The sequence below is a fragment of the Lepeophtheirus salmonis genome, chromosome 14 (assembly GCF_016086655.4).
Source record: "Lepeophtheirus salmonis chromosome 14, UVic_Lsal_1.4, whole genome shotgun sequence".
NCBI lineage: Eukaryota > Metazoa > Arthropoda > Copepoda > Siphonostomatoida > Caligidae > Lepeophtheirus > Lepeophtheirus salmonis.
Genome location: NC_052144.2, coordinates 15,130,646 through 15,274,824, shown reverse-complemented (window position 1 = coordinate 15,274,824; position 144,179 = coordinate 15,130,646). Strand labels below are relative to the sequence as shown.

At 31.6% G+C, this 144,179-nt stretch overlaps 3 protein-coding genes and 1 long non-coding RNA gene across 7 annotated transcripts; 1 reads left to right on the top strand and 3 right to left on the bottom strand.

Annotated features, from left to right (window-relative positions):
* Window positions 1–7,615: 7,615 nt before the first annotated feature.
* On the bottom strand, window positions 7,616–8,691 carry LOC121129199 (uncharacterized). The gene is made up of 2 exons (XM_040724890.2): window positions 8,451–8,691; window positions 7,616–8,130 (listed from the first exon to the last, which is right to left on the bottom strand). Exons 1-2 carry the CDS (start codon window positions 8,574–8,576, stop codon window positions 7,696–7,698), a joined length of 561 nt encoding a protein of 186 aa, XP_040580824.1. The 5' UTR covers window positions 8,577–8,691; the 3' UTR covers window positions 7,616–7,695.
* A 26,456-nt stretch (window positions 8,692–35,147) lies between these two features.
* LOC121129062 (uncharacterized) lies at window positions 35,148–67,243 on the top strand. Of its 2 annotated transcripts, none has more exons than XM_040724730.2 (6): window positions 35,148–35,460; window positions 55,778–55,876; window positions 57,227–57,405; window positions 57,481–57,649; window positions 63,420–63,464; window positions 66,603–67,243. In XM_040724730.2, exons 1-6 carry the CDS (start codon window positions 35,451–35,453, stop codon window positions 66,779–66,781), a joined length of 681 nt encoding a protein of 226 aa, XP_040580664.1. In that variant the 5' UTR covers window positions 35,148–35,450; the 3' UTR covers window positions 66,782–67,243. The 2 variants fall into 2 exon arrangements, with proteins under 2 accessions (XP_040580664.1, XP_040580662.1); XM_040724728.2 differs by lacking the exon at window positions 35,148–35,460 and adding an exon at window positions 47,137–48,040.
* On the bottom strand, window positions 46,031–47,597 carry LOC139907137 (uncharacterized). Its single transcript, XR_011783485.1, has 2 exons — window positions 47,457–47,597; window positions 46,031–46,224 (listed from the first exon to the last, which is right to left on the bottom strand). It is a non-coding gene; the product is annotated as an uncharacterized lncRNA (long non-coding RNA).
* Window positions 67,244–73,510: 6,267 nt separating the features above from the next.
* LOC121128996 (MICAL-like protein 2) lies at window positions 73,511–120,209 on the bottom strand. Of its 3 annotated transcripts, none has more exons than XM_040724626.2 (3): window positions 119,965–120,209; window positions 90,031–90,162; window positions 73,511–75,250 (listed from the first exon to the last, which is right to left on the bottom strand). In XM_040724626.2, exon 3 carries the CDS (start codon window positions 74,969–74,971, stop codon window positions 74,342–74,344), a length of 630 nt encoding a protein of 209 aa, XP_040580560.1. In that variant the 5' UTR covers window positions 74,972–75,250; window positions 90,031–90,162; window positions 119,965–120,209; the 3' UTR covers window positions 73,511–74,341. The 3 variants fall into 3 exon arrangements, with proteins under 3 accessions (XP_040580560.1, XP_071749320.1, XP_040580559.1); XM_071893219.1 differs by having other exon boundaries at window positions 120,046–120,148; XM_040724625.2 differs by lacking the exon at window positions 119,965–120,209 and adding an exon at window positions 117,073–117,273.
* Between the last annotated feature and the right edge of the window lie 23,970 nt (window positions 120,210–144,179).

The window sequence follows — 144,179 nt, the reverse complement described above, 5'->3', positions numbered from 1 at the left end:
ATTTGAAGAATTTTTTGGAAGAGAGAAAGAATAAAGCTCATGACGTTTCATTAGATCAGCTACAATCAGCTGTGACAAGAGAGGAAGGAAAAAAGAATATAAAGTACGACATTTGTTTGAATTACTCCGATTTTAATCCCCAATTCTACTCAAAGTCCAACAAATACTTACAATTATAACTCCGTAACAAATCCTCAGGGTCTTTTATGAGCACATAAGAACGTTCAATCAGTGTTTGAATATATGTAATTGAATATATTTAGAAAAGGATGTTCACAACTCAGGAATTAAATCATAATGACAACTGTTAAGTAAGATAAAATTCCTTCATTATACTACCAATTACAAATTAATGGCCTGCTAAAAAACAAACCAAACTTACATTTCTGTAGAATATTTATAAAAAAACAATATATGTTATAAAAGCCACCTTTATATGAAACATGTGTACTATGTATGTATATACTGAAATCAATCCTCAATTCTCCATCTTCCTACGCCCAGTTCCCAGCTTCCTCTCACGGCCCACTTTGAAAACCATTGTTTTAAGTAAACTTAGTCTTCGAGGCCCCTACCGGAAATTGGGGCACTACGCACACTTCGTACAATATATTTGGAGCCCTGTTTGTATCTAACATTATTTCCTGTGTCCGAATTTTAAAGCAACGCCCCTGTTTAATGTGCTTGTTACCAAACTGAGTCAGTATAAAAAAGAACCGAGTCTGAAACCCTTGAAATGAAAGAACTGAGACTGAAAGCAATCCTCAATTCTCCATCTTCCTGCATACCTCTCTCCCCTCCTTAGTCTCCCCTCACGGCCCCAATTTGAAAACCATTTTCTTAATCATCCTTAGTTTTTGGGGCCGCTGTTGGAACTTGGGGCACTGTTCACTTAGCGTATAAGTTACCTGGGACCCTGTTTGAGACCGATAAAACTGAACCAAGACTGAAACTGTTGAAATGAAAGAACAGTGACCGGGACGGATATAACCATTAAAACTGAATCTAGCACAACCTTGTTTTTACCAAAAGTTTTATGTATAGGTATCAAATCAAATACTTACAGGATGTTCCCCAAATTATACACTTCTGTTACGTGAATATATAGGGATAGTATGAACTAACTCATCAACAGCTACAAAAAATCTTGTTTGCTTGAATATATAGTTTTTTTTATTATCATAAAAAAATATATATATAAGGGACATCCAATGCTATACGTGGAGTCAAGGTTAATAGAAATACAAGGTTAGACCATCATGTAATTGGGCTTGCTAGAATTTTCAATCTGATGTATCGTACCAACTCCTGGGCAAGAAAGACAGATTTTGACAAAACACGCAATCACTCATAGTCTATGACGTGACTACTGCTAGAATTTTCAATTTGATGTATAGTACCGACTGCTGGGCAAGAAAAATATATTTTGACAAAACATGGAACACTGCAATGACGTCAATATTAAAAGCGTAGTGGAAGGCATTGTATTTCTAATAAGCTTGACGTGGAGTTAGAATAATTCCAAACACGTTATGCAGGGACCTCCTCTTCAAGTGTTAAGAGCCGATACGGTCCCTGTGTTTAGCACAATATATTTAAAATACAGACTTTGACCCAAAAAAAGGCCTTACTACCATGTCCAAAAAATAGAGGATCTGAAATGGTTTAATAGAACTTGTATTCAATGCTTTCAAGAAGAGATATAGAAAGTTTTTTTTTAAAGGACAGCCTATATAATCAAAAGCCCACTTGAAAAGGCATAGAAAACAAATATTTATGGATAACTTTTTATATATTGTTATGCATGAATAGCTTTCTTAATCCACCATAAAATATATTCTGTTCCTTAAAAAAATAGGATAGTAACAAAATATACATATAGAAATAGTCAATGCAGATATATTTTGTGAGTTTTCCCCCGCATAAAATAGGCTTTGGGGTTGTCAATTAATGATATTAAAGTAACGGATTTTTATTTGTAAAAATATAAAATTTTATTAATTCACCTAAGTATGTTTGGTTTAATAAAACTTAAATATTTTAAAAGATATGCTATTTATAAAAATAGACCTAATATATTAATATGGAGTATTGCCACTTAACTGAAGCTATAAATATACTTAAATATAATAGACGTATTTTTTCCATCTCAAAATCAAAGATAACTCATACTGAATTAACTTCAAATGTAGACATTTCACACTCAATGGCAAATGATAGAAAAAGTACTACTAATTAGCAGACCTGTGAGCGATCAGGGAAAAAATTGCGATCATAAATTCACTGCAATCAGCGATCCGATCAATTTAAATACGGTCAAATTCAAATAGACAATTTCTTTAAATATATATTTCCATCTTTTTGGGATGTTTGGTGAAGAAATTACTCTTTAGTATTTACAGTGCCAAAAATTCCTATTTATAAATCAGTTCCCATGACATATATAAGAATCGAGACCAAGTCAAGGCAGAGGTTATAAAATTCAAGACGAAAATCAAGACCGAGACAAGTATTTTTAGTTTGAGACCAAGACTGAGTGTATTAGACTCAATGCCAAGACCAAGACTTTGATGTGTTGAGACCGAGACAAGACCAAAACCATTCAAATCACTCTTAAGAGCTGTCTTAAGACACAAACCGTTCTCGAGAACCAGAGCAGTATATCATATGTAATTTTGTACAAATGGATAGGATCGCAATTGTTTTGCTATTTCTGAAGTGATATAGCAATATAAAGATCGGGACCGATTGCGATACTGCGATCAGCGATATAATGTTGCCATATCCATAATTGATGCCCAATCAGAAAAAAACTACGATGAACAAATCTGCTAATTAAGGATGTGAATAATGACTAAATTAAACTGAGTGTAAATGCCTATAAATGTTAGTAATGCTACCTTTCTAAACACAAAATCTAAACCCTGCCAAGTCATTGGTGGTAGATGCTTACTTAGTCTTAGGTAATTATAGTTAGAAAATGATGATATTTTCTCATTTGTACTCTAATTAAAGCTGCCAGACTATAACTAGAACATAATAGACTTATTCAACAATCTTTACTTATTTATCTAACCTCATGGACGCAATTATCAGGGAACAGGAAGGTCGTCTGGTCCCCCAATAATTTCTTCAGTAGTAGTCTTTTTTGCCCTATTAATGATGAGTTATCCATAGTCACTTCCACCAGCACCCCCCATAAAAAACTCCACCCGAGAAACCCTATTACGACAATACAGAACAATAACCGAGAATTGTATTCTTTAGCTATTTTAATACTATTTATTCATTTCAAATTGAAATATTGCGGTATTTGTAACTTGTAAGATAGTTATTAATTATTATAATAATATATACATATACCGTCGTCTTGTGTTGTCCCTGAGTGCTCGAGATGAGGATCATTTCGACTCCCTTCAAATGAAGCTACATGTCTTAAATGGCGGATTGCTCTCAGACGATAAGACGATAATAGTTCACTCTGGAGGCCATCACCGTACTCTGTATTACGTGAAAAACACTTCAAGCCAGAAAATTTCGAGTGACAAGATAAACACTAGAATCCGTAGAACGAAAAACATATCGGAATTTGAAACGAAATGCAGTCCCATCTCTTTTAGTCTTACATAAGTATATAAAAATCCAGTTGAGGAAAATTTTCGCTTGACCAACATTGAAAATGGGGCAAGTTTAAGATTATTAAATATTCCCAAGAAATTTTCATTTACAATCCCATACTCTGTTAACTAATGTTACCATAATTAATATCGATGACAACAGCATAATCATGACTCCTGATCAATACTTGGATGTGTTAGTGGAGGAAGTACAGACTCAGAACATCAGCGTGTGTATTTTAACTGCAACACAAGACGAAGATGACCAATCAGATCCGTTGACCATAAAGGATAAATATGTTCAAACTAATTGTAACAAAGAAGAACTCTTTCCACTTATGTTCTTGATCCCAAACTTTGTTAGTAATTCATCAGGTAGATGAATAAAATACTATATATCCTGGGATATTCTATAGAAGGATACTGAAGTTACATTTTAAATCAGCATCTATGGTTTTGAAAAAGAAAAATGGTAAAATGCATTTTTTCTTTTTTAACTTTATTCATATTTATGCCCTTCATCTTCCTAAATTATGAAATTGTATGCGTAGTATGGAAATCAATATTTTTTATTAATTTTCAATATTATAATACTCAGACAAGGGATAAAATAACTTTAAATCACATAATTTGGTATTAGCCACAACCAATGGATAAATAATTGCATTTAAACTCCTAACTTAATAAAAACAATCGTAGGGTAAATACTAAATAAATAAATTGGAAATGATTTCAGAATACAGAAATATATTTAAAAGATCCACTATATGGATAGCATCATGTATGTATTAAATATTAACATAAAAAAAGAAAAGTTGAAGTGATAATTATCAGTTCCTGAGTATCTAACTCAAAAATGCTAGAAAATTTACAACAAAATATTAAAACGTAGTTATTTCTTTCCATCTCATAAGAGATGAAAGGGCTCTGATAAACATACTAGTATTTAGATTTCTATAAATTGTGTAAAGATAAATTCTTTATAGATTTTGACCGATGTTGTTGTCTTTATTTAGGTGTTAGAAAGTAATCCTTTCTCAATAAAATTTTTCTTGACTTTCATGAGAAGAAATGTTGGTCCCTTTCCTCAACTTCATGGGAATGAACAATTCATGATTGGACTATATTTGTATTATCTTGAAATTTCCAAAAGGATGATAGCCCTTCGTTATCTTGGTGAGTCAGTCCTTGCTCACTAAAGAAACAGACTCCGAGGATTGAACTTATTTGACATTAGCATCGAAATGAGGAGAGGCAACCAATACTCATCTAGAAACGCTTTCCGAAGACAAAAAAAGGCCCTTTTCTTCTTGTCTTACCTTGTAAAAGTAACATTGACTAATAGATGAATTAGTTTAAATGGATTTACATCCAAATTGTAATTCAAGGACTACTAGCGACAAGGACTTCATAGGTTTATTATTTATTGAAAAGAGTAGATTCCTGAAATTAACTTGTTGGATTGTCCAGCTCATCTTTGGAATAACCACTTTGAGTCAAGAATACTTTTAATTTAATTATCTCTTAATAAAAATTAAAATAATTTTCTTAAAGTCTCATTTAATAATAAGTAATACAATTGAAGGACTTTTGTCAACAGGTGACTTAACTTGGTCTGAAGTATTTCTCTCCCTAGTAGGGAGTAATCTTTGGCGGGATAATCATAATTATTATTCAGGGATGTTTATTATTTTGCCGCAATGTGGATTTACTCACTGGTGATGTGTTTACAAACGAATATAAGTAAATAACGCACATGCCCAATTCTTCTTCAAACAATGTTGGGAATGGTTTGAAACATAATAAGAGCTAATTCAGACTCCATCAATCAATGTTCAGAAAACTAATAAGGGACAACAGTAGTAAAATCGACAGCTGATAACAAAATACTGTGTACATCTTTGACTTAATAGATAATTCCCACGTTAACATTAGCTGCTTCTGATATAATTTCGGAGGGAGACTCATCAGATACACTATGTCATATGCCATGACCAGAAAAGGGATTTTCAAAGATAAAAAAACTTAGTTTAGAAATTGGACAAGGAAAAATTATTGGTGGGGTTGTTCTATTTTTCTTTTTTTGTTCCTTCTTTTATAGATCATCGTAGAATATCTCCCTCTGAAAGAAGAATTATCCCCTATTGTTGGTGTAAATTGTTTTAGAAATGCATATTCGAATAAATATATTCGAATATTAACTATAATTCTCTTCACTCCAGTGTACCCCCCACACAGCATTTGAATTTTCCATTTAATATATTTTGTATTATCTGTGGGTGTTATGTTCAAAAAGTAAATCATTATTATCATTCGAGAGACACTATAAAAACACGTGTCCTGGAGTATAAATAAATATATTTGTTCTTTAATTAATTTATCCCATATTGTTGGGATGTGCTTCACGTGGACAAAAAAGGAATTTAAATATAATTATAATATTTAATAATAAAATAAACACTCCTATATATGTATAGGGGGTACATCTAATTATTATATATATATATATTGCACTAATACTATTTTTTAATGTCAAAGGTCCTCTTCTTTAAAGCAGTAATGATCCCCCTAAAATAAAATAACAGGCAGCTGATGTAAACAAGCCTCTTAATTCAGGTACAGCATTAGTCTTGCTCCGGCCTTCGTCTTGTACTCCCAGTAATCCCATGGTTAGCCATAGATCAAAGGTTCTTTTTTATTCATTTTTTATCATCATTTGCCTACCGGGTTTAGAAAAACTAATGAGACCTGCTCAAAATATAGTTTTGAATAGGTTTGTTGATTAAATTGTAAACAAAAACTATGTATATTTGTCGATGGAGGCAAAAATAACCATCATAGGCAAGTTAATCCGTGCTTGGAGGACCACATCGGACATCATGCAGGCCTTAAAACGTCAACAACGCCACATTCTGCCGGGTCAGAAATCGTTTGGCTGACGGGGACAACCTTAAGTACAAATCCATGAGTGGAAGACCTGTCAAAGTGAAGCCTGAAGACGACATGGAAGCCTTTAAGGTCAACCCAACGATGAAGATGTCATAGTATGCCAAGAAGAAGAAGGTGAATCGGTCTACTATGGACAATGCCATCTGAAAGACTGGAGGAAAGTCACTTGGAAGAATTGAGAAGCCACTCCAGTCCCAATGTCAAAAGGAACTCTGTCTTCAGCGATGTCAACAACTCTTGAATTATCTGAAGTACAACAGCAACTGGGTAATTTTTTCACTGATGAAAATAGCTTTACCGTTAATCCCGTACAACAAGCAAAAAGATCGGGAGGTATGCTTTGGCAAGGCGGGCAACATTAGTATATTCACCATGAAAAAACATCCGGCCTCTGATATTGGGGGTTGTGGCATCAACTGGAGAAAAAATGCCTTCAATTTGGTTTCCTGTTGGATACCGGTTACCCGCAGCCGACTACTGGATAGTGTTGAAGGTAAATGTGGTCCATAAATCACCAAGACCATGAAGAAGTCAAACATGGCCACGTACGTATTTCATACAGCTTATATTGTACAATGAAGATGGATAGCAATATTAACTTCTGGTACAAGAACTTTTGGCCCCCTCAGAGCCCAGATCTGAATCCAATAGATTACTCAATTTGGTGGAAAATATAGAAAAAGGCCTGAAAAGTCCCGAACATTGATGCCCTGAAGACCTGATGTTAATCAGTAGTGGAAGATAATAAAAAAGGACTACGGTGCCAATGTGTGCAAGGGGCTCTGGAGGTGGTTGGAGGCTCTCAATGAGGCTGATGGTGGCGAGATTCATAACTAATCTGCATTGTTGTAGTAATTTTATTATAAAATAAATTTTCTATGGACAACTTCATCCTGATCAATTATGAGTATTTGAATGATTAATGAGACGAAGGTCTCAGTACTTTTTTCTACGCCCAGTATGTCGGAACTAGCATATCTAACAATGTAATTTGTATTTTTAATAAATTTGATAAATATAAAATCTTTCATTATGAATATTTACCCATATCAACTAAATACAACTTTTATTTCAGGCAAGAATGATCTAAAAGACAAAATTTAATAATGAAAAATAAATTAAAGGCTCACTAAACTTGACTTAATTCATTCTCTGACACACTACTACTAGAATCATCATGGCAATTGGAGCTATTTGTGGAAGGAAGGCTTCTTTTCCGATAGATTTGTCCAAGGAAGTTCAATTGAAAAGTCCTCGTTCCCAGATCTCTTTTGGTAGAGGAACGGAAACTCATCAATCGCTTAAAACTACTCCTCTTGGTCTGAAAGGAATTTGATTGACGAGAGCGAGAATTTTTTTGCCTTGAGGATCCATGAAGGCGGACTGAGAGACAATTTCGATTATCTAAGCGGAGACTGGAGTTGTGAATTTGATTGGAGTCAGAGGGAGATTCTCCGTTTTTACTTTTCTCAATGAGTAGTTGAGGACAGGAAACGGAGGATGGTTGACTGCTTCCCAGGCTGGATTCGTGAAACAGCTCCTTCTGACTTAAATTTGTACTTGTCTAAAATAAAAAGAAGAAGAAGCATTTAAAACATACTGTACTAAGGTCCTTTGCATTGTGAAAAGGCTTATAGTCGCAGTGATAATAATATCCCCTTCTAAGTCATGGAGTGATGGAAACTTTGATATATCTGCAGACTAAGTGTGATATGAAGTTGCATTTTTAAAATAGGGGTGAAAAATGATTAATAAGAGCACAAATGAAATGAATATACAACATATGTATACTTTTTATTGATGAAATTACGTTCGACATAATCTGATTCATTTCACATCTCTATATATTACCTATAGGGGATAAAAAAAAAATACATAAATTACATCAGACTTTGTATTCTCGTAGTCCTCTCTTTTTGGAGATTCCTCACAACGCACAGATTTTTGATGAATCGGCTCTTCATCCATGCTCTTATTCTTGAAGAATGTAAAGCAACAAAACCTTTTCATTCTTTAACTCAACTTTTTCTTGCTCAGTTCTCCATTTCTGATGCCTCTTTTACCATCCCTATCTATCTAGTAACGATACTCTCACTCACTATACTAATAGTAAATTTGTCGTATACTGTAGATAGACACGCAAACGAAGTATTTCTCTTAAGAGAATGAGAGGGACCGAGAGAGAAAGTGAAAAAAAAAAAAAAGAACTTACATTTCCACGATAATATTCCGAACGTTCCTTTATTTATTTTCTATTATTCTCAATGTTTGTATTTAATTATATATATGCAAGTTAGCGTGTAACTGATTAATTAATATGTATTCTATTTTTACTTAATCATAGAATTAATTCACTTATATAATTGAATAATTAACAAAAGGAAAAACACCCAGAATGACGTCGCGTTGGTTGATTCTTACAACACGGCCTTACATTTATTGTATAACGCAACCCTTCGTCAAAAAGAAACAGAAAAAGGGGGAATCATCTGGTAGTTGGACAAATAAGTCAATCGTACCAACTGAAATTTGGCCATTAAATACTCCTTGCTATTACTATGGAGTTTATGGAAAAGAAAAGATCAATGGAGAAGTAACTTGTAAGGATTTTTAATATGTTGTGTAATTAATATTTATTAAACAATAATAAAGTTAGAAACTCATAGATGAACCTCCTCTGGCTGATGCCGTATTGAGCGGTGGGATGTATTTAGATGCTAAATAAATATACAATATTACAGATCAATATTAGGTATATTCAAATCGTAGCTATAACATTTGTATTTCTATATGATAGCCAAAATTGAATTCATAGAAATAATAAAATAACATATGTATAACAAGTGATGAACAAAAATTTGTAGCCCTGTTCTTTTAGAAACAGACCATAAGTACGGAGTGGCCCTCTAAAATCTGAACAATTTGAATTTTAAACTTCAACAAGATATAATTTATTAATTAACAATATAATTTTAACATCATTAATATAACAAATAGATGTGTGTCTGAGCTCACTTACTCATTAAATTAGACGCCCTTAGTGGCAATGTTGGCTTCCAGGCGGCGGTGGAAGGCCGGGCACCCGCTGCAGTTGTAGTCCTATGTCATGGCGTCCCATTGCTGGCTGACAGTGACTTTGAGGGTATCGGTGTTTGGATAACGGACACTGCAGGCCTTCCCATTGACATGTACCCAAAAGGTGCTGTCGAGGAGGTTGGCATCAGGGCTGAAGGGGGAGTGTCGAAAAAGTCTTCAAAAGAGCCTTGCAACGGAGGACAGGAGTTTCTTTCATTCCTGGTGTCATAATAGGACTCTCCACCCTCACAAGGGTCTTTCTACCCCCTTTTTAAGCTATCTGGACAGTTTGGTGTGAAACACCGAGATATTATGCTTGGGGCTTCAAGTACTTAAAGAGATTGGCCTGGGCTGTTTTCTTTAACTCCTCCGGTCCAGTTGGGCCTCTTTGACGAAGCTCTTCTTCATTTCTAACGTTCTGGACTAGCTGACGACGTAGACGGTGGTCCTGGCGACGCCCAACTGCTTGGAGTGTGCGAATAAAAGTTCGTGGATTCCGTTCAAGTGTCATTTTCTCGACTTGTACATAATCTGGAGAAAACAGGTGTTTTTTTTACAACTAATTGCTTATGCTTTAATATATCGAGATATTAATTAATTACAATCATTCCACTTTCTTTAATCATTGAATCAGTAAGGGCCCATTGAAATCTGAGCTCTTACTCCATATAATAACTTATTACTTTGTTTATTTATTAAAAGGAATAAATTATGAAATAGTCATGACGTATCAAGTGAGATGAGGGAATCAATAGCTGATGACAAAAAAAAAATGTACAGAGTATTTTTTGTGTTCGCAAGGTAAATCTTTGACAAGTGAAACTGTACTGTACCAAACCAGACTGTTGTCCTAGAATAGGACTGTCTGCAAGTAAGATTGAAGCTAGTTAAATATGGAAATTATTTTTTTTGTTTCTAACATCTTGGGTACAACTTTGAGTCTCATTTATTCCTTGAATCAATCCTCTATAATTTTTTCACTATATGAATAATATTTTCTATTATTATGATATTTTGTATACACAGGAATAGATCTTTCAACTCATTAATCATTATCTAGATTAAAAATGCATGTCTCAGTAACTCATTCATTTCATTTATTAATGAATAAGTATATCAGTTGTAGATTGTGGAGTCATCCATAAAAAGAGGTGCAACTTTAGATAAGCTTGATTGGATTATTTTTTGTCAAAGTAATAAAATTGTAACTAGTTCATGGAAATAATACAAATGAGCGCAATGGTTTAAAAAAAAAACAAAAAAACCTATATTAAAATGAAAAATATTTCTTGTAGGTAATAAAGAGGAAATTTTATTTTTAAAACAATTTTTGAAAAATTTAAGTCTTCTTTATGCTTTTTTTTAAAAGATAATTTAGCCATATTTTGACGTTTTTATAGTAAAAAATATTTGTTTCTTTTTTATAAAATTTTATAAGAACTTCTTTTTCGATTGCATCTGTTAAATTATTTTCTGTACAGCACCAGTTAAAGACAGGGTGCCCCTGTATCCCCTTCAAAACAGTCCTGACAAGGACATGCCAATTATTGTTTTAAAAAAAGAATAATCGCCAATAGTTCACACTTGCTCAATTAGCTGGACACTTTAGCAAAAATCAATTTATTATATATAAGAGAGTTTTAAAAAATGTAAATATTTACTTTAATGGCTGTGTGCAATATAAGCATATTATACTTTTGAGAGGTTTATATTTTTGCCCCATGCGCTCATCAATCAATCATGTGCTCATTGAAAGAATTTTTTTGAAGTGGTTTAAGTGCTTTTATTTTGATTGTTTTTGTGACAGTGTGTTCATAAGGACTCATTTCATCTGTGTCGGATATTGAGGGTTGCATCCTATTATTAAATAAGATGATAATAAGGATCCCTAGGATCTATTGCGTCACATCATACGTCTTCAAAAAGGTGAGTGAATAAGTTATTTTAATTCATCTATATTCAAAAGAATCATGCAAAAAAATGTCAGGGCGCCCACCTGATAAACCATCTGAGGAATCTGATGATTTTTATGATAGGAAAGGAAATAATTTGAGGGTGAATCAAGAAAAGACTGTTGCCTATTTGTTGTTCTGCTTGAAGAAGATGCAGATAAATCCTTCACCTTAAAACACATTTATTTGTCTGATATGGCAATGCTCTTTGAATGCAAAGAGCATGAAATTGCCGAAGCAAATACGAAATTTGGTTTAAATCAAGCCGGATTTTATATAAAGTTTCCTATTGATATAAAAGGAAGGCTTGAAGACCTAAAGAAAGTGCACTCTTTTAGATTTAAAAAAACATAAATTTGACTATCAAATTAAAAGGAATTGAGAAAAAAGGTTTGATGACGTTAAAGGAGTTGAACGGTTCAAAAAACTTGGAAAAGTATTTGGGCTTTATCCAAAGAAGAATCCAGTCATTGAAGAGGCTGAGCGCAAATTCAAACAATATAAAGACTTGTGAAGAGACAGTAATTACTGCCACCATACCACAGATGCCTCATTAAGTTGAAATTTTTAAGGAGTTAAATTGTAGAGTCAAAACTGTTTAGGCCTTGGATATAAAAAAACATGGCTTTAATAACGCCAGATTAAATGTTGAAAAGTACGCTAATGTGCTAAAACTACCTATAGCAAGAATCAAGGTAAATGACTCCCTATTAAGTTCACACCCTACTACGGATGAAGAAGTTCTTCAAGAGGATGTTATTTCTGAGGCAACAGTTGGATTAGAATCTGGAGATAACTCATCTTGTCTCAACAATCTAATACAAATGACTATTGAAAACACTGATAAGGTCCCAGAAATGACATGGAAGGAAGATATTAGTGGAGAAACTGAAGAAGGCCTTAAAAAAAGGGATCAACTTGTGAAGAAAACCATCCTTTACTTGAGGATAATAACATTGTTCCCTCTGAGGTACCGAAAATGATATGCCAGGAGGATAATAGTGGAGGAACCATGGAGGGCCCCAAAAAGGGATCAAATTATGAAGAAAATTGTCCTTTACTCGATGAAAGTAAGATTGTTCCCTCTGAGGTAAGGGTAGAGAACATTGCTTCCATTGACTCCTCCTCAGCGAATACAATTAAAGAAATTATAGCACCGTCGTGTATTCAAAATGAAGACAAAAGAAAAAAATCAAAGGAAAATAATAACGGATCTCTCTTTTGACCAATGGAGAAGTTTCAATCTCTGGATTATCTCTGCTCTCAAAAATACTGCCCAAAGTCTATCAAAAAGTAGTAATTGATCTTTCAAGATATCCAGAGACTTAGTGGTGAGCTATTATTTTGTCACACCCGGCGTACACATGGGTTATGCTGGCTACAGATTTTATACATTATCACTTACTGGAATCATCTCCATCTTTAGTGGCAACACATATGATTATTTTGAAAGGAACGCCACCATTTTCATCTACCTCCACCATAAATAAGCTAGTGTGCCCCGAGGCAGGTTCAATTTTTCTGCACTACTTCCATGAGCATGAAGGAACCCGTCTAATATCCTAAAATACACCCCAGTCCTGTTGAAGTGCTGGAAATAAGACGGTTTAAACTCTACTGCAGACGCATTTCTAAGCACCAAAGCCCCCTTCTAAAACACTCTGACTCACAGGATGCTCAGATAGGAAGCTGAGCCCTGAAGTAACTTAAATTTGTCTCCCTCCGCTTCCCCGAATATCCATAAATCCTCATAATATCCCAAAATAGACCCTGGCTATAGGTTGTACATGGGAAGTACTACAACAAAAGATGGTTTCAACTCTACCACCGACGCGTTTCTAATCACCAAAGTCCTCTTCTAATATGCTGCGAAACATCTCTGTCCACGGGTTGTTCACAATCCACCCCTTAAATGGTAAATGTATAATACCCCAATATACCCAAAGTTAATAGAAATACGAGGTTACACCATAACGTGTTTAGGACTGATGTTTGACTTCCACCACGCTTTTAATAGTGACGTCATAATGTATAAGTAGTTGCGTATTTGGTTTACATTTTCCATCGTATAAAAAAAAGAGACAATCTACATTCTTGATTTTACAGTTTGACAAGGTCTTCATTTTATTAAAATACATTCAAACACATTGAGGATCTTTCACGTCGTAGTAAAACATATTAAGCTAAGTCTTAGTTTCTACAGAGGATCCCTTTGCCATAGTGGACTACAGCGAGGAACGAAGAAGATTGTTGGATTTCACTCAAATCCATTAGGAAAATTAAATGGAAGGCTTATTAGTCATTACTTATTAGTTATTCTGTGTTAACTCTTCACCCTTGTCATTATCAATTCTATCATTCAATCCAAGAACAATATACTCAATCCATTTATTTGTATTGACTGTCATTTGTTAGGATGGCTATAAATTATCATAAGCATTCTTCATCAAATAGAAGATACTAAATGAAGACTCCTTGCAGAATGTGTGGAGTTCAATCTAACAAAAGATCGTGTTACTTCGTCACTCCCGGAATTAAAGAATAGGCCATTGTGATATAGTGCAACATAATAACATATACTAGGGATCATGAATTTAAAGAACAATTATTATATGCATTGTTATGTAGTGATTTAATTAAACTTAAGTATCTTAAAACGAATACTTTATTGAAATAGAACTGATTAATCCACAGTCAAACAGTTCTCATATTGACTCTTTGTGGATTTGACACAAGAAGAAAACTTCACTCCCAATAGCATTACAGTTGTGTTTGAAAAAAAAATTAGCGATCCAATTTTGAAGGAATTGGTGGACAAGGTTTTTAGACTTTGCTAGAAAACAGACACTCACTTTTTTGAAAGTTTATTGTTTAGAATTAAATAATGAGCCTAAAAAGCATATAAATAGCTTTCGTCTCTATTTTTTAACTAATGAAATGAATAGTTTTTCGCATGTTACTTGCTATTTTTCTTTTTATGCTACTTTTGTTTACAATATTAATATACTAATGAATGTACGAGTGCGAACAATTTATTTTATAACTTCATATTCTTCCTTAGGATACTTTCCCACAATTATGCTGATGATTCGATCCATCACATATGTTTTGGTATCTAAAAAATCCCATGAAACTTAATAAAATGCTTGTTTTTTTTTTTGCAAAATTCCAAAAATACTCCATGATTGAAGTATTCCCTCCTCCTGACAATTTTTTTCTGCCATTGACTTGGAGGAACTTGGATGCTGATATGTATTACACCTCAGAGTGGGAAATTTTTGATGTACCGATTTGGCCACACATCCAGCAAAATAAATAAATCCTTCATCTTCACAGATTTTAGGAAGATGTAAATCATTGAATGGTTGTTCTATTGTATTTTTATCATTATTTATATCTTCCTCAATCTCACCTTTAATGATTTGAGGATAAATTGTATCATCAAAGTCTTGATAAGATTGTACGTTATCTTCTGAATCGGTTTCGCTCAAAATAGGACCTAAAAGGAGATGCAGGATTAGTATATATACATTAGTGCTTTGTTGATACTACAACCTGTAGTTTGTTGAAACATAGAAACAGAGCACTGGTCTTCCTCAGATCTGACGGGAGCATTCTCAACAACCATTTGTTTCTGAGCCACACATTACGAGTATCTGAAATCAATCCATGGCGTCTACCCCACTAGTATGAGATTGAGTTCGTCCAATATATCTTATTCTTGCAAAAAAGTTTTCAAGCCAATCTTGATTTAAACGAGATGTCAATATATATGGAAGACCAATTTCATTTTTTATGTATTGACAATATGATATTAAAGATTTTGAAGAAATACTTATTCCCTTTTGGCAGGGCATCAAAGCAAATGACATAGGCAACACCCCTTCACCATTTTTATTTCTCTTAATTTGCTTCATTATTACAATCACATTTATCATGCTTTGGAGAATGTCCTTTTTATATTCAAAGCTTCATCTCATCAAACCACAAGACAGCTAAGTTTCCAATTGGAGTTTTGTTGGATTTGATTTGTTGAGTGATAATTTTAATAATATTAGATTGTATTACAGGAGCTGTTTTAAAATTTCGGATCCATAAATTGAGGGTTGTTACACTAGGAACGGGAGGTAGACCACTGGATTGAATGTAACGGTATGGTTTTGAGGAAAGTTACTTTAGTATCAGTCCTTTAACAAAATCCTCCTCATTCCATTTTCCAAACCTCTTCCACCTAAGAATGAGTTCACATTGAGTTTTAGTAAATCTCGTTTCCAGTTCCCCTTTCATCGCTTTCTTGCAATTAGATTTGGATTTGAATAATCGATTTTCCGATTGAAGGATTTTCACTTTCCACGATTGATTAGATGAGTTAACCTTTTCTAAAACAAGTGTTTGAGATGATTTTATGTTGGTTTGGCATGATTTATCTAATGTACCCAATTATATTTCATTATAATCTTCTTCAAAATGGTCCACTATCTTATTTCATTTCGTTTTCCTTGGAGCTTGCTCAAATCCTTTTCCAGGTATGAGAGCCCTGGAAGGGATATCATCTTCTTTCAATTTTCTTTCAGATGTAGTCCTACCAGTTCATCTTGGAATCCCTTTTATAAGCATTTTCCTCAAAATTATTTTCACAAATTCTAGGGTATTTTCCTAAAGGGTCCTTTCGATGACAAGCACTTTCCCATTTTTTCCTCCTTGAGGGATCCTTTGGAAAATGATGATGAATGATGTTGTTAGGAGAATCACAAATGGCAACTGCACAACTAACAGTTTCATTGTGCAAATACCTACATTATACTTTTTCGGAATGGCGAATAGGTATTAAAGAGTGACCCACGAAACTTTTTTTTTTTTTGATATCGCTATAAAAAAAAAGACGGATGGATATTTTTCAATAATTCTTTTTTTATTTGAAAGCCTGAACATTCCGGCTAATAATTGAACACCACTTTATTCATATGGCCGCCGTCGCTGGCCTTACAGTAGCCCATTCTCTCGACCCAATTTTTCAATACATTTACGATTGTGTGAGCTTCTATAGCTGTAATGGCGACTCCAATTTCGTGTTTCAAATCGTCAATCGTCTCTGGATGGTTGGCGTAGCATTTATCCTTGAAGGTTCCCACAAAAATAGTTCAACGGAGTCATATCGCAGCTATGAAGTGGCCAGTTGACGTTGCCGTTTCGGCTTATGATGCGATTCTCGAAGACAGTGCGCAAAAGATCCACTGTAACGTTGGCTTTGTGGCACGTAGCGTCATCTTGTTTGAACCAAATGTCGTCGATGGCTTCCTTTTCCATTTGGGTAAACAAAAAATCTTCCAACATGGCCCAATAGCGCTCACCATTGACCGTAATGGCAGCTCCTTGCTCGTTTTCTGGTTTTTTCGCTTTCGGCAACAGCAGCAATGTTTTCGATTGCGCGCACTGGACCAACACGGGAACGCGTTGTTGTATCCATTAACGAACCAGTTTGTGCACACACGCTTCACAAATTTACCCACAAACTGCCTGGAAGGCGCTTTATTTCGACCGACGTTGCAGTTTCGTTTGAAGACTCTCCATTTTGGAAGTAAGTCTTCAGTATTTCTTAATTTTCTTCGATCGTAAACTTAACCATTTCGTAAACCGAATACCTTTTACAAAATATTAGACACAATGAGAATATTACTACAGCTGTCAAACGTCAAAAAGATGCAACCGCTAGATGGACCACCCGTTATTGTCGTAATAATAATAATCAATTGGGAATAATATATATATATTGTAAAATGTAAATAATATATAATATCATACTTCAAGGATACCAAACTTCTCTCTCTCTTGGCCTACAGCGTAGTCCCAGTTCTTAATTTTATCCTTAAAATTCTAGCAAGCCCGACTTCTATTAACCTTGCATTAGAGAAATAAATGATAATGAATACAATTATAATACATTCCTATTACATTTCAATATATATATATATATACCTAAATTTCTATTTACCCCCATACATAACAGAAACATTGCATAAAACAGTACATAGTGCTTGAGTAGAACTAGACGGTGCATAACCTGTGGGTCGAGGATGGGCATATTAGAATATGGTCTTCGGTGCCTAGACATGCAGTGGTGGTAGAGTTTAAACTACCTTGGGATCCAGCACATCACCTATACAACCTTAGGGCTGGGGTATTTTTTTGGATATTAGAAGGGTTTCTGGATGCTCAGGGAAGCTGCAGCTGAGGAATTTAACCTTCCTCGGAGCCCAGGAGCTCATTTACACAACTTCTGGGCCTAGGTGTAGTCTAGCATATTCGAAGGGGTTCATGATGCGTCGGTGGTAGGGTTGAAACCACTTTGATGTCCAGTACTTTAACTGTACAACCTATTAAAAAAGTTGTTTGATGCTTAAATAATCTGTGACTATGAAATTTGAGCTACCTTGGGGCCCAGCCGTTCATCTGCACAACCTGTGGTTCGGGGTGTGTTATAGCAGACTATGATAGGGTCATAGAAACGCGGTGGTGGTGGAGGTTAATCTGCTTCAGGGCCCAGCGCTTCACTTGTACAACTTCTAGGCTGGGGATATTAAATGGGGTATTTCATGGCAAGTTTCTTTATCATTCAATAATTTTAGATATCCGAATATATTATAAATTGGAGGGAAATTGCACAAGATAATAATGTTTTGCAATTAAATTACTCACAATCATATTGCTTAGAGTGATGTTGCTTCACCATGATTATACCCATAGAGTAATAAATATATAGAGGAACAAGTCGGGAAATAATATCGTTAAATAAATTTCAGCTGTTCACAAAAGGGAGTCTAGAAGAAGATCAGCTATTGATTCTTACAGTATTTAGCTAGTTTATTTATTTAATATTTTAACCTGTCCATGGATTACTTATGATCTAGATAAACTATTAGCTTTTTAAATCACACAACCTCATACTAAAATTATTTTAGGCTTTCATTCAGTGCTACAAGAATTATTTCATTTGAAGTCACCAATAGATGAAAGCAGGTTCATCAAGAGACGCTCTTCTACAATATAAGAAAACTAGGTATTGATAATCAAAATTTTTGTCAAATAGATACAAATGGTTTGAATTTCTATAAATAAAATTTTCATTTAGAAAAAATATTAGCACAAAAATTAGAATATGAACTTCAATTACATACAAAAGAATTACTAATACATGTTTCATACAATTCTGATTTATGTCATTTAGTTTCAATAAGAAATGTAATTAGACCATGAAAAGCTCTTCCTAAAGACTTCTAACGCCAGGCAACAATAATTCCATGGAAAATATAAATACCGTTGAAATGATGGAATGGTATGTGGAAATGAGGATTCAACATTAGAAAAATAAGAGTCTGGGAGACGTAGTTGATGATGGTAGCAAATAATTAGTAACAGTTCATAATTGGTGAGTTGGAGTGGAACGCCGCAGAGAGACTCCATCAGATCCTTTAGTTATGGATAAAATCCGGGCAGAGAAACTAACAGTGAATGATATATTCGATAAATCTTTAGAATGGATGGGATATCACAGGACTGGCTACATTTAATTAGTCGGATGCAAGGACACAGATAAAGAGAAAAGTTGCAAAATAGTTCGAAGTCAGTCATAGTATTAACGAGTTAATCATTACCATAGGGAGTTAATTTTTTCTTTGTTTTGGTATATTGTTTTAGCCAATCATTTAATCAATTTCATGAACTCAGCTGATGTAAAAAACGAACAAAAAATAAGGTGGAATCGAATAAATTATTCTCTTGAACTCAATGTCCATCGGTTCGCCCCCCGTTCATTTCTAGAGAATGAAACAAAATTTATGTATATGGACTTAACACAAGATTCCTAGGTTAGACGGAGTAAATGTAATTTTTTAATGCTTACTTATACTTAATCAGTCAACTCCATCTAATCAATTAAAGGAACATTAAAAAAAGAAATAATATTAAAAACGATAAGTGGGGTAACGTTAAATAATCCAAAATTGTTCTTCAATCCAATCACATCCCACCTATTTCATTTTTATAGCAGCTGAACTCTCTTCTTCAGCGCTGTATATTCAAAAATACTTCTGCCACACAATGTCAAACTGGTTTCACAAATATCTTGCCACCTCTCACCTTTGAACCAAGTAGGGAAACGAAGGCAATAATAATAAACATGTGAAGAATGTCTTGGTCAAAATATACTTTTTTTGTCCGCCAGAGGTAGTGTTTTGGTATTATTTATACCTTCAAAAAAATAACAACTTTATCTAATAGCTATAAACTGGAATATATTCGTGTATTAATAAAAAAATAGCTAGTATAACATATTATATTCTAATAATTCTAATATTAATGAATAACTATTAAATATAGTTTAATTATTTTAGTGTCTTCTGAGAATGATTTACTTTGACACCTCTGCAACTTTTCCTTCAAGGGATCAGGTGAGCTTTTTGATCATATCAAGAGTGATTACTAATTTTAGAGAGGAACTCTGCTACTCAACTGACCCATACAAGTACTCTATGGCTTTACTGCCCACTCCCGGATGGTTCCTAAAGGAACATTCTTGTCTCTATATTTTGGAGGAGTCCCACTCTAAAATTCAACAGGAGGTCCTTGAGAAGGATGAATTGAGTTTTTTTTTTCTCTCTGACGAGGCTTCAAACTTCAAGGCTCCATCTTTAAATCCTTCATACCAAAATTTGTTAGGGTCTTTCTGGAGGTGGAGATGATGGAAATTTATGACGTTAAATCGGAAGTTGGGGCAGCTCAATACTGGTCTGCAAAATGAATGATTGCTTTTTTAAAACGGAAAAGAGGGCAAATAGATCCTGGACTACAGATGAAAGGTATTGATGGAACCTTCAAGAAGAGGCTACAGAACAGGCCATTATGTAATTCATAATTTATTAAGTTTTTAGAGTTTATCTCAGATAAAGGATATATATACATAATTCAAATGACTAATATATATAGTAAATAGTCAAGAACAGGATATCCAATTTAATAAAAACTAAAGGAACATTCATTAACAGCAAACCACTTAAGAAATACATTATAATTGCCAATTGTCGATATATTGTTACAATTATTTTATATTATCATTGGAGACTAATTATTTTGATATCTTCTACTTAGTAAGCGGATCTTTGATGAAAAGATCCTCTCTGATGGCGAGAAATGTGTGAAGTGAGTATTTTCCCATAAATTAATCTAAAGCTACAAAGCAAATACAAGCTTTATAGCAAACAAAAAAAGAAGGGAAACAAAACAAGCATAATTTATAAACTTTATTTCTTTTAATTTCTGAGGTAAACTCTAAAAACTTATTAAATTGCAGCCACTATGAATGACTTCAGTGATTCCACGTTTGGATGGGATGTGCTGCTGATTTCCTTCTCTAATGTGTCCATATAGAAAAGTCTAATGGGTTCTAATCTGGCGAGGAAGGAGGCCATATCTCATTGGACCAGAATCTAGCCTTATTATCTGCGCAGAACTTTTTGCACTTGGCAGACTTGTAGGAGAGGGTGCCGTCTTGAGTCACACGTAGTTACCCTACGGTTAGTTGGTCTTCAACCGTGGCAAGATGGTGTACCTAAGTTTTTTATATTAGGCCTCTTGGCCAATTTTACGTCCAGACTTGAAAAAGAACGGCGGCATCTTCTTTCCATCAGAGGCCACAACCGAGGAACATTTTTTGCTTGGATATTTGGTGTGGTGAACTCCTTGTACCTCCTCTTTTGTTTTTGAAAGCCAGCGGTCGTTCCGGCGGTTGTAGAATTGATCAACTGTGAATGATTTGCTTGCACCTCTCGAGCCTCCTGGCTTTCATGCTCTCAGTCAGAATGTGGTGTGGGATACTTGTGAGAGAATCTAATCACAAGTTATACTTTATAGCCTTTCGTAATGATCATAGGAGCTACAGAGAAGTCGTTGGCGAGGCGATTCATCGGGCTAATGGGATCTTCCTTTCTATTCTTCCCTAAACTTAAAAAGAAGTTGGTATCCCTCTTTTAAGTATATCCTCCACTTCCGGATACCCTGGAGAGGTCTTATCCATTTTTTCCATCTTGGCCAACTAAAAAACTAGGCGCATAGAACACTTAAACAATGCCTGTAATCTTCCTCACATCAACTCCAGCATCTAAGATATATGATATCTTCTGCCTTTTTGCTTGTTGCTCACTCATGATGATTAAATAACTGAATGATTAGTATAGTTTGTTTGTGTACAACGGACGGAGGAAACAGAATATCAAAAAATAATAACATTTTAATGGTCATGAGAAGACAAACATTAATTAACAGTCGACCGTGTGGTGCCCTAAACTGTAGAATATAATATATTCTACTTTCTACACTTGTAACTCAACTCTGGGTATTTTTTTATTAATACACAAATATATTCTAGCTGGAGTTGTTATTTTTCTGAAGGGAGATATAATAACAAAATACTGGCTCTGGTTGACAAAATAAGTAAATTCTGTAAGACACATTTATCACCTATTTATTGTTTTTGCCCTTGATTTGCTACTTGGGTTAAAGCTTTAATAACGCAAAATGTTTGTCTGCAACCTTTTCACCAGAATCATTTTCTGGGAACCACTACTGTATTGTGCGTATATAAGGATCATTAATGAATATAAAATATTTTTCTGCAAAAAGACACAATAATTTATCAATATCATAGATATAGCATATGAATAATACATATTTATCATAACATCATTTTAAATCGAGTTAAAATATGAATCGTAGCTTTCAATAATTTTTTTTTTCCGGGCAAATGTCCAAATTGTCCTTTGGGAAAAATGTTTTTGGATAAAAAGTCCGATGACGATCTAAATTATAACTGAAAGGGTGATAATTTTGGTAAGAATAGAAAAGCGTGCAAGGAGAAGAGAAGAAATACTTATGGCATCATTGATTAAATAATATACATCTTCTTCTATCAATCAAGAACGTTATCATTCCCGCCTTTATTATTCAATATTAGTATAATATTAGATGGGGATAGTCGATAGAGAACTGAATAAAATGCCTAAAATAACGTCGCCTTCTGTCTGGATTTTTGAAAATGGAGGCCCAGGAATTTGGAAAATACTTACCGGATGAGAAACATATGGTTTGTCAGATTTGTCGATATAAATGTGCCTTTAGTCCTCTGTCTAGAATTACACGCCACTCATTATCCTCATCTCTTATCAAGAGTATGGATATTCATCTAAAAAATCAAGTTAATGATGAATGCATCAAGTCAGACTTTAACTCTGATCTCACAAAGATGCGTATTGCATGTAATATAACCTTATCCATTGCTAATCATTTATGTTCAAAAAATTAATGGAGGATGTTGGTACTGATGTCATTTATAGAAATACATATAAATATGTTTTGAGTCATCCACACCAAATGACGATCAAGTTATCTGTAAAAAGTATAAAATATTTAGTAATTTCGAAATGGAACTCTTAATTTTGTATTATCTAACAGTAAGTATTCAATTTTTTTTAAATCTAACCCTAAAATGTGATTATATTTTAGCCAAAATTATCAAGAATTATGATACACAACTCATTAAAAGGCAAAAACAACTGCTTAAATGGTCACAACACCGGGGGTAGTTACATTGGGTGTAGCATTATAATTAGAAATTGTGTATATCCTTCATGATAATAGTATGTTGTTATATAAGCATAAATAACGGGGAAATTATCTTTTTTGACGCTCTTAATAAGGAGTAGTAATATTGCCGGACATTACTACATAATTAGCTTTTGCTCTAAATCTTTAAGATGGATTTATTTGTAACATTTTTTTTATTAGTATATTTATTGTCTAATTTTATGATTTTGACTTTTACTTTATTATTAATAATTTGTTAGATTTCATCGGTAGAGATATATCTATCCTGTGCACAATTGTATATAGCAACTTCCACATGAAGAAGAGGGGTGATTATCTTTTTGATTAAACTCCACGTCTCACTTGTGTTTTGCAAACTAAAGTTATGACATATTTAACTGGATTCCGGTGTCAGAACAAGAAAATATTATTTGGATCAATCTATTATTTCAATATTCTGTATATATAATTTATTGTTCTAGGTATATGATTCCAATTGTTTAATTTTGTATGTTTAACATAAATGTATGAGGGTATATTTTTTATTATGTAGATTATATTTAATTAAAGCCTTCTTTTTTAAACTTGGAACTTTAAATATATTTCGAAATACTCTACTTTGTCGTTTCATTAGCTATTATTCTGAGAATAAGGTTCATAATGAATTACAATTTCATGGAGTGTGACGTTTTCAAATCTATTGTAACGGATAAAAAACGTCTAAGTTAATTATTCGTAGTATATCTTCATTAAACACTTTGCTAATAAATACTTTCGTTATACCCTCAAAAATCATACTAAAGCAGGCAGATGATAATCACATCAGTATTTTAAACAATCATGCCATATGTATTTTCCCCCTTCTCCTTGCACGCGTTTTTCTCTTCAATATTATCAACTTTAATTATAAGCAGAGTTGGTTATTTTCTTTTTTTCTTTTTTTAAATAGAGGTTGCGAGAGTCATTTCATGCAAGTTTGATATAAATAAATAATATGAAGCATATTTAATCTAAGATACTAAATAAAAATAAATAATTATGGAATTGCATCAACTCGAAGTGTGTGACTCAAGAGTAAGGCTTTGTGAACAATCTATTGGCTGTATCTGGTGTTTGGAGTTACCAATTGGGTCATTAAGACTCTTAATGAAGGATAATTTACTCTGTTCGGAGCAATATATTAATGGCTAATGCTACTCATTTAAAAAATTTAAATTGGTTTATTGATCTTCTTAAATATTTAATATATATTTCGAAAATCATTTTAAAGCCACTTGATTTTTTTTGTATTTACGTGAAATGAAATACGTAATACAAAAAGGCCTAATTATCTTTGTGACTTCTTCAGGCTAATATTTTTCTGCTTCAATAAAGTAATTTCTGAATCTGTAATAATCATTTAATAGCAGACATAGAAACATTATCATGTTTCAAGTCATGGACAAATCAAGTGATTCAAGTCGGTTTATCGAAATCTTAGAATAATATTTTGAGTATTTTCTAGTTCATTCTTGTACATCTCAAGTCAAGTTGATTACAAGTATGAAAATCTAAGGCCTATGCCAAGTTTTCTTTAAAAAAATGGCTTATTCAAGTTAAGATTTATAAAAGGAACTCGATCCTTATGAGCCCTAAAACATTATACCTTGTGAATCACATTGTTGCTTCTTTTTCCAGTATTCTCAAAATTGCTATCATTGACAATTATACTCCTAAGAAAAGTTCTTATAAAATTGATAGTGAATCACGAGTTGATGGAACATCCAGGGGTTCATTCTTAAAACTACCTTAAAATTAGTTATAAAATTGAAAAATGAATAAAGTTGAAATAGTATTCAGTGGTGCATTATGTATTTACAATATTTAACTATTCCCTTGTGTATCTTACAAATCTAATCTTATGTTATCCTGTTGTATGTTTGTATCAAGAAAGTATGATTTTGTTGACCTTATTTCTTGTTTATAACTAGTTGCTTTATTAGTCACTCAAAAAAAAAAAAAAGGTATATATACTTGAATAGCAGTAAAAACTGGATAGAACAACATCTATTTTGTTTAAAAATTTGAGAACTTCTCCTCTTGGAAACACTTTTTTTTATGAAGAAGAAGACAGTATTTGTTTCAGTATTAATACAAACAAATCCTTTACGTATATATAGGTATGAAGTCTAATTGCGTCGAACATTTAGAGATAAATACTATACACATCAAACTTTGTTCACTTTTATAGACTCAACAATAAAGCAACACCTAAGAAATACTATTGATTCGACTGTTATTAAAATGTTAGCAACTAAACATACTTCACTTATATCTATTGCTGTTTATATATACTTTTTCTCCAACGAAAAAAGAAAAAAACAATTTACTGCATTAATTATGTATATACCGAGTGGTCCATTAAAATATGAACACATTGAATTTTAAAATTCAACATGATATAATTTATTTATTAACAATATAATTTCAACAATAATTAATAACATAAATAGATGTGTGTCTGAGCTCTCTTAATCATTAATGTAACCTCCCTTAGCGACAATGCTGGCTTCCAGGCACCCGCTGCAGATGTAGTCCTCTGTCATGGCTCTGTCTGTGACGGGGGATGACAGGAGGAAAATTAATCCCAAGAAGAAAACAAAAATAAGCTAAGTTTCATACGAGAATAGAATTCACCCCTTTCTTGGGTAGAAATCTATTTATTGAGAGATATTATAATGAATATATTCAAGGGTTGAAACTATGACGGGATCCATTTACTTTCAGATTTAGATAAAATGCTCTGGAAGTGAAAAAGAAAACTAAGATATCTTAATTAGGTACTACAACCATATTGAATTATAACTATAAAACTAAATTTGCAATTTGATATTAAGATGAATTTTAATTTTATGATTGCTAAGGCCTAAGATCATTTTTCATTCATTAAGACCGTAGGAAGTTGACTTCTATGTTCGCCAAGAATTGGAACTAAAGACAGATAGAGGGGATTGAAAGAAGATACTTCTAAATTGATCATCCATCTCAAGATATGATCTTCTTCGGAAACACGGATTTCTGTTATATATTCTCGCCTTTTTATTCGCTTTTAGTATTAATGAGGTAGGGATTACCTTTTAACGATAATCTATGGCTGTACCCTTTATCAAGAAGAGTTAAACTTGTATATATGTACTTTATTAGTCATCTATGTACATTCTTTTACATAAGTAATCCCTTATAAATATAGTTTTGTTTATGATTGTAACCCCAATCTAATCGTCTCCTTAATTAGATTTGCCTCCGGTCCGTTACTTCTATGCTAGTTATGCTGTCCATCATCTGCAATTTCATCTTCATCTTTCTCCTTACAGTTGACTGATGGAGTAGAGGATAGAGCCTATGCCTTCCTGATGGTAAATGGGAGAAGGATTTAATTTTTATTTGCCCTTGGTTCAAATGTTAATATTTTACCTGAATGTCTGGTACACATGTCGGAGGTTGTCAAGAATACTGGTCCAATAGAGGTCTTTGGTGGCGGAAAAGTCAAGACTCTGGGCTCCGTTAGGTTGTCTGTTACATGAAATGGTTCCAACCCAGTTCGTCGCAACTTTATTGTATCTCTTGTTGGGCAGCCAATTCTAGGTTTTCGTGATTGCTTGGACTTCGGTTTGGTTTAGTTATTCAATTTTCCTTACGCATTCAACGTGGTTGTCTCCATAGAATCCCGAGTGAAGCTTCTAAAAAATAAAAATGGTGTTATATTCTATGAGACATACTCAAGCAGTGGGTTACCTATAAGACAATGCTCGCCCCGCTATATTAGAGCATGTTCCGTACCGCTAGCACTCCGGGAGAAGGATGGAGAAGCGTGGTACCATTCGGGTTTGTGCCGAATTTACCCAAACGATCACTCCAGTGTTGAACAAGATGTTCCACCCACTCCCTCATCGACATAAATTGTTTGCAGACCTTGCTCAGGCACGGTTCTTCTCAAAATTGGATTATGCCAGATGTTACAACCAGTATGAGTTGGAAAAAAAAGGAGTTTTTGGTTATAAATACTCAGTCATAACTTTATAGATATAATGTCTTACCTTATGGTCTTGCATCGGCTCCTGCTATTGTACAGGCAGCTCAAGAGAGGCTGTTGAGTGATATTTGGGGTGTGAAAATATGCATGGATGATATCCTCATATTCTCCAAAAGTAAGGAGGAAGACTTTCGAATTTTATATGTAGTTTTCAGTCGAATATCGAAGGCTGGAGGTCGTCTGAAGCCAAGCAAGTGTATGTTGATGGGTGAGGAGCTAACTTATTTAGGGTTTTGTATATCTCAGTGGCCGATCACTGGATCCAGAATTAATTCGACCAGTTCTGGACTTCTCTGTTCCTGCATCGTGCTCTCAGGTGAAATCGTTCTTGGTTCTCTTACAATACTATGGTCCTTTTGTACCACATCTATCAGTGGAAGCGTCACCCCTTCACGAGCTGACGAAGAAGGACGAGGTCTTCTCGTGGTCTGAAAAAAGACAGGTGAGTTTTCAAAATATAAAGTCTGCTATAGCTTACTCACCTGTTCTCACACATAAATTACCCGTCTCTGCCGGTGTTGTCAACTGATTCCTCGCCTGCCGGTCTTGGGGCCATTTTAGTACAGTTAGAAACTGGTATGGAGCGGCCTGTGGCGTTTGTTTCAAGAAAGCTATCAAAAAGTGAAGCTAATTACTCTTAAATTGACAAAGAAGCAACGAGAATTATTCATGGGGGGGAAGAAGTTTGAAAGATATTTGCTTGGGCGTCAATTCAAGATGAAGACGTACCACAAACCACTTCAATATATTCTCAACCCATGTCAAGGATTGTCTCTGCCCGTCTTACAAGGTTTTCAATGGTGTTGTCGTAGTTTAATTATACAATCGACCATTCCCACTCCGATGCTTGTTCCTGTGTACCAGTCGACGATCCTCAGGTTTTCAAATATTTCTTAGTGCTAATGGATGATGGATCTAAGTGGATAGAAGTAACGTACACGACTAATACATCGTCAGAAGATACTCTTAGGCAAATTTTTGCGGTTTTTTTGCAATTTGGATTCCCAAAGAGGGCGCATTTGGACAATTGTGCACAATTCACTAGAAACTTCTTCAAATCCAAGATGTCCGAATGGGCAGTAGACGATACCTTCAAGAAAAATCTGAATTCTTCAATTACTGACATGTCCAGGAAGATAAACAAGTCCCAATCAAGTGGTGTCTAGTTTTCTAAAAAAGTTATTAGCAAACTTATGAACTCATTGTGATCTTTTCTGATGAGAATACCTCTACTGTTGACCTTGTCTGCAACAAGTAGAATGATCGAGTAGTGCCATTAGCAGAGGGGCACAGATATGTGTCTCTACCACCAAATACCCCACTTTAGGCATGATGTAAGGTCTCGTAGCATGAAGGCCATGAATCCGGTATGGTTCCCTTTGGGCACCAGGATGAAGGTTGATGAGTACGTCAAAATTATGGACACCAAAGTGTTCCTATGAATGAAATGCATGTTTGATAATCCTCCCTGGGTATTCCAACAAGATGGAGCACCTGTCCTTAACGCAAGGAAATCCCAAAAGTGGTTCCAAGCCAACATGCACTTCTGGGCGTGGCATAGCCCATACTTGCACCACCTAGACTATTCCCTCTAGGCGCATGTTGTGTCCAAGGCCTGCAGGAGACGCCACAACAGCATTTGCGTCCTGAAGACCTCTGTCAACAGGACCTGGACTTCAATAAGTGTTGAGCACATCCAGAGGATCACTTTCACTTCATCGAATTTGCTTGCACTGAACACAGCCCAGCGTACATCAAGAAGATGTTCTGATATCCAAAGAGCAAAGTCTATGATAAAATCAAACTTCTCAAAAAATTATGTTCTCCATCGGCTTGAGGAGAACTTGTTGTCCATTAATATAAACTATATCCTAGAGGAGGAAGTAGTAACAATGGCTAGAAAACATCAGGAGGACATGGATGACATCAAGTATTATCTAGTTTTGTTGATTATCCTCAAATCAGTTCCTCGTAGAGAACAGGCTATTTTAATTTCCACTGAAGGACTCTTACGTCAATCTGCTGTAAGATAAAAAATGTGCTCTAATGTCTCCTATAAAACTGATGTCCATATGATGTCTTCACAGCCACAGAAGAAGTTGGTATCACGGCGATTTTGCAAAATAGGTATGGAAGTTGGAGTCTCCGGAATTCTGCTCTCCTATTAATCCAAAAAAAAACTAGTAAGGAGTCGGCTTTGTCCCGTGCCACGGGAACAAGCCACGAATATAATCAATTCATTCAGTCCTTGTTTTACTCTCTTCTACTTGAAAAACATTATCAATTGAGCAAAATATCTCATCGACGCTGTCACCACCATGTCAATCTTCCCTCGGGCATTAGTTCCTTAAACCTGAATTATCATTCACTCTTCGAGCTGCAAAAGGTTCTCCAATTAAAACCTTTGGACACGTCTTTTGCCTCTTCCACATTGGGCTTAGGAAGAACTTTCAATTTGAGTTTTGGCATTTCAGACATCTAAACACCTATTGTACAACAAAATAGGAACGATTTGTGTCCACCACAGCATTAAAAAATTCAGTTTTTTTATGCTCGTAAGGCAACTGGCAATCTTTATTATTGTAGAGTAAGGATACTTTCTCAAGACAAGTTCAGGGCTGCAAAAGAAGAATTTGGCAAACTTATCTCTCTCACCATTGTTTGTCTCTCCAAAAGATTCTGGCCCTCACCATTAGATATGGTTCATAAAAAACAGAACATTGATCTGCAAACTGAGCCAGACCGTTATCCAGTGTCGAATATCCAAGATTACTGCGAGGATCTCCATGGACAGACACTATTTTCAAGGATACATGTTGTGAAGGTATATAATGAGCTATTGTCTCCAGAAGTTTGCAAGAAAACTGCCACCCTCACCCCTTTGGATTATTTAAAATCCAAATGCCTTTTGGACTTCCAAATGGAAGGTAGAGTTTCGAACACTTCATGGATGAAGTTGTGCGAGATTTTTCCGGGGTATTTGTCTATATAGACAACATACTTGTGGCCAACAGTACTGAAAAAGAGCATATGAAGAACTTTAAAATAGTTTTTATAAGATTGAAAGAGAATGGGCTTATCATTATTCCTGAGAAAAGTATATTTGCCACCACCAGTACTGATTTCTTGGGTTTCTCCAATTCTTCCAAGGGAATTTAACCAATACCGAGCCGTGTCGAAACATCATCGTCGTTCCCACGGCTTTCAGACATCAAAGAAGTACAAAGATACTTAGAAGCGATAAATTATTATCGACATTAGATCCAGAATTTCTCAACTTTAACAAAACGCCTACACAAGATTTTCCGGTTTTTTAAGTCATTACGCTTTACTAAGTTCGAATGGTCTGAAGAGTGAATTTTTTTTTCGAGAGTTTGAAGAATGTTTTAAATAGTTGGCCTCCATCAAGGGTCCCGAAGTAACCCTTGGCAATTTTGGTGGATGTATTGGATGTTGAGAGTTCTCATCCTCCACCTGCAGTTCCTTCTTTGAAATGATTGAAAGTCAACTCTGTTTTGTTTCCTGCTGAAAGAAAACTATTCCACTTATAAGAGTCCTTCAGTTTCCTGGATGTATACAACGTAGAAATCATTCATCCATATCACATTTATATCCATTCCATTTATAAGTTAGTCTTCGTGATATACGGTCTATACAGATAATTAAATAAACTTGACACTTCAAGCTCATGCCTGATTGCTTTATTACTACTGAGTCACTTGTCATTGGAAAACAAGTGGATCATGATTCTAGACTTGTAAAGATAATGTGCTTCTCTTTTCTCGATATTTTGGTCTGCAATACATATTCTATTCTGCTATTACATATAAATAGTTATGCAGAGCTGTTCAGTGATAATGTGTTTTACAAAATCTATAACAAACCTCTTAAATTCTGTAGACTTATGTTGAAATATCTGAATGGCATTAAAATTCCGAAAATTATTGACTCGAGAATCCTTCTCTGAACAGCAAAAATGCTTGTCACCATGTTAGAATAATACTCTCACAAGGATCTAGGATCTCAATATAAATAAATTAATTATAAAATGTTTTCTATAATAGATAATTATAAGTTTTTTTTTTCTGAAAACAATAGTTAAAATGTAAAAAAAATAACAATACGATTGATTTAGTGTGGATTGAAAAAATAATAAAGTATCTATGATATTCTTCAAAACTTATATTCCCTATTTATGAGTTCCGTGTTGTTTTTTATTTTATTTTATTGATTAATTTGGTTTTATTTTTGACATGCAAATGCTATTTTTTTATTCTGATTGTTGTCAGGTGAGTAGAAATTTCAAAATCCTTCCTATTATTAGTTGGAAAACTATTGTTGGTCTGTATTACAAACTATTGCAAACAATATGGAAGTGGAAAATTTGATTTCCCGAGTATTATTCAAATATTTAAAAAAATATACATCTCTTACTAGAGAGAAAAGTGAAAATCACAACGCAACGGAGGCTTATTCAATGCATCATCTTCAGTTCTGTTAGCAAGATAAACTCTGTATCAACATAAATAACAAATTAAGATGTAGTTGTAAGTTTAATTTTTTCACATGAGTGTTTCATGTTAAGAAAAAATAATGTTCAGTTATTTTTAATATATAATCGATTTCCTAGCTATAATATTTTTTTATTTTATAAAACTATAGCTAATATTAAGATAATACTGTATATCCCCTATCTATAGAAAATTGAAAAATATTCACAAACGATTAGATGTAGCTATTCAAAGTTACAACTACAAGGCAACTAATAGTAATAGTTGTCTACCGTATTATATTAATAAATGTGGATAGATGTCGGCTTATTTTTTTATTTTCCATACAAACAAGGTTATAGTATAGCCAGGCCCAGTTTGTAAGTAGGTAATCTTACATACTGAGTTAGATTCCTCGCAATCTTAGAGCAAAATACAAGTACGGGCCACCCTTTTCTACGAATATGTGATTTCACTTGTGTAAAACTATAAAAGTCGTGAGCGACACACCTTTATTATTTACCACCTTAGGTGGAGGGGGTAGTAGTGTGGCAAGAAGTTCTTTATAAATTAGTAGTTCAACTAAAGTGCTCCTCAGCGCCCTCAAACAATAACAAACTTTATCCAATTCATTTTCCAGTGATGTACTATGGAATATATTTATCATGTTTTCATTCCGAATTTATGTTTGAATCAGTTTCTTTAACCTCAGGAATTTTAAACCTATAATATAGACTGGGAACCTAAGTATGGATATCTTAAGCAATTCATGAATTAGTCCACCTTTGCTTATTTCAATGTAACAAATAGATATAATCGACACAACTCAAACTGAAGACATGGTACATATTTCTTTAATTTCAAATTGATTTTGATAATTTTTTGTGAGAGCTTGTTCAACTTTTGATTTTCATCAAGTTTTTTAATGCAAATAATACTCATTATATTATACTAGGATGTGATTGATTTATAACTTGGAATAACTCATGTTCAAAAGCATTGATCACTCGATGTATAGTAATTCACCTTTTAAAATAACATGCTAGACTAAACTTATGAAGTAACCCTTGAATTGCTTTTTCAATTTTATAATAATGATTTTATTGAAAATCCTATCATGGAGTACTCAACGTCAGTGTTGAGGTATTAATGGTCCTATTTATTATAAATATATTACACCTAATGTTAAATCCGTTCAATAAATTATTAATGATTATAATTTTTGCTACGAAGTAGCGTCTATATTTTTATTGATAGAACATACGTTTCTCTTATTTTTTTCCTTTTGTGCTTATACAATGTTTAAAACTCTATGTTCAAAATTTATGGGATATTTTGGACACAAAAGATTAAGAAGAATACATATTGATAATTTCCAGCAATGTTATTGCTCAATAAACATTAAAAAGTTATTTTTGCTCCATTTTTGTGGTAACCATAAATTTTGGCATTAATATTCTCTATTCTTTGAGCAGAGTAGACTTTAATAACTGTACTTGAAATTAATTAATCATTTTCAGTTAATTTTTCATACATTGCTATTTGAATAACTGACTGTACCTTTTGATATCCGCTTGAAACTTGCATAATGGATGATAGTTGTTTTAAATATGACATATTTGATAGACATAACATTTGTTAACATTCTTTATGAAAAGGAAATCATTTATTTGAAGTTGTATATTATAATAATTGCTTCTTCCTTGGTAACGTTCTTATAATAAATCTTTAAAAAAGAAAGTAAACTTAAAACTTCACATCATGTATATCTATCCACTTTGCAACCACCAAATGAATTACTTCATTCATTAAAATCTTGACGGTAGTATTTCACATATGAAATTTCAAGTTTCTTTGAATTATTAGACTAAATCTTGTAACTGGACTACCTTAAATAAATTAATAATAGTTATCAATGATTAATTAAGTTGTGATTAATTAATTTTGTATTTTGTGCAAATTATCTGGATTGTATTTTGTTAAGTACAGGTAATGAAAATTAACCTCCATCTAATTTACTCTTATTTTTGTAGGTACACAGTTGATATCTAATTTTTATTTGACCTCTGACAAATTATCACCAAAAATTTTCCACCCTTAAGTCTATTCCATCTGTATACGCCTCGCCTCTGCCATTAACATCACATTAGTACTTAGTCTAGTTGTCACTTTTATTTTTAATCCTAGGGATATTACAACATTTTGTCTTAAGATACGTTTTTTTGTTATCCATTTGTCCATTTACTTTCTGTTTCAAAGTCGTTATGCTTAAAATAAAGAGAACAAATAACTATTTTAGAGATATCAACTGATTTACAATCTATATACACAATAATAATTGTATATAAGGACTCATTATATATTATTGTAATTGATATCAAATATTTTTACAAAGTATTTCATTTATTCGTATAGCTAATTTCCATTTATTCAGAATTTTCATGTTAGGGGTTGGAAATATATGGGAAAAAGTGCTTATATTATTTTCTTTGAGATTTAAACCAACTATTTTAACAGTGTGGCAACAAGGAACCACACAAGTTGTTTGCATATTCCATGTCTATGAATTAATTGAATCAAAATAATACCAGGTTCAACGGAGAGGTTGTTTGATTTTGAAAGTGAATAATTTATCCAGATTTTAAGTAATCCATGGTTACTCATACTAATTTGTTGATAGAAATGTATAATAACTATTCGTAGGAGAATATAAATGTAATCCGGATTCAATTATGAGAAAAATCATTTATGATAATTTGTCAAATGTATATGTGGTGTACTGTGAAACAGACGGAAGTAACGAACCGGAGAAAAACCAATAATAAGACCCTTGGATTGGGGGTACAATCATACACTGAATGCGTATATTCTGTAAGGGAACTAAAAGGATGTACATGGACATAACTACTAAAATGTATAAACACGTAAACTTTACTTAATAAAAAGGTACATTACTATCTATTTAAAACAAATCCCACCGTCATGAGATAAAAGTAAATAAAAGACAATACATAACAGTATATACCTGCTAAGGTTTCCTTAATTTTCTGAACATTTTTTAATTATTTTTTGTTCACATAATACAAATTTGAAATTTCTAAAGGATTAACAACAATGATTTATTGCTATAAATAGAGAACAATTATCCGTTGAAGAATACAAATGTAATCCGGACTCAATTTTACGAAAAAATATTCTAGCTTACTTATGTTTTGACGGACCACAAGCGATAAATCTAATTATTGTAAGTTGTTTGTATTTAACTGAAATATGAAAGTTTTTCAAATATATATTTATATAATTGTAATTATTTTTCGTCAATCCCTGCATTATCATCAAATATTATCAATAAATCCAGATACAAGTCATTATTACTATTTGCCAATCACATACTTTAATCTACATATTTAAAGTAGAAGTTAAAAAATGAACACCAGGGAGAACGAGGAAAGTAACTGGAGTTGGAGCCCAAAGAGACCAAAACTTTTTTTTCAACCCAGGAAAGAGTTCAAAATCAATTCAAATTCCACATCAAAGTGCTTTTGGAAAGAAAAGAGATGCTTGCGCCAGTATATCATCCGGCTATGGACATATTTTTCCGAGTAATATCGGGAAGTCGGATCAAATTATCTTTCAACAATTGACTCTTGCGACATTCAACATGGCAGAGGGTGAGTAGAGATGTTACTTTGTAAATTTACGATTCAGTTTGAGTATCTATTATTAAATTAGGTTGTAAATCTTATGCCTTTTAGAGTTTTTTTTTGCAAGCTGAGCAGTGTTTCATTTTATTTTATAAAGCTGTATCAATATTCTTTCTTCCTTGATGAGAAAGAATCAAAAGTATAATCATATGGATCATGTATAAGTTGGGCCTACACGTCATACTTTCTCTTTCTATCCCCAAATTGGAGACAGCGACAAAGGATAGTTGAAATTCAACTCTCGCAACCTTTAATACATAAGGAAATAAATTTGGTACGTCAAGCGTAGGGACGCGAAGTGAAGCGAAGAATATAGTACGAATTTGCACACACCGACTCCCGAGCAAAGTATTTCTGAAATTAATTCTACTGTCGATATCATGACAAATATAAGAAAAAAGTCTTAATGCCTTACATAATAAGATAAGATCCCCTCCGGCCTCCTCTCTCAGTCAACGGATAGACTCCGAGAGAGCTCACCTCCTCCTCCCTCCTTCAAATACTCCCTAAGAGCCAAATTCACAACTTCTTCCACACAATGAGACCTTTCATCTACTTTCGTGACCCTTCGAAGTGCTAATTACGTGAATAACTCAGAAAAGTCGAAATCAAATTATTCTTCGCTTCACTTCGCGTCTTCTCTTCCTCAGCCAATTATATTCTTCCCTTCACTTCGCTAATTTATTTCCTTATTATTAAGAGGTTGCGAGATTTGAATTTTAACTATCCTCTGTCGTTGTATCCCAATTTGGGGATAGAAAGAGAAAGTATGACGTGTGGGCCAACTTATACAGAATACCCTCATAAGGGCACGTTCTCATACATGATTGAGAGTAAGACTGAGGAATTGTTGAGTAGGTATAAGTTTAAGTCTTTGTCGGACTCTGAGTAGAATCGAGGAACGTCAATGGAGTAATTTCTGCCTATGTCTTTTCTGAATATGGAGTGGAACTTTTGTTTATTTTCTTCGTCAAAAAAAAAATACCAAAAAATTACCAAAAACTTTAAGACTGACAAGCCTATATATAAATCAATATTTCCCTTATTTTCATAATTAGAGTTGTATAAAAATAACTTTAACGCGTGTAAGATTTTTTCCTATTTTACAATCTGTAGAGTGTTTTTCTTTCTTTTTCAAAGTTGTTATTATTATTCTTTAATTGAATTATAAATTAATTACCATTGCGTGTGCTCATAAAAAGCTGACCTTACAATTATAATTACTTATAATTGTATAAGGTAAACAAATAAAACATTTAGAGAAATAGAGCATAGTTAATAGTAAAATAAAAATATTTTATTTTACTATTTACTGTGATTGATAATTAAAGTACATTATACAGAAAAACATAATTAAATATAATAAATTTATATAGTACAAGCATATATGATAAAGATAGGGTATAACAAGTCTCCTCAATAGTCTTGGAATCAGAATAAATGAAGTGAACTGATTTTTGAAACTAATGATTTATTACAAATATTTTAATTAATTAAACAACATGCTAGACTATGACATTTAATTAAATTAAATTAAAAACCCATGTTTTATAATAGAAATATATCTCAACAAACACTTACCTAAAATGTTTACTTTTTGTCTGAAAAATTTATATGTCAAAATTGTCTGTAACTGTAAGGATTAGGCAACTCTGGTTTTATGATGTTGATTTGATAAACAAAGGAAGACATTCAATATTATAAGAACAGGGTGGTTAGACAACTTTACATTTTAAAGTTATTGGCAGTGATACACGTTACTCCGTAACGAGGATCCTCACTCTCCCCTATGTTGTTAACCTGCAAGATATTAGTTCTCTAAATTTCATATTAAAAAATTTGGTTTCTTGGACGAATATCGATATCAGCGTATCGGCAACATTTTGCTATGGAATGAAATATATCTGATATCGATATATTTTATTTCTCCCTATTGAGAAATAAGAAGCACTATACTTTTTATAGTGATTTCTGTCAGCAGGTATGTTATCTACAGAGGTGTACAAAATATGTCCAAGAAAGTGGGAGGGAACATCTTTTTCTACTTGGTAATCTGAACATGCAAAAGCTGTTATCAATATTATGTAATTCTTCAAGATAGAATATCTAAGTATAAAGGAATAACCAATGCGTGTACACATGAAAGACGAATATTAACGACGAGGGTTTGCTCCTCAGGAGTTATAAGTCCTACTTGGACTCAGAGTAGAGTAGAGGATCGGCATCAGAGTAATTCTAGCCTAAATGTCCTGCCTGTATACGGCGTGGAATTTGTGTTTATTTCCTTCCTCTCAAGGCTGTGTGCAGCTGATATATTAAAGTGTTATGAGAGCTGTACTGGTCTCCTCCCAAAAATTCTTCAAACTTTCTGGATTATCACTTTTGTTTTTCGTTCAATTTTTATTTTTACACACATACTTATCCTGTTGAATTACACTCACGAGGATTAAGACAATTTTCACATCTCTAGTTATAGGAGTAAGACTTTGTTGAACTCAGAGTAGAAAATTGAGAATCACCATCTCTATCATTCCTGCCAATGTCTTTGCTAGGTACAGAGAAGGATTTGTGTTTAATTCTTCATTTCATAGCTGCTGGCATCTAATCTAATAAGGCGTAATGAAAGCAAAGCTGCTCTTCTCACTGACAATTCTTACAATTATTAGGGCTTAGCATGTCATTTTTGGTTTCTTTTGTTTTTAAATATCGGTGGGTCATATTTTATACATTTCTTTCCAGAACTGTTCCATAACAACTAGAGTGGTGTCCTTAATTAATTAAATATTGTGTTTAGTCATTCATACACTCGTCTATGTCATTATAATTTATATGAGTTGGCTCCAAAAATAAGTCCTAACTATAGAGAAGCTTCATGATTTTTTATTTTTGTCAGAATAACATGAAACTTGAGCTATAACAGGTTCATTATGCTCTAAATATCACATCAAAAAATGAGAGAAAATATGTTTTCTTTTTCTTCTTTCTAGAATCTAGGGTTGAGAGGAATATTCATATACAAAAATCGGTAACATTTTGATATTAAATGAAAGATATCAGTATCGATATCGTTGAGGCAAATCGATTTTGAGAGTAAAGTGATGACCTGCACATATTTTTATAATTAATTAATAAATGATCTATGTAGCAATTTGTTTAATCTGCTACTTCAGGAAGTTCCCCTCCAGTTCCCCCTCAGAATTATATATTAAGGTAGCATTTACAAGAAAAGGAAATCTTGAAAAGCCCTGTAGGGTTTTTATATATGTTGAAGGAGTGACGGTCTTAGCTATTGTGCGGTCCTATGCAAAATGGATTGGTTGAGACCATCGATGGCAATTTTTTCTTTCTTCTTCATTTGAAAATTTGATTTACAAATATTTAACTTGTTTTTTTAGAAGTTTTAAACGGCTTTTTATATACAAATATTAAAATATAAAAGACAAAAGCATAAAAAAACGTGACAGTGAAGAGGAAAAAAAAAAAAAAAACAAGTGTCACACAAAAAAATAATTTACTAAAAATAGCTTGAGGTCAGCCTCACTTTTCTGGTGAAAGCAAAGAGGTATTTTGTTCCAATGAATAATAGATCTGTAATAGAAACTATGCTTAAAAATCTTTGGTTTTGGTAGGTAGATGGTGTTTTGATTGGAGAGTCTCATTTTGTGGAACAGATAGCCTTGATTTAGTATCCAGGTGGAGTTTTCTTTTTATACAGTATCCTTTTCATGTCTGATAAATTTGTAAAAATTAAATACTCATGTTCACACTATCCAATCAATTTTTAGTTTGAATAAAGTAAAAACAACAACAAAACAACGGTATACTTTGTAACTAGTCATTTTGAAATTTGAAATGTATATTTGATTAATTAATGACTTGCTGTATTTACTTAATTAAAAACAGGTATTTCTATCTTTATTAATAACTATTGAAGGTTATTTATTCCCCTTTTGATAGATAACATTTTTTATTTTTTTATTTTCCCCCATATTTTCACATTAAATGAATGCTTGTTTATTTTTAAATTGATATTAATATTGAAATTTAGTAACAAATGGATATTAGTATCGATTTATCCTATGCAACGAAATTAACCCGTCGGATAAAATTCAGATTTGATGCCTAGCACAAAAATGACTATTTAAGCCTTCAACCGCAAAATGTTTGGCCTGTAGAGCCTTTTTTTTAAAAATCAGGTTTTTAGAGTATAGCTATGATACCGAGATATATATCGAATTAAAATATAAAGATATATGAAGATTAAAGGTAATAACAATTGATAAAAACATTCCAGCAGTCCAAAGATAAATTATTTCTAACTTTCTTGAATGCAGTTCCTACCAAATGTGTCTAATTGTAGAAAAATCAAGTAAAATGAAGGGACTTATTTGAAAGCTAATATTTTTTCCATATTATTTTCAAATGTATTATATTAGAACTAAAACTTTAGTAATACACCTGAAATTACAACTTTAAAAGATTTGCCGTCCAAAAAAAAAAAAAAAAAGTTTCATTATGATTGATTTTTCAGTTTAATTTTCTTATGGAATATTTAATAAATATACAATTAAAAAGGTTGTGTTTAATGTTTGGAAATTAAGTAAGTCGATCTTATGACTTAATCTTTAATAAATACAAATCAAATACATATGAAACATATTGAAATTCTTCCTGCCTCTAAAATATTAATTACTTACTACAATTAGTCACACAATCGACTTAATTATATTTGATATCGGAACATTTGATTATCCAGTCTTACATTCCTTATTAATAAATATTCAATAAGAAAAATATTAGTTAAACAAAAACAATCAAAAGTTAAACTGAAGAATCAAAAATCGAAATCGAAAGTATACTCTAAAAAAGTAATTTAAAAGAAGGCCTTAAAGTAAGGCTGCGAAGTCGGTAAATAAAATGCCCGACTCCAGTATTTTGAATGTAGCCGAATCCATTTCTAACACACATAATATATTTTATAGCCTATATAAGTGCTATTGAGTCATTTGAATTGAGAGGCTTTAAATACACGTAGATTTAATTTATACCTACAGGTAGATATAAGTTATGTGTAGAAAAATATAAATAATATCTGGAATATAAGATATTTAACAGGTTCATCAGCAAATGAAATGCATCAAAGTATATCTATCTGTTAATAAGTTTGTGAGCATAATTTATGTAACCAAGGAAAAACTATACAAACAACCTTTCACTGCACTTTTCACTGATATCATTGACTATTCACATGACTAAGTAATAAACTAGCATTGCCAGTGACTACCCAAAATAATTATCAAGACTTTAAAGATGTTTGGGAATTGGGATTGTATGGACTGTAGAGCACGTTTGAAATTTGTGAATTAAACTTATAAATTAGTTAACCTAATAAGTTACATAAATCAATTGTACTTCATACCTATAATTTATAACCATTTATGAGGGTTTTTTTAAAAACATTCATAAAAAGCCTTAGTTTATAAATAAGTTTTATTTACATAAATTATAATGATTTTTGTAGCCGAAGTCGGAGAGGGAACAAATTTTCGGATTCCTGACTACAACTCCACCATCAATAAAGCAATTACTCCAACTCTGAGTCCACAGCCTTGCTTTAAAAATCTTACATAGCCTTATGTTTTTAGTGACTTAAATGGACATTTTCTTGTTCTATGACTTAAATAACATTTTTTTTTTTTTTTTTTTTTTTTTTTTTTTTTTTTAGGGGCAGATTAAGTTTTATATCATCAAAATAAAATTTGTGCAATTTATGGTGTTACAGAATAGCATAGGGTAACAATTTTTTTTTTTTTTTTTTTTTGGAACCAAACAAATCTTTAAAAGAAAACGATAAGAGGTAAGCGAGAAAAGAAAACAACCTCACCTATAATACATAGTAATAAAAATAAAAAATATCATCTGACTAATTTGTATAAAATATCTAATTAAAAATACAATCACAACACGCATGATAAAAAGCGAAATTCATTCAGAGCAACGTAGACTATATTTTTTGTGAAGTTTAATGTTTTCATAATTGGACCTTGCAATCATGTTTTGCAATTTTGCAATGGATTTGGATCCAATTCTGAACGGAAGAGCCATGTCGTTGAAGCCATAAATTTTTTCCTCTTGGGTGGGCCCTCTCCCTAGGTAGTGAATGAGTCGTTTAGCCATTATAAACCATATACCTTCTAAATATTCACAGGCACGAAATACATGGGCGAGCGTTTTATTTTTGTTGCAGTCCTTGCAAGGGGTATCTCTCTCTATATAATACACTCCAAAGGCGACCCGGTATCTCAGGTAGGACTGTTTAGGAGTGAGATATGGATCAAATAATGACCTCACATATGGTCCTTTTCGTGTTCTATGCCTTAAACAACATTAATAAATGTGGTTTGTATCCACTGGGCGAAAAATGCTGTTGGATAGTGTTAGTGTTGTTTGGTATACCGATAAACAATATCATAATTTCACCGGAGGTACAGAAACCTTTAAAATGGTACTATACTAAATTGGTATTGGGACTGATTCTTGTTGCACCATTAAATTATAAACAAAAACAAAACAACTCCGTTCAACTTCGTTGGTGAAGATAACTAGAATGGGCATTAGGTAGAAAACAAACCTTCAACTATGGTTGTTTTTCCTTAATGAAATTTTATTTCTTCTTTATGTTAAGTCAAAAATGTGAGATGTTGAATTTAATATATATTGCATTCATACACTAATATGTGTTATATGTACTGTGTGCCACAAAGTGCAAAAAAATCCATCATTAGTTTTCAACAATATGAATTTTATTCATAACTTACTTATAATAGTAACAATTTGCTCTAGAGATGATTTTAATATTCCTTTGTTGTAGTGAAGATGTCAACCAGTTTTAAATTCGTCAAGCCTGACGAGGCGAAATCATTTCGTCAACGAAGCTTTTTTCCATAACAAAGACAAGACGAAGACAAAAATCATGACGAAGATGAAAATTTCACAAAAATCATGGCAAAGACTAGACGAAGACGAAACTCTGACGAAGAAGAGACGAGACTAAGACGAAATAAACGATAACTTTAGTAAAACAATTACAATGTCTGACGAAGACAATATTATGACACAAACAAAACTCTGACGAAGACAAAATCTGACGAAATGATGACGAATACTAATGAATTACGAAGACTATTGGCTGACGAAGATGAGACAAGGCGAGACGAGACGAAGACGAGACAAAACTGAAAATAGCTGACGAAGTTAACACTGATGTCAACATGCTGAGTCCGCACTATTTCTTTGTATAAGAGATGAATTTAGCTCTGTACCTTAATTTGTTCAGAAGTGATGATCAAACATGCATTTTTAAGCTCTTGCATAACTTTGACTTTTAATCTTGACCTGAAATATTTTGCTGTATGCAGCATATTTATTAAACCTTTATAATGGCACCATTTGGAGAGATGTATCTTAATATCTTTCAAAGTTATTTTTGATTATGAATTTTTAACGTTTGATGCTACATTAACCTTTGACTTCTACGTCTCAAAATTTAATAGCCTCTACTGTGACCATATATAATTTTCTTACCAATTTTCGTCGTAATTTTGGTGGCCAACAGACAAACAAACATATGTTCAACATAACCTCTTTTCAAATTCGTTGTTGGAGATAAAAAATTGTCTTGACAATGACGCATTCCCCATAATCTATAAATTAGAAAATTGTACTTTATAAAAGAAAGCAATTAAGAAAATTATGTTTATAACGCCTTCACATTTCTGAGCTGGTAATTCAAGCATCTATTCAATTACAAGAAGGCAGGAAATGACTATTCTTATTTTGAATTTGATTATTTCCAGTTTAAATTGGATTATTCCATTTTAAAATGAATTTGCCAAAATATCATTGGCGCAGTTAGGATTTTGAAACTGGGAGAAGGGGGCATTCAAAGGAGTCAGTACATAAATTGTTTAAAAAAAATTATTATAGAACATGGCTACTCAACTTCTGGCACGCAGCCGAAATCCAGATTTAGAGTATTTTAGTAGGACTCCAGAGCCAAGTGGAAAGTAAACGTCATAAAATGTCTGATACAGTTTTTAAAAAAATTCTACCTTTGCATACATTGAAAGTTACGTAACTGGACTCAAAATACTTGATTAATTATAGTATAAAACATATGAAAAACACATGGGATACTCTAACAAGGGGTGGCACATCCAAAATTAAAAAAATAAATTAGTCGTTATAACAATCATAAACAACGCACAATAAATACATCATATTTATATATTTGTTGAATTTTTTTTGGGAAATGAGATCGCTAATAAAGTATATAATTATTTATAACGGATAAACGATATAAATGTCTGAAAAACTGGGTAAAAAATATTTATGGAAAATATTTGATTAAATAATATTGGACTTATCATTCATATATTATGTAATAATAAATATTTACAATGCACCATTTAGTTTTGATATTTTTCTTTGATCAGTATTAAATTCTTTCTTATCAAGGTATTTCAATTGTAACTTTGCCAAGCATGATCCCTCTTTTCTGTTACAAAATTTCTCAAATACAAATAACATTTTCCAACTACCTTTATCAAATTTTCATTCTTCTTTGATAATTATATTTATTAAGTCTTACACAGCCATTTGCTGAGTAGTGGCATTATTAAATAAAGATTGATTGATTTCTGAATTTATATAATTTTCGGAAGATATTGTTTTTCCAAATTTCTTTATGGAAGTTGCTTGTAAATAAAACTACAAATAGATCGGCTCAAAAGTGTATATACCTTCGAGGGTGATTCAACAATTATAGCGGTCATACAATTTTCCGACAATTTATTTTTAGTCTTAAGTTTCGGCGATTATCTCTTCATTACCTTTGTATTTTTTCAGCAAGCATTCTTTTTAAGTCTGCAAATAGAAAATTCATTGGGCCAGATATGGAGAGTAACCGTGTATGGGTAAGCAATTGTTAGCCTAATGCATGCAATTTTGTCTTCGTCCTTGTGACTTGTGATACGATGCTTTGTATTGTAAAATCGCTTTTTTCTTCTTTCTATGACGCGTTTTTTAATTATTTCATTTTTTAAACGCTCTAACAATGATATCGTTATTGATTGTTTGGCCATTTTCGAGGTAATCGATGACTATTATACTATTTGCATAGCAGAAACCTAATGCGATAACCTTGCCAGCCAACTGTTCCGTCCTTCCACGCTTTAAATACGGTTCATCACGTGCAGTCCACTCCGATGACTATCAATTGAATTCTAGAGTGTAGTAATTAACACACGTTTCATCCAAAGTTACATATCATCTGAAAAAGTAATATTTATTACGGTTGAATTTCGCTAAAAATTGCTCCGAGTCATAAACACGTTGTGATATTTGATGGATTACTGACTGGCATGGTATCCACTTTACTCACAGCTTTTGCATGTTCAAATATTCATACACGGCATGTCCAACATGTTCCTTTGATATATATGTCTATCAACTACACTTACCAACAAAAACATCAAAAGAAGTTAATTAAATAATTTTGAATAATATTTTTACTGCGCTAATTCTATTTTATACAGAAGTTAGATGGTACTACTATTTATAGCATTAATTCCTTTTCTCCATCCCAAATAATATATCCAGATGCTGATATTAACATAAGTAGGTCTTTATTCAGTCATACCATATATCTTGCTCCCGCTTTCTCCTCCCACTCTTACAAAAAAACCAATCTCTATCCATTATTAGAGGGCCATAGGAAGATCAGTAGATACAGAAAAAGGTAGGAAAGAGAGAGAAAAAAAAGAGGCGGTAAACCTCAAAAAGTGTGAGAGTCAATACTTCTTTAGAATGGAATCCCGACTAGGGAATCATAATTCATGAATGGAGAAGTCTGTTCATAAAAATTCAACTAATCCTGTACTATGTGGTATTGAATTCCCCACTCAACTGCCTTTGGCTACTAGGATTGGATTGCAGAGGTGGATGATTGTTATTCAGGTTTGATAATTATAATTTGCAAAGTTCTAAAATAGTTCATATTTAGTTATCTAAATATGCTTAGTTAATTGAATTAAATTTATTTGTACTCATGAAATAAAATTTTGATATTTGTATACACTGAACTAACTTATATTTTTAGATTTCTTTGTTTTGTCTATTGAATTAAATAATATTATATTATACCTTTGTTCCTTGAAAACAACGTCATTCGTCAAAATACAAATGTTTAATTAATGATATTTATTTGAATAAATGAAAGGAGTGTGCTAACGCGACTACATAGATACGGCTGCTCTTCTAAAACACTTATCAATTTACGTTTCAAACTTTATATGGATGTTGTATATAGGATCATGTATTTAAAATTGTTTTTCGATGTATGAACATAGATTTATACTTTATAACCATGCATTATCCAAAGTAAGGCAAGGAACAAATTGCCTAACTAAAGTAGTATTTACTGTACCGGGTGGTTCATTGAAATCTGAACACATACTAATTCAATAACTAATGAAGGTTGAGTGATTGAAATTATTTCATATTTTGATATATTAAAACATAAACAATTATTTACAAAAACAACTCAACTAGAGCTTTCTAGCTTGCGTACAAGTTGAGAAAAGGACACTTGAACGTGATTGGATGAATTCCCATTCGTCCAATCCAAGCAGGTGGGTGTCTCCAGGACCATTGTTCATTCCGTCAGCAAGTCTGAAACGTTGGAGAGGAAAAATAATCTGTCAAAAAGAATAAACTTCACCCTGTGGAGTTAAAGAAAAAATGACCACAAATAATATGTGTTTACATAAAGAAATTGAAGAACACTTTTTTAATATGTTTATACATCTAGGATTGATATTTGTATAATTATTAATTAAAAAGGTGCAAAAGTTATGAATAAACCTGTTTGAAGAGTACTTGTTACTAAGTATTATAAAACAGGATTTTTCTGAATGAAACTTACAAATTTATTGGGGAAGGTAGGAGTCGTCTAATTACACGACTCTACATGAAATAAAATATAAAATATTTGTTACTAAAGCATAAAAAAGCTAGATTGATTTTTCTCAAAATGGAGTGGAAATTGTATTTGTATTCTTAGACGAATTATCGTCGATTTTTATCCTCAAATTATTTTTTGGAGGCGTTGCAAATTCTAATTAAAGGAGCCAAAACTGATTGTCACAACCAAAAAATAAAATGACTCATTTAAAAAAAAGGATTTACAGTACTTGGGATGATGATCATCCAATAATTCTATGATCTATATAATAATGGTCTAATTTTCGATTATTTTAATGCAAATTACTAAAATATTAGTAATCTGTGCCCCGTTATTTAGTTCAAATGCCATCAGTTATATCACTATTTAATACACAATAACCCTGTAATCTTAATAGATCAAAATGAAATGATAGTATCAGCTAATAGATGATGCTTATAATCAATATTGTTGTAGTTAAATAATGGATTTTAAGACGATGAAATTGCCACTTGAACAGTGTGCTCATACAAGTTGTAAGTTGTACATACATTGCAACTTGTACACAAAATTTAAATAAAATAAAAGTATATGTATATTGGGACTTTCTCCTTTTCTCAACTTTTTGTCTGAGATTGTTTTATGTTGACACGCCATATATATTTAGTGTTTGATTACCATAATATATTAATAGCATGAAAGTAGGTGGAAGGCAGCTCCTTCATCAACTTTCTTTTTTTTACTCTCTAAAATTACTAGCCCTTTCATATCACGTGATTTGTTCAACAGCAGACTACATAATAAAAAAAAGGACTCACTCAAAAATGAGAAGCCCAAAAAAAAACAGAATAATATATGTAATACATTAATTTATGGAAAGAAAGTTCTATTGATACGTAGGATCATTGAAAAATCCCCATTTAGTGAATTGTTATTATAACTTGTGTATTTCTTCAAGTACCTCCATGCCTCTGCCTTATCGCCAATTTGCTCTTTTCCTTTTCTTCTTCTCTTGGCTTCAGGAGCGCATGTAAATTCATCATCTCTCTAGGAGGAGGTAGTATACTAGTGTAATCCTTCAGTATACATTTATAGTAAATCGCTTGACGTCATATTTTCGTGATTGCCCAAGTAGTAAGTGAAGGATTCCTGTGTTTAATAACTCTACCATTAAGACGGACAACACTTTATTTATATATATCGTGCCTTTACCTAAAATTAAATTTATGAAATTCATTTATTTTAAAATGGATTTGCTTTGAGTTGTATAAAAAGAGTCAATGACGTAAGAAATGTCCTCGAAGGAGAGCGAGGTTATTATTGTTAATGCGACGACTGAGAAGAAGTCTGCTACTACTAGTGATAATAATAATGTAAAAAAGAAAGCAAGCAGGAATCAACATCGGTATTCGTGCAGTGATTCCATGGAAGATCAACTCGAAAGCGAATCCTTACTCGTAAACAACAAAAAACAATCCCAGTGCAATATACCCATGTCTCCTGTATCCTCCAGCTCCTACATCAATTCACCCTCCGAGTTGTCAGGTATTAAAGTTTCCTCCTCCGTAGTTGTAAATACTTTAACTCAGGAAAGGGATGTGCTCGGGGTCTATGTGTGTTTGCTTTTTTTTTCACTTCATTTATTTATTCAAGGCTATTTTGCAATTATTCAAACATTCAAGGCTATTGTATTCTACATACGTTGATTGCAAAAAAAGGTATAGTAATACCTTGAGATAGGACTGCCCCATCATACGAATTTAATGGGATACGAACTGGATTCTGAGCAAAAATTTGCATTGACAAAAGATATTTTTTTAAAAAAAAGATACATGATAAATTCAAGTTATTTTTTTTAAAGTTATTATCCATGGGATAAATTGCTTTGACTTACGAGCTCCGTCCTGGAACGAATTAAACTCCTATGTCAAGGTATTACTGTAGTTCTGTTGGGTTTTGGTCTGAGAATCCTAGACCGGTTAGTTATTATTTTAACTAATTTGGCCCAACTTCTGTCTGGACAGGGACTAAAATTCGGTCTTCAAAAAATATATATATGCGAATTTTTTAATAGTAAATTTTGGTTTACGTTTTTAACTTTGGTATGTGATTAAAATTTTAATCCATTTGTTCAAAACTGCAGTGTTCTGGCCCAAAGTATCCGTTCAAATCGGTCTAGAAAAAGTCGCGTAAGTCCTTTACCCATAATAAAATCAGTGTCAGTCCAAGACTCAACATTACAAAGTAGTATATACGATACACATATTTTTGTTTCCTACCTAAATTTAGGATGTCCTAGACCATATAAAGTAAAACAAAGTGTCTTTCAAAATCATTGAAAATCTGTCAAAATCGACCTATACTTTTACTATTTGATGTCTGCAACATAAATATGATTTTTTTATTCTTCGGGACGGGGTTATCCCGTGGTGAAATAAGCTTAAACTATCACTTGAGCGTAGGGGTAGATTGGGTATTTCATACTTAAATGCATAAGATAATAATTAATTTGTAAAACATCACTGTTTTTTAATATAATAGATATACATATGTATAAGTAGGAACACTTTAATCTACATTGTACGTCCGTCCATCTATGTAGTTCCTTGAAAGTAAATGAGTCACGATAATCTATAAATACATATTGACACACTTATATAATAGATGCAATATGAAGTCATAAAGTATTGTTTATATATTTTAAAAGCAGTGGGAAAAGAATTGCCCAATTCATGAGTGTTTGTCCATAGTTTTACAACTAAGCATTTTTTAGCGTGCAACTTTTGTTATTGTTGCCAACATGAGGGGGGTTACGAGTTAACATCTAAGTTTAATATGTTTGTTCAAGAAGGGGAGATATTAGTGTAAGTCCTTGTGAAATCAGAGTAGAATTGAGGATCCAATAAGGATTCATCCCTGCCTGTGTCCTTGCTTGATACGGAGTGGGTCTTGAATTTATTTCCTTCATCTCAGAACTAAATGCTAAGCTGCTCTTCTCTCTATGATTCTTCAAATTGTCAGGGTTACCATATTAGTTTAGAGGTGTTTTTTTTAATATACCAAAATGCTTAAGATTTACAACCCTATCCATGACGACTACGTGTTATCTCTGTTTTTTGAGAAAACGAAACTAGTTTTATAAATACCAACTATATTTAATTACGCATGTGCATGTCTGTAAAATATTACATACTTTTTAATCTCTCCTATTTACTGCATATTAATTCTTATTATGTATTTCTCGAAATGATACGTTTAATGCATGTTGTAGTGGATAAGGCATTCATGTTCGGGCTAAAAATAATTTAGATATTTACGTACAAGTTGTTGCTGGTATAAAGCAGATTGTACAAGTTACAATTTCTACATCTCATTGAGATTAAGTTAAGGTGACCATATTCAGATGTTTAAAAAACAGGACACCTGGCTCGATCTGTTTTAGGTATAGTTGCGTTGGTCCTTATTTAGGAATGAAGACTGTAGTCCCATCCAGTTCCGTTTTGGTCCTGTCTAGTTCAGTTCTGCATATTAGTCCTAAAACTGATAAAGCGTAGTCCTACTTTAATTTTTCTTTTTTAATCAGTTCTAGTATTGACAGTCTGAAGAACCGAGGATTCAAAGGACCGGTCCAAAGGATTGATAGGACTGGTTCTAAGAATAGACTGGACCTAACAAATAAGGACTGACGTGCTTTAATCATCAAATATAGAACTTTGAGCACATTTAAGGGTATTTGAGCTAAGAAAATATCACATTCGAAGCCTTTTGGTAGAATTAGAGCGTAAAAGTGCTTAAAAAGATTATATTTTTTTCAAAAAATCTGAAATACATGTTCGTTTTAGGGGAGGGTGGATGGTGCGTTAATGTTTCTAAGTAAAAGATTAATGAACATTTATTCTTTTTTAAAACATAATTGTTTCTTGTTTTGTTTCTTTTAATGAATTGATAAAAAATGAACCAGGCGCCCGGACAGGATGCAAAAAGAGAAAATGTCCAGGGATAAAACGTATTATTTCATTTATTAAATTTTTCAGCTAATATGTGTTTGAAATGATATAAATGCGGGTATTTTAAGATTATAATGACCCATAGAATACTTATTAATTAGTAATTTTCAATAAAATAGTAAAAATCATATAATTAGTATATAGATCATATTTTGAATATTCATTAATTTCGTTATCCTCTTCACAAGTACAGCACATACTCTAAATTATGCACGAAATATACAATTGGCATACTCACTAGGATTTCTCATTTCCCAGGAAATTGTACCTCAGAAAGATCCCGGGAAATTCCAATATGAGATAGTAAATAATAATACGGTGAAATTATAATCAAAAATTATTTTATATAAGGCTGAAATTGTGAAATAATTAAATGTTAGATTTTCTCCAAAGTATTTTTTTTTTCTCACTGGTTTAAAAGCCAAAGATAGTTTTCTCACGATACCAATGTTTTCATATTAATTCCGATACCAAAATTGATATTGGTATCGAGGTTATGTTTAGTTAGTAGTATCGTCAAAATAAAATAATGATAAATTGACAGATTACAATTTGAAAAACTATATCGGGGCAAATATAAGTCTCTAAAATCAAATAAACGTTGTAAACTATAGTGATAATTCTTGGATATTTTAACTCACTTCACAAATTTGAATAATAAGCCTATACTTGACTCAAACATATCTAGGAAGTATTAGGCTCTATGTATATATTATGTAAAAAATATATTGGGAGTTTCCTCCTTTTCTTTATTTTTTGTCATGATTGTTTTTAGGTTGACGTACTGCACATTTTTTTAAGAGGCCTAGTTAAGAAATTGGGTGGTTACATCATCAGTTTTTGAATCACATTAGACGTTGCAATTACCAATTTAGTATAGCCTCGTTTTAAATGTGTCAGTATCCCGGTACCGCTATCATACCGGCATACCGAACAACACTACCCCAATAAATCCCGGGAAATAATTTCTAATACATTAAGATACAAATAGTAGAAACATATACATGCATTTGTTGGAAAATGAGTTTCGATGCTTTGTTCCTTAGAATTATGCTTCTAAACATATATCATATCTGATATGTTATCAGTTATCATGTATTGATACATCGTGCTTTATTCATTCAATTACATTCTCTATGTTGTTCCATGTCAATTAAGTCTTTATGGTATTAGTCATATAAAGTTTTGATTATCCAACATTATCCTGCTTCATTGTAGCCAGGATTAGAGGAGGTCTAATTGTATAATTATATAAGCATATCATCTATAATTTCATATTTCCTTAAAATTCATTATTTTTTATTCAATGTATCCATTTGTTTAATGTATTTAGGTAGCTAGGTGTCAAGTTCATTTCAGGTGTATAACAATAGCACTTTATAATCTTATTCACAGCTCTTATCACGTTCAAATATGTCCCTAAATATAAATACATTTATGTAATTAGTGGACTTTAATTGTGTACCTATGAAAAATTGTGTATTAATTATTAAATAATATTATCATTGACTGATTAATTAGAAATATCCTGATGAGATAATACAAAATTGAAATATACCTGAGTGCTCCAGCTCATCTGCTACATATTATATAAATAAGCTGTTTTAGAAAAATTACTCCGTAGGATAAATACTATAGGTGGAATTTGTGGGAGGGCCAGACCCCTGATCCTCAAGGGTATATTATGTACATAGTACATATATAAATAAAATTAATTAAGCCCCCCATATATATTATAAAAAAAAGAGGCGACGAACATATAATTGCAAAAAAAAGATTATCCCCTTGAATTCCAATAGGTTTTAAATTGTTTAAGCACGCCAGGTTGATTTTTTGACTTGCGTCAGTGGAACATTGTTTTAGAGAAATATTTAAGTTTCTCCTCATGCACAACTAAATTCCATTGAATAGTCAGTTTTTGATCGAGGTTGTGTGAATGAGTACATAATTTTGCGTATATGTCCTGTGTCTAATTATTATTTCAACTTTCTTTATGTCACCTTTTTTTTGGAGTAGGCCTCCTTGTACAAATTCCAAAATCTTTGCCACCCTTCTCCCGTATAAATTTCTTACTCTGTCTATGATAAATGATAATTGCCATTGCGAAAATTTATAGATTGGATACTACATATACAATATATAAATATAAATTAATTAGTTTCAAAAGGATCTAATATTACATTTGCTTTTGTGGTTAATTTATACTACCCTTCAATTTACTTTCGAATGCTATTTAAAAATATAAACTCTCAATACTCTTGAATTTGACGAATTTGTTTTTCATTGTTTCGAATATACAGATTTTTCTGTAAACTTTTTACTTGACTTTTTAATTGTGTTTGATCGAATGAGACACTTATTAAATTATTGTATGCATTTATGATTTTCTTATATAATTTATAAGTTATTTTTTACTTCATTAGCTATATTGTTGCTAATATCAATAAAAATGACAGTATTTTTTATCTAATATTTTATCCTTCTAGGCCAAGAATTAAAAAAAACAATAATAATAATTAAATTATTTACGCTTAAAATGTAAGTCTAAGAAAAATAATAGATTATAATTAAATTGTTCTGAAAAGTACGTTGCAGAGTACTTCTAAAGATGTCAAAATTGTCGAAATCCTCGTTAACATATTATATTAATACTTTAGCTGAGATAGGTTCAAACCTGTATATTCCTGAACTACGACTCATTGTTTTGTGCGTATCTTCTGTTAGCCTCAAGCTAGTGTTGTGAGGAGAGGGTGTTGATTTTCTTTGAAAGTGTTGAAAGCGTAGGTTCACATCGTTAGGTTCACATATATACAGGTTCACATCGCACAAAAAAAAATCTATTTTTGAAACTAATAAAAAATTGTACTGTTACCCACATGTGAGGCACATCGCAGACTAGTAAAACATAGTGTGACCCAAATGTGGGAACATCGCAGGGAAGGTGTTAATTTTTTTATGTCTTTGTATTGGTGCTGGATTTGATTATTACTCGAACTCGGGGAAAAAAGGACTACTAAAGTTAACAGTTTTCTGAGAAGTACTTCAAGTTGCCCGAAATATTTTTGGAAAGTTTGACTATGCTTGAACTCGAATTATAATCCAAATTTGAAACATTCGAGTAATATTTAGTCAAATTTCCAGTATCAGTACTCAACAAAATAGTGAAAAACTACATACAGACGCTCATTTATTATTAACAGAATAGTTGATATTGTATTAAAAACAAGAAACCAAATTTTATATTATTTAGTCCTTACATGAACTCAACTCGATGCGGAATTCAAAAACATGAACTTGATCTTTTTCAAATCCAACACTACAAGACAATTTCCATCATCATCAAATTTGTGTCTATGTATATAAATTGTGTTTTCCGTTACTTATTCGGTCATTCAAATCAAATAAATATATTGTTTATGCTCAAAAAGCAGGTCATTTTTGAACCTTTGAGTATTCCCTTCTGAGTAATGATTATTCTACTAATTTATAAGTTCATGTATTTTTATAAATGATATATTCTTCTTTAGCTTAATTATTATTTGTAGTAAATAACACAAAAAAAAGTAGTCTTATTGTTAGTTTGAAATGATTTTACTGGCTGGCCCGCTTGTGAGCAGATTAAGCTGAACTCGGGACCCAAATCAAAATGCATTTAATATCCCTGATCTAGAGAGTGTGTGTATACAAAATTGGGAGATTCGAAGTAACTGAAAGAAGGGGCTCAAATTAGATTCTTTTTTACAGTGTAATATAGTTTTGCGTACACTTATTACTATCAGGGGTGCAGTTAAGGATTTTTAAACTGGGGTGGGGGGGCATTCAAGTGCCTCATTCCGAAAATATTGCAGAACCTTGGTAAAGCGTTTTGGGGGGACAAAAAATCTGGGGAAGGATACATGTCTCCCTATCCCTTCATTTTCACTGACATTGTGCATCATAATTTAAGGAGACATTATTTCGGGGGCTCAAAATGGAAAATTTATATAAAATCTTGATGAAACTTTATCAAATGGCTCTTTGTTAATCAAGTAAGAATATAATAATTGTGAAGTAAAAAGTTCTGAGTTTTTTTTCACTTTATTTTGGCAATAAAATTAACACCATTAGGATTATCCAATTTAGATGGTTCCAAACGGAGTTCTGACGTATCTTCAGCTCCTGTGCAATGGAATAAGTGCTCACAAACCGGTCCAACTCGACGATTTCTAATATTTCATCAACTTTCGACGTTCATATTATCAGAACGAAATTGTTAGAGCCACTGCTTTTTTGTTGCATTCGATACGGAAGAATGGTTCGAATTTCTCTTTTTTTACTTCTATTTTGGAAAACTGTAGCACACAACTGGTTTCACCAAACACAAAACTGTAAATTAACTTTTTTAAGTGTACACTTAACCTTTCAGCACACTTTAAGCTCTTTAGATGTATTAATCATGAGATAAAGCTCACTAAAGACATCTAGCAAAAATGCACAGAACTTTTTACTTAACCTAATACGTGCATTGAATACTAATTCATACCAATGATAATTGTAATACGGTAAATCCCTAAAAATGCTAGATTTGTACTTTTTTTGATCGATTAGGGAAGAGTATAATATAATAATCTGAGAAAAATAACTTATTCCTTCGATTGTAATAGTTGATTTTTATCCATAAGTTAGAATTTAAATTATATAACAAAAGAATAACATATTTTAAATAAATATTAGTGTAATATACATAAAAACCCTATCTAGCAGAAGATACAATTTTCGTAGACTTTTAGGTTTATGTACTTTTATATGTTTGTCCCGTTTTGATATTCAATAGTTCACTATCTTTTTAAATATTAATAAAAAAAAGTGTTTTATTGTTATAAAAATTGGTAGTTTAGAGCCAAAAATGGCCAACATGAACAATGATGACGTAACGTGAAAATACATTCAAATTGCTCCTGATTATAATATTAAAGTTTTTTATGTTAATCTATTATTATCTTTTACTAATTATTATGAATTTTGTAAAAACAAATATTTTGTCATTTAATATTAGTCAATTATATATTAAAATTAAAAAAATATATATATGACATATTTTATTTTTATAAAGTAAATAAATAAATCATATAATGTTTTTAAAAACGTTTAATAAATATACGGAACTTGTTTTAGTTTATAGTCACAGAACCTAACTCTTTATTTTTTCATTTAATTTATGTTATTACTAGTTAGGACAATCTCTCTTCGTTGGAGTGCATATCTTAAATAATTGATTTATATTCTTTTCTTGTAGATGTATCATCTAGTCAAAAGTTACTCCGTAATCCTTCTTCAAATAATATTTCGGTAAAAGATTCACCCGAACTTCAAAGCATTCAACCTGCACATTCAGGTGAGTTTATTTATCTAATTATTTGTCTTCATATAATATCAGAAATTGTGATTTAGACCGTTTAGATTAATTAAGTATATGTTTATGGTATTTGTATGATTATTATTTGATAATTCAAGTTTAAGAAATACAAAGTTTACCTTATATTTTGAAAATTTATAACTTCATTTAAGGTAACGTCTTTAGAATTAAATGTTTTCGGTTCATTTTTGAGAGTCTGAGCCGTTTGAACGGGGGGCGGGGGATTGTTGAAATCTTTAAAAAGTGTTCACTTGTGAGCTCCTTTTTATTTTTCTGAAATGACATCTGTACTCCAGGACCAAAGCTAAAACCAAGTGGGAAATGACCACTACATTATTATTTGTGTCCAATAATATTTTTTTGTCCACTAGAGGCGCTACTGAACACACCATTAATTACATTAAAATTAATTAAATATGCAATTTTCTGAATTCACACGGTGAATTATCAGAAGGCAAGACAAAATTGTGTACATCAAACGAAAAATTACGTAAAAAGTTATGAGCGTTTTTGCTAAATGTCTTTATTGAGCTATATCTCACAATTAATACATTGCATAAAAAAAACCGCTTAAAGGTTTACACTTAAAAAAAGTTCATTTTCAGTATTGTGTCAGTGTTTTTAGTGAGCTATATCTCATGATTAATACATCCAAAAAGCTTAAAGTATGGTTAAAGTCTAAGCGTACACTTAAAAAAGTTAATTTACAGTTTTTTGTTTGGTGAAACCAGTTGTGTGTTACAGTGTTCTCAAAAAGGAAGTAAAAAAATAGAAAATTCGAACTATTCTTCAGTATCACTACAACCAAGGTGAAAAGAGTGAGCAGGCGGACAAAAAAATTGTTCTGCTAGTGGATCTAATACAGTATCGAATGCAACAGAAAAGCAGTGGTTCTAACAATTCCGTTCTGATAATATGATCGTCGAAAATGTCGATGAAATAATGGAAATCGTCGAGTTGGACCGGCCTGTGAGCACTTATTCCATTACACAGGAGCTGAAGATATGTCAGAACTCCGTTTGGAACCATCTAAATTGGACTATCCTAATTATGTTAATTTTATTGTAAAAATTAAGTGACAAACGCTCAGAACTTTTTACTTCAGACATTATTATAACTTCCGCTTTGGTACCTTAAAAGCGACATTTGCGGTTTTTTTTTTTGTAAATGAACTAATGAACGATTGAATGGAAATTTACTCTCTATTAAATAAATAAATATATGTTCTCATGAATTTTTTTAAGGATAAATCTAGAAAATAAATCATTTTAATGAACTATATTGATATTAATATAGATATATATTAAATTTTCATTATTTCGCTTATAGGGCTTAATCTACCAATTAAATTGTCTGCATCACAATCAACTACCTCTATCTCGTCTAAAAACTCAATATGCTCTCCGCAATTTTGTTGTGGGAGAAATCCAAAGAAAATAACGTTTATAGTTTTTGCCATCGTACTTCTATGGTCCATCGTTATATTTTGTCTCAATATGCAGAAACAAGTGAGAAATTAGGAGTTCAAACAAATTTCCACGTTTTTCTTTAATATCTACTTATTTTTCCATTCATTCATTCAGTTATCACTCCATAACGAAAAGATGGGAATCCTTCAAGAAGAAATATTAAAACTCGAACTAAGAAATGCAGATCTAAAACATGAAAACGGAAAGATCAATGTGTTTTTACAGAAGATTGCAACTTTGCTGCGCACCTCCAAAACGAATAAAACACTCTATTCTCAAAGGGGTAAGTATCATAAAAAACAATTTCTTCTAGAATGAACTCATCATTTTCTATAATAATATATTTTACCTATGTATATATAAAATATTATGTATTTATTGGCAAAGTGAGTCATTAAAGATGGCTCCTTCCTACTAGCTGATCAAATGACTCACTTAGAACAACTTCTCTCCCACCCACGTCCTCATTTAATTGATTATATATCCATTTCGGATTTTTTGTGTGTATTAACAATTTAATAAATGCATATTATGTAAAAATACATATATACTGGGTTGCCAATATATAGGTGCAAACTGGTTTTTAACCCCAGAACATACTGTATCCTTGTTTTTCCTTATATGTATTACCTATGTAATGGAGTTTGAAAAGTCCTATTACAAACTTGGTTATATTTTGACCATCATTTCCTTGTTTCTCATTGAAAAACTAGCCTAATTACATGTTAAACAATATATTATAATGTAGTTAGATCAAGCTTCATTGGAAATGGTGGCCTTTGGAGTAAGTAGTGTCTTTCAAGCTTATGATAGGTTTTTTTTAGGGGGGGGGGACGGGGGAGTACCACCTGATTCAAAATATTTAATACCTTTTAGGTCCAGTTTTAGCGTGAGTAACGACAAGGGGAAAATGTGTAGGACCTTTACATTCTTTCTCGTTTAAAAGATTTTTTTCTTAAATATTTTCAATTTTTTGGTTTGATTTAAAAAAGAAAAGAAAAAAATATTTTTATTTTACAAAATGACTAAGACTAAGATTTTTGGCATTTTTGTATTACATTGTGACAATTTTTATATATTTTTATGCAAGTTTCTTCTTTGTGTATATATTAAGTGAAAGAAAAGCTAAGACTGGAGTCGTTAGTGATTTTTTACGTGTACAAGTGTAGTACTTAAAACTAATAAAATCCATATTGCTGAAATAGCATCAAAAATTTGAAAAATGACCAAATATTGAAAATATATAGAAATTTGAGCTGTATTTTCATTGAGATCTCTGATTGAGGTGATTATTCTATATTATCTTTGAAAAAAAAAAAAAAAAAAAAGGAATAGCAAATAATAATTTTAATCAAAATCTAGAATGTATTTTTATAACTAAAAAGGGGCTATCAAGAATATTCCAATATGTCTTTTGTGAAGACTCGCAGGATAATTTTGCAGCTTTTCTATGAAAATATTATTTTTGGTCAGACTTAAACAAATTTCATCATTTTTTCACTTTACAAAGTTCTTTATGTTGATATTGAACACTTTGCATGAAATCTTTAACAATAAATCCTGGTAATTAATTCTTTAAAATGTTGTAAAATTGAAAATATTGGTAGCAGATGAAGGAGGAGTTTTTTTTTCTAATATCTGATCTCTACAAAATGATACATAGAAAGTTGTTTATGTAGCAAATTGTCAAGAAGAGCAAGTTTGAAGGAGTAATAAGTCGTACTCTTTTAATCAGTTCAATTAAACTACTTTTTTAACTTCTTCTTCAGTGGTAAGTTGGATATTAGTTATATCGCAATAACTCTCTCCAATTAAAAGATTCTAACAGTTGGAACAATATTTTTTTAGAGATTAACCTTTTAATGAACCTGCCGATGTAGTAAAGTGTAGTATAGAGAGCAGTATATTTCTGTGTTACAGAGTTCGTTACAGATATGAAAAGCAAAATCTAAGTCTCCTTCACATTCAAATTCATAGGCTTCTTCAAGTATTCCGGAAAACACTATTATTGGAACGTTGGTAAATTTTAAAAAAGCTCTCAAGGAAAGAGCTTTTTCTGTTTGAAGAAGTTGTCTTATTGAGATATAACAGATTGCCCCTGTTATCATTCGATACCGTCCAAATCTCTGTTCAATGTCATCCGATTTGAATTTTTCAGTGAGTTCAAAATTAAATCCTCAGAAATTTACCAAATAAAGAGCTAAGGATAGAATTTCTTTACTTGCATGGCACACTGAGTAAAAAGTTTGATGTGCAGGAGAAAAAATATGTTTTTTGTTCTTTTTTTCCTTGGCTATTTCTTCTCAATCCCTTAAAAAAGTGGAAAAATCTTTAAGAAAAATGACCATTGAAGAAATATTTTCAAATATTGCTCCTCCTGTAAGATCTCAAAGTCTTGTGGAATCACTTACCTTTTTCACATTAAACCGGTTCCGCCATTCTCGAATAAGGTACAGGAAAGGTATGGTCTATCGGAAATGAAGATAGCCGTAATCTGGATACCACTGTAGCCCGGCGAATGTACTTTCAGGGAATACGGCTTCTGCCAATTATACATATGTTTTTTTCTAATGCTGTTGGTGCAAAACATTTCTCTGTTAGTAGCCAAGCAAATTAGGTCCCTTTCGTAATTTCAATATTATTTAGTTCTTGATGTTCCCATGTTCTTAGAGCAGAGCTGCTGCAAAAGAAATATTCCAGCGTCATCCAATTGCTAAATTTGGATTTAAAAATGTAAGGTGGGTGAAACATTCTGAACAATTTCCGTTCGATACTGCTTGGATCGGAGAAAATTACGTGAGAAAAATGTTCTTTTTCTACATAACTGTTATTTGTGGTTTGTTTATCAATGATTTATTGTAGAAAAAAGAAATCCATTATTTTTAATTGTTTTGAAATATGTTTTTCCAATTCAGTCAATCACCTTAGCAATCAAAACAGTGCTTACATGACGTTCGGGCTCGATAATTTCCATTATTTTTTCCATATTTTCGTCAATTGTCCTTGAACCTTTGACATCAAAAATTACCAGAACAGAATCGACTAAAGCAAAATTGCACGTGATTGGCTGTAACAATATCCGAACTAATAACCCTATTCTCATTTTAAACCGTCTGGCTTGTTTTTTCGCTTTTATCAAAGAAAAAGTGAAAAATATGATTTATTTTCTCTTTCCTGGTGTCCATCTTTAACAAACATGAAAAAAAACAAATCTTATCTTTCTATCAACAACAACTTTTGGAAAAATTATGGATTTCATTTAACTAAACCTATTGTTTACAAATATAAAAATTATATTTAAAGGGCTTGAGACAAGTGCCTTCAGTGCATCCCCCTAAAACCGGTCCCTGATTACATATATACATGGTATGTAAAAACTAATTAATATATATAATATTGCCTTCAAGTAATCCTTTTGAAAACATACAGCTTACACAAACGGTATATGTAGGGATAGCGTCCCTCTTCTCGGCAAGTCCTAAATGAGAGTTGAAGTAGGCATTGGTAACCTCTGGATTGGTTTTTTCCCTTAATGTTTAATACATATAATATTCAATTTTACCTTATCATACTCGTATTATTTTCATAAAAAATACTGGAATTAGTCGTCAGTTCATTTTCCCTTCTTCAAATAATTCGTTTATCAGATTCAAAATTTTAAAATTTAATAATGAATTTTTTTGGATAACCTTTGTTACAAAAGGCATTTCATTTTTTATTTTGCTATGAAATATAATGACAAAAATTGAGTCTTTATGTAGGTAGGGAGAACTATGAAATCAATTCATAAATAGGAGCCTGTTTAATAAAAATGATGTTATATTGTGACGACATGATAATTACACGACTTTTCAGCTGATGTGTACTTATATGATATCAGCGTCCTCAAGCAATATATACTTCTCTATGGGGGACTGTCCCTATCATTCTGGCGCCTATGTATGTAGCTAGCCTTAAAAAATATCTCATTTTTGGATGGAAGGCTGAAATCATCAAGTACCGAGATGGAGTAAAAAATCTTTTAATCTTCTTTTATCTCATTATGACTAGTGTTATCATTATGACTGAGATGAAAAGAACGTCATAAATGAGTTTCACTTTTTTCCGTTTTTTAAATGCACATGGGTATATACATATATATATTATACTTTGCTTATGATGTGAAAAATTATTATCAGTATTAATATTTAGAATCACCTATAGTATTAAAATACCTTTTCATGGGAATCTTATGGAAATACCTTGTCTTTGACTTGCTTTTTAGAAAAAAAAATCCTTAGAGGACAGATGAATTTTTAATGTATATATTATGTACTAAGCTCCCAGTTAACGCAAAAACAATCTGTAACACCAATCTAGAAAAGTGTATAAATGTCCAATATATTTTTAACTGTTTTATTTTTATTATTTGATTTGTGAGACTTAATTTGGGCCCGATATGGCATTTTAAATAAAATCTATCGATTTGTAGGTCTTTCAATATAGAAGGTGATTTTTTTTTTTACTTTAAATGCGGATCTGCTAAAGTATTAATCAGGGGCTGTGCAACAGAAGGGGCCAAACCCCCATAACTATCCACTTTGTAAAAATTGACCAACAATTATAATATACCAGTAAAAAAAAGATATTATTGGCCCTTACACTCAGGGCTTGTTCTAGGATCTTCCCCCTCATTTTTTTTCAAACTCTGATATGAGGTGACTTTTTTGGAAATAAGATTATACCTTTTCATTTTTTCCCAAACAATAACAGTGCCGTCCACAAGATTATATATATATATATATTTTCTGGGGGGCTTGGTTTTTGTTATTTTCTTGGAAAAAATAACAAAAATCCGTAGCTATTCTCAAAAAACTGAATTTGTAGGAAAAACATTCATAAAACCTACATCTTTTCAGAAAAATTAAAATTTTTTTGCAAAAAATTTCATAAATTAAGTTTTTGGAGAATCCATAAATCAATAAAAGATCTTTATTTTATAAATAATTTGATAAAATGAAGTTTTTTTAAGAAAGTATAATTTTATTTGATTTTTTTTATGCTGTTTTCCTAGACTGTGCTCATATTTCACCTAATGGTTTTTTTTAGAAAGTCATTTCCCTATCTATTTGTAAAAATCTTCTTTTAAGAACAGTCCTCAATTATTATTATTTCAATTATTTTCAAATCACTACCTAAAAAATCAAAAACTCAGAGAGATTTCCTGCTTTTTCCTACTCAGATACTACATGTGGATAGGTGGGGTTTGACGTCGAACACCCCTGTATCACCGGCCCTTCCTCTATTTATGAGAATGCAGTTTAATAATAATACAAATTATAATTGAAGATAATTATTCGTCGAAAAATACAATTGTAATCCAAGCTCAATTTATAAAAAATGATCTTTCAAACTAAATCTATTTCATTGTGATAATGAGTTTTTGCTACTTTAAGTGAGTCTGGCAAAGAAAAAAAAAATGTAATTCTAAAGCAAATTTTGAAAAAAAAAAAAAAATCATTCTAGCTTGCTTTTATGTTGACGGGTTACATAGGTAGAAATATAAATTAAGGAAGAACATATATTATATTTCATAAACATAGATAAAAGACCATGAATTTAAGAATAAATCCCTCTAGCTTGCTTTTGTGATGACGGACCCCCATACATTTGTATATCTACATACATAAGTGTGTATTGCACATCCATAACTATGTATTTAGTTAAATGATGTTCTTTTTCACTTGTGCTCCAGAGGGAGAGAGAAGTAGTTTTTGAAAAAAATAAAAAAATGGATGTAATTATGGAAAATCAAAGTCACGATTTTTTATGAGTTTTTATTTTCTCTTTTATTGTTATTATTTCTACTTACCCAAAAATTACATCTCATATACTAAATGTTTTGTTTTTGTTAAATTATTTTACATCTAGTGTATGCACTTTATAGGCAGCTACATATTCTTCATCTATGTAAATACAATCTCGTACATAATATGACTTGTTGTTCATCATTATATGTTCAGATACTTAAAATGGAATTATGTTTATTCAATTCTTCATTTTCTTTATTGCAGGATCCACTGCCAAACCCAAGAAGAAAGAAACTCCGAAAAATGAAAGTAAGTTATCAATATACCTACATACATTGTACAGCATAAAAGTACAGCGTAATCATTGCAATCACGAGTCTTAAGCAACTGCATTTTTATTTAACACTATCATAAAGAGAGAGAGCCAAAGGACTGCTAAAAACAATTAAAACTTTTCTTAATTAAATACGTATATAGTGGTAGGGTTTCTCTTCCGAGAAATCCAGATCCCTATTTCCCAGAAGGAAAATAGGTGGTAGTCTGGTGTTGATCCTTACTGCGTCCAATCCCAGTTGGTTGAAGTGTTGTAAAAGTCTTTTTTCTTATCGGTCCAATCTTTTCATCCGAGGACCAATCCGTTGGTTCTATGATCATAGCTTGATTTGCAGAAAAGAATGAACGATATCATATACGAGGGTGGTCTGAAAAGTTACCAACCTCAACGTGAAACTTGCAGCATTTGTAAATAAAAGCTAGTTACATCTATTTAGCATCTGTTGAGAGTTACTTCCCAAAGTTTCATCCATGTTGGACCCTCAGTTGTTATGTAACAGTCGTCTGATTGAGTTGATGTGAAAAAAAATCTGAATATTTATTTTTCAACATAGACTCTTTGTAACTTTACAAACTTCTGCCAAAGATACATCTGTAACTCGTCTTGTCTGTAACTTTGCTGGGAGAAGAGTTACAAAGAGACGGAACTTAAAAATAAAAATCACAAAAACAATCACTTGAACAAAATCTAACGACATTTGCATTACAACTGCGTGTCCAAAATGGTTAAAACTTTGGTAAGTAACTGTCTACAGAGCCTAAATAGATGTTTCTAGCTTTTATTTACGAATGCTGCATTTTCACGAGGAGGTCGGAAACTTTTCCGACTACACTCGTAATACTAAAGCATTATATAGCTATGTACATAGGCCCAAAATTAATTCAAGATGTTATTATGAACCATTGTCCTTGTGTTAAATGATGAAGTAGTTGAAATGACGTAGTACTAAAAAACCGATCATGATCTGTCCTAGGACTGACAGAATTAATCAGGACCGTACTGAGAGCACTGTAGTCTTTATAGTTTTTTTAGAGCAATCCAACACTACTTGTCGGTCCTAAAGAAGATCCATCATGATGTAATTGAGTGTGTTTTTCCTTTTTTAATAATTTAACACAAGGAAAATGGCTTTCCCGAGATATCGCAGAAGGACGACCATTTCCCCAGAAAGGAGAAATCCTACCTTCTATGTATATACAATATGCATAGGTAGTAAAAACGCTATTAACATAACTTTGAGTCAACGGAAAGGTCAGGAAATTAACCTGTTTGTTCATGCACTACATACATATTTGTAAACAAATGCTACTACTACTACTACTTTATTAAGATAAAATCTCTTAAAATATGATCATGATCTTTGAACTCCTTTGAAAATAATAATAATTCAATAGAGCAAAACTTTGAATAGTTTTAGAAAAAGTCCATATGTGAGTAGATGTAAAGAGACAGACTCTAAGGAAAGAGGCGACAAGATAGCTCAATTAAAAAAATTAACCTATTAGAATTCAAGTTAATATTTTTTTGCCATTGATATACTTGTTGCCTCTTGGCTCTTACTTGGTTGATGTACAAACTTCAATTCCATATACATAATCCCTTCTTTGATATTAAAATGGCTCTTATTTTGGCAGACATTGGATGTAGGATTTTACATATTATAGTAATTATACTAAATGCTATGAGACATTCTCATAGCATATTCAAACAATTCGTAATCGAGCCATGTAAATTGTCAACATTTTTTTTTTTTTTTTTTTGACAATTATTATACAATTTATGTGCGAAAGAAAAGTAAAAAAATAAATAAAGAGGAGTGTCATTACTACTGATTCTGTCTAATAATATAGGAACAGCTTTTTATGAGGAACATGAAGGCATTGTCCTAGTTTTTCCCAATTGTCTTTCTTATTGTAGTCATGAGTTTTTTTAAAGGCTCTTCAACAAATATTTCTATGCATAAAGTGAAACCACGTGATAAAAGTAGTAGTCTATTAGACACTTAACTTTGCCCACGAGAGGCGTTAGATATTACTACTTAAAAAACTCCAGTAACTCACTTCCTTTAATACATTGTTGTCTTATTATTATCACGAAACCTTTCCTCCTACATGAATAATAAAAAAGACACATTATCAGCTAGTAGTAAGTCCAGGGGCGTCCGCAGAGGGTGGGCAGGATTTTCTCAAAAGAGTTATGGATTTTTGAAATATTAAAAAACAAACAAACATATTGGTAGTTTAATTTTTCATTTATTTTTCCCATAAAAGGAACTTTAATGTTGATAGCTCTATGAAACGTTCTTCCAAAAAATTATATTTTTTGTTAATAACTATGGATTTTTCAAAAAGAATCCAAAAAAATCCAAAAACTAAGGCTCCATCCCATTCAAAATATAAATATATATTTATAAATAAGCCTGCAGGCGTGCCTGAAGCCAATTTCTTCCTTCCTATGGAATTATTATTGAACAATTGTTGGGAATTAACAAGAAATTGTTAAAATTTTCCCAATTAACAATCAAAAAACTAATTAAGGGAAAAGAAGCAGAAACCCTGATGGCTAACAACAAAATAAAATAAAATTTTTGTGTTAGTGATGTAAGACCGTGTCAAATTTTTAGCAAAATGATCTTCTAACTATTGGATGGCAAAAAAGAATATAAATTAGATAAACCTTATGGGTAATAATCCAAAAAGCAAAGATGGCCTTTTGTTGCTCTCTATACATACATATATGTATAGACAAAATCTTTCCTGGGTTCTATGCATATTTCGAATACCTCGAGTGTTATTGTGAAAGAGAAAAGTCTAAATAAATAAAGACTGTTTTGAAAAGTAATAGTTTAGCTTTGATGCTATAAATTAGTCCTTACAAATAATAATTATTAAAATGCATGTACGATCGCAGAATTATATATATATATATTTTTTTTTTTTTGGGGGATTTTTTTTGAACAAAGATTCAAAAATCAGTAGCCCTTCACAAAATATTAAATTGATGTAATATCGCAAATAAGAGCAAAGTCTCTCTAATAATAGTTCCCTTTATATCTCATGAAAACATATCTTTGATGTTACTCTTGTTAAATTAATAATTTTCATTGTATATAGTTTGCACGGCAAATGGACAAAAATGCATCTTTCCTTTTATATACAAGAATGTGGTCCATCGATCCTGTATCAAAGAATGGTCCTATCCTCGACCATGGTGCGCAACTAAAGTAGATCACGATGGAATGTATATCTCTGGAGACAGTTCTAGTTGGAGTGATTGTTTGGAGTCATGTTAAAATCCTGTATTCCCACTAATATGTAGGTAATTAAAATGTGGCTCCGTTAACATTGAAGGAATATAATTCAACTTTTGAGTAGGAAATGTGCATTTTAGTTAATTAAAATTCTTGAATCCTGTGTCTTTTTAAGAAAATATCTATACATTGTGTATTATTATACTCATAATTAATCCATAAATTGATACTTTGGTATTGTCTCACAGAACCTCTTCCAGTGTACAATACACTTTATTAAGCTTTTATATTCATGGTATAAATATGTATATTATGTATATAGTAAGATAAATGTCTAAATTAAATGAAAGAAACCTATGAATTTGTTGTATAAAATACTCAATACAACTCAAGACCCTCTTTCAGATGAATTACATATATATTCAAATATTGTGATAATTATTATATAATGTAAATGTATCAAATGAAAAAAAATAAAATAAAACACTTTAAATATATATAGAATTTTAGACTGGTTACTATTTATTTTTTAACGAAATGTTGGATGACCACTGGGCATAGTCCAAAAATGATAATTTATAATAAATAAATAGTTAAATCCGTATTGATGAATGTTAAAAAGTTTTGCATTGCTCTAAAAGTTTCTAAATTTCATAATTAGTATTACTTTGATATGAAAATAGTCAATTTAAGTCAAAATAGAGAAATTCACTAATAATAAGTATTTCAAATGTATAAATCATCTTTCAATGTGTTATTATAGTTTTACTCCAAAACGATTATTTCTTCAGGCAGGTTATCACATACGAGGTGTTTTCAAAAAATTAGGCGACTTTTCAATTTTTTCGGGTAACGTACATTTGGTATACTCCATTTTCTTTTTCCTTTTATATAAGTACACTCGCCACAAAAATATATCTTCTGTTTCACCTATATAATATGTCTAGTTTGCTTGTGAGAGGCATATCGGTTGAAAGTATTTGGCGTGTTCCGGGATTTTTTGCTATTGAAAAACAGGGATCAAAGAATTTGAAGTAAATTTTATGTAAAAAATGAAATCAAGTGCTCCAAAACATTTGAAATGTTTGCGGCAATGGCATACGGTGAAACTGTTCTCAGAAAAAAAATATTTATAAGAGGTACAAACTTTTTTGGAAAATGTCAAGGACGAACCTCAAATGTCAAATTTTTGCTCAATACATTGGTTTAGTTCATCAAAAGTTCTTACCATATGGCCGCACGGTCAATAAAGAGTATTATCTTGAAGTTACGTGCCGCTGGCGAGAAACAATTTGAAGATAACATGCAGAATTGGGGGAAAACAATTCATGGCTTTTGCACCATGATAATGACAAAAAACAATACCACAATCATGCTTCTGCAATCATATTCACCGGATTTAACCCCATGCGACTTTTTCTTGTTCTCAAAACTAAAGAAACATATGAAACAACAGAGATTTGCAACGATTGAGGAGATAAAAAATGCATTGTTGGAAGAGCTCAAGGCTGTACCAAAAAGTGGTTATGAGAAGTACTTTGAGGATTGGAAAAGCGTTGGTACAAATTTATTGTATCGTAGGGGGATTACTTTGAAGGGAAGAATATAAATATTGATGAATAAAACAATATTTTTTCCTGTAAATACAGAATCACCTTTCTTTTTGAACATACCTCCTATATCGTGCGTGTTGTGTACAAGTTGTAACTTGTATAAGCAAATTGTACAAGTTACAACAACAAAAAAGAAATGAATAATTTAAAATGAAGGATTTATAGTACTTGAAATGAAGATAATGCAATGATTGAATATTCATAGATGATTCATATATTAATGGTGCAATTTTGAACTCCTTTAATACAACTTACTCAAATGTAAGTATTATGTGTCACAATATAATATTCAAATGCCCAGAGTTATATTGCTCGTAAATACTTACATCATAATTCCTAAACATTTAATTTTAATAGATCAAAATAAAATGATACCATCAATAAATAATTGGTAATTAGTCTGACCCATGTTGATATTAAATAATGTATTTTAAGGCAAAGAGATGGTAACTTGTACCATTTGCTTATAAAAGTTGATAATTTTTAGACGACATATCGAGAGAAGAGTTAATCTCAGGAAGACTTCCACGGATACGTGTCGTGTACACGTATTCACACAATAGATAAGGTAAAGTTGGACTGTGTATAGTGGACACTTTATGTTATTTTGGGAGATACTGGGGTTTGGATTTTTTTTGGAAAAATTTGTAATATTAATTTTTTTGGAAAAAAAATCAAAAATAAATACATAGTTATTGACAAAAAAAATTTAAAAATTAATATCTATTCACAGAAAATTAAATTTCCAATATTAATTTTTTTGGAAAATAATTAAAAAAACCCTCAGTTGTTTATAAAAAAAAATCAAATATTAAATTTTTTCATTATCTATAGCCATTCATAAAAAGCGTAATTTTTTCGAAAAACATTTCAAATAATATTATTTTTTTTAAATCTATAGCTATAATAAATTATTTTTTTTAAAACATTTTTCAAAATGAAAAAATGCAGATTTTCTAAGAAATGTATTCTGTTAATGAATATTCATTATACAAATAACAAAATATTTTATAATCATATATGACATAAATGTATAAAATACACTCAGTGATTGTAATAGGATATTTTCGTCATATTTGCCCCTCAATGACATCTTTAGGTCCTTTTAGGGTTGCCAAATCCCCGTTAAAGTTTTTGAAGTACCTCCCAAAAAAATTTCTTCTAACTCTGCACACTTCTAATAGCGATCCTTCTCACGTCGTTACTTTTATTGTATTACACAACCTTTCTTCCAAAAAGAAACAGAAAGAAGACCCTTCATAGAAACAATAAAATGGCCAATATCTCCATGATATATTATATAAACGACGAGAGATTATCAAGAAATTGTATTCCTGTTCTTTTGGGAACGTACCATAACTTATTTCTTTGTGTATTTATCAAAATGAATAAATTATGAAATAGCCATGACGTATCAAGGGAGAAGAAGGAATCGACAGCTGACGACAAAATATATTTGTGTGTTTTGGAGGTAAAGCCTTGTCCTATCTCTATAAACCGTCCAAATAGTAGAAGGGTTTTTTCTTTGCAAAATAATTGTTCACGAGACCTTTTTGTTTTTGGCTCAATTACTCAGAGTTGGATTGCCTTAGACGCGTCAATTTTAACACAACTAGCCTTTATATGTCTGCTATTGTTTGAATCTATTTAAAGTTTACACTATTAAAAATAAATATTTCATGCCAGTTTGATAGTCTGGTTTTTTAACATTTAAACAATAGCAACTCACTCAAACGATTGTTATATAACAACTACACGCCCAAAATGGCAGAAAAACTTGGTAAGTCACAGTCAAAAGATGCTGATTAGGTGTTACTAACCCTTCCTTATAAGTGCTACTATCTTTACGTTGAGGTAGGAAACTTTTCAGACCACCATATTATGTATAAGTTGCAATTTCTTCGTCTTGGAATGTCCTATTTGATTACAACATTGGTTTCCATTCTATGTTGTAATGTATTAATTCATGTTATCATTTCATTTGGATCAATTAAAATCACTTGTTTGTTATATATTTATGAGTAATATAACTCTGGGCCTTTAAACTTTTTAATGATCTAGAGAATAGTTATATCGTAGTTAATATGTATTTAAATAGTCAAAAATGAAGCGATTAATATATCGACCATCCATGGAATATACAATCATTTCATTATCATAATACCCAAAGGATTCTAAATCTTTTATTTTACATAATTCATCTCATTTTTTGCTTGCAACTTGTACATAACATAAACCTATTTAGGTAAGTACGAGGATTCGTTTGAAAAGTCCAATACATGATACAACTGGCGCATATTTAGGTTATGTTTAGTTAGAACATCCCTTGTAAGAACACATATCAACTTTTAGCCAGATTGCTCTATTTCTTTCTTTTTGGCATTCGGTTGAATCGAGGAAGTGGAGTGATTTTCAAAAAATGAAGGAAAAATTATTTTGTGTGTTGATTAACTGTTATTTTATGAAAGACAAAACGCCTGAGGAGACTAAAAATAAACTTGATAAACATTATGGGGACTCTGCACATTCGATTAGAACAGTTTCAAAATTTTCAAAGTGACCATATGGGCACAAGTGACGCTGAACGTTCTGGACGCCCTGTTGAGGTTACTACTCCAGAAATCATTGATAAAATCCATGATTTGGTGATTTATGACAGAAGGTGCGTGAGATTGCTATTGCTGTGGGCACCTCAATTTTTGAACTCTTTTCATTGATTTTGTGACCATCACTTCTGAGGTATGAGCTGATGTATTGCCGTGATAGAAAATTACTGGTTTCGCACGCGTTTTTCTTGCAGCTCGGCTTTCAAACAGTCCTATAACTATAAATAATATGAAATTATAATAGTTTTACACTTTTCCAAATATTCGATGTGGATTATTCTTTGGGAATCCAAAAGACAGTTTCCATAATCTGTCGGATCGATTTCTTGATTCAGTCAAATACCAAACAGAAAGAAATAGACTGATCTGGCTGAAAGTTGGTCTGTGTACTTCCAAGAGATGCTACTAACTAAATATAAGCTCGATACGCACCAGTAGTTCAATCTCTCGGACTTTGCACGGACTATTCAAACAACTCTCGTAATTTTATAAGTGTTGATAATTTTTGGGTGCTAAGGCCCACAAATAATAAAAAATAAAAAACCCCTGCTACCTTTCATTTTCTTGGACTATCCTTTTTGACAAAGAATACAATTTAGCCGAACCGGAGAAATACACTATGCTAGGTCGGATGTCATAAATAAGGGATATCTCAAGATTAATAAAAACCGAGTATGTATGTAGTACAGCTTAGTTCTTCGGATTAAACTAGGAAATATGGCAACCTGGTGAAATAAAATTTGCCTTTTTTGCATTAAACCCTTAAAATAGGAAAATAAATTTCTTTTATCATGTTTTAAAACTGAACTAAATTTTATGAAATTAAAAATGAAGGAATACATATATATAAATCTAATGATCCTCCGTTTCTAGATCCAATTAACCACAGAAAGACCGTCAGAGGTCAAAATATATTACAATTATTTCTACTGAAAATATAATATTTTTCAATCAGTTATTTATAATGTTAATAAAAATAATATATTTTTAAATATAAATTTTTTTTCTTGGACTGTTATCCACGCTAGAAATACAACTTAACCGTTCTGGAGTAATTTATTAAGCAAGATGGATGTCAAAAGGGAGATATAATCAGTAAAAGTATGCACTCTTTTACCGAATTATATTCAAATATTGTGACAATCATTGTATTTTGCAACATTTCCTAAAAATGACTATGATCCATTTATAGTTTGCCATTTCTGGTCAAACTATTCCCAGCTATGACATTTCTTTTAATTGTTCACAGCTCAACAGGAGGGAACTTGAAATAGCAGAATCAACGTTAAGTACGTCGTTACCTTTATTGTTTCCCACAACCTTCCTCCAGAAAGAAACCGAAAAAAGGCCCAAAATCATTAGGTAGTAGTTAGCCATTTGTGAATACAAGAATAGCCATTAGGATGCCCTCTATCTGGTCAAAATTTCACAAAATGTCGTATTCTTAATACTAAAAGGAAATAAGAATTTATGGCGAAAAATTCAAATTTATCCGTGGCTTGCGTTGGATTGGTATATAAAAAATAATCCTATCAGTCCGGTCATAATATAATTTGTCTGTTCTAGGACCGGTTCTTATCGGTCTTTTATGGAAACTAAAGCAGCTGAAATTAAGTAGTTACTAAAATAAAAAGTAAACAAATATATATATTTGAATTATATTCAGGAATCTCGCAACCTCGTCCAAAAATTTATAATTTAAATAACCTTCTTAGTTTATTAGGGTTATTTATTTTTGTTTTCAAATAACTTTTAATATTTTTTAGAACATAATTAGAACTGGGATATTATGAACGAAGGTTTTAATTAATAGTCTATGATTCTGGTTTATTCCAAATAAAAATTCATAAACCTTTTTCGAAACGTTGATGTGTATGAAATTACATTAGATAAATCTTAGTCAAAAGACGTGATTGCAATGGAGTGAGCAAGAGATGAAAATAGGGCAATTTACTGAAGTTAAGACAAATAAGAAATAGAGATAAGAAAAAAACATTCTAGATTAAATAATATTATAACTAGAACTATGTACTTTGAGTCGCTGAAGTTTCATCATAATTCATAATCTCTTTCAAATAGAGAAAATATAACTGAAGTTAAAATTTGGAAGTGTGTGACTAGAACGCATTATTATACGTTCTAACTATGAGTAATTATTTTCTTAGTGTTGATATTGTTCGATCCTAGCTAGGACTTTCGGACTGAAATCTTGGATTTGAGATTAGATTTTTCACATTTCATTACATTTCCAATCATGATTATTGTTTAAAATCCTATGAAGCTTTTTCCGCAATACCAGCACCTAGCATTAGCTGACAAGGCATCCCGGACGTTGAAAGATATCCAAATAATGAATCATTAGTCAATAATTACTAGGAATTATTTCCAGCTTAACAAAAGCACATTCCACTTTAATCAATCACGGATCAGAACATTTAACAAGAATAAAAGAAGCAAAGGATCAAGAGCTGAAAATTAAAATCCTGAGTAAATTTCTAATGTGAGTGGGAAAAGGCCGAGTGTTGTATAATTGAAATCAAATACTTTTTAAATATAGATAAATTCTATTTATTACTAAATGAGATATCAAGTCAAACATAGTAAGAAAATAATTCGTATATGTTTTTTTGTTTTTTTACAATATTATAATGCACAAATAAAAACACGACAAATTCCTTATTTCCCTATAAAAAAATGTCAAAAAAGAAGTATGAACTAATACATACAGAGTCATATAAAAACATATGTAATCCAATTGAGTGCAAATGATATTATACATATTGTAGAGACTGCCTGTTTGTTGTTTAAAAAAAAATATATAGCAATAAAAAGTATAAAAAGGATATATATTGAAACGTACTTTTTTTGGGGGCTGTTGTTGAGGGAGGATAATTAATATAGTTGCTAAAAGTCCCGGGTTCAAATCCCGCTCTATAAACATGTACATGGATATATATAATTTGTTTTATATAAAAATTTTTACTCTGTTTCTTACCAAAACACAACAACATAAATATTATAATACAGAAGGGTAGTTCAATAGTGATAAAAAGACAATAATAAGACATACTAAATGATAAGAACATATCAGACTTTATGTAGGGCCGGGGGCGAGAGCGGGAGTTTGTTTGAGGGGTCTTCTTTTTGCCAGAGACTCGTTTAGATTTCCTTTCATATTTTCCATGGTAAATTTGTAGGTAAATGAGTAATGAAAAGTGATTTTTGTAAATAATAAAAACGATAAAAAAAATGATGTATGAATTTTTGAATAATCATAGAAATTATTTCTCTAAAAAAAAGTAGTAATCATTTGGATTAATTCTTAAGACTTGAGAGGAAGCACCTATTATGTAGGTATCTGATGAACACGAAATCATTCCACACTATTTTTCATTCCCTATCTTCACCTTTAAACTTAATTCATGGCTCATTCGTGCAACAACAGAGTTGTTGCTATTGGAGAGTTTGGTCTTGTTGTTACTGCTGCTATTAAAGATGTCCTTTCCGTACTTCTCAATGAGCTCAGATTGATTAATGATCCGCTTAGGAGCAACGGTGGGAGTGCCCTGAGGTGTGTTGTTTTCAGAGGAACTCTGAAGGACAGAATCATTCTCTGATTCAGAATTACGGCTGAGATTCGTTAGAGATACATTGGGACTACGACTTCCATCCTCATCCTTAAACAAGTGATAGAATTGAGACACGTACGTTACAACACTGAATTTGTCTGGGGTTTCTGTATCAACCATGTCTTGTGGATCAAGGAGAGAAGGGATCCCTAGTGTCTCTTCTGCAATGCGGTAGGCCAGATCGTTGTTATCATAAATGTTGTCTGGTTTGAGAACATGGAACTCCGGAATTAGCTCTGGGCGGAAATGGTGAATGATGGCGCAGAAGGCGAGACCATCGCGGAAGGAATGGGATAGATCCTTGATGTCTACTAAGGAATATTCGGAGGTGACTCTTTGGCACCATATCTGAAGTGCTCGCATTCCTCTTCTTTGAACAGGCATGTTGATGTATATAGTAGTAGACTTTTAAAAAATAAGGATTCACTAATCAGTTTATATAAATTTAAATAAAAATAAGGCTAAGTAGTACTAAGTAGAGCAGGAACAATTACACTCCTCCCTCGTCGAGATTCTCTGCGAGACTGACAACGCTTTTTTTCTTCTTGTATTAATTCTTCTTTTTCTTCTCTTTTGGATATTCTTCTTACAAATTTGTACGTCCTATGTGTGTGTGTATTTTTTTTGAGGAAAAATATATGAATCTTGGCGTGAGATTGTAGCCTGAAACAAAACAAAAAAAAATAATATTAAAAATAACAATCAATATTTTATCTTTAAAAATAAAACAAGATAAAAAAGGTTCTCATTAAAACAACAACAAAATAAATCAGAGAGATTTAAAGGTGAAAAAACACTGATAAAAAAATAATTTGTATAATATAAAAAACTAATCAACCCAGATAATTTGATCATCAGATTGATACTTAGAATATGAACATTAATATCAATAGTATCTATAACAATCTCAATTCTCAACGTACATAGATATATCAAATTCAAATGAATAGCAAAAAAATAATATTCTAAACAATTGATATAACATTACATTATTTTATAAAATGAAGATTAAAAAAGTATTATGGATATTTATACCATAGCTATCGTATAGGTGGGTATGTCTACAACCTACTACATACACAAGAACTAGTGCCTACTAGAATGTAGATGAAGAGGTGTTGAATAGACAGAAAAAAAGGTTATAAATTGCTCACCAATTTCAAATACATTATTTTAGGCAGATCTGCCAAAAAGCTTTATTAAAATTATTAATATATAATTGTGAATTGTGTTTTTTATGTGAAGTTTCTATTTATAGAAATACATATTTAATTAGGGAAGACAGTTAAAACACTGGTTCAATTATTCAGAGCTACATAGTTTCAATGATACCACACAACAAAATTTGACATCCTATCAGGGTCCATCAGCTAAATCCAGACCATCTTTAACTATACTCTAAACAATAGTTAAAGAACGCATTGAACTCGGTTATTTCAATTTTAAGGTGGAAAATTGAGCCTTAACTTTATGTCAGGTGAGCAACTTTTAATTCAAAACAAGTGTTTACGATGTAGGAGACCCGGAGGTGTGTGTGGGACACAGCTCAGCATTTATCAAGAAGATACTCTGATATCTAAAGAGCAAAGTCTAGATCATTTGCAGCCTCTGAAAGGAAGAGAATCCCGGAGTGATAAAAACGCACTCCCATATTCATGGTAGGCCCTAAAGTTCCTTGAAGTAATATCCTGGAACGCCAATTAACACTCTATCCAAAAAAAAAAAACACCGAGTAAGCCGTGCAACAGTCTCCAGGGCCATAAATACTGACCCGAGGATGAAGTCAACCCACTTTTACAAAAGACATATCCTTACAGACAAAACAAAGGGCACCCGGGCTGCCCACGGAAGAAAATTACTGTGGATGATATGAAGTTCCATCGTAGCCGATAGATGTTTGTCACAGATAGAGCCAATGTTCCCCCACGTCTTTAAACCCATCTATGTCTATATAATATTAGCTGTCAGTTGTTTTGCTGAGAAATTGTATTTGAAATTGACCGGTAAGTTATAGTTATTTGTGTTGTGTATGTGTCTTTAGTCATTTGGTCAGGTCCAGTCTTAGGATCGGTCCTTAAGACTCTCCATCCTTCGGACTGTCAGTACCCAAACTGATTGAAGCAACAAGAAATAAAGTTGAGTGAAGTCATCAAGGACCGAACTTTATAAGTTTTAGGACTGATAAACAGGACCGGACTGCAGTTTTCAGTCCTAAAGAAGGACGAACACAACAATAGTTGTAAATTCTCTCCATAGTTAGGGATCATTACAAGAATTAAAACATTTAAATGGGGTTATAAATTTAATAAAATAAATAAAAATATGTTGAATCACTAATTATTAACGTTCAAGGTGTTATTACATATTAAGGTATAATTAAGTGTATATCACTGGCCGTCGTATAAATAAAAATAGTTCACTGTCACAGCCCTTTAAGGAGCCTGATTATTTTAATGAGCATGTTTTTTATTAAATGTATACGTATCGCACAGGGGCTAAAAAATCCCGGGCTTCACACAAATATAGGGCTATTTATTTTTTTAAGTTTACCTCATTTTCAATCAGTATCAACCTACAAAAGACAACTGCCCAATTTCATTAGAATCTGTTTTTTAGTTTTTGGGTTATTCTGCTAAGTGCGACGCAACTTTTGTTCCTTCCAAAACAAAGGATCCATAACAATTTCGTGTATTAATTTTACACTGATTCTTGATGGGTAAAAATACTGTTCAATCTAAGCAATGGCCTGGAAAGTGTATGGGGACTCCGCACCATCAAAAACCACAATTAAACTTTGGTTTCCCCACTTCGTATAGGTAGGATGTAGAGGACTCCCAAATGAGGCCGTAAAAACAGAATTTTTTTTTTGACAAATATGACCTTTTTCAATTATGAGCATAACAAAAGATGATTCCATTAGATTCGCATAATTTTTCGCACACTAATTGTGTAAGAGGAGTTTAAACTTCTAACAAAAAATTGGCAAAATCATATTTGGAGTTTAACTGGGGCGCCATTTTTAATATTTTTGATTATTGTTTGCCTGGTTTTTTTTCCCGCAAATGTTATTTTTTAATGCATATTAAATTAAAGCACTTGCTATTTTAAATCAAACATTACTCAAATCAGTTGAGTCTGAGCAGATTGATGTCTAACTAAAGTTCGATGATCCTTTGAAAAGGTCCAAACTTTGAAAGACTCCGAAAGTTGAAAATTTAGAGATAGTGTTATTTTGTTGGGGTAAACATTTCTCTAAGAATGATCAAAATCGGTGATGAGCATGTCAAAAATTTCCAAAAAGTGTGTACACTTGACATGAAATGCCCCAAAAGTGTAAGTTTGTTGTTTTTTTTCGTAAAAAAATACATAACTTGTTACAAATTAAAAATAAACATTTTCTGAAAAAAATGATTTTAAATGATTTCTGATTTAAAATAATTACCCACACCCTTGCTGCTCAGTCTACCTTGATGACAGGTTCAGAAAACAAAAAAAGCAATTTGTGTGCATAGGTTGTGAAAGGACTCACTATGTAACATACAATATTATTATTATTTTACCTTTAATTAACCAAGACCTTGTTCCATATATGTACTCACTCGTTTTCCTTTATTTTTGTGTTCCCTTTTTTTGTGGTTAAAAATGACTTATTATGTTTTGAAATATACTTTAAATATTCATTCATAGTACATATAGGAGCAATGACCCTAAGCTTTAATTTATTTAAAACCGCATGAAGCACATTTACATACAGAGGTCATTAAATAGAAGGATACGTCATTTCAAAATAAACGAGAAAGAAGCGGGAAACCACATATGCATGCTCCTACAGAGTACATAGTTACATATTACACTTATACGTAGTATAGATAGGATGATAGAATGAGGTATTATTAACCATGATCTTGAAAAGTCATAACCTTTTCCTCTTTAATGACGTTTGAGACGGTCCCACGTTTTTACATATGTATATATGGAAAACTTTGAACTCCAAAATATGAGGGGGACTCAATTTAGTTCATTAAACAAAGAGCATCATATACACGCATTTATGTAGAGTTGTAAATATACAAAGCCTGCCTCAACAAAGTGACTAGGGATAGGAATTTTGTAGAGGGCTAAGAGAATATACACTTTTTTCTACAAAAATCCCACCCCTAACAATAACACGAGTCAAATGATGAACATATCGCACTTAAACAATTTTAAATCTATCGTAGTTAAAGGTGATATATTTTTCTATTTTTTATGTGTTTGTCGTCTGCTTCTTTAATCTATTTAGTAAATCTTAAACACTGTCTCTCACGTCATTACCTTCCTTATATCACGCAACCTTCCCTTTAAAAAGAAGCAGGAGAAAGGCCAGAAATAATCTGCTAGTTAGACAAATAAGTCAATCATACCAACTGCTATTGATCTCTGCAGTACTCCCAGACTATCACCGTCATATTTTTCCAACATACTTTTTGAAACGAATTACATATAGATTTTGTATTATTCAAATCAAACATAGTGCTTCATTCGATACTGTATTATAATATTGCCTTGTAATTTTTTATTCAAATCTTAGTAGTTACGCTTGTATTTGTGTATAATGGCCAAAAAAAATTCATATAAATGATAAAATGGCCAAAATATATTATATAAAGGATGAGCAATCAACAAGAAATTGTATTACTGTCCTTTTGGAAGCGAATCAAAGTATAGTATAACTAATTACTTTGTTTATTTATGAAGAAAATAAATTATGAAGTTGGCGTGACAAGGAAATCGACAGCTGCCAACAACAACATATATATAGGGTATTTTGTAATTATTAAGGATGTAACTCCGTCACTATGTAAAATAAACAACAGAAAACTCATATGGTAACCATGACAATTTGTAGAATCTTTCAGAGGAGTGCTCTCCAACAAATCCAATGCAACTCTCCGTCTTTCATAAACAAGCTGACAAGGGGTTATTTTATTCTTAGATATTATTCTTTTCTAGAGAATCAAAGACTTTGGAAAACAAAAAAATACTATTGTGAACTACATTTTTTTAATACAAAATGAAATCCGTATAATTTACAACTCTGGTTATTATGTAGTTAAGTAATTATTACAAATTTTAAATTCAAACATAAGAGACTCCAAGTCTTTTCTACTTTTATTTACTACTGGTATTTAACTATTTATTACTTTTCTAAGTTATGAAAAAAAAAAATAGTATTAAACAGATCGTCAAGATATAAAAAACGACCATGTGAATTTGTTACCGATGTCTTATAATTTATAAATATTGTAATAAATTAATTTATGGTAAGAAATGCTTACAAACTGGAAGGAAACAAAATGAACACAAACTAAACTTGAAGAAAAAGTGTTGTTAACACACGAGTTTAGTGCAAATATTGTTATTTTATGGGAATACGTTTTGTTAAGGGATCTAGGGAAGCTTTCCTTTGCAGGGTTCGCCATGGGATTACTCAACTGGGGAAAATTCGTCTTGGGAAAAATTGTAATTCCGGGGAATTTATAGAATAATTGTATCTTTTAACTATTCTTTAAAATATTAAAAAATCGGTATCAAGATTTCTTTTTGAATCGTCCCATCACTAATTGTAACTATATGTATATATATTAAGTAAATCATAAATGTCCTTAATCGAGTAACAATAGAAGACTGACGATCTACTCTTTCGAAAATAAGGGGGAAAATGATTTCAATAAATTATTATCCTTTATATACTATAATACATTTATATTCAATTTATATAAATTCATTATGGGGGCTGATGCATAGAATTGTAAATTGAAATGTCAACTTACCTAAAAGCCTCCGGATAAATTTTTTATAGATCTGGGAAATTGCATATCTGCTTTTACAAAACGAGTTTTAATACTTTAACTGTATTATTCACTAATAAAACTGCCAACACGTGCATATACAACACTCTCAAGTAATATCGTATACTTATCTATGAGGTTGAGACACTCTGTAGTAAAAGACAATGGGGGATAATATCTAGAAAAAGAAGTTTGTGAATGATTAACTTCCCTATGAGAGGATTAAAATCCAGTGTTGGAGAATTAACGATAATCAAAGAGAAACTTTATTTGTTGGATACGAAACCCATTGAATTACAGACTTGTAAAAAAAACCTCCCCATCTTCTCTGAAGTTTCCCTCATAATAGAGGATGGATTCTTCTTCTGTGTGAATATACTTAATAGGGACATGATTAATTACTTTTCTCTTGAATGGATACGAGGCAAAGAGTTAAAGGTGAAGATACCAGGGTTGTATTTAGTATTTTTACACTATGGAGGATCATTCAACGGTATCATAACATAAATGATTTAAAAAAATAGGAAGACAGAAGCCTACAAAATTATATCTTTTAGCTTGAGTAGATTTCGTGTCATGATGTAGTTTTTTATGTTATTACCAGAAAATTAGTCCGCTCAAGAAATCTTGAGTGTGCAACCGCTCAGTTGCTAAGTTTGTACGTTTTTTAAGGAATCAAAAATAAGCAGCAATCATTTTTTTTGCTCGTACAGGGGTATTTGAGTTTGACAGCTCTTTATGATTGTGATTAAGTTCAATATATTGCAAGTTTAAGTGTGCCGTACGATTCGTGATAACCATTCATTACTTTCAATAGCTTATACTAATCCAAATGATAGGTTTAATTAAAATAGGTTTGTTAAGAAATTTTAATTTGTCTTTAAGTGTGCCGTGGGCACAAAAAGTTTGAGAACCACTGTCCTAGGGGATATATATTTACAAAGTTTCATGCAATGTCATGCAGTTAAGTCTGATGATTAGTTTAGATTTTGATATTTTTATCCTACGACATACAAATATAAGAAAATCATATTTCAGCTGCAGAAATTCGTTCACAGATCATACAGATTTATCTTCCAACGGTATCTACACACCGGAAGGAGATGGCGGTGTCTCTGGGGGAACCGATGTCTGAGTCCTCCTAAATTGGTTAGCTAAAACAGAGGCAAACTTCTCAACCGAAAACAGTGGAGAGTCATAGATAAAGCATGGGATTTTTTTTTAGCTTATCTGGAGATATCACTTCAACCCTGTATTCTTGCAATCCATAAAATTATTTTTATCTCTCAAATTTTTGATGTTATCTCCAAGAGATAGAAACAGAGAAAGTAATACAAACTTACATAAATCAGCGAAAATTGTAGCGATGTTATCACTCTTCTAAAATGATTCTTGCGCTCTTGTTCAAGAATTTTATGTGTTGCTCAAGTGAGCGTCGCTCACTAATGCCTTGGCTATGACCTTTTTAATTCAAGGATGAACTCATTGAAGATGAGTAGTTAGTTACAGACTATTATTCAAGTATACTTTAGGCCACTAACGTAAAACCACTTATTTGTACAAATATTGATCAGGTTTCGCCTCCGTCTTAATATCTTTGACTTTAGCAAGCTATATGCTAGCGTTGAACAATTCAACTAACAATGCCCCTGGACTAAACTTGTCTTTGTCTTTAGAACCACATCACTAATGCTATATCTAGTTCCCCAGCAGATATACTATTATGTAGTTATAAAGATTCATGATGATCTCATCCATGTAGGTGTTAATTGATACACACTCACACACCATGGTTATTTTTTCTTATTTTTTTTTTTTTTTGCAACCACGCTTTTTTCTTTAGAAGATAAAAATAAAATGATCAAACCCGAGTTTATGAACTACATAACATATTTACATAAATACGTTAGGTACTTTCAAAACTCATCATTGGAAGAGATGATTAAAGTGATTGTTCATATGAAGAACAGTACATAAATGCGATGTATTTTTTTCTATGCATAAATCAACTCATCCTTGCATATGCAATAACAAATGCATAACAATAATTTAAATAGCTAGCACGTTTTTTTTCAATTTGGGTAATACACATATCTACTTAGAAAAAAGAGTGTCTCTCAGTTAGACTTCCAATGACAATAAGCCCAGTCTGAGAGTCTTTAATTATCCCTTTTCCACAGTATATCGTAAATTGATAGTTTCTGAGAAAGTCTAGCCCGATGATGGGTCTGAGTACGTATGCCCCGATGAAAGTCTAGGAGTATGTCCATTTTAATTTACATTTATAAACTTTTAATTTTATTTCCTGAATAATTGAGGCTCCATTAGCTGCTGATAATTGCAGAGGTGAAGGAGTAATTGAAGAACTTGAAATACTTTTCCACGGAATAACAGAAACAGTTGCTCCCATATCGATAAGATATTTTTTAATCTGTCCAAGATTGAATTGAGTAGCAATTTTGATTAAAGGCAAACCTATTGTCGCTCTAGCGACTTGCCCACTCAGTTTTCCCGGAATCTATTAGGGGAGTATGATCGACTAGACGGCATAGAAGGAGTGGATACGCAAACTCCAGTTTTTGTAGACCATTAACACCATGATCTGCATATTCTGGCTTGCTCTCCAAAAAATATATGTGTCCGACAGACAACCGGACGTTGACTGGGACTAAAAGGCGTCACTTCCAACAAAGCACGCTGGGTCTTATCCTTCTTAGGACTGACTTCTCCAATGGCAGACACAGTTCCCGAAGATGTAAGAGTCGTGAGAGAATCTGCTAGAGGTCCCATAGCTTCGATGGGTGGACTTACTTGTGACCATTTTAATGCCCTTTGGCAATACTTTTAAAAACTTGTGTTTTATTATGTCTTCAGACACACCTAACTTTTTTTCTTTAAGTCTGAACTCCTCCAGATATTCTGACGATTTCCCTATCCATTGGCTTAGGCACAGACAGTTCTTCCAAAAGCTCAGTATTTGTTTTTTCATATAGCTGTTCACAGCTTTTTAAGACGCTCATAACAAGGCAAAGCTGCTGAAGCGTGACAAAACATAGTATTGTCCTTAGGGATTTTGTACTTTTTGAAGGAGTTTTCAACTAATATGAACCAAACCTCCGGTCTTGAGGTAATGAATTAGGAGCCATTAATATCCACAACGGTAACCTCCATATCCTCTCCACTTAAACTCGAATCTGTTTCCTTTCTTTCTACTTATATCTGCCGTAGGCAACAACTGCCATCAGAAATATTATTTCATTATTAAATTGCTCAAAAATGTTTGGATTTTGATATAGGGTCTGTGTGGTTTTTTTTCAATACCTAAATCTACTTTGTTTTGTTAATAATTCGTTACTCTTCACAAGATCGACTCATCTTCTCAATTAAAGAAACCTTTCATGCAATAGGAACGATTAAATTTGAGACACTGCATAGCTTTGGTGGGCCCTCTTTGTAGAATGAGTAGAGGGAGAGAAGGATATCAATTTTGGTCCATTGTTTTGGAATCGGCAATCTAAAGAAGGAATTTTCTTTCCCTAAGCAGTTGTCATTATTATTTAATTCCTGAGTAGTGAACAACATCCTTTCTGAAATAAATTCAATTATATTCAAAACTTGATTAATAATTCGTGAGTGCTCATAAAAGAAGATGAGTAACCCTACGGATTTGTTGCGTGGTTATAGCTGTAAGTTTTTGTTGGACTCAGAGTATAATTGGGGATTGACATCAGAGTAATTCTAGAATATGTCCTTGTTTATATCCTTTTCTCCTTCCTTTCTAGTCACAGCTGATTGTAGCTGATCTAATGGACCGTCATGAGTATTATTCTTTCTCTCCTCCAAAACATTCTTCAAATTATCAGGGTTACCATGTTCACTTTCGCTTTCTTTTTTTATAACATGTCCATTCTACACTGGATTTTGATCATTACATATATATAAAGTTACTCTGGCAGTATGTTGTTTAACAAAATGAAGATATTAGAAAAATGTTTGATCAAATAATATACTTGAATATGCCTTCATGTTCTAGGTTCCCTTCCACACGGAGAGAAGAGGGGGGATATTAAATTCTCGTATTATCTAGATAGTGGAACAAAAAAAAAAGATAATAAGACAGACATATGTAGACTATTAACTACAAAGATACTATGTATATTATATGTACTCAAACAAGAATCCAACACGTTGCATTACCACCTATGAGCTCTTGTTACAGCTACCTATATAATAGGATGAAATATGTAATTTTAATTTCAATTAAATTTTTCAAAACAATAAATGGAAGAATGAAGTTCATGAGTTTTTACGTGACATCATCTGAATGGAAATTGAGCGTCTTGGAGGTATGTAAGTTTATGCTTCTATCACGTCGTTTCCTTTATTGTGCATCACAACCTTTTCTTCCAGCCAATGAAAGTAGGGCTGTGAAGTCGGACAATAAAATGCTTGACTCCAGTATTTTTAATGTCACCGATGACTCCAAACCCTCTTTACAACCATCTCAGCTAGCTCTGTTCAGATATAAGATGGTTTGTGGTCCTCTGTGATTTTGCGCTAATATAATTCCGGATTGATAATAGCCCAATGTGTATGATCAAACCCTGTATTTTATAATGCATATTTAAATAATTTATTCATTATAGATCATTATGCCTTTCTTTACATATTATTAAAGCCACTGTTAAGTATGTAATTGACCACGAAATTATTAAAAAATAGGTCGTTAAAGAACTCCCATGAAAAAAAAAAAAAAAAAAAAAAAAAATCAACTTAAAAGTCTCTCCTGAATGAGAAAATTTATTTTTTTCACTTACTATCTCTCTATCTGACAATGAAGAGAACACCCACATTTAAGTGTAGAAAGAAAAACACAATTTAACTGATTACAATATCCCTACCTATATCTATATGTACAATTATTTAGATTTCTACAGCTGATATCAAGTATGCTGTCTAAGGACAAAGACTTCATCATGTTTCTATTCTTTTTGGGGATTTTAATGAGATCCCCATTTTTAGATGATGTTGATCCGACTCACTACGTTTTTTTTACTTTTGAATATATTTTTTTCCCAAAAAATAATATTGTTTTTCATTTATAATCTATCTATGATATTTTTATGTGCCTGTGTGTTTAATTGGAAAAATTCTTGACATGAAGGTCGTTTGTCTACGATTCTCGCTGCTCTCGCTCTTCAGGACTTTCAAAAAGTTGATGTAGTATTTATGTTTGTTGAAATAGGGGGGTGAACATTCCTAATTTATGTAGAATATATCTCATTTGTTAGTCATTTTTGAACAATAAAAAAAATACATATTTATTGGATAAAATATAAAAACTGCATGGGGGAAATTATTGTTTCTTTAGAAGATAATTTATATTCAAGGAATTTATAGCCGGAGGATCAAAGAATGAGGAATACGTCATTGAACATGAGAAAGAGTAGACAAAGTTATACTACTACACCCATGACATTCATAACAAGATTCATATCTTTGTAAAACTTGTTAAAAGGAAACAAATTACTGGTGTTACGTTTCAATCTGGAAATTCTATATGGGTTTGAGATGTTATGAATTTAAAAGTGTTTCAATGGTGTCTACTGTGATGAGGATAAAATTGTTCTACAGAGTAAGACTGAAAGAAATTCGTTCATTATTGAAATTTCAGTTCACGGTCTACCACCCTATCCTTGGCCGTAATATCGGTCCAAATCGTTCCAACTAAAAAAAAAAGAAGATCTCGGCCGTGGTATTACCTTTACAGATCAAAAAAGAAATTCCCGGAATTATGGTATCATAACTTTATTCTCAAAATGTTGTACTCAATGTTTGGTCACTACCTACTAAAATAAAGTAGGTTTATTTGCATCTATACTTTTTTTTAATTTTGAATATTGATATTTTTCAGCAGCATTCTAATACATACGCTACTAGAATGATTTCAAATTAAATTTATATTTTTGAAGTCGTCATTTTTGGGTAATTTTAATGCTTAAAGTCCAGTCTGTACCAAATAACATCATATCAGAATAAATATATAAATATTATATTAAAATAAACCATATTTTCTTAAAGACAACTTTACTTTTTCAAACAGACAAATCTGATTAAATCATGTAAAAATAATTCAAATAAAAGTCAAAATTCTCAGAACTACTATATAAAATTAATGGATATTCAGTTAGGTAGTTACTTGAATTGACATAAAACCACTTTACATAGGAAGGCTCTATGATGAAAAATAAGAGTTTATTGATACTTTTATATAAAAACTGAATATATTTACGATTTTTATTTGTTTGACATATTCAAAAAAAGAATATCTTCTTATTTATAAGAGGATATTGTTTTTAAAATGTATGAATGAATCATGAAGATTCTTCTATAACTTGTATGAACCTGATACGACTTGTAACACATCTCATAGAGCAATGACTCCAAACTACGGTCTCCAATAACATTTTTGAATATATTCCAGCATAAAAATATGTTTAATCAAATGTTTTATTTGTTATTTATATAATATCTCGAAGAACTCTTAACGATGAACCTCAAAGCACACGGGGTTCAAGGTTCGGAACTACAGCTATAATGCGTATCTATACCTTATTTATTTCGTTTGCTTCTATAAATTAATGTTGGGTGACTATATTTTGATTTGCCCTAAAATAACCTAATCAGTGACGATCTTGGGGTTAGAGAGAGATTTTAATATTTCGTCAAAAATAATATTGATACATCTTTTTAAATGATTAATTTGACTTTTCTTAAAAAAAGAGGAATGAAAATAAATTTAATTAACAAAATTAATTTATAATGATAGTTCCCAGGACGATCCGGAAAAATGCAAAAAGAAAAATTATCAGGATAAAAGGTTATTCTTTATTATCTAGATTATATATACATATGAAGTGTGGGTTTTTTTTCTATAGATTGCTCCCATGTGGAAATTAAAAGAGGTTTTTGTTAGGGCAGAAAAAGTGAACAACACCTCGAAAAACATTTCCTTTCAGTTCTACATACTATCTACTAAGGCCCTTGGGCTGAAATCCACATAATATTTAAATGGCTACAAAAGAATGGGAATAGATAAAAAAAACCTTTTGTTCCCTCTACAAGCACATAATAATGTGTAAATGTCAACCATTTTGAAATATCTATCCCGTCAAATAACAATTTTTCAAATGATTTCAGTTTTTATATCGATACGTACCAAGGAACAAAGTGGAAATGAGATGCAGGACAGCCCCCTCCCTCCCCCTTCTCAATGTCTCTAGTATTAACATCTTCAAGGTTGAGATTCAAAAAAAAAAAAAAATCATCACATCATTCACATGGATATGAGAATCTATCTTTGAACTTACAAGTTTGAATAATAGCTTCATCGAAGTAACACATACTTGTGACAAATATATATAAGTTTTATTATCTCCATACAAGACATCTTTGTACAAAGTCGGAGATATACCGGGTGGAGACTAATAATTTACACAGAATAATAAAAGGACTTACACATTTACTGTCCACCATAAAATATGGCTCTAACATCTAGCTTTGTTATATATCAGACTATTTTCAGAGGCGTTCACAGAAGAGTAGGCTAAAAGGGGCTGTACCCCCCCCAAACATCCAAATTCTCTTCAAATTTTTTTAATTGAAAAGCTATTGATTTATGAAATTTTTTTTCAAAGAAATTTAATTTTTTGGAAACATCAGTGGATATTTCTTTTTTTACAAATATTTAATTTTTGTGGACAGCTGTGGACTTTTAATTGTATTTTCAAAAAAATTATTAGATTATGATTTTTTTCTTCAAAAAACCAAGTCCTTAAAACATATTCCTTCCGACACTCCTGGAGTATGGATGTATTAAAAAGATGTTATCATTTCATAATACATAGCGTATAGTTAAATTTTTAAATTTCCAAGAATAAAATATTTTTCTCTAATTATCCAACTTATAACAGATAATTAATTGTAAAAATCTAATCATTTCATAGGATGCTCAATACATATAACTTTGGTCTAATTCAAATATAACTGTTCTTCTTAGATATCAAGTCATTTTTTAAAGCAAGTTCCTCAAAGATTTTGTTTTTGTTAGTTTAAAAAATAAAAGATTTTCACAAAACATTATCGTTCTGATAAGTCGGTCATATTGAAAGAGGAAAAACAATAATTATTTTTATAAAAATGAACATATTTGCCTCTACGTATACAAGAGTTGAGGTTTTTTTCTTTTCATCTTTTGAAATGTGACAATTTTGTCAAATCTCTATCTACTGACAGCTATTTTTTCAACATGGCAGTTTATCTATGCTGTCAGTTGGAGGATGTTGAAGAATCATGATAACTCTTTTAAAAAGATGAGATCCTCCATTGTTTCAAACTACAAAAAAAATATATATATATACCAGGAAGAAAGATCCTGATATAACATTATAAAATCATTGATGACAAAAAAGGAAGATGTTGAAAAGGAAAGATGCATCAATTAAGTACCATGAAATTTGTACTTTGAAGCTCCTCTGAATGTATAGCTCACTAATCACCATTTATGAGATTTAATATAAATATACACAGGATCGTCCGTAGGGGTGTGCTGGAGGGGCTCTAGCCCAACCCAAGTTAAGGAATTTTTGTTTTTATCTAGATTTCCTCATTCGGCCAAATTATGTAGCAAAGCAAAAAGTATAAACTTTAAAACTTTTTTTGAAAGGTACAGATTTTTGAAATTTTTTTCCAAAAAAATTTAATATCTGATTTGTTTTTCCAAAACATTTAATTTTTTTATAAATAACTGTTCATTTTTGATTAAACAAAAAAAAAAATTAAGATTTGAAATTTCATTTTTAAACTTTTTTTTCCAAAAAATGTAATTTTTCTAAAAAAATTTTGTAAAAAAAGTAATATTTGGAATTTAAATTTTTTAAATTTTTTTACAAAAAAATTAATTTTCAATAAATAGCTATGGATTTTTTAATTTTTTTTCTAAAAATTTAATTTTTTCTGAATATCTATTGATTTTTAAAACTTTTTAAAAAAAAAAAAAAAAAAAAAATTTGATTTTTTTTTCAAGGAAGTTAATATTTTAAACTTTTTGGCAAAAAAATTATTTTTTGATTTTTTCCCCTAAAAATTCCAAAAATCCACATATAAGAAATATAAAAAAGCTATAATTAAAATTGGTCTCATATTTAAAGGAAACAAATAAATACATTTCAAAATATTTTTGTTGTATAAAAAAATATCTTTTTTTCATATGATACTGTATGACTGTCTTTCTAAAAAGCTCTCTGGTTCGTGACAATAAATAGGTTGTTCCTAGGGTTCGTATTCCTTTCAATAAAAACTTCATTAGGGTTAGTAATTTTTTCTTATAAAACAATATATTAACGGATTTAATGGCCAGTAATAATATGTATCTATTTTCGTTAATCAACCTACGTTTGTATAAATTCAACATATAGATATTTGATTAATATTTGGTTAATAAAAAGATAATTAACTATGACCTATCTAATATTCTAATCCAATTATCTACTGCCTACATAATACGTCATGTCCATTCTTATTTTAGATCAGTAAGGAAATGTTTTTACTTACTTGATTACTGTGTTGACAATTGTGCTCTGGTTGGTGAAGGTTTTTGGTTTGAAGGAGCAAAAGTTTTTATCCGTTACTATAATGGTTTATGCATAGGTAGTGACTCGAATTGCACTCACTCTTTTGACTTTCCTGAAATAAGTAAAAAATATATATACATTAAAATCTAATTGGTTGTTATTTTGTTTGTCAAATTGGAATTTAAAAAATAATTCATTCAGTTTAAGTACTAATTTTGGGGTTCGATCTGAGACCAATATAAACTTTGTAAGACTGAACTAATTCGGATCCAAAATCTCTCTGGATTATAGTAAAATACATTGATTGGTCCCATAAAATAAAAATTTGCTTCTTTTTGAAAAATTAATTTCAATTTTTCTTTGCCACGGCTTCCATAGACCTAGAAAAATCATGCAATATTTTTATATCCACATGAGGTGAATATAAAACGAGTGATTGGTTGAAAAAAAGCAAAATAAAGGGTCAACGTGATTTATAAATTCATTCCTTCAACAGGGGAAATACAGCCATTTAAGTTACGCTGCATGCGTGATTATTTCATGTTTCTAAAATTCTATAACAGCTTTAAATTTCATTTTATACAAAAGTATTGTTCCAAATCGGTCAAAATAATAATCACGTGAGACCTTATTGGAAAAATATCGATCTCAGACAAAGTTGCAGCACCAATTACTAGATCTAATCATAAAACCATAAAATCATAAATAAATAAATGACATTTTAAAAATAATTAATTATATATAAGATAAGTTTAACATAACACTAGATAAAAACGAAATTAAATCTAAAAGACTAATTGTTCAATATTTAATTCTTGTTTAAATGTTATTCTCTTTTGGTGTCTTGGATTCAGACAACACCAAATACACGATGGTTGTATGAAAATACAATTATAAAAAAATCATACTATCACTAACGAGACCTTGAACTTATATTTATGTATCCATCTATTTACCTAACATGCATACACGCCTTATTCATAGACAAAAAACAACAACAACTAACTAACTAGAGTCTGATGGTCATTAATACATCCTCTTCTGCAACTGGAATACAAAGAACCATATACGTTTGTACAAGACTTTGTCTCTCCCTTCTTAAAGAGCTTGTAATAGTCTTAGACGACTATCGTATTTCATATTCTGAGTATGTCATGTGATACATAGTGCTGCCTTATTTGTTTAACTTACATTCGAACACATACAAAACTATAAATTGGTTGATTCTAAATTTTGATCAAATTTTGAATTGAGGACATTGACTGTCCAAAGATTGTTATAGCCGAATTTTGAATAATTAATTTGAATTAATAATACAAAAAAAACAAAACAAAGAAAGCAAAACATAGCCAGTCAAAAAGTAAGGAAGTTGATATAAAATAAAATAATTATTGTTAGAGATGTTAAAAAATATACTTAGTATTAAAATTGTTCAAAGACAATCAATAGTTTGGAGTAGTGATGAAAATCCGGTGTATTTATTACCGGCCCTTTTTAAAAAACCTAAATATCATTTGTTTTGTTTATAATTCGTTCATATACACAAGTACGACTTATCTTCTGAATTAACGAAACCTTTCAAGGGATAGGAACAATTAAATTTGACACATTGCATAGTTTTGGTAGACACTCAATTTGTAAAAAGAGTAGAGAAGTACAAGGATATAAGCAGTGATGAAAATCCGGGGCTTTTCTTAGCTGGCCGGGTTTTTTTTTTGGAATTAGTAGTCTTAATTTTCTTTTTCATAGCAGTTGTCATTATTATTTAATTCCTGAGTAGTAGTGAACATCTTTTCCTATATAGATTCAATTATATTTAAACCCTGATTGATAATTCATAAAAGAAGGTCCTAGGGACTTGTTGCAGAGATATAATTGAAAGTCCTTGTTGGACTCAGAGTATAATTGGGATTCGACATCGGAGTAGTTATAGCATATGTCCTTGGTTACATCTTTTTCTCCTTCCTCCCAAGTCACAACTGATTGTAGCTGATCTAATGAAGCGTCATGAGGATGATTCTTTCTCTCCTTCCTCCCTAGTCACAACTGACTGTAGCTGATTTAATGAAGCGTCATGAGGATGATTCTCTCTCTCCTCCGAAACATTCTTCAAATTGTCAGGGTTACCATATTAATTTTCGATGTTTTTTTTTTTTAAAGGCCATTCAACTCTGGATTTTCAAAGCTATAAAACAGGCGGGGAAAGGAAGAACATTGTATCAATATTTCTCCGAATATACTTGGCTACGCGACTACTTTTTTATCCTTTATGGGCATTGAGTAATGTGTATGCATAGATATGACTCTATTCGTAATGACTCAACCTTCATGTTTCTTCACCGTTTTAATTGAAGTAACAAGATTAATTCTTCGCAGAGAAGACCAAATTGCACTCGTCACGAAGGAAGATGATAGAGTAACGTCGTTTGTACTCAGCGAGTTTTACCACTTGGCTCATAGTTTTGATCTTTTCATCATTGTCATGAACACAATATCTGGTGAATAGACATACAATGTATAAATGCCTTAACATAACTTCTAAATTACCAATATGTTATTTTTGAAATATGGGTAATAGAAGGCTAATTTTGTTCACGAAAATATGGATTTTCATATCTTTGATTTAAATTAGTTTTATTCATAACTTGAGGCAACAGTTATTTTACTAATGGTATGTATTCACTCAAAGTCATTCACAACATTGCTATTTTTAAACCAAAAAAAAAAAAAAAAAAAAGGTTAGTAACTAATTACAAAGTTAACGGGAAGATTGAGTCCTCACGTTTCCATCTTTTTAAGATGTCAAGATAAATAAATATTTATATATGGATTATATTTAACTTGATTCTCATGCTTGCTGTTTTTAAAGGGGGGAAAAATGTAGTTTTTGTGCTTTGAGAGGATGTATGTGACTATACAGACACTTTATTTTGGCACGTAGTGTTGTCTCCTGAAATCTCTTTATACATTTTTTCCTGTTTAATTATATTCATGTGCCTCTATCTGTGTACCCATGTAATTCCGTATAGGTAGGAATAATTGCTTGACAGAAACAGAAAACGTGGAAATTCAGTTGACTTATTGTTGACAAGGTATGTCCAAAGAGATAAACATATAACTAAATACCATTGTCCAAATTGTTTTTTAAAATAAATATTTTACGAAAAATGTCAAACAGACAAGACTCATTCCTAACATTTCATATTTTATCATGTCACATTTTAAAGAAAGGTACCTACACATATATCTTGTTTTTTAAATGACTGGAGGCTTAGAGCAAAATTTATATATAGTTATCTCAAATAATGCAATAGCATTATTGATGCAGGAAACAGATGATAAAACACAATAGAGTTGTTGTTTTTTAAACCGTACTTTTAAAAGTTTGTAAAATGTAGACTGTATCAAAAATTAACACTTTTTTGAAATGATTATAAATACCAAATTGTCTGCATATTAACCCTAAGTTAATTCCCTTCAAATCTTAACGAAAATATTTCTTCTTTGGAGTGTTTGGCCATAAATATTTCTAGCTTTATTTCAACAAAATGAATGCTATAAATAGATGTGTGTCTGAGCTCTGTTAATCATTAATGTAGCGACAATGATGGCTTCCAGACAGCGGCTGAAGGCCTGGTATCTGCTGCAGATGCAGTCCTCTCTCAGAGCGTCCCATTGCTGGATGATAGTGCCTTTGAGGCCACCGGTGTTAGAATTACAGACACTGTAGGCCTACCCCTTGACATGCGACCAAAAGGTGTAGTAGAGAGGGTTAGCATAAGGGCTGTAGGGTGGACCATAAGTGTATATAGACTCATTCAAAAGAGTCTTGTAACGGAGGAGATGGGGGTCTTTCATTGCTGGTATCAAAAGTGGCCACTCCCAAGGCTCTTTCCACCCACTTTTTCGATATATTTATGGAAAAGTGTGGTATTAAACCCAGAGATCTATGGCATGGGCCCTCATGGACTTAAGGGGATTGGCCTGTGCGTTTTTTTTAACTCCTTCTTGTTCCGTTTGGCTTTTTTGGTAGTTTCTACTATTGATATCTACTATGTTTTATCAACGGTGAAAAATTGAACACTTTTTTACAATTTTATTTCAAGTGTCTGTGAATTAATACCTAAAATAGTTGTATGAGAAACGAACATCAAATTTTGTACAGATTTACTATATCTAAGTTAATAAATTATTATCAAACATAACATTTTCTATGAAGAATAAGATATCTCCCGTCTCCTTTTTTCATATTTATCGTTGTGATGTACAAAAAAAAGGTATGTGATCTTTTAAAACCCCCTATTTTATTCCAAAATTTGTTAATAACTCAAAAACTATTACAATATCATCCCAAAATAATTGAATATGGGAAGTTTATGATAAAGTAGCACTTATACAGAATATGGAAGTAAAATATGCTGCATTTTTGTCTTTCAAAAGTAACCGAGGGTTAAAATACTGGCTAAAACTGTAGCCTTCTTAGAAGAATGAGTCCTAAAGAATTTATGTTACTTATATTCAATTGATATTCATACAAAGAATGTCACCTTTGTAAACTATACTATGACTTAAATGCATTTTTTTTTTGCAAGGAAAAAATATGTTGAATCAATACAAAAAGAAATAGAAAAAAAATCTACCAACAACTTTCAAATACAAAAAAACGTCTAGTAAATAACAAATTATGTACATCAAATAATGATGACTAATTTATTTATGATCCGTAAAATCCATTTATGTAAAAAATCAAGGAAAGATTCTTTTAACTTATAAATTTTTCTCAGGTTTTTGTTCGTCAATAACGAGTTTTTTTTTTTACTCATGTGTTTGAAAGTGTAGGTAGGTTTGCTTGCTAGCTCGTTTAAAAAAAAGTTTATTTATTGAAATCCACGCCCTTCATTATCGATATATATGTATCTAGTGGGTACTACATAGTGTAATAAATATCTCCACAAAAAGCAAGAGAAAGTCTCAATAAAAGTATAATTATGACCAAAAAAAAAAATAATACAATTTTAAAAATCAAAACATTTTACTTTACATTTTATGTACAAGTTACAATTTTGAATGAATTACATAATTAAACATTTTTAAACATGACGTTATCACTCTGAAAGTCGACCATCTTGAATGAGGAACAACCTATCAAACTTTATTATAAGAAAGAAATTTCCTGGAGAATTTGGATGACTACCAAAAGCCCATTATCTGTCTTCATTCTCTAAAAGAACATTATCTTGAAGGTATATTCATAATGGTAGTGACAAAGAGCTATTATCGTTTTACTGAAAGAATTCAAATGGTTAACTGAAGCAGGTACTCTCATTTATTAATTGTTATAATGATGCCATATAAATGGAGTTTACAATTATGATATTGTTTAAGATCCAACAAACGGAACGGAACCGCTTTTCCGTCCTACATATATTAAGACAAGATACAAAACATCTCATTTTTATATTGAATCATGTATAAGAAAATAAGTCTAACCTGGATATCAACATAGACTAATACAACACTTTATTACTTTTATGAGGGTGATATGAAAAGTTTCCGACATAAATCCAAAAACCAAATCCTGTGGCCCCCCCTTTTTAGTCCTTCACTAATTGAATTATGTTTTGCACATATTTCACACCTGGTCATAAATGAATTCGTAGTGAATGAGGTCAGGGACCCACTAATACGACCACCACTATGAAATGCAATTAGCAAAATAATAAATTAGAAAATTCCATTTGCTACTATGTAAGTTCTTAATGAATTGAGTAGAAAAATATAAAATTAGCCAGGCGTGGAGAGAGGATTCTATATATATATATAATATGGTTGGTATAGATAGAAATATGAAAATTTATCACACAAAAAATATAATTAATATTAGTTCTTTTTCGGGAAAATATTTTATGTAGTTGTACATTAAAAGTGTTTTTCTTTATTTATCACTGTATGTATGTAATTTGAATTTATTTCACTCCAATTAATAAATATTGTAGTTTTGTTAATGTTTTACATGTTTAACTGCCTTCTTTAATTCTTAAAGTTAAGTAATGATGCAGTAATGAGCGTTCAATGTAGTATTGTGTCGAATCTAATGAATTAGAAAATCTAACTTAAGATTAAAATCATTTGGGGTCTAAAAAGGGATACTCTGTAAAGTACTTACCTACTTTTCATGTAGGTTTTTTGAGGTTATTTCGTTTGTTTTGTGAGATCTAATGAGCTAATATTTTGAATGTAGCAACTGTAAATGGAAGCTCAAAACATTTGATGAGATTGAGTGATACAAATCAAGGTGATTAAACACACAATATGAAGTCGAGTGGGGAAAAATCATGGATTTAAGTCGAGTTAAAAGCTGTCTATAATTTTTTTTCTAGCCGACACAACACTTAGGGGCGTACGGAGGATTATATATATATTATTATTATTTTTTTTAGGAGGGCCAGACTCAGTTTTTGGATTTTTTTCGTAAAAAAATTGTAAAAATTAATTTTTTTGAAGAAAATTTCAAAAATCCTCAGCTGTTCACAAAAAATGAAATTTTTAGGAAAAATACTTCATATAAATATTTTTGGAAGAAAATTTCAAAAAAAAATTTCTAGTAATACATTTTTGATAATTTTTTTTAAAATCCACAGCGATTGAAAAAAAAAATACTAAAATCTACAGCTGTTAACAAAAACATTTCTTTTTGCAAAAAATTCTAAAATTAAATTATAATTATTAAAGTTTTTCAAAAAAAAGTCCATAAATTGATAGCTATTCATAAAAAAAATAATTTTTTTGAAGAAACTTTCAAAAATCCTCAGCTGCTTACAAAAAATGAAATTTGTAGGTAAAAGACTTCAAATATATTTTTTTGTAAGAAAATTTGAAATAAAATTTTTGGAAAAAAAGTTTCTAATATTACATTTTTGGGGGAAAAAAATTAAAAATCTACAGCTATAAAAAAAATACAAAATCTACAGCTGTTAACAAAAAAATTAATTTTTTGGAAAAAATTTAAAAATTAAATAATTATTATTAAAGTTTTTCGAAAAAAAGTCGATAAATTGATAGTTATTCATAAAAAAATCAAATTTTTGAACAGCTACGGCTCCTCCAGGCCTCACCATGCAGATACCCTCACACTAGTTCAAAGTTCTACAAAACATCATTCAATGGGTTCAAAAACATATTATCCCATCTTTAAATAGTAGACGGATGTTTATTTTTCTTTAGATTTTAATATCTAATAGCCTATTTATACGTCTCCTGTGGTGATGCAGTTTCTTATAACATAAATAAATATATACAAATAAAAAGTGGGTAAAACTCATGGCCAATGACATCATGGCGAGCCGATGAATGGGGAAAAATAAGTACCTATCTATACATGTAGATCCTTAGTTAGGAAATGCTCGATTAATGAATAACTCAATCATCATAATATATATACAATACAAAATATGCAAATATATGCTCTAATGCTGAGACTAAAATCACAGAACTTCTTATTGGACATCTCCAGTAGTAGTACTTTATATATTGATCATCCCGAATGAAAATATTTGCATTTTGGGTTATTGATCCGAAAGAATTAATAAACTGCTTCCAACAATTTTATTATTTTTAAATCTATGTAAAAAGTGGACTTTATTCGTTAAAGTCGTTATATAGTATACAATACATTTTGTAAAAATTGTTATGAATTCGAACCAGAGACAAAATAGCTTATAAAATTAGTATAATAAGAAAAAAAAGAGTAACGACGGACACGATTCGAATAGAAGAAGTGATCATCAATTATCTGTTAGTAATTATTATTAGACATGATGTATTATTCATACATAAAAAAAACTCATGGATTGACAAATAAGCATAATATGAAACTAGATCATAATTCAATCATTATTCCAACAGAAAACAAACCTTTAATGCATTATATATTAATAAATATTGAATATTTTGAGTAAAAAAATTCTAAGGGGACATCCTTTTTAACCAAAAATAAACTATAACGACGTATAAACTTCCTTTATGTATTATATATTAGGGTGTAATATCCTTGAGGTAAAATGCCTTTAAGGCAAAATGTCCCGAGGAAAATAGTTGAAGGGAAAATTACTTTGTACCACTCATTAATGTTGTTATGATATCAATATTTTCGTACTGTAATCAGTACTTCAGTAAAATTTTCATAATATTTTACCTAAAAAAAAATAATTTAAAATGTCGTTGAAGGCATTTGGCATGTAATTACAAGAGCGTCTGTATTACTTTTGTTTGGGATAGGAGGTGGCTTAGGAATTAGATGTCTATAATTATATAAAAGACCATTTTTAAAATACTTTTATCTTATAAATAATTTTTCTTTGTGGAATTTTTGAGCGCCAATTTTTTCATGATGTAATGGAGGAGCAATAATCAGTTTCAATATCAGTTAAGTACTTTGTACTTTGATTAAAATCTGTCAAAACACTGTAGCACTTTAGTATCCAGTGGTGTCCGTAGTATTATATTTTTGGGAGGCTGGGCTATTCGATTTTTTTGGAAAGAAATTTCAAAACATTAATTTTTTTCAAAAAAATATTAAAAAAAACCACGACTATTCAGAATAAGTTAATTTTTTTTGAAAAAAAAATTCAAAAATTAGAGTTATTTGGAAGATTAAATTTTTTGGAAATAAACTTCAAATATATATTTTTTTAAAAAAATATTTAAAAAATCTACAATTATTCAGAATAAAATTAATTTTTTTTCGAAAAAAATTTAACAAATCTATAAATATTCTCATAATATTTCAAAATTAACAGCTGTTCTAATAAAAATAATTTTCTTCTAAAAAAATTTAGAAAATCCACAGCTATTTATAAAAAATTAATTTATTTTGAAAAATTTCAAAAATTCATAGCTGTTTACAAAAAATAAAAAGTTTAGAAAAAAAAAATTCAAATATTTAATTTCTAAAAAAGAAAATTCAAAATTCTTCAGCTGTTCTCAAAAATGTCAAAAACTAAATTGAATCTAATTCAAAATTATTTGAAAAACAATTTCAAATATTAAATTTTTTTGGAGAGAAATTTCAAAAATCAATAGCCATTCACAGAATATTATATTTATTAAATTATTAATTGTTAAATTTAATTAAAAATATAAATATCAAATTTTATAGTACAAAGCCTCTTTTTTTTTTTTTTGGAGGGGGGCTTCATCTTCTAGCCAACCACCTGTAGACACCCCTGGTATCGGTATACCGATCAACACTAATTGAAAACTGCATCAAATACTGATATTATATCCAGTATAATATATGTATGTATTGCAAGGCCTCCTCGTAATGTGAGGCATGACTGTGCATATTCTCAACTAACGGTACACTTAATAATATGTACATATTAATATATTAGTTATACATATATACAAAATATATTTGATTATATGCAACTCCCTTGCGTCTTAACATAAATAATAATTCAAATAAATAATTTGGGAAAATCCTTTGCAGTTATTATTATTAATAATATTATTGCTTTTAGAATGATTATACTTATTAATAATATATGTAGTATGTATTTATATATATAAGGTAAATAAATAATAAAAAGAAGAAGAGCCTACTGTTTTCTCTTTATTATAAAGTCAAGTCGCTCATGGCTAAATACATAGCAGAACAAAAATCCAAAGAATTGCTAAAATAATATTAATGCATGTAATTTTCTGTAAAGTATTTGATTATAGAGTAATTCTATTAATGAAAGAATACGTAAAAATTGATGATATGAAGTAGTCAAATGATATCCTTTTATCAAAAAGGAAAACAGGAAATATTTTTGCACTTTTTTTTTTTTTTTTAGCCACTATGCAATTTCCTTCCTTCTCATGTGTTATCCGTCCCTGCACAGTCCGTTTATTTATTCTCCAAGAGGTCATTGAACGCCTTTTTCAACAACAACAATTTATGCTTGCATAAATATCATGCCCTTGACAACATAGATATTTAAGGAATAGCTAAACTTACAATTTTGATCTTTTATTGACATTAAATTTTTTACATTAAACCCTGTTAATAAATTAGGGGCGACTGCAGGGGGTGGTCACTATGTAGTTTCTTTCGAAATCAACATCTGATGTCTTGGTCGAATTAAAGCCAATCTTGGATAATCCTCATTTTCTAAAAGTGTTGTGCAGATTTATAAGTGAAATTATTTCTTCGACTCAGAGCAGGATTAAGGATCGACATCGTGGACTGCATATGATGGGACTGAACCAAGGTTCTCTGTCCTAAATAAGGAACACATCAATAGCTGCTTGCTAGTTATTTATGCAGTAATATTTAACTATACTTGACGCCCACATGCTAAGTTCTTTGGATCAATCCTGAGGCCAAGATCGACCAGGATTGGTCTCATAAAAAACACTTATATATTGTGTTGTCACGATATCAATATTTAGTATCGTTATTTCAAAACCAAAAAAAGTTCTTTCACATACAAACCATGGGGAGAGTGTAGGATTTTTGTAGGGGATGTGTGGAAGGAGGAGGGATTTCAAGTAGAAAAAGGCGGTTTTCATTATTATTTTATTTACGGAGAGGGTTTTAGTGGGGTCAACAGTATTATCAAGTAATGCCTCTTCAAGAATTAATTACTGCAGTAAAGAGGAAAATCTTCTAGAAATAAAATATCAGTAGTGAATGTAAAATATTCTAACGATAGGTAATAATTATTATTTACTAGTTATAAATTTTAACACCCCAACAAACTTATAAATAATGAACACGCCCGACAACATTCTTCCTTTTAAAATCTTAGCTTTTTCTTTACATATATCCCTTGTTCAGGGATAACATATTTTTTGGTAGTATTCTCATAGGCGTGATTTTTACTCTAAAAAAGAAGGATTCTTTTTTCACATCTCCAGAGATTAGATAAATAACGTTCAATGGTTTTGAGAACAATTAAATAAGAGTGGCTGTAAAAGTATTGATAGAGCTGAGTTTACAGGGGAAAAATGAATATGAAGAGTTGGTACGAATGTAAGTCTTTCATGTTTATAATATTGTCAGTGCTGTTCATTATTCATTCATATAAATCTAATCGGTGGAGCAGAAAAAACGGGTTTGGTTAAATTCTTCAACTTGTGAGGATCTTGGATTAATAGAAAAACAAACTTTTTTCGTTAAAAAGACAAAAACAGCATTTCTGAGCCGTGGGGTTATTCCAAAATACTCGATATATTACGAAATATTACATAAAAAATGGTCAGAACCCTATTTTGTAAGCTATAAAAGACAATTTCTTCAAGTCTAGTCCTAGTAAATTTGAAAAGGGAGCCCAGGAATAGAACCCAAACAATCAATAAAAATATTATCTTTCACAGTTCTAGGAGTGATAATCAAAAAATATAGAATGTTCTGTTTGGCACACAGAACTGAAAAATCATGCAAATTACTCAAATAATTTAAAAAAGAACCGATACTCCCTAGATTTATAAGTAGGATCCATAGTCCATCACTAACTTCAACGCGAGAAATAATTACCCATATAATGACAAAGAATCCTCCTATTAAGTGTACGTAGAAAGTTCCCTAATCTAAACGTCCTTGAAAGAAGAAGCAAAACCCTTTTTTAATAATACTGTAGTTACTAACTTATTAAAAGAGCCTATAGGAAAAAACAAAAAAGAAGACCCCCCTAAGAACATAACGCATCATACATCTAGATATAATATAATAGGTAATGTTAAGAAAAAACCACGAACCCTTGGCAAAATTAAAAGTGAAAACTGAGCGTGTGTACATACATATATCATGAGATAGAGCCAACCAATGGTTAGTGATTGAATAGAAACCTACCGGTCAAAATAAAGAGAGGAAGGAAAAGAAAGAGAAGAAGAACCTCTGATAAATAAAAACTTTCACCTTTATTTGTACTCTGTGGTGCTTATATACATTGTACATACACTATTTATCCCTGCCAAGCCTATAAATAAACGTATGAACATGAATAATACTCTTTTGATTACTACCACTGGATATTTATGAAGATAAGTAGAGTTTACTTTAAGAGTTCCTATGAGTAAACCGTTTAATATTTTCAAATTAAGTTCAGTAAGACTAAAAGTCATTTAAGACAAAATTGATTACATATTAAATTTAAAATGAGTAATTAGCTGTTGCATCATTTAATACTATCACCCTCGCAAATTGATCACCAACTGTAAACAGGGCATAAAGGCTGACCAGACCTTTACTACATCTTTCTTGTTGAAGGAAGACTTGTCCTCTTAATGGAGAGCTTCAGGTATCTCAAGGCGATATGGGGAGGTTCGTTTGCCTTTCTTCTCAGCTCTGACCATAACTAGAAACTACACAGTTTAACGTCAGGGCTCATTGAAGGTCCTCACATCTTCCTTGATAATGACGTAGAACTGGCTGGTAAGGTAATGCAAGACAGTTTTTTGCAACATGGGAAGGCCCTGAGTCTTGAATCCACATGAACCTTATAACTAGAGGGTATGTGACCTCCAGCCTCTCAACATTCTTAAAAGGGTCCAAATAAACTGAGGAAGTCAACTTGAGACTGGTGTTAAAAATGTGAGCCGGCAGGACATTAACTCTGTTCTTTGCTCGCCAGTGGTCATTCTTTGGGTTGTAGGTAGAGTCCAAGGTAAAGTTTGATTTATCACTGAATAGCTTTATGATTGCTGGAGTTAATTTACTCATTTGGCGGTATTTCTCTTCGCAAACATATGTCCTTCATCTTCGTTGTATAATGGTGACGCCTTCACCACTAGTAGGCCTTTAAACTAAGGTTGATATAAATGCCCCTGACTGTCCTCCTATTGATACACCTCCTCCGAGCATCAGTAGCCATTGATACGCTTGGAATCGGTACAAAATAGGTACTTTGTATTTTGGTACTGTTCGATACTTTTCCGACTCAAAATGTATAAAAATGTAGTTCAGGGAAATTGACATGCACTTACAGAGGCGTTCACAGGATTTTTGCTTCGGGTTAGGAGCTAGATCACAAATCTAACATTTTTTAAAATATAAAAGAACCATTAGTTTCGGGGGGGAGGATTGAGGGAGGTCGGAAATTTGAGGGGTTAAGACGTCAGTGAGCAATTTTTTATAATATAGAGGAGTTGTAACTATCGTTTCCAATATTAGATGAGTAAAATTCTAATTGAAATGTGTCAGTACACCGGTACCTCTACTGAACCGGTGTATCGAGCAACACTAACGTCTACAAAATCCTTACTTATGCTTTTTGTGTACAAAGAGATTGTATAAGTTGGAATTTCTTCGTCTGATAATGTCTTATCTAATCAGAGCATTAGTAATTTTATTTACAAAATATCACTCCTTTAAATATCAACCACCACTATCATTATATAATTTTCTTTGCACAATGCTTCATATTTTTTTCGTTTTGGTCGCCACTTGTACACGACATATATACAAATATCAGTATACAGAATCATTATTTGTCAATTTGCAGAAATGAAATAGAAAAAGTAGCCAAATTATATATGTATGATCGTGAAGAAGAACAAAACGAGATTCAAACAGCGATAAACCTGTACAATAAATTCAATGCAAATACAATTATTGAAAAAAAAAAAAAAAAAAATAGCAAGTCAACATTGACCATCTAAATATTTTTTCTTAAGTGTTTCGTTCCCTTTTGCCTGTATATCTACTTACACTAAAGGTACCTATTTAGTGACAATAGCTAGGCCCATATGCATGTATATTCTTCACTATATATTTAGGTACATTCAACTATGAAAAATGTTGTACACATATTTGTAATAATTTGACGTTGTTATAAAATATTCATACATCCGTGGCCCATCAACACTAAAACAATCTAAAATGAATTTTCCCAAAATTGCTCTGGATCACTTATTTTATATTCTTCAATTATTTAAATACCATGAAGAATAGATTGGATAAATTGCAAATTATACATAAATCTCCTACAAACTATCAGTTTTTTTAATAATATAAATTATATATGAAAGACATTATCCGGCCCAAATAGAGTCACATACATTTAATGAAGGTTTAAAATTACCCTAACCATAATTGGGGTATTTTAACTCATCCTAAAAATATGAATGCAAAACATATTGTCGATCGAAGATAAGGCTGTATGCATAAATGAAATAAAAGCATCTAAATTGGGTATGTTTCTTTTTCTTAGTACTTATACAAGATTGATTTTGTTTTAACATACCAAATATATAAAATTATACAAAAATCTTTATCATAAGCTAACAAAGAATTGACAGAAAAACATGAAATAATCATCTACCTATAATACCATATTAATACTATAATTTATAATGTTTTTTGGGCCCTCTGGTAGAAATACTAGTTTTTCAACCCCGTGAGTGTTTCATCTCTTAAGAGTAGTCAGTATTACGGAGTAGAAGTCATCATCAATGGTGTTTGAAGGCACAAAGGAAGGGTACAAAGAGAACGGTACATGATGTGATGCTTTTTATATGCTAGGAGTGTTTTACTCTTCAGAACACGGAAGTTCAAAGCCATGTTCAAGGCAACAGTATATATATGTATTATATATAAAAAAAGACAAAAGCATATATTATAATGTACCGCTGCTCCGGCTTATGAGTCATGACTCACTTTGGGCACTCTGTAGTATTTAAATGTAACATAAGTGGCACACACCATGAGCGTCTTTCTAACCCAATTGCTTAAGGAAGCTTGATTATAACGGTCCAAAAAATAATCATGCAAATCAAGAGAGTCACTGATTGGTTTCATTTCATATTTCCTTCAAATTAATTATTATTTATTCAAGCGAGTCTCTTTTACCTATAGATCTATCTGACGTGTACAAGTTGTATCTTGAACACGCACAGATAAAAAAAATGAGCTATAGTATTTGAAATGAAGATTTTTTCAGTACCTTTTGAGGGGCATTTTTTTTTTGTGTGTGTGGGGGGGGGATGATTATTTGATTTTTATATTAAAAAAATTACAAAAATTTCAAAACATCATAACTATTAACCAAAAAAATAATATTTTTGGAAATAATTTCAAAATTTAAATTTCAAATATTAATTTTTTTAGAAAAAAAAATCAAAAATGCATAGTTATTCACAAAAAAAAATTAATTTCTTTTCCAATAACTTTCAAAAACTTAATTTTTTGGAAAAAAGAAATCAAAAACCCATAGTTACATACAAAAAATTTCAAATGTTAAATTTTGTGGTAAAAAAAACAATCAAAAATCCATAACTATATACATAAAATTTTAAATATTTTATTTTTTGGAAAAAAAAAATCGAACATCCAAAGTTATTTACAAATAATTAAATTTTTTGGAAATAGTTATAAGAATTAGATTTAAAAAATATATTTTATGGAATGAAATTTCAAAAATTCACAGCTATTAACAAAAAAAATATAATTTTTACGGAAAAATTACAAAAATTATAACTCTAATATTACATTTTTCGGGAAAAAAATTCATAACTATTCACAAGAAATTAAAATTTTTGATTGGCCATATAATTTACCGTAATGACGAAAGAAATTACAAGTAAAAAATCTTCTTTTTTTTGGGGGGGGGAGGGTTACAACCCCTCAAGTGCACCCCTGCTTTTAGTCTCATATTTTAATGTAATATTTTATTCATAAAAAGAGTAATATTTGATTTTTTTCTTATAACATATGTAATTAAATGGTGGATTAAAACTATATGATACTATCATATAACATTTGAAAATTAAATGGTTTAGTGTTATAAATAAAAAAGTTTTTTTAGGACGAATAAACTAGAGCTTGTACAATCTGATAGTACAAGCTAAATTTACCACTCAATCTCGAATTCTTTTTTTTTCTGCCATTTTTCTATAACAAGATATTATTTTTTTTTGAAAAAAAATGATTATACCATTCTGTCTGTGCTATTGTTTTGTTTTTGAAGGGTAAACCTGGGCAGGTATAAAATAATTATATATATATATATATAATTACGCTTGTAAATTTTATTATTCTTGTTGTGTAGAATTGGCGCCACTACTAAAAAAACTTAATTTTAGTGTGTTTATTATTATTTTCATGAGTATTTTGACCGATTTTCAGCTTATTTTATACAGAATAATATGTATGTTTATGAGTAGATAACTAGATAGTATCGCTCCGTTGAGTCATCAGTAGAAATGGACTTATTATCCGTCATGATTACATGTGAATGTATGGGATTCATATATATATATATGCAAACAGGAGAAACAATAGCCTCATTAGAGGTGAAACAATAATCATATAGGTAGCTATGATTAAATGTTACATTATGCAAAAAAATTACCATGAATTTAAAAAATCGTCAAATTATATGTACAATATAACAATTCTTATATATATATATATATATATGGTTTATTATTATATACTAGAAGAACCCCTAAACTCGAGGATTATTTTCCCAGAAGGAGAAACAGGAAGTGATCAGGGGCGACCGCAGGATTATATCAATATATATATTTTTTTTTTGGGTAAGGAAGGAGGGGGATGGGGGCCCTCCAGCCCACCCCTTAGACACTTCCCTGGTGATGCATACGTTTAGTTTTAAATCAGTTATCCTGATAAGAAATAACAAATGATAGACCAATCAGTTTTCAACTATCAAGCTCTTATTACGGGGCGTGTAATTATTTGAAAACATAGCACATATCCTGCACTGTCAATTTTTTTTGAAACGATGATCGAATTATTTCGAGTAAAAATGGAGTCTTATTATTTTAAAAAACAAGTAGATAATATTTTTTTTCTACTATTCATTATTTAAATTCGATTGTACAATATACCTATGTATTAAATTTCGTATTCACGGATCGAGTAGAATTTTTTAGAAAAACCAGTATTTGAATATTTTTTGCTTGATTAACAACTATAGTTTTTAGCCGAACGATGCAATTTCATATACAAAAATGTCAGAAATATTCTTCAAATTTAAATACGACACACCTCATTAAAACAGCTATTTTCATAAATATATAGTATGGCCTATTCAAATTGAAAATGACCGGTTAGTATATGGGCTGTATTATTGAGGTGATTCAAGGCAGCAAAAATATTATTTGTGACCATCTAAATTCCTTTACTAACTTCTATGTATAGTTTAGTGCCATTTGACCAAATCAAGATCTATATTTTGTAAACAAAAGTTAATTGGGATTTCAAGTGAGATGCAAAGTATTAATTTTGCATCAAAATTCGAAAATGTCAAGTACTGAAGTGGTCTTGTTCCTAGGTTCTACTACAATGGGATGCATATGTTAGAAACTGCTAAATTTTCGCGATAAATATTTAATAAAACCTCTCTTCTTTAACTTTTTTGACCTTTTCAATCAATTATATTTACTAAATATTCGTGCAGGGTTTTCTTGGCTCCAGACAATTTATTAGTGTGTATAAAATGCAATGATTTAGCTTGTGCAAAAAATAAAATGCTTAAACAAACAAAAAAACAACTTTATTTTTATCAATTATATATGTAAATATGGTTTTTGGGAGATTCTTCTATTGATGGCCTGAATAAATCTTTTGGTTATATTTAAAGATAAATATTAATTTACTCATTTATATAGTTTGAACAACAATTTATTTATTTATTTGTAAAATAAAATGTCAGTTTTTCTCAATTAAAAATAGAGTTTTCTAAAAATACATGTTAACAAAATATTTATAAATAAAATAATATATTTTGTTCTTCAACCTTAAAAAAATAAATAATAAATTTGAGCTTCAAATAATACGAAACCATAAATAATAAGATATAATTAATTCTCCTCCTACTTCAGCTCAATAAATTGTACGTTTAAAATGCTCAAATAACTCGGAGAATATAAATCATAAATGGGGGTGAGTTTTTAAATGTATTATTGAGTTCTTAGAGGCTTTAAACATCCCTCCTCCTCCTTCTCAATATAAATGATTAAAAATTCACAGTGGGACAGTTTTGTTCTATTACTATTTACATACAGGGTGTTTTAAAAATGTTGGACATACTTTTCCTCATTGAATAATATAATTTTTTTAAATAACTTATAAATAGAAAAATCTACGTTTATTCCGGAAAAATAGCACGAAAAATAATATTAAATAATCAATGAAATATAAACATGTTGGACGTATTAAGACAATCTCAACAACGCCCACTGCCAAGGCTAAAAAGCACGGTGTTGATAGAAAACAGCATTTGGAATCATCTTTAACACATAGGGAAACTCAAAATCCTACTCGTTTTTTACAGATCTAAAGACTGCCTTGCTGGGCTTAGTGCTTTGATTTGTCTTTTTGGGGTTGTCAATATGTTTTTACAAATTTTTAGAAGGATATCTCATATTTTCCAAATATGATATGAGGTCATTCATTTTTTTATATTAAAATATGATAGAACACTTTTAATGAGTCCCCCAAAATAATAAAGGGCTTATTTGATAAATAATTTGTTCATTTTTAATTGAATGATGATTTTTTTTAATGACCTTTTCCTGGACCTTTTCGATATTTAGTTTAATTATGTTTTTTTTAAGGTTCTCCTTTCAATTTCTTTTTAAGTCCCTACCTAATTAATCATAATTAAGTGTAACTTCCATTTTTTTCGAGTCAGATACACTCTGCAGGAGCGTCCACAGGGGATAGGTTCGACGGACTGTAGCCCCCCCCATGACCTCATATCATATTCTGAGAAAATAGGGGCCTTCCGATATCTCCCTCCCCCCCAAATAAATAAATGTCCCTGGATTATAAGAATCAATGTATACCAGGTCTTCAGAGATCGTCTGGAGAACGTAGTTTTGAAAAGAATGGCGCCTTATTGAGTAAAATGGAACATATTTCATAACCAACAAAAATCTTTTTCTACATTTAAAGTTTCCTTGCCTTTAATTAGAGTTTCAAAAATGCACTTTATTGGTTGACTTTTTTTTTTAAATACCCTGTACATATCTCATTTGAATTCCCACAAGACTAACTTTTCAAGAAATTAATACGAAATCACGACAAATAATAACACAGCCAACAATAATTGTTTCAAGAAAAATAAAGAATACAAGGCGGGGAATCAAATAACATCAAAGGAACAAAGAATTTCTCTAAATAAGAAGAAAAAACCAATTAGTTAGTTGTTTGTTTGTGCGATTTCTGCCTCTTGTTTTTTCTTCTTCTTCACTTTCTATGAAGAAGAAATCTTTATTTTTTAAAGTGTTTCTCGTAAAGAGCAAATTTATTTTATTATTCAAATTTATTTTCTGTCAAGTAACCATTTTTAATTCTTTTTCTTTATTTCTATTTCTCCCCTCTATGACGATGATCAAGCAAATTTGCATTGAGTGACGAAATCAAATAATTAAACTATCAAAATCACTTTATACCTACATAATATATAAAAACAAGGTCAAAAGACCAATAAGGTCGAATGATATATTACTTATTATTTACTCAACATTGTCGTAAGTTAACACCAATAATTCAAACAGACCAATAATTCATCGATATATTTTGGTCAATCAAAGGCTTTGTATTTATAGTTATGAGTTGAGATAACCAAAAGTGTTAACCATAAATCAGGACCTTTATTTGATTAATGAGACTTAATGCCTGGGAGTTTGCAGGGAGTGGACTGAAGAGCCGGTGCCCCCCAATTAAGAAATGTTTGCCTTAAATATATAGTATGCGTCTGAGCTCTCTTAATCATGAATATATCAGCCCTTAAATAAAATCATGGGTTTCAGGCGGTGGTGAAAGGCCTTGCATCCACTGCAGATGTTGTACTATGTCATGGCGTGTCAGTGCTGTTGGACAGTGGATTTGAGGACATTGATGTTTGGATGAAAGCCACTGCAAGCCTTCCCCTCAACATGCACCTACAAGGCGTAGTCGAAAGTTTGGCCTCAGGACTATAGGGGGCCTAATATGTCAAAAAAGAAAGGACTCTTTAATTTCTGGTATCAAAAAAGGCCTTTCCACCCTCACAAGCTCATTCCACACACCTTTTTGATAGCTCTTTGAACAGTCTACTGATAATTCACGAGATTTTTTGCATTTGCCATCATGGACTTTTGGGAATTGGCCTGGGCAGTCTTCTTTTTTTTCTCCGGGTTCAGTTTGGCGTCTTGGACAGAGCCCTTTCTCGACTTGTACGCAAGCTGGGGAGCTCAAGTTCGGTTTGTATTGTAGCTAATTGCTTTTGATTTAATGTATCGTAATTTGAATTAATTTCAATCACTCAACCTTAATTGAATTAGTAAGAGTTCCTATTTCAATGGACCACCCAGTATCCAAAATATTGACTATGAAGCAATTATGACCTAATCAAGCAATTTTGTAGGTCTAACATTCCTTAACCTTCAATCACTATTGACTCACAGTTGACCATGGCGACACAGAAAAAAATCTTGCCTCTAATCACTTTTTCTTTAGAAAAAACAAAATAATAGTCGCCCATATAATAGATACGAACAATCTGCAATTATTCTTTCAATTTTTTGGACCCCAACCTACCCTACAACAAAGGTAAATATATGTATATAACTCATTCAAGGACATGAAAACAAAGTAAAAGAGAAATTCTCAAAATAGATATGATTTTTTAGTACTACGCAAAAGAAGCACACACAAAAAAAAAATCGTTTGTAAGCATAGTCTTTATTTTCGATGGGCATGTCCTCAACATTATTTCAAAAAATAAAAAAGGACTATTGATATATACACATTAGTGCGGTTGTTTTTTTTCAACTTTTTTGAAATTTCAATTACGGTTAGTTTGGAAAAGTTGGTATATGGTCAAAAATTACCCATGCCAAATTTCATTGCCGTATAATGTCATCTTTAGGCAGCACATCTTGTAAATAATATAAATACTTATACCCTTAGGCTTATTTTATAAATTAACAGGGTGGTCCTTATAGATTGGGAAAATCTTTAAAGGCTTATAACAAACGAAATAGATGGGATAGAATCATAAAATATTTATTATATGAGAACTACATTTGATTGCCAGGGCGATCCTGTGACAATCCAGATTTATCATTGTACATATTTAGATCCTCCACTGACTTGGCAACGGCCTCGATCCTCCCCCATGCGATAGAAATCGCATGGGCTCAGCTTGGCCTGCTTGTAAGACAAAAATCCGAGCTCCAAAAGTAAGGAAAATTTTGCCCAAGACATTCTGCACTTTTTTTTTGCATGAAGCATAGGTACACTGCCTTGTTGAAAGGTGGTATTTCATCCTGGAATACTCCATTTACCCAGTTAATGTCGATTAAAAGTAAAAAAACCAGAACAATGGGAAAGCTGAATCCGCTAGAGGTTGCCCGGGCCTTCTAAAGGTTCCAACACCGCATGGACCAGAAATTCAATTATGAGTAATTGAATGTCATTAAATATAGCTCTCAAATAAATAAAAAATGATTATTCCATCCAGTTCCTTCGTTATACACCTTTAAAGATTTTCCCAATTTATCAGGACCACCCTATACAAATAAGTCGGGGTATATGAAATCATGCAAATCTGATGGAAAAATAATCATTGTGTAATTCTTATGATATGAATATAAAACCCTACATCGTGTCAGTTTCGGGAAAAACGAAAAAACTTTATTTATATACAAATGTATATAATTTTTGTATATAGTTAATACCGTACATTACGCAACATTGTTTATCTCAAATCTTATTAACTTATTATATATATATATGTATGTAAATGAATGATGAAACTTAAAAGAAAGTATGTATCAGACAAAAAAGAAAATTTATGAGGAAAAAAATGAACCAACAAAGCAAATATAATCAATTTGAACATCAGGTGGGATGATAACTCTTGGAGAAAAAAAGAAACATTTATAACAAACTATAATACACATATAGGAACGGTCATTCATTGGTTAAATGTTTCATTATGAAGCAAATATGGATTTTTTTAAATATTTTTTTGTGCGTTGTCCATCCCTTGTTTAACTATACAAATAGCTATTTGAGAGTGTCAATCCATATGTAGTGAATTATAATATCTGAAATTTTGTTGGTCATACTTCCATAAATTGGTTTATTTAAGTGAAATACGTAATGAGAATAAATTGCGCGTTATATAGGGTACTAAATTTGTATGTATGTAATATATTATTTCTCTTTTAATCTATTCTTTCATAATAAAAGCGGAAAGATATTTTACAAATACTTTTTTATGTGTATATATTTATCTAAAAAGTTACCAACAAATCATTTAAAATTTAATGCTCAGAACATTATAGTTTTTTCACAAGTATAATATGTTCGTAGGGGTTTGTGTACTGAAATTAGTATTGGTTTTTTGATAAATTTTTGAATAAAAATGTCGTTAAAATTATTTAATTAAAAAGGTGTTTACAGAATGTTGTTTGGAATTGTGTTTTTGTGTGGCAGGAAAAGGCTTAAAGTATGCTTAAAAGATTAAGCGTACGCTTAAAAAGTTCATTTACAGTTTTGTGTGGTTGGTGAAGCGAATTTTTTAGCTTTCCAACATTCCAAAATGGAAGTAGACTATGAGAAAAATCGATACATTCTTAACTATCACTGCAACCAAAGTAAAAAGGTAGGTGGGAAACAAATTTCCCTGCTGTTTATGTACCCAATACAATATGCAATATTATGACAAAGTGATGGTTCCAACGAGTCGATAAAATAATGGAAATCGTCGAGTTGGACCAGTCTGTGAGCACTTATTCTATTGCCCAAGAAATAAAAATTACCCAGAAAACTATTTGGAAACATTTAAATCGGATAATTCTAATTATACTAATTTTATTGTCTAAGTAAGTTGAAAAAACCCTCAGAACTTTTTACTTTACCTATTATTTAACTTAAATATGTCACATTGCAACCTTTTTAACATAACCCACAGCCCTGTTGGTAAGTGTGCCTGATTTTAGCTTACTTTTGCATCAGAAAACACTCTAAGTAGGTAAGTATTAATGAAAAAACAAAACATTTAAAGAAAAAAAAGAAGTTTTACTGCCGATAAAATTATTTCAGTTCAAAAAGGAAATATTTTAGAGTTATGAAGCTCGGAAATACAATCATGTTAAGTCCTTCTCTACCTGATCCCAAATATTAGATAGGGATTGATACTCCAGTATCAATATATATAAAAATATATTGCAAAAAAAAGTTAGATAAATAAAAAATAAGTGTTTTAAAAATCAAACATCTGATGTTAAATGCTTTGAAATATGAGAGAAATTTTTTTTGAGGATAAGACGATTGTTTAAGGTAAGGATGGAGGAAGGAAACAAGAAAAGAAGAGGAGGATAATAGGTTGAAGGGAGGAAGGTCTATCCATGCACCTATGTAGCACATACAATGAACATGGGTATTATTATACAAAGAAAATAAACGAAGGTTGCTCCTTTACAAAAAAAAAAACTCAAATTGCAAGTTGTAATTTTTACTCACTCCCCCATTATTTATTTATTTTTACAAGAAAATTCGTTATAAGGCCATATTTGAAACAAAAGAAAAGTATTCAAGGGCATTAAAAGATGCAAAAAAGCCACCCACAGATAAATAAACAATTATGACTTTATAACTTTTTCGTATTTCAAGGACGTACCCTTTGACCAAATCCATGATACAACAGTCAACATAAATGCAAGCCAATATGATTTGTCTCGAAATTGATTCTGGATTACAGTTGTTGTTTTTTTAACCAAAGAAATATCGTTTTATATTTTCATTAATTTTTGTAATCCTTGATCTCAAATTGCATCTAATTTTCCATAAATTCATCTCAGCATTGAAATAAATAAAAATTGATCGATTTGATGGTTGAAAAGGGGGCCAAATTATATTTCATACATCAAATAGAGTTCTTAAACTATTATTGTCTTTCATGGGTATCTCAGAAATATGAATAAAAATATATATCATTGCCCAAAATATATCCATGATGTAAAATATAGATTGGGTATTTCTTTTTTTCTTGATTTTTGAACCAAATTGGTTTTGTGTTAGCTATATTTGTTTACTGATGCTTATAGTAGATACTAAATTTAAGAACTGAAATTTAGGATTTTTTTATTTATTACTAAATTATTCATTTAACGGGGGCGGGGACTAAACACCCTGGGTTATTCAAAAGTGTCCTCAAGGAATTTGGCTGGAGGGGTGTAGTCCCCCTCAAATTAAGGAGTTTTTGCTCTTTACTAGAAAATATAATAAAATATATTTTTTTTTCCAAAAATATTTAATATTTGATATTTAATCTTATTTTTCAATTTTTTTTTTCGAAAATTGTTTAATTTAATTTTTCAATTTTTTTTTAAAAGATTTAACTTTCCCTGAATAGCTATAGTTTTTGAAATTTTTCTGCAAAAAATTTAATTTTTTGTGAATAACTGTGGGTCTTCAAAACTGTTTGCAAAAAATGTAATATTTCAATGTTAATTTTTGAACATTAGTGGATTTTTCAATTTTTTTTCGAAAAATATTAATCTTTGAACATTGCTGATTTTTCAATTTTTTTTTTTGAAAATATTGAATTTGGAAAATAGCTGTAAAATTTTGATGTTTTTTTCGAAGAAATTACAAAAATCAAGCCCCCGTAAGTACTCGTGTTATGATGTGATAGTGTTGTAATGCGGGTAGTTTGATACAAAATCAATGGAATGATGTTGAAAAACTAGCCTATTTGTACCCAAGAGGTATTATTTTTATAGAAATAGAATAACTTTTCTACCTTACAAAATGTCAATTATTGTTTGGTGCAATTAATTTAACTTTTTGTCGTTTTAAACAAAATGTTTTTGACCCCATGTTAAATGTAAAAAGATCAATAGAAAGTCCCTTTTAAAAGTAATATATTTTAGGTAAATACATTTTTCTTTTCTTCTTCCAAACCATGGACTTTTCTGAGGTGTATTTTCACCCCACAAAAGAAACGAATATACCTATTTAGGTATATACATATGTATACTACTATCAATAGCTGCTATATACATACAATAAGCCTAAGAGATCCGGTCAAGAAAAAAAACCATTTAATAATACGGGTGAATAAAAACTTTCCCCTCTTTTTCTTGTAAGAAGAATAATAATAATACAAGTGAAAAGAAGAAACATTGAGGAAGGAAGGAAAAATACTGACCTAAGGTATGTAATTGATTCAATTAAGAAAAGTAAAATGAAAATTTGTCAATTATAGGCTAATAAGTCAAATAATTAAAATTCATAAGAAAAATATGTATGCATAGATTCATGAATGTTCGTCATATATTTGAAGAGTACTAAGGATATAATTGACCGTTTTCGGCCACCATAAATTCAGATATTAATAACTAATCTTTTGCAGTTAACATTTTTTTGAGAGAAATAATTTTGTCCGTTGATGTCACTTTCATTAAGCAAAACAGTCTCTACATCAGAACCGAACATCCAAATAATGTCTCAGCTTCAGTGAGACATGTCGTCAGAATAAAAAATCCAGTCACCAACAGAGGCCAAGTCTGCCCTCCTATTTTTGTGGAGAGGAAGAAGCTGCTCAATCCAGATGCTTACGTTGAACTTCTGCATAAGAAAGTACAACCTTGGACCAGAGAAAAGTACAGTGGCAATTTTTTTAAAATAAAGACGGAACTCTGTGCTATTGCTCAGCAATACACTTACTTTCCTGAAAGCCAACTTTCCGCACTTTTGGGACCTGATCTCAAAAAATAATTGGCCTCCCATAATATCTGAGACAGAAAAAAATCGAATCAAAATAGGTCTACAATGTGAGATCGAAAAAAATCGTTATACATGTGACAGCCCTCCATTCCAGACGCCAACTACTTGGACTACTCTATCTAGACGTGTCTGGAGAAGAGGGCCTGTGCTACTCCTCACAGGAGTGTCCAGTCTCTAGAAACTTCCATCAAGAAGAAGTGGAGAGGCTTGTTCTGACTACGTAGTCAAGATCTGCGAGGGATTAAGGCCTCGTATGAAGGCAAATTATTCGAGCTGAGGGCTCACATATTGAATAAAAGTTGTGCCAAATAATATTTCAGATGATTTTGTTAAATAAATATCCTCACAAAAATTTTGTAATAAAATGTTTCCCATAAATAAGGTCGATCCTGTAGAGTAATGATAATAGCTTCGGAAAATAAAATAAAGGTTACAACTAAAAAAAATCTCACACTCGTTTTAGATCATTTTTTTTTTTGCAATTCGATCTATAAGTAAAAATGAATATTTTAAAAAGAAGAAGGAAAAATATTAGTTGGTTCTTTTGTATCTTTTGTACACTACTTTCAATATTATTTATTGCCATTAACAAGCTGCTCAAAGAATGAAATAGTGTGATCAGATAATGATTGAAGGCCTGCTGACTCACCTCAATAAAGTTAGCAAGTTTAGTCGTGAGTTGATTCTTATTATCATTCCTATTTATTAATTTTTTTCAACATTTCATGGCAAGGATATAGAAGGTAGTTTTTTTTCCTCAGCGTTTTAACACTATTAAATGAATATCAAAAAATGTAATTATGAAAACTGTCAAAACTCTCGTAGGCCTGATTTTCATAACAAAGTATACACATGGTAACTTTGAGAGACAATATATCTCACTATAGTTCTCTTTGTTCACTAAATACCATATAATTTTCTAAATATAGAACTAATATCTAACAGGTTACCACCATACATTTGTAAATAATATGTTAGTGAAGACTACGACACACTTTTTAAACAACGATCAATAAATTACCGTTCAAAAGCTGTTTGTTAAGATTCATGGAGAGTAAATTTAAAACTATTTTCATCAACTGATTAAACAGCCAAAAAGTACATATAACTAAATGAAGAACGAGGTGCAAGGTATAGACAGCCTTGTACTACATACATAAAAAGATTGAATCCTTTTTATGAAAAGAAGAGAATGGGGTTCTTCAAGGATACGGACATATAAAGTTACATCATTTCCGTAGTTTTAATAAAATATTAATTTTGATATGGAATAGTACAACTTACTTTTATATCTTTCTATGAGATGTCTTCAATCGACGTTACAAATCAACTTGTTTAGTTGCTATGATATGACTTGAAAAATTGATAAGCAGATATGTATATGTAAAGAACTACAAAAGAATATATATTTATATATATGATGTCTTCTCTCTCCTTCGACTTCAAATCCTGACTGACTCACGTCATACAACAACGCTACGCAACAACCTCAAAATACTAACAATAATAAAAAAGGTGCCCAAAAATCCCCCTTTACATTCTTTGATGCCTTCCTCATGGAGACGATACAGAGATACGTATCCACTATTATTATTATTCTAATAATGATATTTACGGTTAGGATATTAATGAGGATGAGTCGACGTCATCATCGTATAGTTGACCTTATGAGTACTCAAAACTTGTATGAATAGGTCGAATGCTTATAGAAGGGCCTTAAAAGGGACAAAGGCAGAAAGAGTAGTACTTAAAAATGGATTCAAGGACCTTATATAAGAGATTTCTTCCTTTATTTAATATCATTACGGAGTAGGCTAATGACATAATAATAGGACCGAATGATAATAATAAGAAAAACTACACAAGAATTTTTTTTATAGAAAGAAGTCAACTATTTCAATGTTAGACCCCTTTTTTTTTTAAAAAAAGAAAAGAAAAATTATCATATAATGTACTTAAATTTAAAAAGAACTCATTCTTCTAATTTGTATAATACTTTGAGTGATGGAAACAAGGTAGTTTCCTTATCTTTGTGGCTCCTTCAAAAAACGTTAGCTCTCCATTGTACCTACGAAAACACCCATGCAAGAACCAATCGTCTTTTTATAAGCAATGTATATATATCTATGCATTAAAAAGAAGCTTTTGGTCAGTTTTGGAATTCCATACCTCCACTATATAATATGGACGTTCCTCGTTCTCCATTGGATAATTATTATATTAAAAATATGATTTGAATTTGGTTCATATACTTAGGTAAACTTTACTTGGTCAATAGCAAAGGGCAAATAATCCTTCCTTGGCTTGCTGATTCCTGATCTAGAAGCCACTTGTCTAAGTTATTATAACACACATGAGGAGATATTTTATAAATCAATTTAAATAATTGATATGATCCAACAAATTTAACTTTGATTTCTATCAAAAACTTTTAGTTATCTTTTATCATTTGCAAATCCTCCCATTCTTATGTTATACTTTAATTTATCATAGAAATATATCGGTCAATTACAGTTTTAGTATTTAAATTTATGGGTGAGGTGAAATAGCCAAGAATGTTAACTATAGCTTAAAAACATCATTTGATTTATGATACTTAATTTGGTCCCGAAATGGTCTTTCACATTAAATTTATCAACTACATTGTAATAATGATTTTTTATAAAAGTTAAGTACAGTTTGTGACGTCTTCAAAGGATTTATTAAAATAATTTGTTTATAGAAATCATAACTAATTCGTTGAAGAATACCAAATATTATTTCATACAAAGTCCAATTAGAGAAAAATCATTCCATCTTGCTTTTATGTTAACGGGCTACAGATAAGCTTTACATAAAAAAATTACTCGTTTACAACAAACTTTGTTCTACACTCTCAATACAAAGATCCATGTCAAAAATGGTCAGTCACATGCGAAATGGACTCCCAAACAGCAACTACACCTTTACTTTTACAGGTAATACTTTTAGTTAAATGTTAAGAACCACCTGGGAAATTAACGAATGTTTAGGAATATATTAGTGCATCTGGTTTCCATGTGTTGTAAAAACAGAGTGGTTTCTCTTTTGTACATAAATTGATATAACCAACAACGCAGAATAAGGCACAATTTACGCATCTCACATAAGATGAAAGAAAATAAAACCCTTTATTTTAGTATTGTGTACTAATATCGTAAAAATTTATATTTTAGAGCGAAATGTGGAGTATTGTGAAGGATAAATATAATTATATGAAACAATTTGCAACAATATGATTTGCAAAATATTGTTTTGTAATTATGATGCGGTTAAGAACTGACAGGATACATCAATTTGTATATATATATGTATACATATGATTAAAATGCTTTACTGCGCAATCCAAAGCAAAATTAAGGTCATTATTGCTCAAGGACTATTGAATGAGGAACACAAAAATGCATTAAGATTAAAGCAATGGTCAAAAATGCATTTACATAGATATTTCACCTATGTAATTGTCTACCTCAAAAAAGAAAAAAAAATATCACATGATAGAAGTATACTAAAAATATTTTTTGAGGCTTCTTCTCTATCAACATATGAAAAACCACAAACCTAGTGTGGGAATTTATAAGCAGACCAAATAAGAATAAGTGCACATGGTTGAATAAGAAACAAAAAAAATAAAATAGCATACAGAGATAAGTAGTTGTAGAGAATTGTATATAAATATATATTTAGCACATAACATGAAACCTTTCATGTTTAAAATTTCCCCTCCTACCACAATCATCTTTATTCGCAAAAATTCTACAAATGAATCCTACCTTAATTTTTTAGATTCTTGGAAAGAAAAAAAAAAAAAAGATAAAGCAATTTGAGGAGAGTTTGTCTAATATATATTAATATATTAAAAATCTCAATCCTTTTACGAAAGAAAATAAAAAAGCATATCATAAAACTTATTACCACCAATATAGTCAAATAATAAATTTGAAACGTAATTACATTTACAACCAGTCTCATTTTTTTTTTCAAAATTTTAACAAGCCATTTCTATGGAGTAGTATATATACACACGCCAGATAAGGAGGCCTATTTGAAAATGAAGGTATTTCTTACATGACGCAATGTTATAAAAATCAAAAGTTCAAGTTATGTATATTTATAGGTTTCGTGTTGTGGACAAAAAGTGTCCAATTATTCACTTACCTTCACACTAATGATAAAGGATTAATAAATATATATTGTGGATTCTGGTAGAGTATATTTTTGAAAAAAAAAAACACATACGAGAAAATGTTGTTTAAAGATGAGAAAACTTTTGTTCAAAAATATAAAAAACTTTTTGTAGATACATACAATGATGAAAGTTGGTTAAGAACTGTGTTTTTTCGAACTAAAAATTTCCGGCTATTACTTTGAGGAAAGAGAAGAGAGGGAGGGAGTGAGTGAGCGGACGCGGACTCTCAAGTTATAATTATATATTTTTTAAAACTTTTTTTTTTACTACTAAGTACTACCTATGCAAGAATAGAAAAAAATACAAGCCAGAAGGGAAAACCTGGCTTGTAATATATATATATATATAGTAATCATAACACTGTTTGTAAGGAAGTTTGAATCGTTCATCACTAATCGATTAGAGAAACTTATTACTTCTCTTTTACTTCATGGAAACTACGTAATTATTTATTTACTTCCTTTTGAAGTGTATAAATAAACAAAATTCAAGTTTCCAGAAAAAATGTTACACTCTGTTTCTCCTCTACACCCCTCCCTTTAGTTACCCCCCAGTGAGGGGAGGAGGGGAACAGAGGTAGTAGAGTACAGTAGAGTTTCCGTTTGACTCTCAATCTATTAATCAAATGACAGATGATCTATGTCCTTCTTCCGTTTCTAAACATATGATCCTGGAACAGAGCATGACCTCCACGCACGTAAAAGTATTTAATATGCGGCCACACATGAGCACAAGGGATTTTTCTCATGAGAAATTAGCTTGGATTTTTTATTTGTATCCTTCTATTAAAGCCCCCATTGGATCCCTTGTGCTACAATTCGAAATAGGATGGTTCTTGGACTTGGATTCAATGTAATCGGGTACTAGATATATAATTAATTAATGCTTAATACTAGAGATAAAGAAATATCCTTATCGAATATACACTTGATTTATCTTGACATCTTAGTAAACTGTGTTATCTTACACGTCGTTGCATTTATTGTATTGAACTACTTTTCCCCCGAAAATAAACTCAAAAAAGTGTGGCCAATCAGTTCCTGGTTAGCCGAATCTTCCAAACTACGGAGCTATTATTCAATGATTGTCCACGGGTTAAAAGAAGCTAATTATAATTCAACCAATCAACGTTCAGAACACTGATTGGGAGAGAAGAAGTAAAGAAGTCGACAGTTGATAATGAAATACACTTTTATATTTTTGTGTTAGCGAGGTAACGCCGTGCTCAAAAACAAAAAATGTATACTGTATTTGGTTATCAGCTGTCAGATTTTCTTCTTCTTCTCATTTAATGTAATAAGAAAAACTATATTAGAGTCAAATAATGTCTTTACAGTCAACATTTACAGGGTAGAGGAGCAAAACGTGGATTGTTAATTAATGTTTATTTTCTCAAAAACAATGAAAAGGTTTAGTAATTGTTTTTTGATATTTTGTTTCCACGGTCCTTGTAACATAAATAAATTATACTAATAATCCAGTCATTTCATCATTATGAGCGAGCAACAAGCAAAAAGGCAACACATCTCTGATGTCAAAGATGCTAAATTTGACGTCATAAAGATTACAGACATTATTAAGTGTTCTAGAAGCATAGTTTTATAGTTTGCCAAGATGAAAAAAAATAAAGACAACCTCTCCAGGATGTCAAGAAGTGGAGGGCATAATTTAAAGAGGGATACGAAGTTCTTGTTAAGTGTGGAGAATACAATAAGGGAGGATCGTACTAAGTCAATGAATCACCTCACCAGCGACTTCTCTGTGGCTCCTAGGGACATCAAGAGGGCTATAAAGAAATATTTGCGATTAGTTTCTTTCACAAGGACCCCATGCCACCTTCTGGCAGAGGGCATGAAATCCAGGTTGCTCGGGAGGTGTGCAAGAAACTCCTTACACGGATCAAGGCAAATTGCTTAACTCTGAAAATTTTCTCCAACAAAATAATTTGCACAGTTGATCAATTCCACAATCGCTGGAATGATCATTGACTTGCAGAAACAAAAAAAGAGATGCAAGGGGTTTACCACACCAAATATCCGACCCAAAGTATGGTCCTCAGCGGTGTGCCCTCTGATGAAAAGAAGATGCCTCCTTTCTTTTTCGAGGCTGGACAGAAAGTCGGCCAGGATACTTACTATGAGGTGATTAGGGACACTATCTTGCAATAGTTGAATAAAAATTACCCGAAGGGTAACTACATGTGGACTTAGGACGGTGCCCCCTCTCACATGTGCACGAAGTACCAAAAGTTCTGCGTAGATACCATGACTCGATTCTGGTCTAAAAAGATATGGCCCGTTCCTCACTAGATTTGAACTCGGTGGACTTTTCTGTATGGGGCACATTGGAGAGGGAAATCAATAGGACCTCACATCCAAAGGTGGACTCACTGAAGTACTCCATAGTGGCTGCATGAAACAACTTGTCAGAAAAGTTTGTCATCAACTCCTGCATGGCCTTCAGGCGACGTGTAAAGGCTGTGATTGATAATGAAGGTGGTCATATTCAAAGAAAAAAGTTTTGTAAAAACCTATTTAAATGTTTTGTTAACATTATTTTTTCCCTATTATTAATATATAATATTATTGATGTATTTCTAAATCCATCTCTCGAGTCCAGGTTTTGCCAGGATTGGAAGAGCTCACTGTAAAATTGAAACAGCCCTGTAAGCTTCTTCCTTTTTGTTTTTTGCAGATCAAAGATATTACTAATTAAAAAACGAACAATTAGAATACGAAACAATTGATAGAAAATATTTTCATCATAGTTTCAAAAAATTACAATTGTTTTCGAAAAAATGAAGGAGAGTTTCAAAAAATCTCAATATTTATGTTCAAGGTGTTATGATCAGAACGGATCTTTTGTTATGGTGGAGCTATCTGTTGGCTTTTCTTTTCTTTTGTCGGCAGAAATATTATTGTATCAACAAACTTTAGTGACATTTTGGGATCATCACGACAGGTGCTCTAGATATAAAGTATGTAAATTTAGTATACAGAGGAGGAACGGTCTTGCGCAATCAAGATGGTTTTTGTTCCACAAGATTTCAAATAGAGAGGTCTTAAATGTCACCGGTGTCCCAATATAGACCATGCAACAAGAGTTAAAATATTTTTTAAAAATGCACAGATTTGATCTTAACAACCTGTACTTCATTGGCTGTGCTCAACCTGTACATAAGGATATTTTCTTCTTTTTTACTTCATATACGCTCAATTTTAGCGTTAATGATGGCTTACGGGCGGCGGCGAAAGGACTGGTACCCACTGCAGATGTAGTCCTCTGATATGGTGTCCTAGTGCTGACTGACAGTGGCTTGGATGACCTCAGTGTTTGGATAAAGGACCCTAGAGATCTATAAGGAGTAGTCCAAGGGGTTGGCATCAGGATTATAGTGGGAGGGGGGGAGCAAAAGTGTTCGAAAAAAGTTCAAAATAAGTCAAAAGACTCATTTATGAGAGTCAGATGGGTTCCTTTCATCGTTGGTGTCAAAAGTGACCTCTTTCCCCTCAGAAGGCACTTTTCACCCACTTTTTTGATAGCTCTCTGCAAATTATTGTTTGAAACTCCGAGAACAGTTGCATGAACCCTCATTGGCTTTAGTAGATCGCCCAGGACGGTTTTCTTTAACTCCAGGTCCAGTTGGCCTTTTTGACACAGAATGTCTTCCTCTCCAAAGTTTCGGACTTAATGGAGGCGTAGACGGTGGTGTAGGAGACGCCAACTGCTTGGAGAGTGTAAATGGAAAGTCGTCGATCACGTGTCATATTCTCGATTTGTACATAAGGTAGAGAGCTCAAGTTTGTTATGTTTTGTAATTATTTGTTTATGTATTAATATATCTAAATATGAATTAATTTCAATCATTCAACTTTTACTAATTATATTGAATTAGTAAGTGTTTAGATGGACCCCCCGGTATTTAATTAATAAAGTTCCTTTAGTCTAAATAAACCACACGTGAAGTAACATGATTTGTTATGCTAAATTATAATTTAAATATGTTAAAAATACTAGTTTACTTCCTTCATCGCAACTTTGTTTCCCCAACAATTTAAAATATTAACGTGGATCTTTGGCAAAGTTATATTTGTTCAATTTTTTGTTCCATAATTTTACATGACAGATCACATATCATACTTTTATATAAATACATGTGTCTATATACTCAAAAAACTCAAATGAGCGTTAAAAGTATGTTTATAATTAACTGATCAACTTAAAATGGTATTTTATGTCATTAAAGTTGTTAGGAGTATATAAGCCTCTGCACACAAAAGGTCATCGATTCCCAGAGTGTTTTCATTCAAAGACATTGAATAAGGCAGAAGATACACGTTAATCTTATCTTGTTGTACACATTTTATTTTTATCAAGAGTTAAATTTAAACTAGAGGTTTTGTGGGAACATTTATTCTACACAAACATCTGAAAATAATGATGAGCACAACTTTTATTCAATATGTGAGCCCTCAGCTCTACTACTTGCCTAAATACGATGCCTAAATCCCTTGCAACCCTTGACTAGGTAGTCAGACTCGAGCTTGGACCACTCCTTCTTGATGGAATCCTCTAGAGACAGGACACTCCTTCGAGGAGTTGCATATCCCCTCTCTTCCATACGCACCTAGCTAGATTACTCCAAGAGGTTCGCGTCTGGAGAGGAGGTGGACTACATTTTGAGGTCCCAAAAGTCTGGAAAGTTGCCTCTCAGGAAGGCCTGGGCCTTAGCGGCTCAATGACACGGAGCTCCTTCTTGATTTAAAACAAAGTTGTCCCTGAACTTTTCTCTGGTCCAAGGTAGCACTTTCTTATCCAGAAGTTCAAATTCAGCATGTGCATTGAGCCACTCCATCCTTTCCACAAAAATGGGGAGCAGCCTTCACTATACAAGCCACTGGATTTTTTATTCAGAAGACATGTCTCACTGAAGCTAAGATTGTTTGCATGTTCGGTTGTGATGTAGGAGAAAAGGTCAAAACTTTCTCCGAATTTTAGTTGGCCTTGGGAAAATTTATAATCTTCTTTACTCCTTCCAACTGTCTTAACTTGCTCTGATCAAAAAAATATGTCATGTTGTCCTCCCCTGTGATTTTTCTCCAATTTCCTTCCGGATTGAAAATAATGAAATGACTACCACTAGATAAGATCAACCCTGTATAAAGAGAGATTTGTAAACTCTAAACATTGTTGGTATGCAAAATGAAAATAAACCCAAGTTTGGTTTGGAAGTAGAACAGCTTGGCTGGTCATGACGCTACATTAAATTTGCTATTTTTTGCAATATTAGGAAGAGATAAACAAGGATATAGGCAGGAACAAAGTTTCGAAACGAAGACCACGTGATCAATATTTGTACAAGTTATTATTTAAGAGAAACTTTTTTTATACTCCAGGAGAGCTGAATATTACTCCATAACTAACGATGCAGCCTCCAATAATTTCGTTTCAAACTGAACTAACAAACTAAATTCTGCGATGAGAGGGAAAACATGTGTACGTCATAAGGAAAATGACGCCATCAGTAGTATTTTAGAAAGCGGGGGGAATACATAAATACCACTATAAATCTACTCAAACTAACAGGACCGTTTTGCAACTTTAATTAAGGTTTTAGGCATGAGTTACTCCGACATCAATCCCCAATTCTAAGTTGAGTCCAACAAGGGCTGACAATAATAAAACTTCAACGTTACTCTCCGTCTTTGCACATAATTAGATGTTCTCTCTTCAAGAATAAAATAATTATGATAATGACATTGGGAAATAAAACTAATGTTGTAAACAACATAAAAACTAGCACGTGCGAAGTTATATTATACACAACTCTACTTAGATATTATTGTAACTTTTATAAATTTATTAAATTGGACTAGTCGACGAGTAATAACTCGAATCAATTATTCAGTTTATGTGGGTAATATAAATCAATTGAAAGATTGATCTTCGATTTCAGAGTTTAACCTAGATTTGTACTAAGAATTTTGTATATATATAATGAATTATCACAGAATCATTACTCACAGAGATTTCTTGTATAGAAGACGCATCTAATTTTTAGATAATGATGCAAAACCATGCAAGGAATAAAATGTTCCCATTTGATTTTTGTTTTGTTTTTTAGATTAATACAAAGTCGTTAATTTATTTTGTGCTTTAACGTGGGAAATATATATTCAAATGACATTTATAAAATGAATAGTGCGCCCTTCTCAAACGACTTATTTTATGATGAACAATAATACTATCTAGATATTTATATATATGAGTAATTTGTTGAGTGGCCTAAAAAAATGCTTATTAATTCAGTAATGCTTTAAAAAGTATCCTTTTTATGATTTTGATATTTTAATATAAAGAGTATTGTACATTTGTCAGAGGAATCAAACCAAATTGTCATGTTTTTTTATTATTTTTGAAAAATTTATTGCTTCAATAAAAAATGTATCACGACTCTATAAAAGGCCTACTTTTTGCTGTGATAATTTTGTATATATTAATGAATTACTTTATACTCGTTCTATGGATGTACCGATTCATCAGTCACCTTCCCAATAAATCCATATTTGTTAAAATTATGCCAATGGTTCCAAAATAAGAGAATGTTGTGGAATCGACGTAGCTCAGGGCAACGTGCTCGGGAGAAAATATTCTCTTGAACTCAATGTGCGTAGGTTCACCCCCGGTTATTCCTAGAAAAATAAATATACTTTAATTATATATAGAATTCACAAAAGATTCCTAGATTAGTTGGAGTAATAATAATACTATTATGTTTAATTATACTTAATCAGTGTAACACTATCTTAGCAATAAAGGGGTTTATAATAAAAAAATGTTGTTAATTTAGTTTAAAAAAAAAAAAAAAAAAAAACATTCAAATTGCCAACGACAAAAAAACTTACACGATAGAAAATGCTTAGTACTTAGAACTCTAGCGACTAATAACCAAATAGCTACCTCGGCAAATACGAAACAAATGCTTTTATTGATTTAATTTAAGAAGGGATCCGTCATTAAGGCCAAACTAGATGCAGAGGAGTTCAATAAAACAGCCCAAGCCAATCCCCTCAAGCCCATGAGGTCCCATGTAAGAGATCTCGTGGTTTCACTTCAGACTGCCAAGAGAACTATCAAAAAAGTCTGTGGAAAGAGCCTTATGAGGGTGTAGAGGACATTTTTGACATCAGAAATGAAGAAACCCTTTTCCTCAGTTGCATGGCTCTTTTTTACATTTTTGGCCCCTTTACAGACCTGTTTCCAACCCCCTCGACTACACCTTTAGGGTGCATGTTGAGAGGAAGAACTACTGTGTCCGTCATCCAGGCACTGATGCCCTGAAAGTCACTGTCCACCAGCACTGGGACGTCATGACGGATGACTACATCATAAGCCGGTGCAAGGCCTTCCACCGCCACCTGGAAGCTACTATTGCCGCTAAGGGCGGCTACATTAATGATTAAGGAGTATTGATAGTATTTATTACGCCTCATTGAATATATGGATATGGAAATTGGGTGGAGAAAAGTTCTTATACTTCAAGTCAAAGTCGAGTATCAATCTTTTGCTCACAAGTCCAAGTACAGGAATATTTTCACTGAGTCCTCATATTTCCTTTGACCTTATTTCAAGGATATAGTTTTAATATAGGAATCACGCTTCTCTTGAGTTAAGTTTAAACTAGCTTACGAGCCAAATCAAGTCGCAAGTCTTTGATTGTGGGATCAAGTTGAGTTGCAACTCTTCAAAATATGCGCACATGTCTCGAGTATAAGTTTCAACTTTTTTTTGAAAACTCAGCAATAAATTCAGGACATCCAGGTTTTCACTCATCACTTAGTAACTAATATAAAATACACTAATTAGTTGCACTTGTACATTATTTTTTGTTATCAAGGCTACCAATTACTTGCTGGTTAAGTACTACAGCTAATTGTTTAAGTTTAACCAATATTTAAAAACAATTGTTGTAATGATTAATATCCGATTATAAAAGTTTTTTTGGCGCTTCGGCATGTGTAGTGATGAAAATCATGTATACAATGGGCATGTTAATTATTAATATTTTTTACATTTTTGGCCCCTTTACAGACCTGTTTCTAACCCCCTCGACTACACCTTTAGGGTGCATGTTGAGAGGAAGAACTGCTGTGTCTGTCATCCAGGCACTGAGGCCCTGAAAGTCACTGTCCACCAGTACTGGGACGTCATGACGGATGACTACATCATAAGCCGGTGCAAGGCCTTCCACCGCCACCTGGAAGCTACTATTGCCACTAAGGGCGGCTACATTAATGATTAAGGAGTGTAGTCCTCTGTCATGGCGTCCCAGTGCTCGCTAGTGGTGGTTCAAAACAACTAAAAAGACTCATTCTAAAGAGTTTTACAACAGAGAAGATATGCTTCTTCATTGCTGGTGTCAAAAGTGGCATATCCACTCTTACCAGGGCATTTCCACCCATTTTTTGATAGCTCACAGGGCAGTCTGTAGTGAAACCCTGAGATCTCTTACATGGGCTCGCATGAACTTGAGGGAATTGGCCTGGGCTACTTTCTTTAACTCCTCCGGGTCCACTTTAGCCTTTTTGACAGAGCCCTTATCCTTTCAAACGTTTCAGACTTGCTGACGGCGTAGACGGTGGTCATGGTGACGCCTAACTGCTCGGTGGATGGGAATATAAATTCGTCGATCATGTTTAAGTGTCATTTTCTTGACTTGTACCTAAGCTAGAGAGCTCATGTTCTTCTTTCGTAACTAATTGGTTATAAATTCCCAGAATTTCACTCAAAGAAAATTTATGGGGGAAAAGTGAGCACAAGTATCTATTTACAAACATTCATATTTTGGGTTTCAATTTATTTTTGCCACTTCCTTCTGTTTGGGTGGTTGATGTAGCTATTTTAGAGCTCATTTTTCCATTTATTGTTTTATAACTACAAATATGTATATGTATGTACATTGTGTAATTACATTTTGGTGTAAATTTTTAACGATCAGATTATACAAAACGTGATCAAAATTATATTCATCATGCTTCTTCATTCTTGAAGGACAATAACTGGCTCTTATTAATTTAGTTTTTAAAATGAGCAATGGTTGTATAACCATGCTTGTTCCTTAAAATCGAGGTAATGTCTATAAATGAGCTTTAAAATAATCAATTAAAGGTATTTTGGTTGCTTAAGTTACTATAAAAATCCTCTTTAAGAATTATGGATCATGATATTGTGTTGATTAGTTTTATTGACTGGATAAAGGTCGTTAACCATGAGCTTATATATTTTTATATAGATACATCCATTAGGGATGGGCTCGGGTATACTTGGAATATCAATGAAAAAATATAACTGCATATTACACAGAACAATCGAAGTTCTGCAAGTAATTACTCGTGAAGAAGTACATTTAATAAAAAGTATTTGGATTATTATCTATTGGTGGGTACTTGTTTTTACTCGTGTAATTGTCATACCGAGTGGTCCATTAAAATCTGAACACTTTGAATTTTTAACTTCAACAAGCTATAATTTATAAACTAACAGTATAATTTCGACAAAATTAAAACTATAAATAGATGTGGATCTGAGCTTTCTTCATCATTAATGCAGCCGCCTTAGTGGCAATGATGGCTTCCTCGTGGTGATGGAATGTCTTCCACCACTGCAGGACTTTCCAACAACACGTACCCATAAGGTGTAGTCACGAGGGTTGGCATCAGAGCTATAGGGGTCCAAAAGTTTCAAAAAGAGTAAAAGAACTCAAAAGTCTCATTCATTGAATGGAGGACATGGCTTTCTTTTATTGCTGCTGTCAAAACTGGACTCTTCACCCTCATAAGGCTTTTTTGCACCACCTTTTTATAGATCTCTGGACAATCTGGTGTGAAATAACGAGATGTCTTGCAGGAACCCTCATAGGCATAAGGGATTTGGCCTGGGCTGTGTTTTAACTCCTCCGGGTAGAGTTTGGCCTTTTTGACAAATCCCTTCTTTCTTTCCAACGTTTCAGACTTACTGACAGTGGCCTTTGAGACGCCCAACTGCTTAGAGTGGGCGAATGGAAATTTGACGATCACTTTCAAGTATCATATTCGTGACTTGTACTTAAGCTAAACAGCTGAAGTTGTTTTTTTGTAACCAATTGTGTATGCTTTAATATATCGAAATATGAATTACTTTTAATCAATTACCCTTTTATTAGTTATTGAATTAGAAGTTTTCAGATTTCAATGTACCACCTTATATTTCCATCACTTTTGACGGTTATTCGATTTAAGTATTTCCCTTTTGGATTATTGTATCAGTACTTTTCTTCTGCATTAGGAAAAAAATTGTTCATAGGTGTTTGTGATGTCATCATTTGTCTTTAAACCTCAGAAGATAAGCTTAAGATTATGTGACATATAGTAATTAAATATTTGCTTTCTGTCCTCTTACTTAAGTCATCACAAATTTACTTATATTTTAGAGTTTACTAGTCCATCATATAGGCTCGACCACATTTCCTTTATTTTTTCATCAGTCAGCATTACCTAGTTGAATTTTTCTGTACTTCTCAAGGTTGATATTCTACACATTACTCATGTATGAAGATACTTTGTTCTTTCTGAGTCCAAAGTTCTATTGACTGTGTCTACTCGTTTTAAAAAGGAAAAAAATAAAAAACACCTGAAACCCATTCCTGGTCTTCATATTATCTAAATATTCTATTTTCTTAAAGGAAATATCCTTTAAGAACATTTATAATATAGACCATTACACTATATAAAATTAACTCAATCTGTTACCTATAACATATATATACATTTTTTTCTTCAATTAGGGATGATTAAAAGTTTTTTGAAGATATTTTTATAAAACAAATCCGATGGATTTTATTTTTTTTTCATCATTGAAATTAATAGTACTGTGGTCAAGGCTACTGTACCCAAGATCAAGACAACATCAAAAATGTAACTTTATTTAACCCATTAGATTAATGTGTGCTCATAATGTTTTGATTGCACAAAAATGTCTATTTTTATCGAAATTTAATTTAAATATTTGTATTGTTGAAAGAAGCTGATAATTTTTATTTATTCGAAGTAATTGGTAAAGTTTAGTAAAAAATGAATGATTTTTTTCCATAAAAACCTCCAAAGTTTTATATACAAAAATATGTTTTAATTTGATCAAAATCAAATATTTTGTATTGATATAAATCAAAGACTGTTATGTTTTTGGTTAGAAATTGACATGAAACATAAATTCCCAGTAACTGAAAAATTGTTCTTGTTAATATTTATAAGAAATATTTTATTTTGAAGTTAGATTTGAAACTTTTCATTTAACACGTTGTCGATCACGCAATATGTTTTGCAACATTGGAAGGTCACAAACATATGACACTTTCATTTCCCTCTGTTTAATAATTTATATAATTTTTTAATATTAAGTTTTTGAGCCAAAATATTGTCAAATTGAGTATTCGAAAACTGAAATATGATAAATCTAGGGTTATATAGATAGGCTATATTTTGTTTTGTTTTTCATAGTGAAACATGTTTTAATTTGGTTGTTTTTACTTTGATCTTTACTCCGCGACTAAGACAAGCTGAATACTTTGAAAGGTCAAGACTGAAAAGAGAAAAATACCTTCAGAAAATGGTTTCAATAACCCCATCACGAGAAATTACAAATTAAAAACCCTATCAAAATTTAATCGACTCATTTTGATTTTATGTACCATATATTTAGATTATTTATGAATGACCTCTATACAATATACGGTATTAACAAATATTTTTACCAATATTTACATATATAAATATTAAAAGTAAACCATATTCAGATTAATTTTCTTAATAGCCGTATATCATATTTTTTCAAGGTTTCTCGTAAATGACCGGAACATAAAACGTTAAATAATATTTCTTTGTATTACACAATCTATAAGTTATAGAAAACTGAAATGTCTACTGTTAAATTTAAGGATCGAATATTAGTTATAAAACACTTAAAAAAAAAAAAATATTCAAACATCGTATAATCTTTCTAAACCTATATTAGGAACAATATATATTTGTTGTATTTAGTCGTCTCAGAACACTCGGTAGGTATTTATATAAAAAAAATGAAGAAAAAAAAAACACAGATAGAGAGATACTGTTACATATGATATTTTTTTGTTATTAATTCTAGATTAAAATAGATTAGTGACAACGAACATATCCGTATATTTGTGAAAACCATTGATATATTCAGACCATCTTCTTCAACTGGTTGGCTGTAGTGTATATATAAGTCTTTCAAGATCTTTACCTAGAACAAAAAAGACCGTTAAGCAATTTACTATCAGGCAATATTTTTGATCATCCCGCGCTCTCCTCCTCCAATTCTAACGTAGACACTCAAATATTAAATGGGTTTTCTATATCCAATCATTATCCAAACGTAATTTCCACCACTAAACCTATTGTTTATATAAAAAAAAGGACAGCTTTTGAGAATACATCTATTTCACCAAGTGTGTCTAACTCTCAATGGATACAATACTTTGCCCAATTGACTGGGTCGGCCATTTTACTTCTTCTCACCACTCAAACAATGTAGAGACTGTCTGGGCATTAATAAGAAATACTTGCCCTGATATTATAATTATCTTTATCATGTGGTAAGTGCAGCTGATTAAGTATGATAAAAAGGTTAAGGAAATTAAAGGACTCGTCTATTTAAAACGACGACGCTCTTGGGATCATTTCAGACGGTTTCTATTTCGAGATAATCTCCTTAACTACAAAAAATATGAAAAGAATGTTGTTCAACTTATTCAACAAAATAAGATTAAAAATGATATGGGGCTACTATCAAAGCTTTCTCACTCTAATATGTAACCTCTTTACTCATATATTAAGAAGAAGAGCGGAGACTCTGGTAACAATGGAATGGGTTCGATACGAAACAATGAAGGTCTACCCATCTGAGATGATGTTGTCATAGTTTCTTGTTTTAACACTTATTCAATCAATTCGAATTGAATCGTATGTATATAGGTCCTATTGATACGATTCCTTGCGTCCGTCCCTCTCTGAATGTTTCTTATCTAATGAAGAAGTTCGTAGTTTAATCGTAAATATTCGTTGCAATTTCTTTACTGGGCCAACCAAAAATAACATCTTTTTCTTAAAGAGAGTTGCTAATAGTCTTGTCTTACCTCTATCTATGCCCTTTATTCTTTCTTTTCAATGTGCTTACGTGCAAAATGGACAATGCAGTTACTATCTTTAAGGATGGGTTTCCTCTTGATCGTTCTAAGACCTTTATCCCTTAATATCAATGTCGGAATATATTGGAGTGGATCGTTAACAGGTAGCTACAATCATTCATTCAGTGTGCATAATACACTTCTTTCAAGCAGGAAATATGAATTATGTCCTAATTTGTGGGTTGTTTCAAATTTAATTTCTTTCTAGGATATTATCATTAGTCGTCATAACTGTAATCTGAACTGTGTTGTAATATAGTCTGATTTAATCAATGCTTTCGATACAGTCCCTCACACGGAACTCCTCTTTAAATTGATCAACATCGGATAAAGGGTTGGTTGTTACAATGTCTCAGTTCCTGGTTTAAGAATAGGATACAGAGTGTGGTGATCCATTCCACATTAATGAGCCTTGTTATACAACTGTATCTGTTCTGCAAGGCACTGTACTTGGACCCACGCAATTTAATGTTTACATAAACGATTTAGTGGATAATTTTTAGGGAGATATACATTTATACGTAGATGATACAAAAATTACCTGCACTTATTTATACTCTGTCGGGATATTTATACCAAATTTCTTAACTAGAACGATACTTGGAGAATGCTTATAAATGTTGATGAATGTGCCTGTTTCCTTCTCCGAAAAAGAGTTCATCCACCAAAGTCTTAAGGTGTTAGATGCTTACTTAGACTTAGGAATTTATATCTCTCGTGATCTGAGATTTAAGTGATGAAATACTCGCACGAATAGTTGCAAACCAATGTAATAGTCTTTGCACCAAGGGTAATGTGGAGATCGTAAAATTATATTTACAAAGGTAGGCAAAGATTTGCAACTGCACGTAGACCAATAGGCCTTTCAATAACTACAATATGTAGATTTCACTCTCGGAACTACCTTCGCTGGAAAAGTGCGTTTTTAAGATCCTCTGAATGCACCAATCATTCAGAAGAAAGAGGAAACGAAAGAAAAAGAAACTGACAAAGACCTCCACCAAGGACCAGAGAATGGTTATGGCGATCAAAAACAAGAAAATAATTGCCTAAGTGATGATAATGATAACAATAATACTGATGCCAATGCAGGTGAAAATGATGAGGTCGATGCTGATAAAAATGATGGTTCTAAAAATGAAGCTATTGATGATGGCAATATCAATGGGACAATGGATCCCCAGAAGAGCAAGAAATACCCCAATAAGATCTGTAAAGGCCAAGAGAATATCTTCAACAAGGGTGACTGAACGGGAAAAAACTGAAACTTTAGAAGAAATAAAACACAAGCACCCCCAAAAAATTGATAAAAATGGACAAGATATTTAATTGAGTTGACAATGTTGTCTTTGGCCAACCGAATCAATGCAAGAAATTAAAATGATCAACTGTTCAAACATCAAACTCAGAACTGAAACTGAGAACATCTCAGATAGCTTTAATGAACAGAATCATATCTCAGAAACGGCACAACAAAAAGTCTTGATCTAATTTGATACACAGCCCACAGTAAATTAGTATCATAACCTAAACTTGCATTCAAACTGCAAATCACATGGTTTTTCCAGAATTTTTTAATAGAGGCGTTTGCACAATATGTCTAAAAATAGATGAAGCTATAACATTTGTTATATTCGTGGAGTGTATCTTGATTAATTCCAATCTGTTGAGAATGAAACACTGGTAAATTTCATCAAACATTGTGAACACATACAAACAACACTTCCTTTGACTACGGATTCTAATGCTCATAATCATCTTTGGAGTAGTAAATAAATTGACACAAGAGGATAAATTTTTGAGAACATCATTGATAAACACAATTTTTTAGTAATACATTAGGGAATCACGACTACATTCGTTACTCAGCAGCTAGTTCAACCATCGATATTACAATTATGAATCAACATTCCTTCCACAATATTGAAATTACAAAATGGCATGTGGATTTTTGACCATCAATGTCGGATCATCAATGCATAGTTTTTAACTTTGGAAAATACAAGCTAATAGCTAAAATCAAGAAATTTGAGATAAAATCTCGCGGACACTTTCAAATACCACACAGAAAATTAATCTCTACATGAAATACGTGAGAATAGGGTAGAAAGAAGAATTAAGACATTTTAGCAGCCAAGATAAAAGTCCTAAAGATATTGCCAACCTAATTAGAGTTAATAAATCAATTGCTGACTCAATTGGTCTCTCAAACAGACGGGATACTTGCAATTACCAGCCGAATCTTTAAAAATACTCATGGAAACTCACTTCTAAGACTGCAGAATCAATACTACTTGTGATAGACCGTTGAAAGAAACCAACTTCGATATTACTTTGTGACTTAAGTAGGGTCAGATAATCCTTGAACTCTTTTGGACCACAGAAGTATTCAAGACCAGATGGACTGTAATCACAACAATATCATCCACTACGTCTCAGAGCTTTACCAAGTAATTTTTACGCATTGGCAACACAACACCAAAGAGCTGGTGAGAAATGAAGGTGGTATTTGTTCCCAAACCGTGCAAAGACGATTACAGCTCTACAAAATCTATCAGCCCAATCACCTTCTAAAATACATCTTTCAGGCACTCGAAAGAATTGTACAATGTAAAGTCAAAGAAGTAATTATGACACCTCACTCGCAACATGCATATACAAAGGCCCTATCAACCGAAATGGCCTTGTCACAAGCAAGATACTTATAAATAAATCTATTTATCAGCAACATTACACACTTGCAGTAATATTTGACTACATAGATGCTGGATGGGCTATACCCCTAGGTGATAATCCAATTCACCAATCATCAGCCTCCTTGAACAACGAGACATCGGTCTTTGAAGCAGAAGTATAGGTAATTAGGCAATCAGTCGAAGCTCTTCTCAAGCAAGAGAAATTTTAACAAAGGATATAATTTGATCAGATTCTCAATCATCAATTGGTGATATTCTCAAGTTTCGTACTACAAGTGATGAAGTCAAAAGTGCAAATAAATATTTAACAGAAGAAAAAGTGATGAAAATATAAATCTTGACTAGTGAAAAGTCATAATGACATAAGAAAAAATGAATTTGAAAATAACCGAGCAAAATAGGCAATAAGAACCAAAACGGAAAGTAGGCTGGAGTGCCTAAAAGCTCCATTAAGAGGGTAATACGTAATTTCGTTGGGTCAAGGGATACAATGAAGAGCAAAGTATGAAACAAGCATACATCATGCTGAAAGAGCCAAATCCCAAGAGTGTCAAACTTGTACGTGAGAAGATGAAACTTCTAGTGGAAGCTTGCATAGTTCACGGGCCTTTTTTCGCCCACCTGAGTAAATGGTTAGTTATATCAATTTAAGATGATATGCCTGTATGGAAGAATCACAGAGTGCAGACCATCTTATAAACATATGTCCTGCAATCTTGTATGAAGGATATCAAGTAATGCAAGATGAAAATGATTAATTTCGAGTTCTAAAATTCATGAATTCCTTAAAAATAAAAAACATTGTTGATAACAATAATACTACTAAAATAGTAATCCAGATTTGCTGAAGTAGAATAAATACTCTAATGTGTGGTCGTGTTCTTTACCTCAGTATTTGTATATTTTTTTCATATGTTTGGCTACAATAAACAGCAATAATTTATAAACTAACTACGACATGAGATTTAAGAAGTATATTCACTAGATTATAAGGAAGGCCAATCGAAACTTGTTTAAAAATGTTTAAAATTCTGAGTTAAGTACTGAAGACAATGTTTAATTCCAATCAAATCAGATTCCTGGGTTTTTTAGCAAATAAGTTGATTTTTTTCATAAAACCAAGATTGATTTCGCCTGTATCAAAGTTTTTAAAGGTATGGATTCTAGGTTCAAAAATTAACCAAACTAATTAAAAATTAATAATATATATAAAATGAAATTAAATGGTTCGAATTCCTTTATTTACAAATGTATAAATCATTTCCTAAAAAAATCAACTTTCGGTTTTAATTATTTGTATTTAACTAATTTGCAGTCTCCTATAAATCAAAACTGGATCAATAGTCCTTCAATTTTTCTATATTTGATCAATGACCTCGATTTGTTTTTCATACTATATAATACGTTTGTGGATATTTGGCAAAATGCCATGTCCCTTTAGCCTTTGATTTTAGGTTTTTATTGCTGTATATATTGAAATAAAGTTAGGGTTATACGCTAATATAACTTCTTTTTTTTTTTTTTGGTAAAGGATCATTCTATTTTATCAAACTCTCGATCTTTTTATGATAGGATCATCATTACCATTTCAATAACATACAAATTTTGTATAATGTTTATTTTTTCTTATGAAAAACCTATTAGCAAAATATATATATTGTTAAAAGAAAGGATAATTGCGTCTACTTATATTACGTCCTTTGTATCTACTTCCATGAAGGATTTTTTTTCTTCTTCCTTTCTTTAAATCATGGTTGTGGGTTTATATGAGAACAAAAAAAAGTTTTGTTGTGGCAAATAGAAACCTTGAGAACATAATATATATCTTGTTTGTGTGAGAAGTAATGAAAAATGATTCAATCAATGAGGAGGTAAAGTTAAAATGTTTTAAAGAATTACATTAGATTGCAAGACAAAGTTTTTAACTCTCCGTTACTTTCAACCAAAGAGAATCAAATTTCCTTGTAATATCATGTGTGTATCACTTTTGTTCCACAGTCATTTTTATTCTTAATTTATACAAGTCTATGACTACGAGGGCGGGGTGGTGTGTTTTGGAGAGATTAGAATTGGGCAAGTTAATGTAACTTAACTTAGATAAGTTAATTATATTTTGTTAATTAACAAGGTAATTATTTAAACAGCGTTATTTTAACTAAAACTTAACTAACTAATCTTTTATTTATCAAAATTAATTCTCTTTTTCTTTTAGAATTGTGATTGAAATATATTTTTCAATCCATGAGTTTTTTCTAAAATGAATTATCCATTATGAACAGTGATGTAGTGATTAATTTATTTACTTCTTCTTTTTAAATCGATGTCCTATTTGTTTATTTTAATTTTTCTTATTATACTAACTTTAAAGCAATTTTTTCTCTGGTTCAACTTCGTCACATTGTAAAAATTCAATTGTAAATAAGTACCGTGAAGTCCATTGAAATCTGAACACATACCAATTCAATAACTAATGAAGTTTCAGTTTCTAATATGTTCCCAAGTTCCTTGACTGAGGGAGTATTAGCTCTTATTCTAAAAAAAAGACAAATTAAATATTGCAAACTATAGGCTAATTACACTCTGGAATACATCTTATAAAATTATCACCGGTGTTCTAATAACAGACTGATCAAACTCCTTCCGAACTTTATCAAATACTCTCAGAAGGGCTTATGAAAGATAGAAGAGCCGTTCTATTCAAGATGCTTTCGACCAGGATATAAGAAAAAAGAGAGACTACACTACACTTTTTGTAGATTTTCACAAGGGGTTTGTCTCCGTGCCCTATCAGTTTGTTTTCTCTCAACTGAAAATATATGGTTTCTCTCTTAAGTTTATCAACATGATTGTAACAATCCTACAGTTCTCCTCAATTAGGCTGGAGTCACCGGAGAGCAAGGATTATTTTGAGATCACTCGAGGATGCAAACAAGAAGAACCCCTATCGCCATCTCTTTTTCTAATCGATATCAACGGATTAGAAGAACACTTAAAGCAAACATCAAAGGTCCGTTCACTTCAGCTTATCCTCTTCTACACTGATGATTTGAACAGTTACACTACCGGGGACGTTGACTATTTGGCTACGTCGGTTAGAAGATTGATATCTGCTCTTGAATGCTTCTCATATCATTCAGGCCTAGTTGTCAATTTCAATAAAACGGAGGTCATATTTTGAGTAGACTGTAAGCTGAAAAGCCTTTTCCCTTTGCTAAAATTATCTTATACCACGACGCTAATAGGAATATCGATCGCTAAAGACGGCGGAGGTAACTCAATAAAGCTAAACTGTAACAGAAAGGTTGAATATATCACAAACTTAGTAAACTGGTACGATCAACCCCAAAGAAATATTTTGGATAGAATTAGAATTTGGAGTATGGTTATACTTCCAAAAGTCGTCCATCTTCTTAGATATACCCCATTTACCAAAAATGTCAATACAGAGCTCCAAAGACTACAACAAAATTTCTTCTGGAGCTTGATGCGTCCATATATATCAAGTTCACGTCTGTATACTACAACTTCAGAGTGGAGTTTAGGCCTAAAAATGTGGAAGTAGTTTGGAAATCTTTAAATCTATTGTGGTTATACCGCTGTGCGTTTGAATGAACAATTTCCAAATTTACACTCAATCTACTTTCGATGAGATCATTTTCATGGGCCCAAGGGATTTTTTTAAGACAATGCATGGGTTGGGTGGTTATTGGAAGTTGATGACATTGTCTTGGAGCTCAGTAATAGAGATAGTTCTTCCACTTTTGGACCAAAATGAACCAATGAATTTCAATCCCAGGTTTGGCAGAAGAGATGAGTTCTTCTTAACTGATGGTTTGAGCTCTATGGGCCAATTGAGAATTGATGCTCCCAAGATATCTCCTAAAAACTTCCTTCAGCTTAGGAGGATAAAAAACATTAAACAATACTTCCTCTATATCATTTATAGGGCCATACACTCCGACTTACTATGCCTTAGGAGTCCTGTCGGCGTCACGCACTCCGGGGTAGTGTCCTGGTCTTATCTGTATCCCCTTCTTCAACTCGGAAAGAGAAACTTCAAGGGACCTCTTTTATGATTGTTCCAGAATTTCACCCATTATAGCTTTGGCCTCGGGTTTGTTACAAGACGCATATGGCTCCCTGACAACACTGGACGAATGGCTAGTGTTGTCCTCTCCTAGTGGCAAATCCCACTTTAAACGAGAACCTATCTTTACAAAGATCCTACATGTTATTTATGCGGCCGAAACTTACAAAATTAACGTAGCCATGAGGTTGGAGAAATTTATACAGAAGTTGATAAAGGTTTTAGGATATTTTAAAAATGATGATTCACGGTGAGGTTCTATGGATCCGGGGAGCGAATACTGTTATTAACTTCGCTTTTTATCTCTTTTGAAATATTTTTATTGAGTGCCTCATTTATTTTCTTTAATCTTCTTTTAAGAAAAAAGAACCAAAGCTCTCCAGCTTACGTCTTAATCGAGATAATGACACTTGAACTTGATCGACAAATTTCATTCACGCACTCCAAGCAGTTGGGCGTCTCAAGAACCACCGTCTACGCCGTCAGCAAGTCCGAAACATTAGAATGGAAGAAGAGCTCTGTCAAAAAGGGCAAACTGGCCCTAGAGGAGTTAAAGAAAACATCCCAGGGCAATGCTCTCAAGTCCAAAAGGTCTTAGGCAAGAGATATCAGAGTATCTCACCAGACTCCCCCAGAGTGTTTTGAAAAAAAGTGAGTGGAAAGGGCCTTGTGAGAGTAGAGAGGCAACTTTCAGCACAAGCAATTAAAGAAGCCCATTTTCTCCGTTGGAAGACTCTTTTGAATGCAGTGTGTCCCAAATCTTCCGTTATCGACTAAAAGTCATCATTCCCGCTAAGGACTGCTGCATTTATGGTTAATAGAGTTCATACACACATCTATCTATAGTATTAATTTTGTTGAAATTCTATTGGAAATTAATAAATTATAAATTGTTATAGATTATAATTAAAATGTTCCGATTTTAATGGACCACTCGGTCTTGAAATTTTGTGACATAATTATATCATTACTTTTTTATATTTTTAGGCGTAATATCTTTGAAACAAATTGCCTTTACAGATGTAATGTCTGAAGGGTAGTTGTCTTAAGACAAAATAGTTCGCAAATGTAAATGTAACTAGCACCACATTTGCTTTAAAACATCGATTGAATGAATTCCGATAAGTCTGAGTTCATGTTTTATAAAGTAAGAAACAGTGATTATAAAAATGATTCAACTGTCCGCTGATGTAACAAAAACTTTTTTTATACCAATTAAAAGATTTGGGATCTCAAACCCTGTCTAGACGATGTTAATGATTTCTTTAATAAAATGATTTTTTTAAGGGTAGGATTTCAATATTAGATAATACTTTACACCAAGGTCAAAATGATATCAAAAATGGTAGTTCAAGAGTTAAGCAATGTCACTCTCCCTAGAAATTTTTTTAAATATTTATATTTGTTTCATATTACAGGGACGTCCTCAGGACGCTTTATATGTATTATACATATATTGGTTTTTGGATTTTTTGTTTTTGGGAAAAAGATCTAAAAATTAAAATTTTTGAAAAAATAAATTCCAATATCTGTGAACCTATTTACTATGACTGGTACTGTACAGAGTTGTACAACAGTTCTGTTGGGTACGATTTTACACTTGGTGCGGTACAATTATATCAATTTTTATTTTCAAAGAATAGCTATGGACTTTTTAAATTTTTCTACAAAAGATTTAATATACGAAATTTAATTTTCCAATTTTTTTTGTTAACAACTGAGGACTTTTTCCCCAAAAATTATATTTTATGTCAGTAATTGTAGATTTTTGAAATTTTTTTCCAAAAAAAATTAACTTTTTGTGAAAATCTGAGGATTTTGGAATTTTTTTTCAAAAAATTTAATATTTGAAATTTTTCTTTTTCCACAAAAATCCAAAAGCCCATCCCCCCTAAAAAAATAAAAATATATATATGTATTTTTATATAATCCTGCAGACGTTGGCCCCAGCAATATGATTATAAGTTGAGATTGAGCGATTAAAAATCCAACCGACTCAAAGAAATATTCTTTCGAGAATGATTTTTTTTTAGAATTTCTAATTTGACTCAATATTTCTCTTGAGTTAACATAAAACTAGATTATGATGATGTTAATATCAGTAGTTGAATTTTTGATATGCAAGTGTTAATATCAATTCTTTTAGGTTAGTACATGTGGTTGTAAATACATCTAAAATACGGCTAATCCATGTAAGCGGATGTAATTATTCAACACATCAATAAATGTATTTATAAAAGCAAACTGTAACCGGTAATTTTGCCTCGAGGAAATTTCGTCGTGTGCCATATTTTCCGCCTTTTTATATTATCGGTTGAACTTTACTCTCATACTTTGATCATATTAATTAGGAAAGGAAAGGAAAAGAATGATTAAATAAATAATAGTAAAAATGGAAATGTCAATGATTTTTAATACTTATGAGAAATTCCTGTAGGTCAACTCATATGAACTTTAAACAATTTTAAACCTATAATGCTTGTCGTAGTTGTAATTTTATATGAACGTGACATGGTATTTTAAGCAACTCTTCCATTTAGAGATAATATTTGAAATCCCAAAAAGATGTATCGACTGAAGAATAGGGCTGATTTTAAAAATATATTAATCAATTGTCCATTAATGATACGTCAATCATATTGATTTTTGTTTGTTTTTTTTGCCTTTTTTTTTTTCTTCTAGCTATACAATTAATCTGTTTGAGATTAAACTTCGAACCGATAATATAAAATCCTAAAAAATCAGCAAATATGACATGAGGCATAATCTACTTGGGGCAAAATTACCAAAGTAAAAATGTAGGCGGCAAAAATGTCCCAGGCAAAATTACCTAGAACTGAAACATTTTTTTGACTGGCATGCTACTAGTGATCTGAAATAGTATTATGTACAGAATAATCGCAAAAAAAGTTTGATCTGGAAATTTCTAGAACAGTCTAAGACAGTTTTAATTTTTTAAGATAGAACTAATTTATTTATTTTTTAAGGAAGTTTGGTCCGGACCGGTCCCATAGAAAATAATATCCTTATCGGCCTGGAAAAAATATTCCGTCGTTATCGGTCTTAGATAAAAATTAGTTTGGATGGGTGTTATTATGTCTTGGGCGATTTTTTAGAAGAATTGTTGATGTAATTTACCAAATTGTAAACGTAAGCGCCATAACATTATATTGTTTAAATTTGAAAATCGTTAATATGAGTAGGAGTTAATTTCCCTTCATACAGTGGGTGGATAAAAACAGTCCATAAATTGAGACTATAAAATCGGTCCCTGATTTAAAAAAAAAAAAAAAAATTTAGTCTTCGATATTTAACTACAGCCTTGACCGAAATTCAAACCTAACCGAACAATAATCGATCTCGGACGTAATCTCAGCACTAGTACCGATCAATCAAGTGTTTTCAAATTGTAAAAAGTCAACACAATATGGCAAAATAAATTCATTAACCAGTGAAGACAAAATAACTTTTTAGAATAAAATGATTGATAAATCCTTGAAATGGATTAGTGAAAAACATATTTTTTGTGCCTCAAAGAAGAAAGAAATCACATCCTGACTAGAACTGACACACAGTGTAAGACCGAATGTCTTCTTCGGTTTGGTCTTAATTTAATTTCTTAGACCGATGTGGACGATATTTAAGCCCAAGCTGCGGTCTAGCAGAAATATGATCTAAATTAAATTATTTTTTAAATCGTGAACCAATATTTTGTCTCGAAAAATTTGCCATTTTTTTTTCAAGCCTCACTCTTTCAAACAAATTTATTTCCTACAGTACGAAATCTGAAACTGTGGACACAAATCTCTGACTGGTCTAAGTTTTTCAGACCGCAGCTAAACACAAATCTTGACCAATCCATCTTGCAAATATTTTCCCTTCATGTCGTTTGAAAATGACTTGTTATAAATAGTTTTGATTGTTTGTTCAATTATTTATTTGGAAATAATATTTAGTGAGTAAATATTACATAACATCTTTTTGATATAATCACCTTATTTGCAGATACGGTCTTGATGAAAATAATATAAATAATTATTCTATTTTTTGAAATACTAAGAATATTTGAGTTTAATAAATGAAATCATAACTAATGCTCTGATATATTAATAGGCAATTGATTAGATTTGTAGGGTTGTCTGAAAGGAGGTGGGCTAT

Excerpts from the sequence above, each read along its gene's own strand:
- LOC121129199 (XM_040724890.2), bottom strand. The coding sequence starts at position 8,576 with ATGAAAAGGTTTTGTTGCTTTACATTCTTCAAGAATAAGAGCATGGAT. Across the intron at positions 8,131-8,450 it reads ACGAGAATACAAAGTCTGAT|ACAAGTACAAATTTAAGTCA; the intron begins GTAATTTATGTA and ends TTTTTATTTTAG.
- LOC121129062 (XM_040724728.2), top strand. The coding sequence starts at position 47,788 with ATGTCCTCGAAGGAGAGCGAGGTTATTATTGTTAATGCGACGACTGAG. Across the intron at positions 55,877-57,226 it reads CATTCAACCTGCACATTCAG|GGCTTAATCTACCAATTAAA; the intron begins GTGAGTTTATTT and ends TTTCGCTTATAG. Across the intron at positions 57,650-63,419 it reads AACACTCTATTCTCAAAGGG|GATCCACTGCCAAACCCAAG; the intron begins GTAAGTATCATA and ends TCTTTATTGCAG.
- LOC121128996 (XM_040724626.2), bottom strand. The coding sequence starts at position 74,971 with ATGCCTGTTCAAAGAAGAGGAATGCGAGCACTTCAGATATGGTGCCAA.